General features: G+C 54.3%; 4 protein-coding genes and 1 pseudogene across 10 annotated transcripts; 3 read left to right on the plus strand and 2 right to left on the minus strand.

Annotated features, from left to right (window-relative positions):
- Window positions 1-21,143: 21,143 nt before the first annotated feature.
- Window positions 21,144-21,803, plus strand: BHLHE23 (basic helix-loop-helix family member e23; the record flags this gene model as incomplete). Its single annotated transcript, XM_081097670.1, has 1 exon — window positions 21,144-21,803. Exon 1 carries the CDS (start codon window positions 21,150-21,152, stop codon window positions 21,801-21,803), a length of 654 nt encoding a protein of 217 aa, XP_080953796.1. The 5' UTR covers window positions 21,144-21,149.
- A 21,916-nt stretch (window positions 21,804-43,719) lies between these two features.
- On the minus strand, window positions 43,720-57,726 carry SLC17A9 (solute carrier family 17 member 9). The gene is made up of 13 exons (XM_081097909.1): window positions 57,589-57,726; window positions 52,058-52,255; window positions 51,592-51,731; window positions 49,805-49,904; window positions 48,469-48,599; window positions 47,966-48,062; window positions 47,712-47,808; window positions 47,197-47,284; window positions 46,538-46,572; window positions 46,047-46,162; window positions 45,334-45,389; window positions 45,194-45,223; window positions 43,720-44,658 (listed from the first exon to the last, which is right to left on the minus strand). Exons 1-13 carry the CDS (start codon window positions 57,645-57,647, stop codon window positions 44,495-44,497), a joined length of 1,311 nt encoding a protein of 436 aa, XP_080954035.1. The 5' UTR covers window positions 57,648-57,726; the 3' UTR covers window positions 43,720-44,494.
- Window positions 57,727-61,461: 3,735 nt separating this feature from the next.
- On the plus strand, window positions 61,462-62,301 carry LOC308523651 (homeobox protein NANOG-like; annotated as a pseudogene). The gene has a single exon. The product of its transcript is annotated as a homeobox protein NANOG-like (transcript).
- Window positions 62,302-65,710: 3,409 nt separating this feature from the next.
- Window positions 65,711-78,544, minus strand: GID8 (GID complex subunit 8 homolog). 6 transcript variants are annotated; one of them, XM_081097555.1, is made up of 5 exons: window positions 78,188-78,544; window positions 69,179-69,308; window positions 68,044-68,240; window positions 67,541-67,738; window positions 65,711-66,588 (listed from the first exon to the last, which is right to left on the minus strand). In XM_081097555.1, exons 2-5 carry the CDS (start codon window positions 69,294-69,296, stop codon window positions 66,415-66,417), a joined length of 687 nt encoding a protein of 228 aa, XP_080953681.1. In that variant the 5' UTR covers window positions 69,297-69,308; window positions 78,188-78,544; the 3' UTR covers window positions 65,711-66,414. The 6 variants fall into 6 exon arrangements, with proteins under 6 accessions (XP_080953681.1, XP_080953678.1, XP_080953682.1 ...); XM_081097552.1 differs by lacking the exon at window positions 78,188-78,544 and adding an exon at window positions 71,889-72,072; XM_081097556.1 differs by lacking the exon at window positions 78,188-78,544 and adding an exon at window positions 71,889-72,070 and having other exon boundaries at window positions 67,541-67,732.
- DIDO1 (death inducer-obliterator 1) lies at window positions 78,205-121,665 on the plus strand. Its single transcript, XM_081097551.1, has 17 exons — window positions 78,205-78,405; window positions 87,973-88,146; window positions 89,288-89,400; window positions 90,270-91,092; window positions 91,711-92,032; window positions 94,172-94,390; window positions 95,957-96,170; window positions 105,164-105,623; window positions 105,722-105,881; window positions 106,872-106,988; window positions 107,097-107,201; window positions 107,318-107,450; window positions 107,665-108,193; window positions 108,578-108,731; window positions 109,315-109,404; window positions 110,036-110,231; window positions 117,342-121,665. Exons 4-17 carry the CDS (start codon window positions 90,272-90,274, stop codon window positions 120,551-120,553), a joined length of 6,732 nt encoding a protein of 2,243 aa, XP_080953677.1. The 5' UTR covers window positions 78,205-78,405; window positions 87,973-88,146; window positions 89,288-89,400; window positions 90,270-90,271; the 3' UTR covers window positions 120,554-121,665.
- The last annotated feature ends 231 nt before the right edge of the window (window positions 121,666-121,896 follow it).

Below are 121,896 nucleotides of genomic sequence, written 5' to 3' on the forward strand. Positions count from 1 at the left end.
GACCCACTTCCCCCAGCATTCCACGCCGTGTGGCTCGCCCGTGTGACCGGAGGGCTGCTTCTGCAACGGGGGCCTCGGCTGCAAGGACCTGACAGCCCGGGGCGACCACACCGCCACAGGGCAGAACGCAGCGAGGTGGCCCTCCTCGTGCAGGGCGGGCACCGTCAGGGCCAGGTCCCAGGCACGCGGTGACCAGGAACTGCCCAGGTGCCGCTGCCTCCGGGGACAGCGCTGTGGACGCGGCCACCCTTGCTGAGCCTCTGCCCCCTCCCCTGGCGCATGGCTGTCCCCAACCCAAGGCCAGGCCTGAGGGCACAGCTGCTGCAAGCCCGTGGGCAGCGCTGCCCCAAAACCTGTCAGCAAGAGAGGAGGGAGCAACGGGCGTTTGAACAGACACATCGGCTCGGCGATGAGGAGGCGCAGGGGCTCCCCTCATAAGGAAGGGCGTCGGGAGGTAAAGCTGACCCGGCCAGGGGCTACAACAGAGCCTGAGGTCGGGGCAGGGGGTGGGGGACGTGCCCCCGCCTAACCCCAGAGACGCACAGTCCAGACAAGGGCGCGGGAGCGAAGCCCCGAGGCGGCGGGCGGGAGTGGGAAGCACCTGGCGTCCGGGCGGAGGACCAGAGGGAAGCTGGGAAGGAGAGCCCGCCGTGTGCCCACGCGCGTGTGGTCCAGACAACGCTGCCCAGCCCACGGCCCGGGGCTACACCTCACTACTGGTCAGGCCCAAAGAAAGCCTCCAAGTCCCCACACGGGTGTGCAGTCGAGGCCGGGCAGCTGCTGGGGAAGGCGGGTGCCTGTGCAGCGACCGGGGTGCCCGGCCACCACGTGGAGAACGCCTGCTGGGTCCATCCCAGCCATCCCTGCAGTGGAGCTATTTTAGCATCTCTGACCATGGTGCAGGCTTGCTTCTAACTAGGAAGAGCCAAGCTTGCTTGGACAGTAGCTTCTGAAATTATTTCCATTCCGACAGTTTGGGGAAGCGCTGACTCCTTGGCAGAAGACACAAAGATCCTCATTTTCTTGTCTTCCCTTCAGGCCAGTCATGATGATCACCCCAGAGACACCCACGGGGCCGCAGGGGCCAGGCTGGGCCCTGTCCACTCCCGAGGGCGGAGCGGAATGCATGCCGGGAAGCAGTTCAGCAGCAAGACCGAGAGGGGGTGCTCACGCACGTGCAGGGCACGGGTGGACATGCCGCAGACGGCAGGAAGAGGCCTCATCTAGCACAGACCAAAACATGGGCCAGACTTCAAAGCTGCCGACTACCTGCCCCGGCCCCCAGGTCCTGCCAAGCCTGGGGCCAGCGAGGGACCCTCCTGCTCCCGCGGCTCCGCCCGCACATCTGGGAGCTGATGTGGACGTTTGCAGGTTATTCCCACTGAATAGCTTCATCACTGCCCTCGAATCATCCTTCCTAAATGACTGTTTTAATTCTCACAAACTGCTTGTGCCTCCCCTGGTGACCCAGGCCCTGCTTCCTGGGCAGGGGGTTGGGGAGGGGCGGGGGGGGGGGGGGGCGCCAGGCACACAGGGCGTATACAGAAGGCCTACGGCTGGTTTCTAAACCAGATCTGATCTGGAAACTGTTTCTGGATGGAACCTGATCAGGAAATGACTCAGGTCCCACATTTGGGGAAACACGTGACAGTATTTAAACCTGTTGTGCCCACGCTTCAGCCCCACCCCAGGTGCCGTCAGGAAAGCAGTCCCACTTTGTGCCACCTGCCCAGGACCCGCTGTGGCCTCAGGTGACCTCACTGAACCCTCTGAGAGCCAACCCCCCACAAAGGATGCAGTTGCCATACAGGGTGCTGGGCCCAGCCTTCCCGTTCCAGGGCACAGGGACAAATGGGGTCTCTGCCCAGTGGGTAGTGGAAGCCACATAAGAGTTGAAGATGGAGCTGAAGACCTCACAAGCCAACGAGGGCGACAGGCACCTGGGGGTCCCCATGCCCCCACCCGCCCTTTCCCAGGACGCTGCCAGCACAGCCTGGGGTTCACCTGACCGCGCGTCCGAGCTGCAGCTGCTGAGTGAGCCGCGAGGCGGCCGATGAGGAGCGCGACCAGGAGCAAACCCGCAGGCGCCTGGCCATCTCAGCCTCACCAAGTCAGGGGCCTTCTGAGGCCCTGCCGAGCCAGCACCCAGAGGGCCTGGCTGCTAATCCACCTGGAGCCCAGAACCCAGGCCAGGGGCAAACCGTGACAGCCCGGACCCCGAGAGGGAGAGAGACCCAGGCCAGTGAGGTCGACCCAGGTGCAGGGAGGCTGAGCTTTGTTCATCCACCCTGCTCCCCATCAGTGCTGCCGGGGCGGGGCCTGCCCAGCCCCCTGCACCCTGCCCGGCGCTGCTGGCACCCCCAGCCCGGGCCTGTGCTCGGCAGGGGCTGCCAGAGCTTCTCCCCGCCGGGTGCTGGGCCCAGCGCAGGCCCCGCCCCGCAGCACCGCGGTGAACGGCGCACAGCAGTTTGGAAGCTGCTTCTTCCTTCCTCCGGCATTGTCTTTCCTTTCTTCAGGGATGAATTCCTTAAATACTTTATCTTACTTGTAGTTAAGATGTCAGATTAACCACAGGCAGGGGTGGGGCGACTTAAAAAAAGAAATGCCGGAGAGGCTAGGCTAGACTAGAGTGTCCCCACCTGAGAGAACAGGAGATACTGTGGGGGTGGCAGCAGGCCCCTGGCCCCTGGGGGCCCTGAGTCCTGGCTCAGACCAAAGGGCAGTGCCCTGGAGAGAAAGGCCCCCCACCCTGTGTGTAAAAGAGGGAACAAATGGCCAGATGAGCCCTGGAATGAGGGGACGAGTGCCTGGGGCCCGGGGGGTCATGCTCAGCAGGGCCATCAGCAGCTGCAGCTGATGCAGCCTCCAGCCCTGGGGTATGGACATCTCCAGCCAAAGCTGAGGGCCTGCGGGTCATAAGGGTGGACCTGCCCTGTGGACACACCCGCTAATGGCTGTCCCCCGCCTGCTGCTCTCTGCAGGGCATTGGCCTCCAGCCTTCGGGAGAAACGTGGAGACCCCAAAAGGCGGAGCCCATATCCAGCAAGGTCCACCCACTCTGCCCCGCTGAGTGCCAGCCCGCCGCTGCCCTCTGCTGGCGGTGCCCATTCACTGCGCTTCTGGCTGGGAGAGGGAAGAGAGGGGACTGAAGGCAAATTGGGATGGTGTCAGCTTGTCAGCAGGTTGCCATGGCAACGAGAGGGTGGGCGTGGAGGGGCTGCTGCCAGAGCCTCTGGAAAGCAGGGAATGTGCCATCTTCTGGCTGGAGCCAAATTCCTCATGCTCTGCCTCCACAGTGCAGCCCACTGACCACACAGCCCCACCGGGGGAGGCAGGGGAGCCAAGCGGGCTGGGCCCACTGCCAGCCTGGCTCTGCTTGGGACAGCAGCAGCACACTCCCTCCTCGCTGGGTGGTACTCCCCGATGGCCATGGCAGGCCACACTCCCTCCATCCAGACCTGGAGGACACGGTGATCACCTGCAGCCATCACTTGGGGGAGGGGGAGACTCAGCCAAAAGCAGAGGCTGGGAGGCCAACACAGAGCAGGGCCCCCCGAATTCCAAGCTGGGCACCCGGTCTCTTCCAGAGGCTGCTTGCAAGCCACCCATCAGGGAGGATGGCAGTGACCGCACCTGGACCGGAGCAGCTGCAGTGTGTGAGGGCAGCACCATTAGTATACAGCTCACGGCCCTGGGGCGGGACCACAGGCACCGGGCCAACCTGCAGCCTCAGGGCCTCGCTGACCCCAAGCCCACCCGTCACAGAGCAGGGTGTTCAGCCAAGCTGGGGTGGCCCAGGAAGCCCCTGGCCCTGGGTGCCACCCAGAGCATCGTTGTCCCCAGGTGTCTCTTCAACAGGAGATGATGCCCAGCTCTCCAGTTATCATGTAAACAGACAGGATTTGCTGGTTCTAAACGAAGGTATTTATGTAAATTAATATATCATATTCTATCCTGTAACAGAATGGTTTGCCTCTGGAGGTATCATGTTAGACATGGCATAAGGTATAAGTGTGTCATTTGCATATGCAGATATACCTAACTAGAAGCCCAGTGCATGACATTCGTGCACTGGGGGGGGGGGGGGCGGGGACCCTTAGCCCCGCCCGAGCCCTCTCGCAGTCTGGGACCCCTCAGGAATGTCTGAGTGGGAATGGGCCTAAGCCGGCAGTCAGACATCCCCAAGGGGTCCTTAGCGTTGCTGCGGAGGCAGGAGAGGCTCCTGCCACCCTGTGGGAATGCATTGACCACCAGGGAGCAGCTCCTGCATTGAGCATCTGCCCCCTGGTGGTCAATATGCATCATAGCGACCAGTCGTTCTGCTGTTTGGTCAATTTGCATAATAGGGATTTATTATATAGGATTATGCAATCCACAATTAAAGGTTTATGTGTCAGCCTTAGCTGGTTTGGCTCAGTGGATAGAGTGTCGGCCTGCAAACTGAGGGGTCCCGGGTTCAATTCCGGCCAAGGGCAAGTGCCTGGGTTGTGGGCTTGATCTCAGTGGGGGATGTGCAGGAGGCAGCCGATCGATGATTCTCTCTCGTCGTTGATTTTTCTATCTCTCTCTCCCTCTCCCTTCCTCTCTGAAATCAATAAAAATAAAAATAAAATTTAAAAAAAAAGTTTATGTGTCAGCAAATGTGACTAATTAGATACATTTATCTATGACAATCAGCTCTTTACAAACAAAATAGATCCCCCTTTGCTTCCTTCGCAGGGAAGTGGTCCGGGGTGCTGGCCAGTGGCGGAGGAAGGGGCCTAGTTGGAGGTGACTGGGGGGGCTTGCAGCGCCCTCTGCTGCATCTGGTCTGGTGCACAGACCTGCCCACTGCACTGTCCTGGCCACAGAGGGTGTCCCAGGATGCAGTGCAAACACAGGCAGAAAGTAGAATTCCCTGCAGGGAGGCAGCAGTAAGGGCAGCCTCTAGGCCAGACAAGGTTGGGGAAAGTCCAGAGAGATGCTGAGCCCAGGGAGGGCTCTGTCCCCCGGAGGGAAAGGCAGGTGAGTCCCCACAGGGAGGGTAGAGGCTGGCATGCAGGGGCGCAGTGCGCATGACTCCTGGGTTCTGTGACCTCACGCTGGGTTGTGTCACAGGTGCTGGCTTTGATTCCTGAGATCTTTCTGGATTCAGGGGACAGTCCCTCTCGAGAGGCCAACAAAACACTGGGACCAAAAATCCCCGACCCCCTGCTTCCAGTCCCCACGTCATGAGTGGGGGAACATTGAACAGCACCCACCTGCATTACAGAGCAGACTGGAGCTGCCCCCCCAAAATCAGTCACTGCACACCTCATCCCACCTACGCAGACCCCTTCCCTTCCTCCCACCTCACCCCTGGTTCCCACCTCCCTCCCTCCGAGCCACCTGTCTGTCTTCTTACTGTGGGCCAGGCCCCATCTGGGGACGCTGACACCTAGAAACACAGTAAATCAACAGAACAGGGCACAGGCTAGGAAAGCGGCCCTTTGGGCCCGAGCTCAGGTGCATAGGTGACCAGCACGGCTGAGGCTCTGCAAGGCTGTCTCCAGTATCAGGTGGTGAGTTCTGCCTCTTTGCAAACCGCCCAGGTTCAAAGCTCAGCCCAGGCTGCTTCAGATGCGGAGCCGCCACAGCAGGTCCCCCTGGGGTGACAGTCACCTAATTCGGTAGCGGCCTGGCACCAATGCCCTGATCTCCCCATGCTGAGGCGTGTGAGTGCCTCTTCCCTGCTGGGGCTCCCAGGCCCCCGGCCTGGCACCCTTCTTGTTTACCAAGCCCACCTGTGGTCGTGCCAAATATGATGCCACTGAAACCCCTAATTGCTTTCAGAACCCCTGATTAATTCAACATCAAGAACGACGCTTACAGTGAGCCTGGTGTGAGCAAACCAAGCCCTCCCTGCCTTTGCACCCAGGACAGAGGTGCTGCGCTTGGGACAGCAAAGCCCATCACGCAAACGGCATCACTGGGTAAAGCAGCAGGGGCATGGCTGCCGGGCAGCACTGAACACACAGCCCCTGCCTGGTCAGCAGCTCTGCCTCCAGGGGCTCCATCTGCCTTGGTGCACTGATGATGGTGATGATGATGGTGATGACAGTGATGATGGTGATGATGATGGTGATGGATATGATGGTGGTGATGGTGACAATGATGGTGATGATGGTGATGGTGATGACAGTGATGATGATGATGATGGTGATGAGAGTGATGATGATGGTGATGATGATGGTGATGGTGATGACAGTGATGATGGTGATGATGATGGTGATGGATATGATGGTGGTGATGGTGACAATGATGGTGATGACAGTGATGATGATGATGATGATGGTGATGAGAGTGATGATGATGGTGATGATGATGGTGATGGTGATGACAGTGATGATGGTGATGATGATGGTGATGACAGTGATGATGATGATGATGATGGTGATGATGATGGTGATGGATATGATGGTGGTGATGGTGACAGTAATGGTGATGACAGTGATGATGATGATGATGGTAATGATGATGGTGATGACAGTGATGACAGTGATGATGGTGATGATGATGATGGTGATGATGATGACAGTGATGATGGTGATGATGATGGTGATGATGATGGTGATGAGAGTGATGATGATGGTGATGATGATGGTGATGGTGATGACAGTGATGATGGTGATGATGATGGTGATGAGAGTGATGATGATGGTGATGATGATGGTGATGACAGTGATGATGGTGATGATGATGGTGATGACAGTGATGATGATGATGATGGTGATGATGATGGTGATGGATATGACGGTGGTGATGGTGACAATGATGGTGATGATGGTGATGGTGATGACAGTGATGATGATGATGGTGACAGTGATGGTGATGATGATAGTGATGATGGTGATGATGGATATGATGGTGGTGATGGTGACAGTGATGATGGTGATGATGATGGTGATGACAGTGATAATGGTGATGATGGTGATGGATATGATGGTGGTGATGGTGACAGTGATGATGGTGATGGTGACAGTGATGGTGGTGATGGTGACAGTGATGATGGTGATGGTGACAGTGATGGTGGTGATGATATGGTGATGACAGTGATGATGATGGGGATGACAGTGATGATGATGGGGATGATGGTGATGGATATGATGGTGGTGATGGTGACAGTGATGGTGATGATGGTGATGGTGATGATAGTGATGATGATGGGGATGATGGTGGAGACACCTGCATCAGTCAGGGCCAATTGGGAGGACAGAACCCAGGTCCAAGTGTTTAATTAGGGTACAGTGACCTCAGAGCTGGAAGAGCTTTGGAGACAAATGGGGGGTGGGGTGGGAGAGGCGGAGGAGCCACAGAATGCCAGCCCCCACCCCAGGGCTGAGGGCCAGGAACACTGGCTTCCGTGGTGAGTAGCCTCCTTTGGGGCAACCCCTCGGCCCTCAACTTCTGGAGCTCCTGGTAGGGGCCATGCCTGGGCTCCTCGTCCTTAGCTCAGAAGAGACCGCCCCAGGCAGGGGAACTGAGGCGAGAAGGGGCACACCTCAGTGGGCAGGCGGCCGAGGCTGCTGTGCTGGCCTGCCCATGTCCTCGTCCTCCTTGGAGGGCGGTGCTGGGAGCCCTGGGGGTCCTGGTTTGGCACACAGGGCTGAGAGGACCTCTGGGGGTAGTGCCATCTTTTAGGGTCCATTTGGAAGCCATGCACATGGAGGTGCTGGCAGACAGCTGGAGGGAGCCCACATGGGACGCCCCCAGGTCAAGAGTGAGAGAGTGAGGGGCCGGTCCCCAGCAGGGATGAGCCAAAGAGGCAGGGCCTGGTCAAACTTCAGAGCCTGTGTGGTCAGTGCTGTGTGGTCTGGACTGGACCTTCCGCTGGTCAACAAAGAGGAAGCCACAGGCCTGGGGAGAGAGGCAGGGAAACCACCAGCCATACCCCATCACTGCTTGTCCAGCTGAGGCTCCTGGCCCCACACAGCCCTTCCCCAGGGACCAGGACGGTGGACATCACGGCGGGTCTGGGTTCGGCTTGCAGCCTCACCTCTGCTGGTCCTGCATGCAGACATATCTATGTCCTGCTCATGGTGACCCGTGACCCAGGGCGTGTCCCATGGGAAAGAACCCCGTGCCTGCATGTGTCAGGCCACTGCCTGTCGCCCTCAAGGACCTTGCTCTGGTGTCAGGGGCTGTCAGCCTTTCTCCAGCTTCAGTGTTTTGTTTCTTTCTCTTGTTTCATTTCTAATTGTAGAATTTTACTTTCATAACAAAAGACGCTCAATATCTTGCCAGGCACAATTGCATAAAATCCAGGACTTTGCCTCACACCCCACCCCACATAGCTCTCGGATTCCACTTCTTTTTTTTTTTTTAATATATTTTTATTGATTTTTTACAGAGAGGAAAGGAGAGGGATAGAGAGCTAGAAACATCGATGAGAAAGAAACATCGATCAGCTGCCTCCTGCACACCCCCGACTGGGGATGTGCCCGCAACCCAGGTACATGCCCTTGGCCGGAACCCGGGACCCTTCAGTCCGCAGGCCGACGCTCTATCCACTGAGCCAAACCGGTCAGGGCTCGGATTCCACTCCTGAGCTTTATGTTTGCCTACCCGGGTCCACGTGCAGGAGCGTGTGAGGCTGCTCACGCAGTGGGGCATCGCTGTCCAGCCTCCCTGACCCCGCCCAGCCACAGAGAGGGCGGCTGGGGGTGGGGAATGAGAGCGTTTACTTTGCCTTCTCCAGCCACTGACTACATTCAAATATAAACTTACAAACCACGTTTGCACTTCCCACTGCGATGCTTGTGCTGATTATTCAACGCTTCACAAACAGTAATGTGACATTTCACGACCGGGCGTCTGATGACCTGCCATTCTTAGCAGCTGAGGTAGCTGGAGGCTGAAAAACCCCTCGGGACCAGGAGTCGGGGCCCCCAAATGAGTGCCGCTCAGCCAGGGGAGCCTCCCCAGGCCACAGTCTGAGGCCCCAAAGCGCCCACCCGGCCACACCGTGGCCCGCCTGCCCGATGGACAGCGTGGCCGGCCCAGGAGCATCAGAGGAACCAGGCGGCCCCAACGCCCTCATCTCGCAGGGCCAGCGCCTCCTGCACACCCCCTTCCCCAGGGGACAGCGGGTCTGCCCTTCCCTGTGCAGGGCACAAGGGCCATGCCCCTGGGCGCCCCCACAGCCTCTGCCCCAGGTCCCCACGGGCTCCACGGCCCAGCCACGCGGGAGCCCGCCTGCAGTGACCCAGAGAGACCGGCCAAGCCAGGCGGCCTCCGTCTGGCCACTGCCCCTGGTCTGGAGTCTCAGTGACAGCACAGAGAACCTTCACACACACTGAGCGCCTGCCGCTAGCCAACACGTACAGAGGGGTTCGTTCTCCTGTGATGCGGGACGACTGCCTCCCTCTCCCTCCCCCCTCCCCCATGAAGACAAGAGACCCAGGCTCAGCGAGGGGCTGCCAGCTGCCCAGGGAGCTCGGACAGGACGGAGCTAGAGGGCCAGGCTCCACTGCTGGCACAGGACTGGGGAGCCTCTCTCGTGCACCACCCGATCCACCAATGGGGTCCTGCCCTCCTCCAGCCTCTTCACATTGTTCTAGGAGAGGGACCAGCACCCCCACCACCAGGTCAGCAGTCACCAACCCCCACCCGGCTCAAGGGCCACCTCCTGTGGGAGTCCCCTGGCTCCCTGACCAGTTAGGCCCCACTGGTCTGCTCCTGGACGCCCAGCTTCTCCCCAGCACTGGTCATATTGCCAATGGACCTCTGGTGGCAGGAGGCCTCTGGCTGTCAGGGGCTGTGACCCTGAAGAGGGGGAAAATTGGGCAGCAGATGCCAGGTGGCTGGCCCTCTGAGCATGGGCTTTAGTAACATGGCAAGGAGCTGTGGCCGTGCCCGAACCAGCTGGGAGGTCTGACAAGATCTGGGACTCAGCCTAAAAGCCCCAGGCCCTGAGGCCTGCCAGGCTGAGGGCACCCACACCAGGCTGAGGGCACCCACGCCAGGCTGAGGGCACCCACGCCGGGCGGGAAGCCAGCGCTCAGCCGCGAGGACTCTGCCTGTGTGCGGTGAAGCCCTTCTGGGGGCCTGGGCCCCTGGAAAAGCTGCTCTGGGCACTCACATCTCCGTGGTGTTTCCCAGGCCCGTGGGCCGGAGGCGCAGGCCGCGCAGGGGCTGCAGCCCAGACCCCGTCCAGTGCCCTCCTCAGCCTGCAGCCCTCACCACTAGCGGCCAGGGCAAGCTCCTGGGCTACATCCCAGCCCAATTCAGCCATGACCCAGGCTGCTCCCAGCACAGCTGCACGCTCACAGCCGGAGATCTCACCCTGAAAGGAGGAGGAAAACATCTGTTTGGTGGGAAACCTGCGCTTAGTTGCGGGTGTAGCTCTTTACTTTCCTCCCTCGCTGGCCCGACCATGAAATACTTGTTTTTCCTCGTCAGGCCTCTGTGCGGAAGCCGCTTCAGACCAGTTCCCCGCGGGGCCACAGCGGGAATCGTTCGTCAGTGGCCTCACACAAGAGGCCAGGGAGGCACTGGAGCAGGTGTGTTTGCCCAGACAGCCCCCCAAAAACAACCTCAGGACGCTGCCCCTGGGGCACCGTGTCCAGTGAACATGTGTGGGGACGAAATTTGAATGTGTCCTCGGGCCAGCTGTCAAGCCCAAGCAGAGAGGTCAATGTCGGGGGAAGGCAGGGCGGGTAGGTGTGCGGGCGCCTGCGGCCTGGCCTGGGCCTGGGGAATGAGTCCCGAAAGCCTTGGGGGGCGGATGTGAAGCAGCAGCCGGGAGGCCTGAAGGGTTCGGAGCCTTCACCAGAGACAGTCGAGATCGTCACAAGCAAAGAAAGAGCCCGGTCTCCACGGGCTCCTGCCCAGGTCTCCTGGGAGCTCAGCGGGATGGCTTCTCGTGCTGTGTTGGGGTCCAGCCCCAACAGGTCCAGGGGTCCCCAAAGGTGTGGACGGAGTCGGCGGAGAAGGAATGACACGGAGACAGCGTTCAGTTGATCAGCAGCCTAGCCAGGATCTCTAGCCAGGATCTCCAGCCAAGTTCTGGTCAGAATCTCCAGCGAAGTTCTGGTTAGGATCTCCAGCCAGGTTCTGTGTCCATGTTCTCTTGCTAGGTTCTCCAGCCAGGTTCTCCAGGTTCTCCAGCCAGGTTCTGTAGCCACGTTCCCTCGCTAAGTTCTCCAGCCAGGTTCTCCAGGTTCTCCATGTTCTCTCCAGCAAAGTTCTTCTGTCTCTAGGTTCTGTGTAGGTTCTGTGTCTAGGTTCTGTGTCTAGGTTCTGTGGCCAGTTTCTGTCCAGGATCTTTTTCCATGTTCTGTCTCTAGGTTCTTCTCTAGGTTCTGTATGTAGGTTCTGTCTTCTAAGTTCTGTCTCTTGCTGTCTTGTTACATCTGTATTTATACCAGTTGATTCAATCCTATCAATCTCTATTACAAAGGTTAGGGCGTTTCTTATCTCCATTCCAGGGAGTATATGTAGCTTAAGCATGATTGTTCGTAGTTAAAGTGATTAATTACCTGCCTGGCACTTAGTTGAGGGGTTTTATTCCCTCCCTAACTTTAGGGGAAAATCCCTACCTGGGGAAACAGAGAGGAGACCTTGGTTAAAACACATAGTGCCAAGAAGGTGAGCAAACATATTAAGAACAGTATGCCATATATGCCAGGTCCCTTGAAACAGCAAGGATGGACCGGCTCCCGGCAGTGCTGTACAGGTGCCCCATCTATTCTGAGAATTGAGCTAAAAGATGCAGAAGTCGATTTTTATAAAAGATTTCTAATTGATTTTCAAAGAGAAACATCTATGTGAGCACAAAACACTGACTGCTGCCTCCCACAGGCCCCACCACGTGGACATATGCCCGGACCAGGAATTGAACCAGTGACCCCTTGGTGCACAAGACAACACCCAACCAACTGAGCTGAGGAAACTGGCCTTGCAAGGAGTGTCAGGCCATAAAAACTGTGAACAATGAACTGCCCAGGGGGGGGGGGGGTCTTTATCTCTGGCCCCAGGACAGATCATCAACACCTGGGGGCCTTGCTGCAGGGCCATGAAGGGGGCAGAACCGTATCTGCAAGACAGTGACCCCAGCGGGATATATACAGACCAGCTCTCTGCGTGTTACTCACTCTGATTTGGAAATTATTCCCGGAGCCCCCTAGTGTTAATAAACGGGGTCCCTCCCTTTCTCCAGGAAGCGTGCTTGGTATTTCTTTGCTCGTCTGTAACAGAGCCACACTGGCCAGGCCCAGAAGTCTTTTTTAAAAGGAGGGCATCCCAAAAGCGGGGGAGGGTGGGTGGGAGGTAATCAGCCAAGGACCTTGTATGCGTATGTGCAGGGCCCATGGACATGGACAATGGGGCAATGAGGGCCTGGGGCGGTGGGAGGGGCAGGCTGAAGGGGGTCAGTTGGGGATTAGAGGGGACACATGTAATACTTCCAACAATAAAGAATTATTAAAAATAAATAAGAGGAGAACTGTGCACAGAGTGGCTGGGAAGCACTGCGTGTTTTCTGGGCAAGCAGGGGAGGCAACCATCGCGCCTCCCTCAGGCCGGGCCCACACCCCCCACTCCAGGACCTCCTGGTCCCTGCATCGGCCCTGAGCTCTGCTGTCCCCACCCCGCACCTGGCAGGCATCTGGGACCTTGGAAAAGGGGTGCCAGAGCAGAGCACCTGGGGGAGAAACTGCAGGAGATTTGGGCCATGAGCTGCACGTGGGAGCCTCTGTCCAGTGACAGGGGCCAGGGAAGGATGGCGACCGTGGCTCAGCCAGGGGACAGGACAGCTCCAGAGAGCTGGAGGGAGGCGGTCTGCCCGACTCCTGCCCCATCTGAAGACTGCATAGGAGTCTAGGAAGGAGAACAAGGGACATTCTGCCGGCAGCAACGCTGCCTTTGATTTCGTGCCACGTGAGTGTGACCTGGTGGCTGAGCCCGGACAGGGGGTGTGCTTGGGGGTGCGGAGTGCTGGCTATGCCAGTGCCCTCCACTGATGGCAACTCCAGATCCCACGCTTTCCGGCCAATTCAATCTCTCCACGGGCCCCACCGGTCTCCCCCAGACCTCCATGTGCGTCCCTCGCCAAAGGGGAATGAACAATGGGCCTCGAAAGGACTGACTCCACCCACTCCCTCGCCCTCCATCTGAACCATAGGCACTCCATCCTGTTCCCATAGCCTCCATTTTATGAGAACTGCCGTTTAAAGTTTTCCACTAAACACAGATGGTCCTTTGTTCTGTTAATTCCAGGAAGTGACTCCGCTACTTTCTAGCTTCTATAAGCATGCTTGCTCGAATAATGGGGAAAATGAGACATTTCGGGGGGGGGGAGGGGATTAGCAATCTGAATCTGTGCCGATAACCTAATGTACATTCTCATCAGCCTATAGTCCAGTCACTGCTCCCTCTTAATTATCTGGCCCTGCAAGCCGTTCTGTTCTGCCGCGTGGGGGTCTGGTCCGTCCTCTGGTTATCTGAGCTGTGCTCAAGGCTGCAAACTTTCTGCAAAGTATCTGCTAAGCACAGCCTCCCCCTTTGTTCTAACCGGATGTGTTTTGCCTTTAGAAGATCCCCTAAGCTCATTAGGGGCCTCGAGGTTTGGAGAGGCATGAGCCCTTCGCGGCTGCCAGCGGCTGCAATAAAGACTCCAAATTCGGCTCTCTGACGTGGCGTCTTCTGGTTAGCTCGCTGAATTCCAACCAAACAGAAGCAGGAGTCCCGGTGGGGAGGGTGCAATCCAGTGCACATCGTGAAATTAGGAAAAGCCATGTGCACAATCCTCCCCCAGAAACGACCCTCCTGCCTCAAAAGGAAAAGGTGGGGTGCCCGGTGGTGTCCATTAGTGTCGCCAGGCAGTCACTGAGTCAACTTCCGCATTCACAACTGCTGGGTGGGGCAGAGGCCGGAGTCCTCCATGGGGGGGAGGGGGGGCGAGGCCTGGGGCTGACTGATGCTGATGGTTTGATTTTAGGGGAAAATGTGGAGGCTGCTCTAGGGTGTGCTGTCCAGACACAAAAGGTCACGTGGTTTAGGTTCCACACATATGAAGTGTCCCAAACAGGACAGTCCAGAGGCAGAGAATGGATGGGGGCGGGTGCAGGGGCTGGGGCTGGGCAGTGACTGCTAACAGGGGTGTGTCTGCTTTGGGGGTGATGAAAAGGTTCTGGAAATGATGGGAGGGTGGTTGCATAATGTCTGGACATGCTGAATTGCACTTTAAAATGGATGACTTGTGCCTGGCTAGTGTGGCTCAGTGGACTGAGCATCATCCCATGTACCAAGAGGTCACTGGTTTGATTCCCGATCAAGGCTGACCAATGTCTCTATCTCTCCCTCTCCCTATCCCTTCCTTTCTCTAAAATCAATAAAAACATTTCTTTAAAAAAAACAACACTTAAAATATAAATAAAATGGGTGACTTGTGCAGAATGTGAATTATATTTCAACTAGAAGCCCAGTGCACGAAATTCATGCACGGGTGGGGTCCCTAGAGGCTGCCATCTGCCGGCTGGGGCCTCCCTTCCCCGCAGCCAGCCCCGACCCCTGGTCAAACTCCCAGTCAAGGCGGAAATTTGCATGTTAGGCTTTTATTTTATAGGATAAAGCTGCGCACACACAGCTGTGCAATGCGGGAGACTGAGGGGAGAGCCATCCCTCCAGGGCAAGCATGTCAAACTCGCAGTCCTCGGGCTGCATGCGGCCCACAGAGAATATTTTTGCCATCCAGCCAATATAACGGTATGTAAGAAACGTTTCAATACAAATGTTGTAACTTAATTTTTACAATATCCTGTTATACATAATTATTAATAACAAATTACAATGTTCACTAATGACGGATTACTATCATCGTGTTGCATTCATTTCCCTTACGTGCCTTATGGCAGGCGCACCATTTCTCTCCACTAATACTAGCAACGAATTTTTAGCAGCTGATGGCCACGGCATTAGTCTTGTTGGTGTGCACTGACTTGTTGGTGTGCACAACAGGAAATATTTCATTTTCAGAGAGAACAATAGGTTTATTTGCATTACACTTATTAATTTGTGCAGTTATTCATTGTCTGGTAAGTTAATGTTCAAGAAAAAATATTAGTTTTTATTAAAATGTTCTATTATTTTATGTTAACGAGGACTCATTTATTTCAGCCCTTTGTAGTCAGCATGTCTCTATCGAAATAAACCTACGTCTCTATGAAAATCGAAGCAGCCCACATACATTTACACCTGGTTTACTTGCCCCGTGTTAGCCTTTGAGTTTGACATGGTTGCCCAGGGGCTCACGGCAGCGTCTGTGCTCTGCCTGCATGGAAGTCTGCGCAGGCAGCTGGCTGTCTCCCTGTTGTGGTAAAGATTCCGCAGACATTACGGTGTAAAAGACCTTTTCCTTGACCAGGCTGCTCTGAGCTCCCGCTGGACCAGGCTGCAACCTGGGCTTCTGGGTCCTGGTAGGATCCAGTTCTAGATGCAACACTCACATCCCCCACCACCACCCCCTACACACATGCACACAGAGTCATGGCCAAGGGACTTGGGCTGTCATTCCACACCCTGTGCTCAAGGGTTAATGGATTAATTATTAGTAATGTTAGCACAAGAGGCTCTGCACTTTATTTTGCATTAATTAACATCTCCATGATGCACTAATTTTCACATCTTTCTATAGCCACACCTTACACAGAAAACATGAAAAATTCTGTTGTCCAGCCCTAGCCTATTTGGCTCAGTGAATAGAGCACAGGCCTGCAGACCAAAGGGTCCCGGATTCGATTCCGGTCAAGGGCACATGCCTTGGTTGCAGGCTCCTCTCCAGCCCAGGCCTGGGCCCTGGTCAGGGCTCGTGCAGGAGGCAACCAATCGATGTGTTTCTCTCACATCAATGTTTCTCTCTGTCTTTCCCTCTCCCATCCACTCTCCTTAAAAGTTCAATGGAGCCCTAGCTGATTTGACTCAGTGGATAGAGCATTGACCTGCAGACTGAAGGGTCTTGGTTTGATTCTGGTCAAGGGTACGTACCTCGGTTGCAGGCTCCTGGCCCTGGTGGGAGGCATGCCAGAGGCAACCAATCGATGTGTCTCTCTCACATCGGTGTTTCTCTCTGTCTCTCCCTCTCCCTTCCACTCTCTCTAAAAATCAATGGAAAAAATATCCTTGGGTGAGGATTTTTGAAAAAATTCTGTGGTCCACACTGTTTTCAATTTTTTAAATTCTTACCCAAGGTATTTTTTCCATTGATTTCTAGAGAGAGAGAGAAACATCGATATTGATGTGAGAGAGACACAGTTATTGGTTGCCTCCTACACAGGTCTGGGGAACCTGCAACAGAGGTATGTGCCTTTTTTTATATAATTTTACTAGAGGTCCGGTGCACAAAAATTTGTGCACTCGGCGGGTGGGGGTGTCCCTCAGCCCGGCCTGTGCCCTCTCGCAGTCTGGGACCCCTCGGGAGATGTCCACCAGCTGGCGTAGGCCCGCTTCCCAGGGGATTGGGCCTAAGCTGGCAGTCAGACATCCCTCTGGCAGCCCGGGAGCCCTGGGGGGATGTCCACTTGCCAGCGGGGAGCAGGGCTAAGCTGCAGTCGGACATCCTTAGCGCTGTTGAGGAGGCAGGAGAGGCTCCCACCACCACCACTGCTGTACTGGCAGCCATCAGCCTGGCTTGTGGCTGAGCAGAGCTCCCCCTGTGGGAGCGCACTGACCGCCAGGGGGCAGCTCCTGCATTGAGCATTTGCCCCCTGGTTGTCAGTGTGTGTCATAGTGACCAGTCATTCCCAGTCATTCTGCTGTTAGGGTCAGTTTGCATATTACCCTTTTATTATATAGGATTGATTTCAGAGCAGAAGGGGGAGAGATAGAAACATCAGTGATGAGAGAGAATTACTGATCAGTTGCCTCCTGCTAATTGATTTCAGAGTGGAAGGGAGGGAGGGAGGGAGGGAGGGAGAGAGAGAGAGAGAGAGAGAGAGAGAGAGAGAGAGAGAGAAACATCAATGATGAGAGAGAATCACTGATCAGCTGCCTCCTGCTAATTAGGGGATTTTTAATGATCCCCACACTGGGGATCAAGCCTGCAACCTGGGCATGTATCCTGACCGGGAATCGAACCGTGACCTCCTGGTTCATAGGTTGATGCTCAACCACTGAGCCAAGCTGGCCGGGTAGTGCCCTTGACCAGGAATCGAACCCGATGCTCTAACCACTGAGGAGCCCGCCAGGGCCAACCTGCTTTTAAAAGTCACTACATGTGCCCAATTTGGAAACCGGGGGCAGAGTCTGCTGTAACTGTCTTCCATGCCCATCAGGTGGCGCCACCATGGTGAGCTGCCCTGGCCTCCTTGGGGCCTGGAAGCCCAGCTGGGACCCTGCTGACCCAGGGCTACCCTCTGCACCTCATCCTGGTTGCCCTGCCGGCTACACATGGGAAGGTGGGTCGTCTTGTGCACACACACCTGCGGCCCTCATTTTCTCAATCTTGGCTTGTCTTTCCCTCCTAATTGAGCAGAACTTGGGTTGACAGTAAAAGTGTTTGTCTGGTCCTAACCGGTTTGGCTCAGTGGGTTGAGCATCGGCCTGCGGACTCAAGGGTCCCAGGTTCGATTCCGGTCAAGGGCATGTACCTTGGTTGCGGGCACATCCCCAGTGGGGAGTGTGCAGGAGGCAGCTGATCAATGTTTCTCTCTCATCAATGTTTCTAACTCTCTATCCCTCTCCCTTCCTCTCTGTAAAAAAAAATCAATAAAATATATTTAAAAAAAAAAAAGTGTTTGTCTGGTTGACCCTGTCCCTTTCCCTAGGATGGGCCAAGGAAAAGGCAGTCACAATGGAAAGTCCCAAGTGCCAGCTGGATGGAGGCTAAAGAAGGTGGCATTGAGCCCAGACCCCTAGTGGAGCTCAGCCCAACCCAGTACTGGAGGCAGCACAGCAGGGGAGGGAGCAGGGAGTGTGCTGCCCTCGGGACAGAGCGCTACAGGAGTGGCAGAGCACATGCACCCAGGTGAACACCACCTCCCGCCTCTGCCAGGCCCAGCAGGAGATGGGGACGAACCTATGCAGCTCTGGTCCCGAGGAAGTGGGAGAGATGGAAGCAAGGCAGTCCTCTGCCCAAATGCAACCTCCAATGCCACCCAATGCAGCCTCCACCCGGAAGCCTTCCGGGAACTAGCCCAGCTAAGCACCTCTCTGGTCTGAGGGGCCTGCAGGGTCTGAAGGAGGGAGAGGAGGAACCCACAAGTAGCTTGGGGGAGCTCTAGGGACCAGCCTTCCTGGCAGCCTCAGCACAGGCCCAGGTCTGGCACCTACTGGACTAGATCAGCCTGGCCTTTTGCGGGAGGTGGAGGAGGTTCTGATGCCAGGGTGCCCGTCCCTCGAGTGGGATGGCAGCCACCCAAACCACAAGGAACAAGAGTGGAGAATTTCCAGGGCAAGAGAGTGCAGGTGCTGGGAGGGAAATGAGGTTCCTGCTTCCTCTGGGGGCGCTGAGCTGGGAAGACATGCATCTGCGTCGCTCTGGGGCCACAGCTGCCTGAGAGTAAAGTCAGCACAGAGCAGAGCAGAGCTGAGAGCCGGAGGCGAGGCCATCACCCAGGCGCCTAGATCCAACTGTGCCTGAAGGCATCAGTGGTTCTCACAACAGGAGACTCTAGAGCAGGGGTGGGCAAACTTTTTGACTCGAAGGCCACAACGGGTTCTTAAACTGGACCGGAGGGCCGGAACAAAAGCATGGATGGAGTGTTTGTGTGAACTAATATAAATTCAAAGTAAACATCATTACATAAAAGGGTACGGTCTTTTTTTTTTTTTTTTAGTTTTATTCATTTCAAACCCAGCCCACGGGCCGTAGTTTGCCCACGGCTGCTCTAGAGGTTTTTTCTTCTAAACCAGTTTGACTTAGGATTCCTTCAGCCGCAAGGGATCCCAGCAGGTCGTGGCTCAAAGGGAAGCCATATAGTGCCAGGAACCAATTCCAGCATGTCATAATTTCAAGAGTTTCATCAAAAGGTTGATGAGACTTGGGGACTCAACAGGGTTGAGTCACACATGTAGTCACCTGTTGGGAATGGCTGAAGGCATTTCCCCAAACCTGAATAGGAAACTGATTGTGGCTGCCAGACAGTTAAAGGGCGTCTTAATCACATGTTATTGCCTCCTACTGGCCAAACACCTGAACAGCCATAGGCTATTCCCCAAACTGACAATGCTTCTGTACCCTTGGAAACCTTACCCTTTGGAGTGTATCATCTCCACCTTGCCTTAGGACAAATTGTGTTAATAAAAGCAGGGTCCTAGACAAGGAGGGGTCTTCAGTTCCTTTAGCTGAAGGTCCTCTGACCCCCAATGCCTTTCAAAATTATATCTCGTCTCCGGACTCATTCGTCTCTGGATTTCTATGTCATCTACGCACAGCCCCTTCTCCAGATTCTTGAACCCTTCTTGATGCTGGGACAAGAACCCCGGCAGCATAGGGATGGAGTCGGCGCTGGGAAGCTGAGGGGTGGTGGGCCCTGGTAGAGGCCGAACCCTTTGTATACTTGACCCTGATCAATAGCAAACACCCATTTGGTCTCCTTGCCTCCAGCAGGGGCGTCTCCACACCCTCGACTCCAGCCGACACATTTGTTCCTGACCAGGGTCACTCATGCCTTTCTAACAGCGCCATAGGCCACTGTGTAGTGCCTGGACCTCTCCTTTTTAAATTTTATATGTATCAATATTTAATCTCAACCAAGCACCCAATCATTGGTGCAAGAACGTGGAAGCCAAGGAAATAAGAACCAGTAACAGGTTCCATCTGCTCCAGGCACTCACGGGTGGCACGCAACCTCCCAGCCAGCCAGCAGGTGGCGGCATCTGACCAAAGAACGATGAACGATGCCGCTCCGAGTTCTCAGGATCCGTGCCTGGTTCCCCAGCACCAGCCCAGAGCGCCCACACCCACCCCTTCTCTGGGCTGGTGAAGGTTCTTGGTTACCTGGCCGTTGGGAAACTGGCCCAGAGTTTAGACATTCCCACAGCCAGGCCCGCCCACACAGGAGGTCTCTGAGCGGAGACCCACAGATTGGCTTTAATTTAATCTCCCCAGAACTCTGCTCCGGCCGGGTATTGAAAGCCAATCTCATCAAGCCTCTGGCTTCAACTGACGCCGCAGCTAACAGCTCCAACCCCCGCAAATGCCTGCCGGACCTCCTGGGGGTCCACAGCATACCCCCCCCCCTCCACCTGGTCCCTGACGCAGTCCGGAATCCGCAAGGTAAGAAGTCATTGGGCCCCAGCCCCCATCAGCCACACCGCTCACGGTGGCCTCAGGGTACCTGTGGCGTTGGCCTGCCGGTCTCTACCAGTGTGTCCCCTTTCACTCCCCCCAACTCTGCCAGACCTGGGGGGACAGTCAGCCAAGAGGAAGCACCCCAAGACCCTCACCACAGCACTGGAAAGGCTTCCCTCAGCGCCTCCCGCGGCTGCCTGCAGACTGCCAGGAGCGCAGTTCGCCCCTCGGTGCTTGGCTGTGCAACACCGGGCGCCCCAGGCCCCGGAGGTGGGCCCCGGGGGGGGGGGGGACTCCACCCCTGGTGCCCGGCGGCCCGGCGTCCTCCGTGCGCTGTGCGTTCCCTGCTTTGACCTCCGCGCGATGCCAGAGGCGGCTCAGCCAAGAGGGACCAGGGCCAAACGGATGGAGCGGGTGTCCACACGGGATGCGAGCGCTTAATGGTGGCCACGCCAGGGGGTGGCGGGAGGCAGCAGCCGGAGACGTAACCGAGAAGCCGGGAAAGCGCTCGTGGTCCCGCCGCCTCCACCATCTCCATTCAGCCCGCCAGCCCTCCGTCCCCGCCTCCCTTGCCTGCCTGTGGCCCTGCGCCTCCGGGAGCCGGGCGCGGGAAGAGGCGCTCGCCAGGTCCGCTCGGATTGGACGACCGCGAAGTCCCGCGGGCACCTCCGCGCCTCCAAGCAGGAGTGAGGCGAGGACGGGGAGCTGGGGACGGAGAGCTGGGGACGGAGAGCTGGGGACGGAGAGAGGGGCGGGGCCGGAGAGAGGGGCGGGGCCGTGACAGAAGGCGGGGCCGAAGCGGGCCTGGGCGGCTCTGAGCGCGGAGGCTCCGGGACCCACAGACAGCCCGACGGACGCGCGGAGCCCGGAGCAGCAAGGCGGCGGCAGCGGCGGTGCGGCCATGGCCGAGCTCAGGTCTCTGTCGGGGGACGCGTACCTGGCGCTGAGCCGTGGCTACGCGGCGGCGGCTGGCCTCGCCCTCGGGGCAGCCCTGGGGCCCGAGGCGGGCCGTGGCTACGGCGCACCGGACCTGGGCGGCGACCTCCCCGCGGCGCCCGCGCCCTGCACCCGGGTTGCGGAGGCCGAGAGTAGCGACGAGCAGAGTGGCGACGAGGACGACGCCTTCGAGCGGCGGCGGCGGCGCGGGCCGGGGGGCGCGGCGGGCGGGCGGAGGCGGCCCCGGGAGCAGCGCTCGCTGCGGCTCAGCATCAACGCGCGGGAGCGGCGGCGCATGCACGACCTGAACGACGCGCTGGACGGGCTGCGCGCCGTCCTCCCCTACGCGCACGGCCCGTCGGTGCGCAAGCTCTCCAAGATCGCCACGCTGCTGCTCGCCAGGAACCACATCCTCATGCAGGCGCAGGCCCTGGACGCGATGCGGCGCCTCGTGGCCTGCCTCCACCAGGGCCAGGGCCTCGCCGCGCCCCTGCCGCCCTTCAGCCAGGCCGCGGTGTACCCCTTCTCTGCGGGCGGCGAGCTGCCCTGCCCGGACCAGCGCGCTGCCTGCCCCGGGCCGCCCTCGGCGCTCTGTGAGCACTGTAATGAGAAGCTGTAAGGGCACCTCCCCCCCCAACACACACACACGCTCGCGTCAGCCGTTTCCACATTGTCCACGATGACTGTCCCCGCCCCACCGGACCCTGGCCTCGCTGCCTGCCCCTGTGGCCGAACCACGGGACACTCAGAGCCCGTCGGACGGGAGCTGAGCTCCGAGTGGGGCGCTGGAAGCCACGCCGGGAGTTGAAGCGTCCATTGGGCACTTGCCAACACCGGCCAGGGGCCTGGGGACGGTGGAGGGGACTCGCAGGGCTTCCCTCCTAAGGAAGCCAGGCCGCAGCGGCAGAGCTGGCGCGATGGTGCTTCCCGGCTACAGCCCAGGGCGCGCAGCGCGCGGCGCAGGGAGGGAGTGCACCCTGCTCAGCGGGCGGGGCCCTCGTCAGGGCCCGTCCTCCACTGCCGGCTGCCGGCTGCGCTCTGGCACCTCCTGCTTCTGCCGGCCCCACCACCCCACGCCCCGGCAACCAGTGCGCCCGCAACTGTCGTTTGCAAAGGAGCTGGACTTCGAACGCAAGAAGAACCGGGTAGTGGCTTCTCGGCTTTCCCAAGTCTGAGTTTGTCCTCTTGCCCAGCTGGAGGTGCTAACCTCTAGAGGTGAGTGGACACCAAGGCCGCTGCCCTCCAGCCTGCAGAATTTGTCCCCTGAACAGCCCCTGGACTCCCCAGGGGCGGCCCTGCTGGAGTTGGATGGAGACTGTCCTGCGCCCTCTGCTTCAGGCGGCTGCATGGAAGAGGAGGAGTCCGCACGGCCTGCGCCCCACTTGCCGTAGGGTGTGAAGGGTGACCCGGCAAAGGCCCCTCCCCGCCAACCCCGTCAAGCTTTTGGGGGAGGAGGCCGGCGACGGGTGAGTACGCTAATGGGGCCGCGCCTGACCTGTGCAAACGGTGAGGAGCGTCTGTCCCCTTTACGTGGGTGTGCAGCTCAGAATTCTGCCGCCATCGGGGTCCACGCGCGGCACACAGCCCCGCCGGTGCCCCGGGGACTGAGCTGTCTGCCCAGTTTGTGCCGAGTGGCTCAGCTACAATATCTGGCTTTATTAACCCAATTTTCTCTGCTGTCCGTAATGCTATGCTAATGGGAGAGGACTGCCGCCCTGCAGAGCGGCCTGTCTATAGCATTTCGCTTTACTTAATACATTTCAAAGGCCCTTTTATATTTGCAACACGAAGTGTGGATAAGTCGTATTCATAGACATATGCTTAATACCGGTTTCTGCTCATTTCCATTTTCATTTTTCACTGTCTTCCCCAACAGCCTAGTTTATCAGTGCTGCGCATTCGTAGAGCTAAGCGTTGGGGACTGGGTTTCAAATTCCCTCTCGGTAACTGGAGACAGCACAGCTGCAACTCAAGGTCATTCATGCTGGGGACATTTCTGAGGGACCCTGGTCAGCTCTGCAAGTCACTTTTCATCTGAAACAGTTGCTTATTCTGGCTAAGACCACAGATGTTTAGTCCATCGTTTGTATTCAGAATCAAGTATTTGATTTCAACGTGTTTAAATGATTAAATTTTAATATCAAAGTAGTGTTCATTTGTGACAACTCATACTTTCAAAATCAGAGTCTAAAACGTCTCTGAGGCGTGGACACTGATCTGTCAGCAACAAACAGGTGAAATAATCAGCAAAGGTGAAGGGGAAGATGTCTCTGGTGAAAAATAACAATTTTAAGAGAACCATTTAACTAGTCATAAACCCTGTTAATAACTTCATTTAAGTAAAAGTTAAATCAAATTAAAAGTTTTTAAATTGCAAAGCTGTTTATCTGCTGTCCCCACTGGCAGCATGCCTTTCACGGGGGTTGAACGGATGGTTTCTCAACATTGCCACCAGTCAAGCCAGCTGTTCCCCGAAATAAGTGTCATTTGGCCCCTCCCAAGTTTGCTCCGCAAACTCCCCACCTAAAGCAGCCCAGACACTGGGGACCTTTCTCAGCACAGGCCCGGCCTCCACCGTCCACTGGCCGCACACACAAGGCCTCGGGAACATCGGCTGGGGCTCTGCTGCCCGCTGGAGGCCCGTGCTCCTGCAGGGGTGGTGGCCATGCCATGGGTCAGTTTGAAGGGACTCGCCAGCACCTGCCCGCCCCCCTGAGCCCCACTTCTCCATCACTGCCCAAGGGGTGACAGAGACCTGCCCGCCCCCCTGAGCCCCACTTCTCCATCACTGCCCAAGGGGTGACAGAGCGCTTCGTGTGCACCCCCGGTTTGAAGCAGCCTTTTCATGGTGCTCGTCCTTGGATCCGTCTGAGGTAAGGCAGGTGCGCCTGCTGCCATGGGGACAAGTCCCGGGACCGAGGGATTTACAGCCGCCCTCCAACCAGCATGTCCCGGCATGGAGAGCGCCTGCTGTGGGGGGAATTTTACATGTTCTAGTGCTGAGCTAAATAGAATTAATTAAGTAAAGTTAAAAAATTAACTTCAACTATTCATTCTAATGATAATTTCTACTTGTCCCAACCTAGTGTCAACATGTCAGCATTTTAAAATTCTTAGGGAGATAATTCACTCCTTTTTCATATGAGTCTTCGAAGTGCAGTGTGTCTTGCGCATTAGAGCCAGCCCCGTGGCAGCAGACATTGCAGCTCTGCCTGAAAATGCAAATATGTGAAGGGCCTGTGTTTCCTTTGCTTCAATAAAAATGAACTGATTCAGGGAATAAATTCTAGAGCTGGACAAACAGGAAAGGCTTGTGCTTGTGCCTCTTTAACCTTGGCCCACGGAGTCCCCAGGGCCGGGGCAGTGAGAGGAGCCGCAGCTGTTTTCTACCCAGCAGCGGTGGCCGTATGCCCACCTGGCCACTGGTTCCATCCAGCCGCACGCTGGCCAGCCACACCCGAGCCGGGGCCAGTGCAGGACAGCTCTGGTGCTTCTGCTCTGGCGAGGGGCTGTCTTGAACCAGCACGGCCTTCCTCCTCAATTACCCCCTCAAGCCAAGGGCTTGGCCACACTGACTGCTGCTCGAGCACCTCACACACCAAGCCTCGCTCAAGCCCAGGTTAGGAGCCCGGGAAGCCAGGTTTGTGGGTGCTTGGGGCCGGTGACTCCAGAGGGGTCCCTTGCGAGGTCAGGAGAGGCTAGCAGCCTAGCCAAGGCACCCAGCTTCATTAACTGTTGGGCGTGCCTGCTGACCCCAGAGCACCCACAGCTTGCCAGGTGGAAACGGGACACAGATGCTAAACAAGGTGGTTAAGTAACGATGGGCCCAGGACAGGCACAGCGCCCTTTCCCCCTCTCTTTAAAACAACGCCTGCAGACAGATTCTCCCATACCCTGGGTTTGATGCCCTGTGGTCAGGGAGGCCCTCAGCCTGCTGCTCTGCTTGCACAAAGCCAAACTGTGTGCTTGATTTTTCACCCGCCGGTGAGGCTCGGTTCCAGTGCTGCCCTAGATCCTTAGCGCAGGGATCTGCGCTTTCCCCCGGGTGGAAATTCGCTCCCCTAAAACCACACCCCTGGTTCTCTGTAACAGGATTTGGAACCAACCTCAGGGGCACAACTCCCCAAACCTGGCTCTGCGCCGGTGTCGGCGTCACACCACGCAGCCAGCCCCAGGTCACAGCAGCCACAGCGCCTCCAGCACGTGCTCCTGTTGGTTTCACCCCACGTCGGGTTCCCTCTGCACTGACAGGTGTCAGCAGCACCCTCGGGAGCTGGGCTGTGCCGGACGTGGAAGCCAGTGAGCATCCCAGTCCAGATGCTTGCTTTGCCAAATAGGTGTCTCCTTCCTTCCCTTGCAGCTGGGACATTAAAGGGAGCGGCACCTGCTGGGGGAGCCTGGCTTCCCCCTCCCCACCCCCTCAGCCCCCCACCCCCGCTCGCCAACTGAGGGGAGGGCGGCTAGAAACCCAGCCGAGGCCCCTGAGCCCGGGGTTAATCCAGCTGAGTGATTACAGCAATTTATCATGTGAATTCGCTTGTGATAGGTTTTTAGCATCCCATTCTAATAGATGGAAGCAGAGAGATTTACAATGTATTCAGCTATTTCTGCAACAATTACCTCAGTGGGCTCCGAACTCCTGATGTTGTCACCCTTCCCCAGGGAAGTCTGCTCCATAAAATCAGGAAGTAGCGCACATTTGCAAACTTAACCCAAAGGGGCAAACTGCATGTTACCACAGACGCAGAAAGGCCCAATGGATTAGCAAAGTTAGCCCTGATGGCAGGGTTTTGCCTGTTTGAAAAGGGGTCTGTGCCAGCCGGCCTGGGTGCCAGGCAGATGTCTTTACACCGTGCAAAGGCTGCATCGCAGCGCAGCTCTGAGTGGGAGGGCGGCCGAGTGTCCAGCCAGGTGGCGAGCAGGGTAGCCTTGGAAGACACATGTGGAAGGGTCCGAATGAACTGAGGTTTCTGTCCTCCTATTGCTGGTCGGCTTGTGGTCAGGATGCAGTGGCCTCCGCCATTTCCAGGAGGCACAGTCCTCAGTGTGGGCCTGGCCAATGTTCTCTGTTCCCCACGACATTCAGGGCCTCCTGGGGTGCCTCCCACCTAGTGCTGGCCCGGGACGGGGGCAGGATCCTAGCAGGAGGGTTTCACAGAGCAGCCCGCCTGCACCGGGAACACAGTGCCCTCCCAGCCGCCCAGCTTCGCCTCCAGGCCCCATGCCGTCTGGAGCGATGAGCCACACTTGGTTGCGCTTCCAGAGGCCCTGATGTGGCCTGACGGGCGCCCAGTCTGCCCTGTCCCACGTGGACGGCCCTTGAGGCCCTAACAAGACCTTGGCCAGTCTGGGAACTTGGACACAAACCCTGAGACTCAAGATGGAACCGCACGCTCTGAGGGCCCCAAGGCCACTGATACCGTCATTCTGTTGCCGTCGTTGCCCTGAGCCCGGCTGGCTCTCTGCACCGGGAGCTGCAAGCCCCCGCCCTCCCCGCGTTCCTGCTGTCTGACCCCAGCGGCACCACAGGTGCCGACCCCTGGGAACGACAGGTCTCGCCTCTCGCTCGGGACAGAGCCTCCCATTACAGCCCTGGCACTGGGCAAACGTCCGCGGCCCGTGCAGCCTGTATGTGCCCAGGGGCTCCGACAGGCTCACAACCAGCAGGAGCAGCAGCTGGGGTGGCTGGGTCTACAGTGCAAGGAAAGCCAGGCCCGGGGAGACTCCGTGCGGAGCATATGGTAAGGGGCGCTCCGGGCGGGCTGTGCGTCGGTGGCCCTGGGCCCGGGACGGAACCGAACGCTGTGGGAGAAGTCATCGGCTCCAGCTCATTACTCACCAGCCCGCCAGGCAGGGCCGGCCACCCGCCTCCCCTCTGCTTGTGAATTCCCTGAGGATGGCGCCTTCATTCCAAACATCACTGACAGTGGGAGTTGTTTACTTCATATCCGGGAATCTGGGATTCCAACGTAAATAAAAAGCCGTTTACCAACTGCCTGGACTCAAAAGAACTGCTTTTCCCCTCCCCCTCGGAGCTCCCTTCCGGGTGGGGTCGCACCCGCGGTCAGAGTGAGCGGCTTCCTCCTGAGCTTCCCCCAGCAATTCCCGCCTCCTCAGCGCCTTGGTCCAGGCGGGCGGCGGCACCCCGCCCTCCAGTGCACACAACCACTGCTCCGCCCTGCTCTCCGTCCCCCACACAGCTTTTGGGAAGAAAGACCAGCCTGCAGTCCCCTCTCTGGTGGCCCCCAGGTGCTGCTTGAGTCCGGCTGGTCTGTGAAGGAAGGTGACCCAGGAGCGCCGCTGGCCAGCACCTTCAGCCCAGTTGGGGTCAGGGGGACACTTGGCAAGAACAGGCTGCGGCCACTGCTCTCTCTGCCCAAAAGTGTCACCTGAACTCACGTGTGTGCACATGTGTGTGCATGTGTACACATGAGTGTGCTATGTGTATTGTGTACGTGTATGGGTGTGTACATAAGTGAGCACACAGGTACACATATGTGCATTAATGTGTGGGAGTACTGTGTGTTTGCATGTGTGTGCGTGTGAGTACGCGTACTCATGCCTGTGTGCACCCATGTGAGCACGTGAGCACGTGTGTGCATGCATTTTTGCGTGTGCATGTGTGTCAGGCTATATACAGTTTCATCCCCTGAGCAGGTTCTAGATCAGCCGTGGGCAAACTACGGCCCGCGGGCCGGATCCAGCCCGTTTGAAATGAATAAAACTAAAAAAAAAAAAAGACCATACCCTTTTATGTAATGATGTTTACTGTGAATTTATATTAGTTCACACAAACACTCCATCCATGCTTTTGTTCCGGCCTCCGGTCCAGTTTAAGAACCCATTGTGGCCCTCGAGTCAAAAAGTTTGCCCACCCCTGCTCTAGATCCTCAACCACAGTGAGGACCAGAACAGCCTGGGTCTGCAGGAGCCCACAGCAGCCTTTCTCCCCGCCCCACCGCTGTGCTAAGACATCTCGGAGCCCCTCCCCTGTCCTCGTCTGGCCTTGCGTATCTGACTGCGCTTGATGAGACGACTTGCCTCCATTTAAAACCTGGACAGCCCTGGGCAAATGGCCGACTTGGTCTCCAGGGCTGAGGTGTCAACCCTTTCAGAAAACAGAAGGTGGGGTCAGCAGGATAAACACGGGCAGCGGGAACCTTCTCCCAGGTCCTGTCTCCCGGGGGCTCCCTGCACCCCAGCCCAAGCCTAAACCCATGACACGGTGGCACCCTAGGGAGGGGCTTCCTCTCAGCCTCAGGGATGTCCTCCCGCCAGAGCTACAAGAAGCAAGGACAGCAAATGTGGCCACAGTCGGGAGTGACTCTGGAGAGAGGAGAGAGCTGGACAGGAGGAGAGGGAGGTCTAATTTCTGAGCTGTGGTCACTTCCTGGCTCCCAATTTCTCGCCCCAAGGTACCTGCTCAGCCTGGCTGGTGCAGCACCGAACCCCGAGCCCATCTGGTTGTTGAGGGGCAGTGGGGAGGCCCTCCTCACAGGGGACACGTCTCCAGGAGGCACGGGAACTGGCGGAGCTGAGGGCCATCAGCCGCCACTGGACATGGACAGGGGTGCAGACAGGGGTCGGCGCCCCTAATGAGCACGTTGTCCAGAGATTTTGTTCTCATTTTCTACTTAATGAGGCTGGTTTAAAAGTAATTTTGAGGGGATGCACCTCCCCTAAACCTGTTCGTTATCCTGCAGGCCTCTGGGCCACTGCAGGGGACAGCGTGGGAACGTGGGAACGTAGCTTGCTGAGGGATGAGGGGCATGGGGAACTTTCAAGGACACAGGCTTCGTTAGCCACCTCGTTAACGCCTGCAACTGCTACGGGAGTCATTTAAAAGGGATCTGAAGCTGCAGCCATTCCTCCCGCCTCCACCCACCACACAGGTGAACAGAGTGTTTCCAAAATAATTACAAATGAACACCAGGGCAGAGGCACCCCCAGGCCCTGACAGCCTCAGCGGAGCACAGGCCCAGCCGTGGAGAGCGCTCTGAGCGGCCGCAGCGGGGCGCAGGCTGTGCGGTCCCGAGGGTCCTGAGGGCCGGAGAGGGCCTGACCAGCCCCACACCTGTAGCACTTTGTCCCTTCGCTCTGCCAGTGAGGCCCGCGGGCTGTGCAGGTGACAGCTGGTCCCTCGGTGCCTGGAGCACCTCCCGGAGGCGGTGCAGGGGAGCCACGCCTCTTTTCACAAGGTGACTGCTCCCCCTTTGTTTTTATTGAGGTAAAACTAGCTTAACATAAAACGTACCGTTTTTTGCCATTTTTCAATGTAGAATTCAGCGGCATGAAGTCCACCTACAATGTTGTGCAGCCGCCTGCTTCCAGGGCTTTGCCGCCCACAATTTGAGTTTTAAGTCGGGCTGTTGGGGAATAACTTACACGCTGTCAAACGCACCCGCCTCACCTGCCTGTCCCGGGGCGCGGAGTGCAGAGGCCCGCGCTGAGGTACCAACCCCCCCCCCCCCCCCCCCCCCGCCAGGGCCCAGCCCAGCGCTCGGCCTGCCATCTGCCCTGGGGCTTTGCCTTTTCCGAAAAATCCTCCATGGGGAGTGTTCGAGGTTGGTCTCTTCTCAGCGCAGCTATTTGCAGCTGGAAGATACCGCTCTGCCCACGCCTCACCGTCAGTGAAGTGGGCGTTCACCCTGCGGCACATGAGATGTGGGCTCCCACCCTGGGTGCCCATGCACTTCTGAGGGGCGTCGCCACCTTGACGTTTGCAGGGCTGCCCTGCGTGGCGCTCTGTGGCATGGAGTGGGCTCTCGGGCGACTTGAGCAGTCCAGACTCACTCTTTCTGGAAAGACCCGATGAGCGTGGGTCGGGATTTCCCAAGAGGCTGCTGCCTGCAGTTCCGGGCACAGCGGCCAGGACTCATGGAGACTCCACAGCCTGTCCCTGCCAACACCTGGGACCAGTGCGACTGTCTCCCATGCTTCTCCTGCAAACACGTCCTCTCGGGGCAGATGAGCGAGCACTGGTCTGGCTGTCCGTGCTGGGCTCCCTGGCAGGTGAGAGGCGGTGAGGGTGTGGGCGCGCCAGCCTTGGAGCTGGAGCTGGAGCTGCCTGCGGCCCAGGCGTCCTCCCTACGGGGCCGGGACAGGGCCTGCGTGCGGTGTGCCCTTTGAGCACTGATTAAGTCAAAATGATGGCAGTTGACTAAGTGTTTCCCTCCACATCCTGCGTGGTTCAGGGTTCGGGTCTGGAAGAGGAGCCGCACAACAAATGAAAAAGAAAAGACAGGAGATAATTTGGGAATACTGGGGGACCACGCGGCAAGTCCAACTCGAGAGGAAGGACTTCCCTGTGCTCAGCCTCACCAAGCTTTTTATAGTGAGCGGTAAACAAGGCAGTGGTTACCAAAGTGACACTGTTCTTGTGAGTTTCCCTTGTTTACACCATGGTTACACTTCCTGCACTTCCTCAGCCCCTTAGCTTCCCAGATAAGATCTGGGAGTGTTATAAGGTCAAGCCTAATTATGCTAAGAGGACTGTGCCCTCTAAGCTAGGACTTGTTTGTGACTTTGCCAGCAGGTCAGTCCGAGGCTTAACCCTATATCAGTTTCCCACAGGCAGTGGTCAGTGCGGGGCCGGGGGAGGGCCAGGCAGGGAGATGCCCCCATGATGTCACTTTTCCATAAGCTCAGAGGCCCGGCTGTGATAAGCAGCTTGTAGTTAGCGTTAACCTGGGGACTCAGGCTGAGAACCTGCGGACGATGAACCCATCGTGAGGAGCCGTCCAAGAATCTCGCAATGAAACAGGAAATACTCACAGCAGTGAGAGAGGACGCAGACTAGTGGAGGCCATGAGGCCGCAGCTGGGGAGAGAAACAGGCCAGGAGGTGGTCTGCAGCTACTTCACGTCTGTAAAATTAAGATGTGACAGAGGCCTTTTCCTCTTTGAATCTTGTCTCTACTTTTTACTCCTGTTTTGCTTTCTTTCTTTTGTTTTTTAAATCTTTGCCCGAGGGTATGCCCATTGATTTTTTTTAATTAAATCTTTATTGTTCAGATTATTACAGTTGTTCCTCTTTTTCCCCCCCATAGCTCCCCTCCTCCCAGTTCCCACCCCACCCTCTGCCCTTACCCCCACCCCCACTGTCCTCATCCATAGGTGCACGATTTTTGTTCAGTCCCTTCCCCCACCCCCCACACCCCTTTCCCCCTCCAGAGTAGTCAGTCCACTCCCTTTCTATGCCCCTGCTTCTATTATAATCACCAGTTTATTCTGTTCATCAGATTATTTATTCACTTGATTTTTAGATTTACTTGTTGATAGATGTGTATTTGAGGTTCATAATTTGTATCTTTACCTTTTTCTTCTTCTTCCTCTTCTTAAAGGATACCTTTCAGCATTTCATATAATACTGGTTTGGCTGTGATGAACTCCTTTAGCTTTTTCTTATCTGTGAAGCTCTTTATCTGACCTTCAATTCTGAATGATAGCTTTGCTGGGTAGAGTAATCTTGGTTGTAGGTTCTTGGTATTCATCACTTTGAATATTTCTTGCCACTCCCTTCTGGCCTGCATAGTTTCTGTTGAGAAATCAGCTGCCAGTCGTATGGGTATTCCCTTGTAGGTAACTGAGTTTCTTTCTCTTGCTGCTTTTAAGATTCTCTCTTTGTCTTTTGCTCTTGGCATTTTAATTATGATGTGTCTTGGTGTGGTCCTCTTTGGATTCCTTTTGTTTGGGGTTCTCTGCGCTTCCTGGACTTGTAAGTCTATTTCTTTCACCAGGTAGGGGAAGTTTTCTGTCATTATTTCTTCAAATAGGTTTTCAATATTTTGCTCTCTCTCTTCTTCTGGCATCCCCATAATTCGGATGTTGGTACGCTTGAGGCTGTCCCAGAGGCTCCTTACACTATCTTCGTATTTTTGGATTCTTTTTTCATTTTGCTTTTCTGGTTGGGTGTTTTTTGCTTCTTCGTATTTCAAATCGTTGACTTGATTCTTGCGATCCTCTAGTCTGCTGTTGGGAGTCTGTATAATATCCTTTATTTCAGTCAGTGTGTGCTTAATTTCTAGTTGGTCGTTTTTCATAACCTCGAGGGTCTCACTAGATTTCTTGAGGGTCTCACTAAATTTATCAGTGGTTTCACTAGACTTATTGAGGGTCTTACTAAATTTATTGGCGGTTTCTAGAAAATTCTTGAAAAACCTTATAAGTGTGGTTTTGAACTCTATATCCAGTCGTTTGCTTTCCTCCATTTCTGTCATTTGTGACTGGTTTCTTTGTCTGCATTTTTTCTGCTTCGCTGTGTTGATAGAGTGGCTTTCTGTGCTAGGTGTCCTATACGGCCCAGTGGCTCAGCCTCCCCAATTACCTGAGGTGGACACTCTTGGTGCACCCCTTTGTGGGCTGTGTGCACAGTCTTGTTGTAGTTAAGCCTTGATTGTTGTAGGTATCACTGGGAGGAATTGACCTCCCGGCTAATTGGCTGTGAGAATCAGTTGTGTCTGCAGTGGGAGAACTTCTGTGCTGGAGACACCCTTCTGGGGCAAGACTTGCTTCAGTGGGGCTTTGGTGCTCACTGAGTCTGCCCCCTGAGTGTGTCCCTTATGGATCTGAGGAGTTGTAATCTGGATGGTCCCACTCTGACCACTGGGTACACTGGCTCTTGGATCTAAGGAGGTGCTAATTTAACCTCTGCCTGAGGCTACCCAGCAGGAGCTATGGAGAGATCTGCAGATTCCTCTTCTATGTTTGGGGTTTGGAGGTGCCCAGATGAGGCCCAGCTGTGAAGCAATGCAAGCTGCTGTGGGGCCTTGGACCTTCTTTTGGAAGTTCTGAGTCTCTCTGACCCAGCTGCAGTTTGTTAGGTCATTTTCAGATTGCAAAGGGCCAGGCCTTTCATATGCAAAAGCCTCTGCCATAGCTTGGGTGGGGCAGGGTCTCGGGATCAACAGGGTGGAGCAAGCAGCTATGGATGCTCCTCAGTCCTACCCTCAGAGGCCCCACGTCTCAGTGTCCCGGTAATCACTGCAAGCACCTCTGAGAGAGAGCGGCCCTCAAGTTCTGCCCGATGCCAGACAGTCCAGTTTCTCCCCATATGAGTCTGGGTCCCCAGAGACTCACCCTGAACTGGAGTTCAGAGATGTCGGGAGCTTGTGTCTCCCTCCCAATTGAAAAAGACAGCCGCGTCCTCAGTTGCCAGCCCTTTCCACGTGCACCTCCATACCTCTGCACTTTACTTCTGCACCTCCTCTGAGTCTCAGTGTGCTTTTCTCTTTCCTTCTAGTTGTAGAATTTCCACTCAGCCAGCCTTCCTGTGGTTCGGGATGATGTTCGTTTTGTCTTTTAGTTGTATTTTTGTTTTTGTTTTTTTGTTGTTGTTTTTTGTTTTTTTGGGTTTTTTTTATTGATTGCAGAGAGAAAAGGAGAGGGAGAGAGGGATAGAAACATCAATGATGAGAGAGAACCCATTGATTGGCTGCCTCCTGCAGGCCCCCACTGTGGATGGAGCCCAAAACCGAGCATGTGCCCTGACTGGGAATGGAACCATGACCTCCTGATTCATAGGTCAATGCTCCACCACTGAGCCACACCGGCCGGGCTCAAGGCTCTTTGACTTGAGTTTGAGATGATGGTGAGTCATAAAGTAGAGATATTATGCAGCTAATTGGGTTTGTGAACCTGGGTTATGGTGGAGATGCTGGACAGAAATGTGAAAAGAAGCAGCTTGGATGACATCACCTGAGAGTAAAACAGAGAAAAGAAGAAAGTGAGGACTGAGCCTTGGAACACAGCAACATTTAAAGACTGAGTCAAAGGAGAGAAATCAGGGATTTTGAAAAGAAGACCTGTTACCGATTCAGGTTACTGGCTGGGATCGTGATTCTCATGGATGCAGAAAAAATTTTAAGGTCAATGAAAATGAAAGTAAAGCAAAGTGGGATTTATTGAAGAGACACTCAAAGTGAGGAGCGGGCCAGTTGAGGTGCTACCAGGACACAGAGGAGACCCCAGTTCTTGTCTTCTTGAGGGCAAGATTTCCATCAAGAGACATGGTGTAGAAAAGCAAGCCAGAACTTACTGGCTGTAGCAAAAACATGCTTAGGGCAGTGAAACTAGGAAGGACATAGAAGCAGCAGCAGGAGAGCCTCGGCTGGGCTGTGTTGGCTCACTGGGAGGTCAGAGAAAAGGGGGAACGTGGGTGGGGCCTTGGAGACAGGTTCAGGGGCTTCGCCCAGGACAAGCTGCCACTGCCCATTGCTCCCCTCTTTTAGTTGTATTTGTGAAGTGGTTGTGCGAGGCAGCAATTTCCAGTGTTTACCTATGCCGCCATCTTGGTTTCTCTCCCCCATTGATTTTTAGAGAGAGCAAAAGGGGAAGAGCGAGCAAGAGAGAGAGAGAAACAACGATGAGAGAGAACATCAATTGGTTGCCTCCTGTATGTGCCCCAAACCTGCAGCCTAGGTATGGGCCTGGTCAGGAGTGGCAGCGGCAGCCTTTCTGCGCGGGCAATGCTTCGCCCTGAACTGTCCTGCAGGGCTGCTTTGTGTCCTTGATGGAGGAAAGCATGGGGGTGTCTTTAACAAGTGGAGGCTGTCCTCGGGGAAGCCACCAATGTTATGGGTGGGTGGCCGCTGCGTGTGTGCAACCTAAGTGCCCAGTCAGAGCCCGGGCACTGTGCCCATCATCCCCGGTGCCCAGCTGCCGGCTGCAGAGCGGTCTCCATGTCCAGGAGATGGCCTTAATCCCTGGTGGCAGCTAAATGACCTCATCCGAGGGAACACATGGATGAGGCTGTAATTACATTTCCTCTGGGACCAGCCTAAGTAAATCTTTGCAGTGTTCATTTTGCAGAGATTTAATATAGATCTCCAGCCCTGTTGTTGGTTCCCTTTCCATCTAAACTTGCTCATTAAGGGGAGCCCAGCGGACATGGGTGTGTGAGGCCTGTGGGCTGGACTGCAGACTGGACGCCCCAGAGCGCAGTCCAGATGGACATGCTGGCCTCGTCCTCTGATAGGCACTAAGCTGAAACCTGCCCGCTTTTCTGCACATCACACATATTAAAGCCACCAAAATTCCTGGAATGGCCAGGCCCATGGACACTCTCCCCAGATGCCTTCGGACCAAGTCTGCCTGGGGGGCACGAGACGACCCTGACCCCTCCTGTATCTCCACACGGAAGCTGCCACTCCCGGGGTCTGCTGCAGCCACATTGTCCCGGGCTGGGCCTGGCGGTGCCCACTGACAAATCCCACCTGGAAACCCCACCTGCCTGGCAGACACCCCCGCTGGTATTTCCAGATTAAAAAAAAAAAAAAAAGTAATCTTCAGTAGGGCTCTGCCCCAAATATTGCAAAGGACACACTTGTACTGGAAGTGTGTTTGTTTGCCTGAAATTCAAATTTAACTCAGCATCCAATGTTGCCATTTGCTGCCTCTGGCCACCATCCCTAGTCCTGCACCCTTGGCCCCAAGCGTCACCCGTCCTGTTTGCTCGGTCAGTCCCGTGGCTGCAGGCCCCGCCCTGGCAACCCTTCATCCAAAAACCCAGGGGCTTCCAGGTGCAGGACTGACCAGAGGACTTGCAGTCCCAAAGCAGAATGAGAATGTGGGCCCTCATTCAAAATGACTACGAATCGCAGGAGGTGACAGCACAGCGTTCACCCACGGCAGGCCTCCCGAGCGCAGGGCAGGGCAGCTGCTCAGACCATGGCCCGTGAAGCAGGTGGGGAGACGGGCAGAGCCTGCAAACGGCACCTGCTGGGACAGACAGGAAACCGAAACCGCTGTGAATCTATCAGGAAACTTAAACTCAGTGGATACAAAGCGTAGCCTCTCCTGGCAGTTTCCATGTCCTCGAAAACTCCTCACTGTAGTGTCCAGGGCGCCCAGCCTGCCTGTCCCCAGGTTCCATTTCTGCTGGGGGCCGTCAAGTCTTCTCAGAGTGTATTTTCCCAGAGCAGCGGTCGGCAAACTCATTGGTCAACAGAGCCGAATATCAACAGTACAACGATTGAAATTTCTTTTGAGAACCAAATTTCTTAAACGTAAACTATATAGGTAGGTACATTGCTATTAATTTAATTAGGGTACTCCTAAGCTGGTCTTTGCTAAAAACGCCCTCAGTCTGATTGAGGTACGTTCGCTGAGGTCGACCCCTTCCAACTCTCCCACCCACACTCGTCTTGTATCCTTATTTCCTCTGTCTCCTTTCGTTCATCCTCTCTATATGTCCACCCCCCACTTCTTCTAGCACCACTTCTTCAAAATAGACTCGCCCGGGCCGAAAACGGACTTCTGCGCATGGGCCACGAAGTTTCAATCGCACTGTACGTGCGCGCCCGCACGTGGTATTTTGTGGAAGAGCCACACTCAAGGGGCCAAAGAGTCGCATGTGGCTCGCGAACCGCGGTTTGCCGACCATGGTCCTAGGGGACACAGGAAAGGGTCCCCTCGCAGAGACCAGGCGTAGCTGGAGGGCGATGGCTTCCGGCTTCAGGCCCACCTGGTCCTGGTTTGGCTTCCTGCAACGGTCTTGGGGTCTCGCATGCCTGCTCAGGGCAGTGCGGCGAGGCTCAGTGCAGGCAGCCTGGGGTCTGGCCGCCAGCGAGGTCCCGATGCAGCCGGGAGCTGGCCATGTGGGAGCGAAACCGTCCTGCCCCCCGAACAGCACTGCCACTGGGACAGTCGTGCGCACGTTGGTTTCTGAGAACCCGCTCCTTCACGTGCTGTCAAGGGAACCCAAGTGGGTCACCTGTAGGAGGTGCTACAGCCCCGTGTCTGCCAAGCCCAGAGGGGCCCGAAAGCAGAGAGTCTTAACACCCACGCCACAGACCAGGACACCGAGGCTTGTCCAGGCCTCTGGCCTCTCTGTCTTTTGGGGGCTTCCCCGATCTCCCCACGAGCCCGCCCCCTGCAAAGCAGGTGGAGGTCCAGGGTCTGAGTGCCTTTCCAGTCCCCAAGGGCAGCTCGGGTTTGAGACTCCAGCACCCCCTTAGAATGTTCTGGCACAGCCTCTGCTCCATTTCAGAACAGTGGAAACTTAGATACCAGAGGAAATTTTATTGTTGCAGTTTTCATATGGGGCCCAGAATGGCCACTCCTGTGATTGCTGTTAAACCAAGTCATTATTGCTGTTAAACCCGTCCCCTGCACTAGCATGAGCACTTATTAGAGACAATAGCGGGGGCTGATAGAGCCCGTGCACCTGCATGCTCCTCTCCTAGTGCTTGGGCAGGGCACTGGCGACAGGGCTCCGTGGGGATGACCGGGGACCCTGTAGGGGACCCGGTGAGATACCCCACCGAAAGCTGGGAAGGGCGGCCATACCCACATACCGAGCGCCTCTCACACCGGGCACCACCCAGCACTGAAGAAGGGGCGAAGGGGACAGACATGGCCCAGAGGCCAGAGGTCACTGCCTCCCAGGACAGTCAGCGACGCCCCGCAGAGGGAGGAAAGCGTGGCTCCCGGGAAGGAGGCTCCCTGCACGAGACCCTGGGGGACCCTGGCGTCCCACTGCCGAGATCAAGGCTGGATGCTCTCCTGGCAGACACAAGCTCTGAAGGCTGGACTCAGCCCCTGCCATAGCTTGCGGGCACTTCCACATGTAGGGGGTCTGGGTGACGCAGGGGGTTAGATATAAGTGAGCCCAGGCTTTCTGCCGATTCCCACGCGTTCTGCTGGCCTGTCCTCAGCTCGTATCCCCCCACTACTCACCCCTCAGCCTGGGGAGAGCCTGCCTTCAGGTGGGGCCTGGCCGGAGTCTCCCTCTGCCCAGGAGGGGACCGTGGCCTCTCTGGGTCCCTGTCTGTGTCTCGGATGCGTCTGCGGCTTCAGGAGGCAGAGTTTGCCAGGAAACAGATTCCAGTAACCAAAGCAAGGAGCCGAGGCTGCTGTCCTCCCTGTGAGCGCCGGCCCGCCATGAATACTGATGGCGCGTGCTTCGTGACCAGCCCCCTCTCAGGGCTGCTGCAGAGCAGCGCTGCTCAGGGATCGGATGGACACAGCGACAGATGGGCGCCCCTCAAACCTCTGCGCCGGCTGCCCGCACCACACAAAGGAGCGGGTGTTTTCACATCCCTCCCTTGCTCCGGGCTCCTCAGGCGTGCACCGTGCTCTGGCTCTTTATCAGTCAAATGCCGTGAGCACTTTGTCAACTTGGACATCTGGCTGAACATTTAAAAATGTTTCATTTGCTAAACTATTTAATAGCATGGCGAGGGCTTTGCTGGATGTTCAGGCACAATGCACAGTGGACACCAGCCACTCCCCAGAGCCACAACGGGCACTCACCAGGCTCCGTCCCGCCTGTCCTGTCCTGCCCCGTCCTGTCCTGCCCAGTCCCGTCCTGTCCCGTCCCGTCCTGTCCTGCCCAGTCCCGTCCTGTCCCGTCCCGTCCTGTCCTGCCCCGTCCTGTCCTGCCCAGTCCCGTCCTGTCCCGTCCCGTCCTGTCCGTCCTGGCTGCGGCGTTAGAATCTGCTCACTCTGGCGGGTGAACGTGTGCTGGGACCCGCCCTGGACAGGAGCAGCGGAAGGCTGAGGGAGGGTGTGTGAACTCCAGCAGAGCCTCCTGTGCCGCCCGCACGGCTGCTCGGCACGTTCATTCCAAAAAGGAGCCAAGCGAGGGAATCAACCCGGAAGCCATCAGCTGATGGCGGAGCGACACACTTGGGTCCGTCGCACACTGCCACGTTACCAAGCGAGAGAAGACGCGAGGTGCTGGCCTGGCCACGCCACGGAGGAGCCTTGAAAAGGGTCAGAGCGGGGGGTCTCTGGTGAAGGCCTCGGGCTTCCAGGTGGGGCTTTGAGCCCAAGCCTGGTCCAAACTCCCGTCTGGGCTTCGATGAGCCCCTCCGAATGGAGGGGAAGGCAGTGGCCTGTCAGGTGCACTGAGGACCCTGGGGACAGCCCCAGGTGGCCCCACAACAGGTTGGCTAGGGCACCCCTGGATCCATCCCCAACCCTGGTGCCAGGACTTTCTAAGAGCTGGAGGAGTAGAGTCAGGAGATTCCGGACCTTCCATGCAGCCCACAGGCCTGACACTCACTCCCAGGCCCGCACCGAGGTGTCCGCCTGCAGCCCACACTGCTGGTCCCGGAGCCCAAGTGCCCCTCATCGCCTCTTCCTGCCTTGCCCACCAGGCCCAGCAGATGCCACCTCCTCCAAAGCCACCCTGACTTCCCCCAGCCCAGCCCATTTCTCCGTCCGCACGGCTCCAGGCCGGCTTCAGGAGCTGGGCCTCAGGCAGGGCCCAGGGCCAGAGCCCAGCAAGGGTGCGAGCAGGGTCAGGCAGCATTACCCCAACTCCCAGGGGAGACCACAGCCAGCCGTGACTTCCTGTCCACGGAGGGGTGGCCCCACTTGGCCAGGCCAGAGGGAGGGCAGGGAGCCAGCCCGGGAGCACACCATCACCGCCAGGCAGCCCACACCATCCAGCAAGATGCTGTGTCCTGTCAGCTCTTCAAAGAGGACGTTGGTCTCCTCTCAAGGAGACCGACTCCCCTCCCCGTCCTCCGCATGAGCTTTCGCATCCTACAGAGGCGCCGAGTCCCCTGGATCGTGCCGCCCGCCACCCGTCTCCCCGCTCTCCGACGGCTGTGTCTCAGCCTGGCCTGTCACTCACCGCTCCCCCCCCCCCCCGACCTGTCTTCCTGCCTCCGTGTTTGTGCCCCATCCCAGGGGACCCCAGTGGGTCCGGGTCCCAAGGCCCTGGCTGGCGGTCTGGACTCTGCTGTTACTCTTACCTTTAGATGCTCAGCAGCATGAATATTCTTATTTTTTATTTAAAACTAATTTGGACTTCTCACTCTCTAAGGGGCTTCTAATCGCCAAAAAGCGCCTACGGCAAGAGTTGATTGACAGGCCACGGTGGCCACTTCTGAAGAACAAGTTGGCCATTGGCAGTGCCACAGACAAAGGGGAAAGCCGGCTGGTGATTGGTGGGCTGTTCGGAAATGCGACTAGCATCTGCCTCCCACTGGCAAGCACCTGTCAGACATCAGGAGATGGTGAACTCGCCCGTTTAATAGTTACTTTGTTCAAAAAGTCATTAAAATTGAATGTCAGCTGAAACAGGAAAACATTTACTCTTCAAACGCCTTTCAGTCTTGCTGGTGAGCTCTGCCCGTGGACAAAGACATTAGTTTGTAAACAAGGAGGTGCCGCCCCAGACAGAGCAAGAAGCAAGGAAGAAAGGCCTGGCCAGGCCGACCGCTTGGGCCTGCGCTGGGAGGTGGCCGTCCCCACTCGGGCAGCCGGCTGGACAGGGCTCGCCAGGCCCTCTCTCCGCTCTCCGCTTTTCTGCAAATGAACTGAATGCTCTCACTAAGCTGGAGAGCAGCCTGTCCCAAAGGGCTGGTCAGGGGCCGGGCCCACCCCCCCAGGGTCCTCCCCGCATGCTGACTGCAGACCAGGCCCTCTCCGCCTGGTGCTCATCCTGCCGAGAACTGCTGGGAAGCCACCGATTAGGGGTGATTCTGGAGAGAATCCGTGACAGGAGCCCACAGGCCAGATGGGCTACAGCAGAGTGCTAACTAGGGAGTCAGAGCAGGGCCGGCCCCTCCCAGGGGTCTCCTGCTTCCCAAGTCCCAGGCACAGAAACTGTCCTGAGGCCACGTGCTGCCCAACGTCCTGACTCGGTAGGGACGGAACATTGGAGACGAGGTGCACTGGGGGTGGCGGCAGGAAGCCCCCCACTGGACGGAAGGGCTGTATCTGGCTGGCCAGAGGCACATCCCTGACTGTCCCTGGACGGAGGGGAAGGACAGGGCCAGGGTTTCAAACTCAGGTCAGGCACAGGTGGAAACAGGGGAGCCACGGCCCCTGAGGAGCCACCTGGGAGGGATCAGCAGGGTTGGCCCCAGGCCCGCCCTTCCTCTGTCCCCCTTCTTTCCACGGTGTCCAGCCTCCAGCCCTCCCCCACACACAACCTGGTGGTGACTCCCCCACCATCGCCCGTGCGGTGCTCTGAGCTGTCCCGCCTCCCACCCATTCCCTCCCTGTGGAGAGAGGAACATCAGCTCCCACTGAGGGGGCAGCTGCCACGGGTGCTGGAGGAGTCTGGGAACAGGAACTGGGGCAAGAGTGGGCACAGCCCTGTCCGACAGCACCCTCTGTCGGCCAGCTGTGGGGTGACAACAGCCGTGCCCTCCTGAGGCGCCTCCTGGTGGTGGGCTGTGCAGGTTACATACGCCTAGTTCCAGGTGGCGAGCCCCTCCTTCGGGAGCTAAGGGACAGGCAGGGTTGGGCATGGTGTTGGGACCCTGCCAGAGGTGGGGACATGTCTGACTTGACTGCACCAGATAGCACTGGGCGCCCTCCCACCGAGGGACCACGCCGCTGTTATCAGCACCCTCCCTGCCCGCAAACACTCCCCCCGACTCCATGGAGCTCTCTGTGCTGGGGTCCAACGTCAGCCTGGGGAGGGTTAAGGAGACCCCACCCAAGGATTAGGGTGACATTCTGGACCAGAACCGTCTCTGAGGGGAGGAGGCTGGGCCCACCTGCTGTACTGGGCCCTGCACCCCCAAACCCCACACGCGGCCTCGGCCTCTGTCTTGTGAGGAGTGGCAGAACTGTGACCAGCCCCAGCACCAGGAGGCCCGTGAGCACCCGTTCCAGGGTGCCTGGGGCTCCCCTTCGGCACAGAGCCACCGTCACCGCCTGGACCCTGGCTCCCGTGGGGAGGGCCGCCTCTCAGAGTTTATAGCTTGTGATGGATTAAAAACACAGGTGTTCACCGCACCCTGGTTCACAGCTGCATGTTCACAACAGCCAGGAGGGAGGAGCAACCCAGGCGCCCACAGACGAATGGATGCGCACAGCACAGTTGTGGGCCCTATCCAGCGTTCACGCCAAGAGCGCAGAAGCAAGAGCACAGCGATCTCACGCACGCACAGCGCGCCCTTCTGCAACGCAGAGACGGAGGCCTCACGCGGCAGGAAGCCTCTTTTGTCTGCGTTGGTGTGAAGTATGTTGCTGACCAGCGTGCGTGCTGCTCGTTGGGGCGACTGCGTTTGCGTAGCTCCTATGTTGGAGGCCGCTTTGCAGGAAAGACGTATTATTGACGAGCCGGGTGCGGCTGCTGCCTCAGCGACTGCTTTGAAGAACTGTTTTGACTGATGGCTCCTTGTTAGCCATGGCTACTTGGGCTACAATAAAGACTCTCTCTACGCCCGTGACTTCTCATGTCTTCTCTGTCCGATACCCAGTGTACAAGGAGGCCCAGTTCCTGGCAGAGGGACTCAGGCCCGACAGTCGGCGTCGTCAGACGGGAGGAAGGGTGAGCATGCCCAGCAGTGGCCCATCCACACAGGACGGAAAGAGGAAGGAAGCCCGACACCTGCTCCACACGGGGAGCCTGGGGGCATTATGCTGAGTGGGCAAGTCAGTCACTAGAGACAAATGGTCCATGGTTCCACTTATACGAGGTGCTTAGAGTCGTCAGAACCACAGACTAGAAGGGTGGGTGCCAGTGTCTGGGCCGGGGAGTGAGTGTTTAATGGGGACAGAGTGTCAGTTCACAGGATGAAAATGTTCTGGAGATGGTGGTGGCGGCTGCACAGTAGGGCGAATGCACTCCTGTCGCTGAGCTGCCGCTCACATGCGGTTGCCACGGTGGCCCTCCTGTTGTGTCCTGGGAGCTGCCTCAGGACAGCGGGCCACAGAAGTGGGTCTACTTGAGGTTGCTCATGAAACCCCAGCCGAGCAAACCCAAGGCCTTTATGGGACATTCGCGTTCTCCCTGCACCTCTGCAAACAGGCCCAGCCCACCCGCCAGACTCACTTTGTGACCAAGAATCTCTCAGATTCAACCTGGCCGGTTTGGCTCAGTGGATAGAGTGTCGGCCTGCGGACCAAAGGGTGCTGGTTCGATTCCAGTTAAGGGCACATACCTGGGTTTTGGGCTAGATCCCCAGTGGGGGGCGTGCAGGAGGCAGCCAATCCATGATTCTCTCTCATCATTGATGTTTCTGTCTCTCTCCCTCTCCCTTCCTTTCTGAAATTAATAAAAATATTTTTTTAAAAAAAGAATCTCTCAGATTCTTTCTAATTAAAAGTGGGGAGACTAGCCCTAGGCCAGTTTTCTCAGTGGATAGAGCGTCGGTCTGCAGAATGAAGGGTCCCGGGTTCGATTCCAGTCAAGGGCACGTACCTCAGTTGCAGGCTCCTCCCTGGGGCACATGCAGGAGGCAACCAATCGATATGTTCTTCTCACATTGATATTTCTCTCTGTCTTTCCCTCTCTCTTCCACTCTCTCTAAAAATCAATGGAAAAATATCTTCAGGTGAGGATTAAAAAAAAAAGTGGGGAGACGGTGGGGGAAGTTTGTGCTGAAATAGGAACCAACAGATGTCCCTGCACAGTTGGCCTGGGCTGTGTGACTGTGGGCGGGGCTGCTGGGCTCTGTGGGGAGCTGATAGCAGTGCCCCTGTCCCTGACACCAGCCGTGGGGTCACGCAGCACCTCGCCCCATGCAGTGCCCTGGCTACCCCTGGGTCTGTTTTTGGGGCTCTCCTTTGACCTGTTTGTAACACTTTACTGGTTTCCTCATGAATGAGTTCAAAAAATATTTTACAAGTATTTATTCTTTTAACAATGTGCTTTAAAATAACAGTCTTCTTTTAAATAAATGAATAGTCATTTAAATAAGGCTTTGGTACGTTCCCCACATTTTATATTTCTTTTCTCTCCATATACATCTGGCGACACCTATTATTCATGAGTGATGGCTCCTCTGTCGTAAACCGGAAGGCAGGGTCGCCTGGTTCTGGGGAACGGCTTGGGCAGGAGAGGGTGCCAGGTTCCCACACAATGGCACCGGGTGCCAGGGAAGCAGAGCGCATTGCTAGTGTCTGGGGATCCACGGAGGGAGACCTTGGGGTTGGGTCCAAAGACAGCCAAAGGGCTGGAGCTCACTGCCCCCCACCCAAGCCGGGGGACACTTGGTGACATCAGGAGACAGTGTTGGGGGCCAAGGATGCTGCTCAATCCCCCATAGTACACAGGATGCCCCCCCCCCCCCCAGAGAATGATCCGGCCCCGAGTGCCAAGAAACAAAGCAAAGCAGTGTTGGGGACGGAGTGCAGTCCAGGCCCTGTGCCAGCCACTGCTCCCAGGCGGCTGAGGGCAGGGGCACACCTGGCTCTACACTGACTCCAGTCACCGGTGACAGGCCCACCAGTGCTGAGTAGGGCACGCACCCCGTGGCAGAGGGGATACTGAGGCCCCACTCCTGCTCCACCGAGGCTCACTCTCCGAGGTCCCATGTTTGCAGTCAAGAGGAGAGGCTCTTAAATGAAGCCACTCGCCCAAGGCTGATGGACGGGCCTTGGGGTGGGGGGCGGACAGCTAGAGGTCCTCCTGCCTGGGGCTCAGGTCCACCCTCTGGGCCTTTCCGAACATCAGGAAGGTGCACAGCCCCAGGCTGCTGACCGCGGCCACCAGGTTGAACACGGACGTCCAGGAGCCCGTGGTCTCGATCAGGTAACCACCCAGGCCCACACCCACAACACCTGCACCCAAGAGAGGGGACAGCAGGGTGAGTGACAGGCAGTCCCAGGCAGTCTGGGTGAGAGGAGCTGTTGCGGGGGGGGGGGGGGGGGGGGCGGTGCCTGGAGGAAAGGGGCCTGAAGCGAGAGCCAAATTCGGTGTCTGAAGGCCGGCCAGTCTCAGGGGGCAGAGGCCTCCCAGGCCCTGCAGGAGACAGGCCGCCTCTGTGCCTCCAGCGGGGCTGGGGCGGTGGGAGGGCCGTGTTCTGTCATCCAGGCACTTGACCCATGGGGACCCGGGACCTTGGGGATTTGACTCACATTTGAAGGGCAGGTGAACCCTACAGTGCGGGGGAGGTGAACCCTGCAGAACGCAACTCTGTTCTCTCTCTGGACAGCGTGGAGGTGTGCCCCCACCACACTGATCTGACACTGCTGGACCCCCCTGAAGGGTGCCACACCCCACCCTGCATGGCCAGAGGGTGGTGGGAGGACACGGGGTGGGGAGCCAGGGGGTGTCCCGGGCACCGCCGGCAGGGGACCCCCGCCCGCTTCTCACCTGCCAAGGCCCCAGCTGTGTTGGCCACACCTGCGGACAGGGCAGAGAGGAAGACCATCAGAGGGGTCCCACTGTGACCCTCCCAGGCAGCCCACCTGGGAGCAGCTGCCGAGGCTCCGGGCAGGGGCCAGGGTCCTCACCAAAGAGCACACCAGCGCAGGACGGGGCCAGGTCCTGAATGTTAACAGAAATGCCGCTGTGGGGAGGAGAGCACGTGGCAGGTGACCACGGGCAGCCACCATCCACGGAACTAACGGCAGGCCTCTGAGCACCTGGAGACCATTGGGGGCTCAGGGCAGCCCAGCAGGTGCTTCCGGGCCGTGCCCAGACGCTCGGCCACGCGTGGGCCATCTGAGCTCCCAGCTCCCCGTATGGGTAGTGACACAGCGAGGGCCCCACTCCCAGGATGAAACAAACAAGAAGGCCAGCTTGCCGAATGTACACTCCTTTGCGGTCCATAAATCTGAAAAATGACAATTCCCGAAACGACTCCCCGTGAAGTCCCTCTGATTAAACGGGGCTGATGCTGGGCACTGGAAGGACTGGCACCGGCCGCGGATGGGCATGGACTGGATGAACTGCTCCTCCCGGTGGACAAGACGCTGCCTGGAGATGCCGCCTCCCCCAAGCCCTCCCCCAAACCCTCCCCCAGCACAGTGTTTGTTTCTTCAAATGGCCCAGGTCCACGCCCACTGATACCAGACAACCGTTTGCGTCTGTGGCTCGTGCGTGGACCTGCCATGGCCCGCCCTCCACACGGCCTGAGCCAGGCGGCTGCCCCTGCGCACCAGGCTGCAGTGCTGAAGGCCGAGGGCAGATGGGCGTCTCTGGTGGGCAGGGCGTGGGCCCTTACCTGTGGTTGAAGGTCTGCAGGCCGATGGAGGCTGATGCAAAGAACACAGACTTACAAAAGCTGGAGGTGTGACCCAAACACAGGGCAAATACGCTGGACAGGCCCAGGCCCATCACCTGCGGACAGACACTAGGGTCAGGCGGGGCTGTGCCAGCAAAGGGCCAGGGGTACCCCTCCCAAGCATGGGCCGCCCCAGCGGGGGGGCAGGTGTGTGGGGTGAGCTATCCCTGCTGGTTGAACCTCAAGTGGACAGACGCCATTAGATGTGAGCAAATGCAGGCCCTGAATGGGTGCTGGGGCTCAAAAGGGCACAGAGAGCCGCACACACAGTTCCGAGGAGGGGGGGCCACACCGGCCCCAGCACGACCAGGGCACCCTCCAATGGCCCTGCTACACCAGCCGCCTTCTGGGTCAGGGGGTTTGGGGACACAACCCTCGTGTCCCAGGAGTAAACAGGATGCCCAAAGACAGCCATCTCACGGCCTCCATACCTGCATGAACTTCCGCACGGTGATGGTTCTATAACCTGGACAGAGGGGAGACCAGGATGCGTTCCCACGGCACCGTTTGCATTGACCCCTCCCTCCGACAGCACCCACAGTGGAACCCCTCCCCCCGCCCGCCCCCGGCAGAGCTGCAGGAGGGAGCAGGGAGAGGCCCCAGGCTCAAGCCGCGATATTCTGTGTCGTGGGAGAGGCATGTGCACACTCGTGTGTGTGCTGTGGTGCATCCACTCTGAGGTTCGTCTGCGCTCCCAGGACCCGAGGCTGAGGCCGGGCAGGTGCGTGGAAGGAAGGCCACTCTGACGGTTAAAATGTGCCTTCGGGCCCGATCACACCTGATTTCGACTCTGACCCCACCAGGTGCCCTTTCCACCTCTGAAGAGGGTGGGGGCTGCAACCAGCCCTTGGGAGGGAACTTCACTCACAGGGGGACTCGGATCCTCTCGCTGCACCCCAAGTCCACTCTTAACTGAGGTGGGGGTCACCCGCTGCCTCTGAAGGGCTGGGGTCTCACTCTCCCAGCTTGGTCCTCAGGGGCCATGGCCTCTTCCCATCGCTGTGGCTGCCCTCCCAGGAGGGGCGCCTCCCCCTCCCACAGCGGGGTGAGTCCAGGCATGGCTCCCCCAATTCCCATCCCCAGGGCTCACCCTGACTGATGAGATGGTCAGAGAGAAACCCGCTGAACAGACTGGCGGGAATCGCCACCAGCCAGGGCACCACGTTGAAGACCCAGCCCTGTGGAGAGGGAGGCGGGTCTCAGAGGCAGCCAGGCTGGCACCAGCCCCCACCCTCATCCTCACCCTGGGGTTGGGCCTCCCTAACCCATCCCCACGGGGCTAGACCCCGGCACAGTCTCCCCTGCTGCCGAATCTCCCAGGGCAGAGCAGGGGGTGGGGGGAGTTGGGGGAGGAGGGTACCGCTCAGGGGGTCCTGGCCACCAGGACCGGGAGGTGACATCCCCGTTCGCATCAGGCCCCTGCTGGGCCCTCCTCAGAAATGACCGTCACAGATGGCAGGCCCAGTCACAGGCCTGGGCTGAGTGTGGCGTTGCGGGGTCAGGGGTCAGGACCGCGTGGGCGGGACGGCAGGGCCCTCTGCACACGGGCGTGGCGCTGGCCATGCGGTGCGGCTTCGCCCTGCGGAGCCCAGGCGGCCCACCCACCTTGGAGCTGGGAAAGGTCTCCTTAAAGAAGGTCGGCAGCCAGGACAGCAGGATGAAGAAGGAGCAGGCAGCTGAGAGCTGGGAGAAGACGGCCGCCCTGCAGGGGGGGTGCCTCTCAGGTCCATGGTCCCCAGCCCCCAGGGCGGCCAGAGACCGTGGGAGACCCTGGCTCTGTGACCAGTCAGTGCTAAGGACACCCAGTGTCCCCACCCTCTGCCCCTGCCCCACCAGGTGACCCCGCCCAGCCAGCTCACCAAACAGAAGGCTTCCGGAAGAGCTGTCTCCAGGGAACCCTGGTGTGCCTGGCCATCGGCAGGCCTTGCGCCAAAACGCCCAAGGCCAGAATGCGATCTGGAGGGAGCAAGGGGTGCCTGTGTGAAAGCTGCTTGGAATCAGGGGACGGCGGCTGCTCTGCTCTTAAGACCCATTGATGGGGCGGGGGGTAGGGGGTCCCTCCCACTGTGTCCAGTGCCTTCGAGGGTCCACTTTTCTGATCATCCCCCCTCCCCCAGCCCTGAGCCCCCATCCCCTCTTCTGCCATCTGACACGCAGCTGAGGGGGTGGGGGAGGTGGGGCAGGTAGCGCAGGCATGTTTTCTGAGGTGCTCGTCTGGGGCTGAGCTGCAGCCCCTGGTCCCCTGAGCTGGGGCTGCTCTGTGATCTTCACATTTGGTGGCGGCCAGCGGGGCCCGGGCTCCAGGCCCTCACCCTTCCTGGGCGGCCGAATTTGCAGGCTGTGCCTACACGGCCGCAGTTACCTTGTTTGCTCAGCAGGTACCTGTACACGTAACACACCCACAGCAGGGTGAGGCCACCGGAGAGGTAGAAGACGCTCTGCCAGCCGCACCAGTCCAGGAGCAGGGAGCCCACTGCCCCCGTCACCAGCGTCCTGGAGCAAGAGGACAGTGGCCATGACTCGGCTTCACCCAGGCAAGGAGGCGCCTGGACCCGCCCAGCCCTGTGGCTGAGGCAGGGCACAGGGGCGCTGTGGTACTTGAATGTCTTGTTCCGCGGCCCATAAGGGGGCCTGAGCTCGGCCGGCCTGGCTCAGTGGTTGAGAATCAACCTATGAACCAGGAGGTCGTGGTTCAATTCCTAGTCAGGGCACATGTCTAGGTTGCAGGCTCCATCCCCAGGGTGGGGCCTGCAGGAGGCAGCCAATCCATGATTCTCTCTCATCATTGATGTTTCTCTCTCTCTCTCTCTCTCTCTCTCTCTCTCTCTCTCTCTCCCTTCCTCCCTCTCCCTTCCTCTTTGAAATTAATACCAATATATTTTTTAAATAAATAAATAAATAAATAAATAAATAAATAAAAAGAAGGAGTTCTGAAACTGCGGTGTGGGTCTCTCTAAACCAAAACCCCCAACCCCTGGGGCCTCAACCCCCAAACATCACTGTTCAGGGGCTGCTTCTCCACCACCCCATCTGCCAAGGTTTGGCCAGGAGATAGTAAAGGAGAAAAAAAGCTGGGCTCAGACTGAGGCCACTGGGCCTGCGGGGGTCGCTTCCTCTCTAAGCCTCCATTTCCCTGCCCCCCGCCATGGGCCGGGGACACCCAGGGAAGCGGGATTCCAGATAAATGCGGAGTGTTGTCCTGTATTGCTTCTCTGAACATCACACTGCACTGGGCACCCTGGGTTCTTATTTGGGCTGCCCCAGCCCACCCAGGGGCGCCCCTTGCCCCTCTAAATTCTGCGTGGACCTTGGGGTCAGGAAGCCCATCAGGACAGGGAGCTGTCCTTCCACACAGAGCCGGGGGGCAGGGCACAGGTTCTCACTTCCAGATGTGACGTGTGCCGGCCAGGACGAGTGCAGGCCACCTCCCATCGGAGGCCACTCCCCACATCTGGCTCCACCAGCACATGTGAAAGGGAGCTTGACAAAGTGCTGCTGCCCTGGCCCACGAGCACAGCCCAGCCACTCGCCTGCCGCCAGCACCTGTGCACAGCGCTGCCTGGAGCACAGAACCAGCCGGACCCAGTCACTTGGAGCCACAGAGGCACCCACGTGGCCTGTTCCACCACCGACGGGGCTTTGCTGGGGCCACGCACTTTGTCTCCCCCACCCCCCCACCCCCAGAGGCTCGGACTTACCCGAACTGGGAGCCGGCCCCCACGGTGCTATAGGTGAAGGCTCGCTCACTCTCCCGGACCTTCTGCGACAGCAGGCTGGTCAGTGCAGGGAAGTAAACCCCTGGAGAAGCAGAGAGTGCAGCCGCCGAGGGTGAGGCCGGCTGGGAAGTTCCCCGTCGGGGATTATTCAAGCTTGGGGTGTCCTTCAAGCTCGCATCGCCCCAAGGAGCCAGCAGCAACACTTGGCTAAGGAGATGCTCAGCTTGGATGAGAGGCGCTGGCGGGAAAGACTTCTGCCACCTTCACCCTGGCTTCCACACCAGCTCTACAGTCCTGGCACATGCATGTGGCGTGTCCACCTGCACACACACCCACTGGTTCACACTAGCACATGCTATCTCACACACACACACGCACGCTGCACATACAACAGGTGAGACCCGATGGCCTGTGGAACCACAGTGCTGGGTCCGGGTGTGATGCTTCCCTGTAGCTACTTGAGATGTCACCACAGGAGGCGGGCGAGAGCACAGAACTTCCCATATGTTTCTCTGCAACTTCCTGTGAATCTATAATTACTTAAAAATCTCGAGTTTAAACAACTGCATTGGAAACTTCAGCTCTTGCCTGTCATGCTGTAAGAGGCTGGGGACCAGAGTAGGACTTGGTTCCCCTCAGAGCACTGGCCCTGCCCACCAGAGTGCCAGCCACCCAGGGTGACAGCTGCCCCGGAGCCTGGTCTGTCCCCCATAATGGGCCATAGACCAGCACATAAGAAAAGCCCCTTGGCCTCCCAGGATGGGGAGAAACAACCTGAGCTGCGGGCCACCCGACAGCCCAGCTCCGGGACCTGGGTCGGCAGGACCCTGAGCACCAGCCCTGAGCCACAGGGGGACCATCTGGGCCGGGCTCACGGGAGCACAGAGACCAGACGGGTGGGGCTGGCTGGTCAGAAATAGGCACAGGCCAGCTCCAGGAGAACAGGGGTCCTAGGGCCCATGCCCATGCCCTGCCAGGCTCTGAGGGGGTGCCGGGGGTCCCTTCTGGAGCAGGTGGGGCGATGTGGTGAGGAAGGGCCCAGAACCCACGCCTTCGGGGGAACCCAGGAGATGGACGCTACAGGGCTGGTGCTCAGAGGCCGTCCCTTCCCCGGAGCGGGGGCTGGGCGCCACCTGCTCACTTGGGCCACGGGGGTCTTTGGGGACTCTCCCCAGAAGTCCAGTGTGACCGGGGCATGGGAGCCCATGTCCCCACCATGCCTGTCAGCCTCATGGTGTTGATGGCTGTTAGACAGCAACTTGGCTGCCACCCAGGAGTAGCCATTTTGGCAGGAGAACGTCTGACATTAGAATGTGCCAGACTCTGAAATGCTTCTATTTATTTCATTGCTGTTGTTAATTCTCACTCGAGGATATTTTTGCCATTGATTTTTAGAGAGTGGAGGAAAGTTGGAGGGGGAAAGAGAAACATTGATTGGTTGCCTCCCACATGTCCCTGACCTGGGGACCGGGGATCAAGCCTGCAACCCAGGTACGTGCCTTTGACAGGAAATCGAACCCAAGACCCTTCAGTCCGAGGCCCAATGCTCTAACCACTGAACAGACCAGCCAGGACAGAAATGCTTCTAGAAACGGAAATTACTTAGGCGCCAAGACATCGTCGGGCCAAGCAGCCCACCCATCACACACAGGAGCACACAGGAGCACACACATGCACACACAGTGCACCGCCTGCATGAACACACACGTGCACACACATGCTCCGTGCGAGTCTGACACCAGTGAGGGAAGCCCCTGAAGCGTGCCTACCTTGGAGCAAGCCCGTGAGGACGCGCGAGAAGGTCAGGAGGGCCAGGTGGGCGCTGCCCAGGTGCGCGAGCAGGGGCGTGGCGGCGGTGAGGAAGCCCCAGGCGGAGGCTGACAGCAGGATGACCTTCTCACCCCCGATCCTGGAGGGGCCGAGAGGGCAGTGATGGGGAAGCTGCGGGGCCAGCCATCCTGCCGTGGAGACAGCCAGGTGGGGTCAGGCCACCCCTCCGCGGAGCCGTTCTCCAGGGTCATGCTGAGCCACACCCCTCTGCGGAGGGGGCCCCGGTGAGAGCACAGGGGCCAGTCCGTCCATCCCTCCCGCCTGCCCCAGGAGCTCTCACTAGGATGCTGAGCACCCAAAGGGTAGCTGTGCCCCCAACCCCCTGGGCTCAGGTCTCCCAGCTCCCAGTCGGCCTTCCCCCAAGCACTCTCCAGCCTAGCACGGGAGCGGGGAGCGGGCAGTTACCGGTCCCCCAGGTGGCCACCCAGGATCTGGGTCAGGCAGTAGCCCCAGAAGAAGCTGCTGAGCACAATGCCGGCTTCTTTCTTGTTCCAGCCGAAGTCCTGGCTCATGGAGACGGTGCAGATGGGCATGCTGACGCGGGCGCAGTACAGCAGGCACGTGCCCAGCAGCAGCGTCCCCGTCCATGCCTGGCACTCAGGCCTGCGGGAGAGGAAGGGTCAGGCCCCGAGGGGCAGAGTCTGACAAAGACACACGGCCTCCCGAACGTCTGAATGCCGCCTGCTGACTCCCAGGAGGAGACGGCCTCCAGGATCGTTGCGAACAGAGGCTCACAGCACCGCATGCGGCTGTGGCGGCTTAAGCGCACCGTGGTCGGGCTGCTGCCCGGGACTGCAGACCAAGGGGCCCAAGAAGGCAGCCAGGCGGAGTGACAGCTAGTACCTGCCAAGGGGGCGGTGAGCTGGCAAGAGGACCCCTGGGAGGCAGAGAGGGAGGGTCCCGAGGCTGGGATGGGACCAACCACAGGTTCGGGGCAGGACAGTGGGTCCTGCAGGGTCCCCAGAAAAGCTGGGTCCGCCCAGCAGAGGACCTTGGGCAGGCGGTGCTGGGCGGCCCCTTGGAAGAACCTGGGCAGGGGTGAGGCTGCCCGGCTGCTGGGAAGGTTGTCAGACAATGCCCACATGGGGAGTATCCACAAAGCTCCTGGCCGGTGCTTTCAGCTGTCCGTCACCAAAACCAAGGGCCGCAGGTGGAGGCGCCCAGGAGACCCGCCCCGAGGACCCAGTGCCGGTGGGAGCCCCATGGATCCTGGGACACAGAGAGCTCCAGAGGCCTGAACGCACTGTGGACTTTGGTTTGTAACTGTGTCAACACCAGCTCACTGCCCATGACAAACACGGGACACTGACCTCAGTGTGACCAAGGGCACCAGTGCGGAGCTCAGGGCGTGCTGTGCCACCTTGCCAGCAATCCTGCACATCTACAGCTTTTCTAAAGACGAAGTGCACTTGTGTGGGTGGGAGACGGGGGCGGGCAGGAGGCACCCTGCTGACTTGAATGTCCTGTGCTGTGGGGGACATCCCTGAGAGTGTGGTGGCGGTTGGAGGCAGCTGGTCTGGACAGTGGCAATGCCCTAAAGCTGGGGGTTCAGGGTCCTGTCTGCACCTGGACTCGCCCGCCTGCCTGGAGCTTGGGTCCTCCCTGGGTGGGAATGGCAGAGGGGGAAGCTCAGGCTGTGGGAAAGGCCAGGCAGATGAAGGGGCCAGAGGTGTTAGTGCTATGAAGCTTCGAGGAGGTTGCAGGGGAGGAGAGGGTCACAGGTGAGAGGCCTGGCTGCTGGATCGATGGGCCCTGTGGACATCAAAGTCATCCAGGAAAATGGCAGGACTCAGGGAAAGGAAGGCAGGGGCCAGGAGCCAGGAACCAAAAAGGGTTCCTGGAGGCCAGGCGGGGGCAGCAGGGGCTTCAGGGGCAGTTGTCAGAGCAGAATAGGGAAGGATGCCTATGAGGAAGGACAGTGGACTGTCCCCTCACTCCCAACCCCCCAGATTCGGACCTGTCGGGACCTGGCAGGGGGCAGGGGCTGGGGGTGGGGGGCCGCGTCTGCCAGAAACCAAGTGGGGTCCGGGCGGCAGACATGGGGCTTGATCTGCAGGGACCCAGAGCCGGTTTCCCACCTGCCAGCTCCCCCCCAGGCTCGAGCTGCACAGACAATGGGGGAGGACGGCCCAGGGTGAGGCCAAGATCACCCCAGGACGGCTGGAGCCCCGTCTGGCTGCGGACAAGGCTGGGGGGACGAGGACCTGGGACAAGTGGCCTCCTCAAGCCTCAGTTTCCCCAACGAAGAAGAGCCCATGATGTCTGCCTCCTTCACGAGCCAGTACACAGCAAGGTGCCCCACAAGTTCCAGGTGCTCCCACAAGGAGCCACTGTGACTGGCCCAGAGGGAGGCATGGCAGCCATGTCCCTCTCCTCTGCCGCCTGCCCCCCCCCCCCCCCGGGCTGCTGTGCTTCTCTGCAGAGGGGAGGGAGACAGGAGGGTACAGCACCCTCCCTGCTGCCCACAGAGGCTGCTGTGCCCCACAAGCAGAGACAGCTGATTCCAGGCTCGAGACCACCGTGCAAGGGTTTTGGGATGAATGAATCTACGTTCCAAACCGCCAGCCTACTGCCCCCAGCATGTCCATGTTTGCAGACCAGGTCCCGTCTGGAGCTGGGAAGCTCCTGCTGGCTTCTGTGGTCTGGTGCACGCCCGACATGACTTGGAAAGCCCGTCTCTTCCCTGAGCCTCAGTTTCCCCATGTGTGCAGTGAAGAGGTTGCATTTCAAGCTGGTTCTGCGGGTGCTCAGCGGGGTGCCACAGGCTGAGGCCCCAGGGTACCCTCTGCCGCTACCTGCTTCACATATTGGAACTTCCTCCCAGAGCCCCTGGGAAATAGGTCCTACGCTGAACGTGGAGCCCCGCCTGGCCGCACCTCCCCAGAGGCCAGGGCAGGTGCTGTACTTGGAAACGGCCCAGTGACCCCTCAGTGTCTACTGGGGGGGGACCCTGGCCGCCATGCCCGGGCCCTACTTCCTGGTTCTTAAAATGCTACTCAGAAGCCTAGACAAAAACTGTCTCGTGGTGGCAGATGCGGCAGGTCTCAGTGGAGGCCAAGGTGGAGGGGGCACTCCCACCAACTCGCCCTCCGGGGTTCACAGAACGAAGAAGGCGTTGGGTCAGGCCAGGCACCTGCAAGGCCCCAGAGCTCCCAGCAGTGCTTGCTCCCTGCCCGCCTCCATGTCTGACATGGGACCCAGGAGGGTCAGGGCTGCAGGCTCCATGTGGGGTTCTGCCACCTGGGCTCTGAGCCTGAGGCGCTGGCATGCGCACTCCTCCGGGAGGTGTAAGGTGCTGTCTGCTTTCCCCCTAGGCCAGGGGTGGGCAACCCCTGGCATGCGTGCCAAACATGGAACGCCAGTAACTTTTGCTGGCACATGAAACCCCCTCTTATAATCCTCCATTTACAATTTTTTTCTTAATATCAACTTTTTTATTTTTCAGATAAATTCAGTGTAGGTGCATCTTAGATAAATAAATAATTTTACATAACAAGTTATCTTAAAGACCATAGACATGGATTGACGAGAGAGGGGAAGAGCAATTTCTATGCCTCTGCCTTAACTCTCCCTGCCTTCCTAGATCCGACCAGTGTTTTGGTTTCATCCACATACGCTTGTGAATCTTTGTTCAGTGATGAATTTTGTTAAGTCTCGTAATAGGAGTAGCCTGACGGATGAAAGTAGTAGCTCGTGCATATCTCTGAAGGTCACGAAATATAAACCTGATGTAAAATCTCTGTCATCAGTGATGCAGCAGCAAAAGTCCCACTGATAATATCAAACGGAGTCATAAAGTTTTCTGTCGGACTATCAGTGTACATGTATACATTAAAAAATAAATGTATTTTTCATTATCATATACTGTGTTTTTGTCGTTCGAATGAATTTTATTATTTCTTCGAGGTTCTTCACATATGTACACCTTAAGAGATACCAAGTAGGCGTAACATGTTCTCAAAAAATTAGGGTTGGCATGCAGAATAATTTTGAGTCAGAGATTTTGCTGGTTTTGGTACGCACTCACAAAAAGGTTGCCCACCCCTGCCCTAGGCCCTGGAGGCCTCCACAGCCCCGTCCCTCAGCTGGCGGGCAATGTTGGCCAAGTGAGCAAAGGGATGTCCCTAAGCTGCTGGGGACACAGAACAAGGATGTCTGGTTGGAAGGGGTGACCCAGACCCAGAATGCTCAGCCCTGCGTGGCAAGACCGGTCAGGAGAGGCTGAGACTGAGCCCCGCCTACTCTGACCAGCCCTGAGCCTCAAGCTTGAGTCCAAGTCATCAGATGCCTCCTGTGAAGCAACTAGGAACGCTTCCTGCAATGGCCCTGTGCCAGCAGCATCTGCGCACACAAACACGTGGCCACATGGCCCCTTGACTCAGAAACGGGAACTATGCAGGCGCCGTAGGCCAGGAGGGCAGCAAGCCGGAGAGCACACGTGGGTCCACGGCAGCTGGTCGCCCCCTCACCTGGAATGTGGCTGGAGAGCGGCCCTGCCTCCTGGGTCGCTGTGAGCACAAGACGTGGCAGTCCAAGCAGAGGGCACACAGAGCCAGCAGCGTCAACAGTAGCACTTATTATTATTATTATCCAGTCATTGGTGTGAACAACCTGCTCCCCACTGAGCACGACTCCATCCAGCACCCACAGGCGGTCCGGGATACCGCCGTCCTGACTGTCTGCCCTGGGACTCAAGTGCTGCTTTTGCACCGGGTGGAGGAAAGCAGCTACAGCAAAGCCAGCCCAGGCTACTAAACTGTCGCAAGAGAGAAGTTTGCAGACTGTTCCATAGCCCTGGGCACAACCTTCTGCCCAACTGGCTGCCAAGTGGGCCTGCCACCTGGCTCCCTCCATAACCAGCAGGTTGTGGAGGGAGGAAGTGAGGGAGAGGCTGGCCAAAAGCACCCCTGGTCCAGGCACACCGCTAACAGTCCCCAGTCCAACCTGGGAGACACCAGAGCTGTGCCTGGGCTTTGGGTCACACTCCCTGCTCCCTGGCCATCCCCAGGAGCCTCCTGGCTTTGGATGGCTTCTTACAAACGCCAGCTTCTCCCTCTTCCTCAGCAGCTTTGCCTTCATCTTGACCCCAACACTGGGGACTGTCCCTTCAGGTCTTCCCGCAGCCCTCTGCTGGGGCAGAGGCAGGAGGGGGCCATTATTCTGCCCACAACAGGGAGGCCCCGAGAGCAGATTCACTGGGGACCCAAACCTGGAGGTGGGCAAGCTCTGGAATTTCAGGGCCTGACTTTGGGCCCGGGGTCCAGCTGGCTGGTCCTCAGCCCACAGAACCAGAGCCAGCGCTGAGCCTCGGTGGCCTGGGGGCTTTTCTGGGGGCTCCCGACTCCTTCCTGTCTACACAGTAGTGGAAACAGATATGAAAAGGAGTGGGTAACCTGCCTGGGCCCTTCCTCTCCTACTGCCAAGTTCTCCTCCTCCGACCCCCTCGGGGACCTGGCCCACATCACACACATGCATGTGGTGGCAGGCCTCGGTCACGCCGAAGGCTCCCGCCTGTGGCCCTCTGCCCAGCCCCTGACTGCCCCATGGGGTGACTGAACCGCTCCTCTATGCTCTCCGTGTGGTCCTACCTGGCAGGGTCAGTTCCAGCATGTGAGGCCAGGCCAGTGAGCGCCGGCTCATCCCCAACCAGGAAGATGCCCCTGTCCCAGCCAGGCCTCACAGACCCCCCCTCTCCCGCCTGCCCGCATGACCTCCTGGGCCCCAGCAGCCTGGAGTGGGCGAGGGGGCACTTGCCGCCGCCCGGGCTGGATGGAAGGGAGGAGGGTCCCGCGGTTGGAGTTACTTGTGCACTCCACTCCTTCCTCCCCAGGGTGGTGCCTGCCCCCCATGAGGTGCAAGAGGCCTCCCCCAGGATCCTCTCCCCACAGGATGCGCCGCCCCCTCCCCTGATCCCCGCCCACGCCCCTCCTCCTCACCTGGACCACTGGGCGTCCCCAGCTGTGTCCTGGTGGGCCTTGTCCGGGGGCGGCTGCATCAGGAGCGGACAGCCACGGTGCTCACTGAGTCCCGAGACCGGCTCCCGCGGCCCACAGCGCCGCCCAAGTCCACGTGTCAGTCCCAGCAGCGCTTCCGTCCGGCGCTCCCAGGACGTGTCGCCCCAGACGGCCACCCCGCGGGGTGGGGGAGGGCAACCGCAGCAGGCGGGGCCTCCCCTCCTCCCGCCCCGCCCCGCTGGTGTCTGTCCCCGAGGCTTTCAGCACGCCTCCCTGTTTCAGGCGCTCGCGCCATCTGCCCTGCTCCCTGAGCTCCTGGAGCGCCAGCACAGGCTGCCATCAGCCCCCCACCCCTGGCGGTGGCATGGGCTCCCCTGCAGCTTTGTAGGGGCTGGGCCAGGTGGCCATTGCTGAGCCAGGAGCCTGCTGCCCCATCTATAAGTGGAGATGGCTGGTCTGCACCTCACAGGACTCTGTGCCAACAAATGAAAGTCAGGGGAGTCTTACCTGGATGCAGGGACAGTAAGACTCAAGTGTAACCACACTTTTTTTTTTTTTAAGTTATTTTTATTGATTTCAGAGAGGAAGGGAGAGGGAGAGAGAGATAGAAACATCAGTGGTGAGAGAGAATCATGGATTGGCTGCCTCCTGCATACCCACCACTGGGGATTGAGCCCACAACCAGGCATGTGCCTTGACCGGAATCGAACCGTTCCCTTCAGTCCTCAGGCTGATGCTCTATCCACTGAGCCAAACTGGCCAGGTCAAGTGCAACCAACTTTTCAAATAAATCTTTGAGAGTGGGCTCCAGCCTGAGACCTTGAACCAGGTGCAGTGCTGGGGTAGTCAGTGCCCACATGCCCACCGAGCAGGTCTCACTGAAGGGGCTGAGTTCTGCAAGAAGTTGTTCTGGGCTTGGACCACATGCCCGGCCGGCGCTGGAGCCAGAGCTGAGACCCAGGGCCCTCACCAGAGAAACCTCTGCAGCGGGTCTCACGCCCACGTGAGAGATACAGTGAGAACAGGGAGGAGAGGCCTGAACGCTGGGATGCGATGGCAGTGACTGTGTTTCTGGCCACATTCTGCTTTTTTCAGGAGCTGCCACCTGCTCACACTCCATCTCTCACCTCAGTCTGTATCCACAGCAGCCTAGGGACTGGCCAAGTCCCACCACGCTGAGCCCCCCAGAAGCTCCTCCTGCATTTAGGACGAAGCCTAAACTGTCCCTCCACCACAGAGCGGCCCTCCCAACCCTCCTTCCCTTTCGTGCCCTCCCTTTCATGCCCTCCCTTTTGTGCCTTGAACAGTGTGCCCCTGGTGACCTTGCACCTCTGCCCTAGGGCTTCGCACCTGGCTTCATTCATGCTTGCTGACGAATGGCTACTCTTCCATCCACGGGACAGAGGTGGTATGATTTATTCCCTCAAGGAGCCCTAGCCCACAGCTGAGAAATCTGGTGCTAAATTCAGTACCAACAGTTTCCCGTTCTCTGCCTGGTAGGTCAGCTTTGTCCATTGCACCAGACTCTCTGATCATCATCTATAATAATAAAAGTATAATATGCTAATTAGACCAGACATCCTTCTGGACAAAGCCGGGGCTGCGACGGAAGCCTGGGTCCCAGGTGCCTGCCTGCGGCCGGAGGGAAGCCCGGGTGCCAGTTGCCAGAGGGAAGCTGGTGCCAGCAGCCAGGGGAAGGAAGGCCTACTCTTGCATGAATTTCGTGCATTGGGCCTCTAGTTTTCTATAAAGACCTAGAGCAGCCGTGGGCAAACTACGGCCCGCGGGCTGGATCTGGCCTGTTTGAAATGAATAAAACTAAAAAAAAAATAAAGACCGTACCCTTTTATGTAATGATGTTTACTTTGAATTCATATTAGTTCACACAAACACTCCATCCATGCTTTTGTTCCGGCCTCCGGTCCAGTTTAAGAACCCATTGTGGCCCTCGAGTCAAAAAGTTTGCCCACCCCTGACCTAGAACCACATTGTCATGGCTGTTGGTTATTTGACTACTCAAAGTTCCTTTCCTCCTGGAGCTGATGTTCTGGGCGGGGAGAGAAAACACAGGAAGAATAAGGGGGTGGGGGTGGGAAGGGTTGTTTCTGGAAGTATGGGTTGGGCAGTTCCTGAAAAGTGTGCCTGAAAACTTCAAATGAAGGAGGAAATATGCAGGTAGGGGCCAGAGGGCTCTGCGGGTGGGAGCCATCAGAGTGGTATGGATCACCTGGTGGGCTGCTCAGAGTATGGACAGCTCAGGAAGGCCAGGGTGGAGGCAGGGAGGCCAAGGCCACTGCCTTACTCAGGGCTGAGGATGGGGGCGCCAGCCAGGGTGGAACAGTGGGCTGAGAGGAGCTGAGTGCAAGCAAGGGTGGGTGGGGTGTGATGGAGAGAAGGCTCAAGGCGAGCATCTGACACTTTCAACACCCTGAGCTTGTCAGGGCCTCCTGTCCTAAGGCAGGAGGTCTGGCTGGCAGCCAGCACTGCTAGACAAAGTGTCACAGTCCAAAGGGAGCCTAGAAACACTGTCGCTGCCAGACTGGGGTGGACACCCACTCTCCAGGCTCCTAGCGGATCCCAGGAGTACCCCATACCAAACTGCCCTTGAGGATGAGGTGGCGAGCGACTAGGGGGAAGCATGGAGAGAATTCCAGGAGATGGTTTAGCACCTGGAGTGCACAGGAGGGCAGAGGGGGGTGACGAGCAGTCCTAGCAGGGGATGGTTCCGCCTCCTTCTTTGGGGCCCTTCCTTTACTTTCTGCTGCCTGGAGACAAGCCATAAAGGTTTATGGCTAAGTCAAGCCTTATTATAACTGCCTTCCCAGGCTCCAGGGCCACAACCTGGAGCTTTTTGTAAAATTCAGACTCAGCAGACCAGAGCCTGTGTCTCCCCCATGCCCTTCCCCCCACGTCACCTCTGTCCCCTGTGCAGCCGAACGGGCACAGTACCTCCTGAAGGTAACATATGACATTTCTCCACACTGTGGACAGGTAAAAGGAAGCAGTGAAGAATTGGCTCCAGACACAATTTGAGTGAACCAAGGGGGCACCCTGCTTTCGAGCTGAGGATCAAGAACAGAATTGTGTACAATTTCACCAGCAACCAGAAAGACAAAGTTTATGGTGAGACATGGTGAGTGTGGTACGGGTCCTCCATGAGGGAGTGGAGGAGGCCTGCTGCAGCTCATTCTGAGAGCTGGCGAGGCATTGCTTCCTGATTGTTCCTAGCACTGCTGTTCGACACTTGTTTCATCCCAAGAATATGACCGCAATGTGAGATTGAAGACGCGTCACTTTCTGAGTGTGGCCAGGTGGGTCCTGCACTGTCCCTCACCCTACTCCCTCCCAGGTCCTCCTGCCCTGGCATGGGAATCTGGGAATCCTCACTGGCTGTGTGGCTTGCTTCACTTTCTTTTTAAATTTGTTTAAAATATATTTTTATTGGTTTCAGAGAAGAAGGGAGAGAGATAGAAACATCAATGATGAGAGAGAATCATTGATCAGCTGCCTCCTGCATGCCCCCTATTGGAGATCGAGCCTGAAACCTGGGCCTGTGCCCTTGACCAGAATCGAACCCTGGACCCTTCGGTCTGCAGGCCGACTATCCACTGAGCCAAACCAGCCAAGGAACTTGCTTCACTTTCAAAAACCAGTTAGGGATTTTTTTTTTTTTTCAAAATTGACTGGTTGGGTCCTGTCACTGCATAGCTGACCCATTTCCTCCCATCTTTTTGATACTTTTACATCTGGAGATTTTCATATTTCTCTAAGATCTTCTAGCTAAATACTGAAGCCTGGGTCTTTCTTACAATCTAGCTCTTTGGTGTTTTTTTCTCTCTCCTGCAACTCAGCAACATGAGTGTGGATTTGGCTTATCCCCAAAGCCCGCCCTGCTCTGCATCATCCAATTCTGGGGAGCCTTCAGCAGTGCCCGGACCTATCAGCCTGAAGAAAACTCTGCATCCTTGCAAATGTCATCTGCTGAGACGCTCCACAGAGACTGCAGTCTCTTCTCTTCCTTCCTCCATGGACCAGCTTATTCAGACCAGCCCTGCTTCTCCCACCAGTCCCAGCGCAACACTACCCACCTCTGTACAGAACAGGACAGGGAAGGAGGAGAAAGCCCAGGTCAAGAAACAGAAGATCCGAACCGTCTGCTCACAGACCCAGCTCTGTGGACTCAATGAGAGATTTCAGACAGAAACATCTTAGCCTCCAGCAGAGGCAAGAACGTTCCAACATCCCGGACCTTAGCTACAAACAGAATAAGACCTGGTTCCAGAACTGGAGAACGAAATGTAGGAGGTGGCAGAAATACAACTGGCCAAAGAATAGCCACCGTGTGATCCCGTGAGCTCAGCAACTACAGACTACCCGGGCCTCTCCTCCTGCCAGCGGGGATGCCTGGCGAACGCTTCTGGAAACCTTTCCGTGTGGAGCAACCATTCCTGGGCCAGCCCATCTTGGAACTACCCTGCCTGGAACAGTCAGACCTGGTGTCCCCAGGCCTGGAACAACCACTTCCTTAGTTATGGAGAGGAATCCCTGCAGCCCCAGATCCAGTTCCGGCAAAATCCTTCAGTGATTTGGAGGCCTCCTTGGAAATTGCTGGGGAAACCTATGATGCAATACTACAAGCTCCTAAATATTATGGTGCCCAGCAATCCGCGGGTTCATTCCCAGATTATTCCATGAGCATTTCGCCTGAGTCCACGAACATATAGCCATGAACAGAATGTGATGATGGGTGTATCACTCAATCTCAGTTTGGGCAGTGGCTGTATTACCTCTCCTAGGATTTTTCTACGTATCTCTGCCTTGATGTGCTGCTTCTCATTATGCCTTCTGTGCCAATTTGGAGGGTGGGGGTCTGGTATGATTGGATGATTAGAGTCTAAGTAAAGAGGCTTTGTAGTCTTGCTGCTTTTAGACAAATGATAAAAGATGCCTCTGGCTATAGATAATTAGATATAATCCTAGATCTAGTATTTGGATAACTCTAGATCTAGAACAGCCGTGGGCAAACTACGGCCCGCGGGCCGGATCCGGCCCGTTTGAAATGAATAAAACTAAAAAAAAAAAAAAAAAAAGACCGTACCCTTTTATGTAATGATGTTTACTTTGAATTCATATTAGTTCACACAAACACTCCATCCATGCTTTTGTTCCGGCCCTCCGGTCCAGTTTAAGAACCCATTGTGGCCCTCGAGTCAAAAAGTTTGCCCACCCCTGATCTAGAATCTTAACCTCAAAAATAGAAAGTAAAAGTACAAAGGTGTGTGATAAAGGATTACTCATGTTTTCTGGGATTGGGAGGCTTGTTAAAATCCTCAATTCAGGTGCATGGTTAAGCTACAATATGCTTCACTGATTTCCTCTGCCCCTTCTGCTGTTTTACTACAACCTTTAATTTGTTTATTACTCAAGTATTTGTAGATGTTTTTTGTATTTTGCTGTCATGACAATAGTACCAGTTTGGCTGGTTGGTTTATAAGTTTACATACAAATAAATAAAACATCTACTTTACCATAAAAAAAAAAGCCAGCTGGGAAAATGATTATCAGACGCTGTGGTCTGTGGACAGAAAACCTTGCTTATGTGAGCAAATCCTGCTGACGTGCCTGCAGAGTGAGACATCACAGCCAGGCGGTGACACGGCGACCGGCAGGGGCTGTCACTTCCCCCTGGTGACTAGTTCCTGTGGGACACAGAGGGGAGGCTCTCCTGTGCTCTGCACTAGTCCCGCAAGCTGTGCGTCTGGGCGTCTGCCCTCCACAGCGCCCGCTCCAGCCAGAGCCCTCACTTCTGCACTTCCCTGGAAGGCACTGGAAGTGGTCAACCTAGGGTTTTTTAAAATACATTTTTATTGATTGTAGAGAGGAAGGGAGAGGGAGAGAGAGCGAAACATCAATGAGAGAGAATCATGGATCAGCTGTCTCCAGCACGACCTCCACTGGGGATCAAGCCCATAACCCGAGCATGTGCCCTTGACCGGAATCGAACCTGGGACCCTTCAGTCCGCAGGCCGATGCTCTATCCACTGAGCCAAACCAGCCAGAGCCACCCTAGGTTTTTTCAGGCGTCCACAGCTGCCTTCACCTGGGAAGGTGCAGTTGACCCCAGGGGACATGGGCATGAGCACCACAATGAGAAGGTCCTGGGACTGGCTGCAGCCACCCTGGTATTTAAATGTTTGGAAATTTCATAAGTAAAAAACTTACTTGGGATATTCCAATTCAGCTTAAAATTATGCAGTGGGCTAGCCAAACAGTTCTTCTTCCTTCACAAAAATGAAACTTATGGTAAGTGCCAGAACTCTAGAGAACAGAGGACAGGTTCCAAACAAGACACACAGGCATGCACAGACGAGACACATGCAGACACCCACAGACAAGACACACACACACACACAGATACACACAGATGAGACAAGATACAGGGCTGCTCCGAGTGGGGGCAGAGCAGCAGCCAAACAGAAAGGCTGTGGAACTCCACTTTCCTCCCAGCCTTCCCACCACGTCTCACTAGATCAGACTGCACTTAATTCTTATTCTTAGTAGAATAACTTTATGAAAGAAAGAAAGCTTTCGGATGACCACTCTGAGAAAAACGTAAAAAAATTTTACTACAAAATTGATGAGGCAGTAAAAGCAACCTATTCTGCATTTTTCAAAAGGTGCTGGGCATCGCCCGGCCAGTGTGGCTCAGTGGTTAAGTGTCAACCTATGAACCAGGAAGTCATGGTTTGATTCCTGGTCAGGGCACATGCCCAGGTTGCAGACTCCCAGTGGGAGGTGTGCAGGAGGCAGTCGATTGATGATTCTCATCATTGATGTTTCTCTCTCTCTCCTTCTCCCTTCCTCTCTGAAATCAAGAAAAATATATATTTTGGAAAATTTTTTAAAAAATTGTACTGGGTGTGGACATGCCTGCAGAAACAAAATGGAACTTCAGAATCACATGTAGAGTGCCACGGAAGGTGACGGCTTATCCAGTTTACATGACCAATGTGACAGCACAATCTGAGTTTATGGGTAATTACTACGGTCAGGACTTCCATTGCCCCACACCTTGGCCCTCACACGCAAAGACACCGTCAGATTTAACGATGTAGTAACTGCGCACGTGAGCGATCTTATGCAGCATACACTAATAAGAAAAGGTGATGAAGCCCTAACCGGTTTGGCTCAGTGGATAGAGCATCAGCCTGCAGATTGAAGGATCCCAGGTTCGATTCCAATCAAGGGCATGTAGTTGCTGGCACATCCCCAGTAGGGGGTGTGCAGGAGGCAGCTGATCAATGTTTCTCTCTCATGGATGTTTCTCTCTATCCCTCTCCCTTCCTCTCTGTAAAAAAATCAATAAAATAAATATTTTTTTTAAAAAAGAAAAGGTGAAGACTATGCTGCGTTACTGGTGCATCCCTAAAAATGTAGTTTCCTCTCCATCTCTCTCCTAGCGTTTGCCTTCTAGCTTCTGCTGTAGTTAAGTATCAACGACCTGAATGTGAAACCCTCTCCCCTCACATTTTTTTGTCCTCCAACCTCAGAGGAAATGACCCAAGGTCACACCTGAGGTGACTACTGAAGCGGTCAGAGTGGAAACGTCACGGGTGGCATGTGGGTGTGGCAGAGGCTAGGACGTCCATGGTGACTGTGCATTTGACCTCCGTGTCTGTGACTGACTTACAGAACCACCAGGATGCCCACACTGCCCACTGCTCTACCCACTGGGGACCTCAGCCTCTCGGGGAAGCTGTTTGTTCCGAATCCCATGGCACTCATGTGTCCCCAACTACACAGGCTGCCACTTCCAAGCTCTCCACCCTTGGGCAGAAGACAAACGTGAGCACAGAACTGATAAGCCTACAGAACCAGCTTGTGTGAGCCGATGAAACCATGAGGCTGAAGTGCGAGACCTCCAGGCCAGCCGCATGCCCCAGCCTAAGCCTCCACCTTGTCAGGGCACGGTGTCCCCCTCACAGTGCTGGGCAAGTGGCCCTCCAGCTGCAGGACCAGAGGAAAGCATTGCCATCACCAAGCCCTGAAAACAAAAGGTTTGCAATGATGATTAAAACTTTTTTAGAGGCATTTTGGTCATTCCTGAAATCAAAGCATAACCTTTATTTTCAATAGAACTGCGCAGAAGAGATGGTTTGTTAATCCACCAGGAAAGAGTCTCTGACCACAGACAGCACCAAAATATATATTTGAAAAATTAAAAAACACACAGCCACCCCTCACACACACGTGTCCCCAAAGCCACACAACCCAGACCGAAGGGAAAACAAGCCGAACTCGATGCCCTCACACACAGAAGTCTTTGAGTTAGGGTTGGCAAGTCATATCGTCTCTGTCATGAAAAAAACAAACACAGGCCAGGTGAAAGGGCAACTGGTGCGCGGAGGCAGGAGAATGAAGACCGCGTGTCGTCTGCCCACAGCCCTCAGAACGCAGGACAATGACCAGTGCTTCCCGTAGACTCTGGGGGCCTGGAGGGCCACTGGTGTCCGTAACAGGACAGTGCAGTGGCCAGGGAACCCTTCAGGAGCAGGACACCTCAAGCGCCAGGGGCCACTGCCACTACCTTCAGGATGTGCCACATGCGGTCGGCACCAGGCTTCCGAAGACAAGGTGTCATTCACTGCAAGCTTTCCAGCGCTCAAAAGGGCCATTATTCCTTTAGAAAAGGTGCTGGGCTCCCCAAAAGGAAAGGGGGGAAAGAGTCTCTACTGCAGTAAAAATCTCCCAGTCAAGCCGGACATGCCAGCGAGTCCGTGCGATGACACACGGGGTCCCCACACAGGTCTACTTGGGCTCCTCGATGACGCCTTTGCTGAGATCTGTCATTTTGGGGTACTTTACTTTCTTCTGGTCCAGCTCATTCTGAGCCCAAAGGAGCAATTTCAGTAACTTGGCCAGTTTGGGCGTTGACTCCCGGTTCTCATAATCCAGGACAGCCTGGTTCACTTCGCTCCACACCTGGAAAAGACACGTCCAATCAGCCAGCCACACGCAGGCGGCCAGAGTGTGTGTTACAGCACGCATTTTATCCATCTGCAGAAGCCTATAACCACTGACACACATGAGGCCCCTGCATGACACACACACACATTCCTGCCCACAGGGAGCTCACAGTCCAGTTGGCAAATGTCACACCAGGCCTAGATGGCAGTTCAATGCCATGAGCCAGCCTGGAGGGAACTGCAAAAGAGGAAGGAGCAGGCAGGGGTGACAAGCTCCATCCTCAAAGCCTCAGGGAGCCTGCTGTGGCCTGAAGGACAGTGGAGGGGCCATGGGAGGACAGGCAGCTGTACTTGGGGCAATGACTGATGAAATGTTGGCTGGAATACAGAACCAGCAGTGAGGATAGGAAGCTTCAGAAACAAGTCTGGGATTTTAAATAAAAAATACTTAGGATCCCTATTTGTAAGAGGCTCCAAATACACAGGAGGACGGCTAAGATAAATGAGAAAAATTGGCAGAGCTTGGATACAGCTGACCCTTGAACACCACCATACGTGGATTTTTCGATGAGCACAGTTGGCCCTCCATACCCAAAGGTGGGTTGTGCCTCCACTATTGGGATCCGTGGAGGTGAGGGGCAGCTGCATGCACTGTCACACCATTTTATACAAGGGACTTGAGCCTCCAGAGATTCTGGTACCCACTGGGGGTGTGTCCTGAAACTAACCCCGCCGTGGTTATGGAGGAACGACTGCAGTTAGGTTCCACAGGAGTCAAAGTCATACACGTGCCCAGAAACCCCACATTGTTCAGGTTGCTGTGCTGCTGGGGAAGGTCACAGCACGCTGCGCCTAGCTCCACACGACGAAGAACGGAACACCAGGAGAACTGGTGCTACCGTACCAGTGCCACACACACGCCCAGCACGATGTGTCCCTCACCCAGTCACCCCATGTGGGTGCTATACCTTCTGCCTCTGCATCATATTCAGAAGATCTCCAAAGGGCGAGTCCTCGGGATTATCGAAGGCCAGCAGGGCCAGCGTGCGCTCCATCTCTGTCAGGCACTCCCTGCTCTCCTCCCCCTGCTCCGCCAGCTGCGTCTGCGCGAACTCCAGCGCCGCCTCGGTCTCCCGCTGGCGGATCAGCTCGATCAGGTGCTGTTGCTAGTCAGGGGCCAAGGCGCATAGACTTACACACCGCACCTGGGCCAGCAGCCCCTAGCGGCACCAGGCTACTCTCTAGTCAAAAGGACAACTTAAAGGACACTTTTCTAGCACCTGAGTTATTAAATTTGCATTTTAAAATCAAGAAACCACTTCTGAAATACACAACACAACAGCTAACTCAAACCCCTTCCCCACGTAAATTAAACGATGTTCTATTAACACAGATTCACCCGACACTTCTGAATCATTACAAGTCACCTATCAGGGGTCCACAGAGCAGATAACTTTCAACCAAAACTCACCTGCAGGTGGAAGTAAAGGTAGCGGTTGGTGTCCAGCAGTTCTGGGTGGAGGCTGTTGATCAAGGCGATTGCCTCCTGAATCTGCCCCTTTAGGATCATCTCACGGATTTTGATCCGCTCATCAAGGGTTTCTAGATCCACACTAGGCTCAATCCCGGACTCCATGCGAAACTTCTCCGCGGCTTCCTTAAAGCCCTCTGGAAATGCAAACTGGCCTCAGTGCTGAGAAAGTCAGCAAGACATTAAACACAAAGCCTCTTCATCGCTGTCTGCCCCATCGCCTCGAGTAAATCACCCCCACATGAGCCGTACTTCCTCAGGGACTGGGTGTTAGTATCTTTGTGAATTCCTGGGTAGGCCTTGATATACAGAAAGTGAAGCCAGACATACTGGCGTGGGCTCCCTGAAGGAGGCTGCAACCCAGATCCAGTTGCAGAGCAGCTGCAGGCTTGTTCCAGGTGAGACAATAACTCACAGCCTCAAGGACCCGGCCACTCCCTCCTCTCCACTGAGTCCACAGCCCCGCCTCTGAAGCAGCCTGTTTGCCCTTCTCTATATACACACACAGCCACAAGCTCACATTTCCTCCTCACCTGTCAAAAAGTCTCAGCAGAGGCCAGTGGGGAAGGGGCACTCAGAACTACCAGGAAGGAGACTCCTCCCTTGTGGAGACATCTGGGCTCCCCACCAATGCAGAACCCCCTTTCCTTTCCACTATCCCAGAGGACGGCAGGTCAGCCACAGACCACTTGCTTCCCTCATGCTCTGCCCTCCCTGTCTCCTTTGAGTTGAGCACCTTCTAGAAACAGTGCGATATAATGTACCAGGCTGGTCAGGGGCCATCACTCAGGCTTCAAATGTACTTTAGAACATTCTTAATGATCTTGATTAACTGCAAAAATGTCAAAAGCCAAAAAAATTCATTTTTGCCTCAGGTACTATTATTTCAGAGACAGAAATAATGACCTCCTAGCCAAGAGAGGATATCTTTAACGTGATAATATACAAATCTGGTATGCTCACACTGGGTTTTATAATGCCAGAACAAACTAAACTGCACGCAGCACTTCGGTAGTAAACTCTGCGTGTGTCCACAAAAGGGAGCATCTGTAGCATCCTGACTGCAGGCTGTTACCTGTGACTAGGTAGTTCATGATGAGGCGATTCATGTCTGCTCGCTGCACGTGTAAGTTGTTGAGCTTTTCCATCCATTCATCTTTTGTGATTTCATCAGGTTTTTCTGTATAACTCATTCTGCTTTATTTCTACAGGGGAAAAACATTTTAGAAATTGGTGAAGAATTCTCCAACAATTGTAATCGTTTCAGAAATAACACAGTGATATAGTAAGAAGCAATAGAGTGGGAAGATGCTTCAACTCTGGAGAACAGCAATGCAAAGGGCCTCTGACCCCAGCACAGTGTCAGGGACCAGGAAGAAGACTTGGTGTTCAGAAGGCCGCTTTCATGAATGCAAGAAAGAGCCAGGGATCAAAGAACCAAGAGGTCATCTGAGGTGGGACTGAGCCAGGCTGAGGAGGGAGTTTAGATAGCGTCTCTCCGAAGTGCAAAGGGCAGCTGCCAGAGGTATGAGCCAAAGCGTTACATATGACATCCACACTCGAGGAACTGGCCGTCGACCACCGACCAACACAAACTAAGAAGTGACACCACCAGCGCCACAGAGACCCAGCGCTGTCCCGAGCGCTCCCTGCCGCCAGAGCAGCGCAGCTATGAAAAATGTGTCCGCCCTCATGAGGCCAAACACAAGGGCTCCTACAGCCCGAGACGCTACGCCCGCCACACCAGACTCGAAAACTCACCCCCCTCCCCAGACATACAAGCCTGTCCACAGAAACACTGCTCCAGACGGCAGGAACACAGAAGCCACACGCCACACGTCCAACCACCAGCAGCATGGACCAGCAACGGTGTTCCCAGGACCACAACCCCAGGCTCCAAACCCTGGGGCGGGTGTGAGGATCCAGAACTTTTCAGACCACACAAAACCTACGTGACAGTCTACACCAGGGGTCCTCACACTTTCTAAACAGGGGGCCAGGTCACTGTCCCTCAGACCGCTGGAGGGCCGGACTATAGTTTAAAAAGAAACTATGAACAAATTCCTATGCACACTGCACATATCTTATTTTGAAGTAAAAAAACAAAACGGGAACAACTACAATATTTGTATTTGCATGTGGCCCGCGGGCCGTAGTTTGAGGACCCCTGGTCTACACTAAATGACATGGTGCCCTCTTGGGTTTGGGGCAGCACCCCATCATCGCACATCTCTTCTGTGCAATGGGTGAGTATTAGTGCTGAGGGGAATATAGGCCATTCAACAGCCTCCACCCCGAAGAGGTTAAAAACAAAAGCAAGCACTTGGTTTTCAGAGCTACTGGATTTAGTTTGCTGAGACGGGATTGTGAGCGAGGGCTCACATGGCAGAAGTTACCAAAGGGGTTGAAATGAATGAAGACAGCTCCATGGACTGCTCTTAGGAACGAGCTGATGAATATAGCGAACTGCGGCAGAGGCCCATGTGTGGCAGACAGTTTAGTAAAGAACAAAAGCAAGGCAAACTGCATAACATGTGCTTCAGCAGTAAACACACATGAAATGGGAAACTGAGGCGGTGCCACCAAGAAGGAGGGGTGGACAGGTGCCGCCCCGGGAGAACCACCCGGGCTTCTGAAGTGGGGGTGCCGCCACAGTCCACTTCCTTTTGATTTCTCGTCGCTGACAAACATACCCATTAGGAACACTGCTTTACAGACAGCAAAGTACATGCTCAGTGCTTCAATACGTTTTTTAAAATTTTAAGGTAGCCAATGTGGAGTGGTGGGAGTTGAGCAGAAAGACCACTAAGGAACCACCCAAACAAGAGGGACCAGGGCCAGCCGTGCCGGGCACACCGTGGGCTTGCTGCCGGGACGACTGGAAGGCTGGAGCTGCCCCTGCAGGGTGGCGCCACAGTGAGGCGGCGGGCGGGGCCCGGAACAGGTTTGGGGAGCGGGCCCAGTTCGGGCGTCAGACCGGCGGCTAGGCAGCTCCAGCAGGCGCCTGGATTACAGGCCCCGAGCCCCGCGCTGGGAACACTAATCAGGGGAACACCGCCAGGAAGTAGGGACAGATCACGCAGGGAGGCAGTGAGGTAGGGAAGCAGAGGGACACAAGACAAAGTCCTGGCCCGTGGGAGAGCCAACTCGGAGAGCACCGGAGACAAACCCGAGAGACGCTGTTCTTCGCACCGCCCCTCGCGGACGCGGCCCACGGCGAAACTCAGATCGAACTCTCACTCCCACTCGGGACAAAAAGACACCCGTCTCTGAGTTCTCAGGGGACAACCACACCGCCGGCACCGCTCCCGGACGGCGAGAGAGCCTTCCGACAGCGACCCCTTCGGAGAAGTCAGCGGCCGAACTCCAGCAGACACAACGGAACAGTCCGGCTCCGACGGGGGCACTCGCTCCCCGAGCAGCAGGCTCCGTTCTCGCCGGCTCGGTGTCTGCAGGAAGCGGTTGTTATGAACACCGATCTCCTGGCAAAGACGCCAGTGCCGTGTCTCAGTATTCTGCTTCCGAACGCCGAGCCGCCCCGCGGTATTCTCCCGGCAGGACCACAGCGCCGGGCAGCTTCGGCCGGAGCAACCGGCAGTTTGACTTGCAAATCCAGGGGGCGACGCCGCCGCCGCCCGAGAATAAGCCGCGACCCGACACCTGCTCGGACCTGGGACCCCTGAAGACCCAGCGCAGGTCCGACCCCTCTCCAGCCCCCTTTTTGCCACGCTGTGCTCCGCGGGGACGCTCGGCCCGCCCGCCGGGGCCCACCAGGGCCATCTTACCGTGTGGATCCCGCCTCCCGCGCTGCGCAGTCTCCGCGGCCGCTCTGGGGGCCGGGCCGGCGGGGAGGGGCGGCGGCGAGGGGCAGGGGGAAGCGGAAGCGGGGGCTGCGATAGAGGCGGGGCGGGAACGAGAGAGCCGACGCACCGGCAGCCGTCCCCTCAGCCTCTTCCCGCGAGATCGCGCAATCGCGAGCCGGCAGCCAATCAAGTGCTCCCGCGACAGGGCGTGGCGCGGCGGCTGCCCGGAAGCGCGGAACTGCAGCTTCCGTTCTGGCGCTGAACGCTCTAATCGGCGCCCTCGCTCTACGGGTTGGCGCGAGAGTCAAAAGGCGTCGTCCGCCTCTGGGCAAAATGGCCGCTGTGCGGGCGTCGCTGTCGGAGTACTTCGCGGGAGGAATGCAGCCGCTGCTAGACTGAGTCCGAGGCGAAGGTGCCAGCATCCCTTCCGTCGTTTGTGTGAGCCCGGAGGGCACGGGACGGGGGGGCACAGGAGCCGGGGCCCCGCGCCGAGGTTTCTCCGGACCAGCCGCACAGGCCCGGGAGGAGCCGCCTAAGCGCGGCCAGCAGGAGCTCCCCGTTCCGTTGTGGGGTTCCCGGCCGTGTCGGGAGCGCGCACCAGCTCGCTCCAGATGCGGCGGCGGGGTCCCAAGCGGCGCGGCGCGCACCTGGGGGACGCGGAGGCGCACGGACACCTTGGCCGGAGCTTGCGGGTCGCAGCCCGCCTGCTCTAGAAGATTGCCGGCTCCGAGCAGGGCCCGGCTTCCCCGTCGCGGGGGAGGGAGGTGGAGCGATGTCGAGCGCTTCGGGAAGGCAGCGGAGGCAGCCCCGTCGCGGCCCTTTGAACCCGAGGGAGCCTTTTATTACTAGGTGGTTCTGTACGGCCGAGCTGAACCGAGACCCCGGGAGGCATGGGGGTGGGGGGGTTGATCGGGTCACCCTCCCACTGTATCTTCACCTGCCTGTATTTCCTGTTATGGACGATGCCACGAAGTCCCAAGGCACTGGTTATGTCAGAAGTTTCTTGGCATGGGTAAAAGCTACAGTAGTATTTTAATGTGTAACTCCTGCTGATGTAACGTAGACTGTGTTCAGCCTAGTGCCACCTAGAACGACGGGGAGGCCTGGGGTCGGGCGGCAGCCCTGTGTGGCTCGAGCTGACTGCCCCTCAGACCTGCTGGTCGAGAGTTCGAAATACACAGACTGGTTTAGGAGTTGACCCTTCTTATTCTTTCCAATTTAAGTTAATATGTATCATCAATACACACGTATGTATCCATAAATGCACGCAGTATATATGTTCACGGCCACACCTGTAAATGCTTCAAGGTTCTTCTTGCCTGCCCCAGCTGTTGTAATCGGATGTTTGAATGAAGAAGGGACGTTTTTCAGTTGATGTCCACGTTTTCCTTTTTTAAAAAAAAAACACTTGCAAAAATTTGTTTTTGGCTTTGAAATCCTCTTACCTTCATGCTTCAAGTGCTTACTTTGTGTTGGAGGGAGAGGAATTTTGTGTCTGACAGGCTCCCAGGATTTCTCATTCCTCTGCACAACCATAAAAGGCAGTGGGCTGACCTTCCACCTTTATAGACAGAGTTGGGCGCTCTTGTTTTTCCTTGGGTTCCTACATTTTGGAAGCAGTTGGTTCAGTTCGGAGCTCAGAAATCTCCTGCTGTGGAAGGATGATTTATGGATGTTGATTTTGTTGAAATGCAGAGTAAGAACCTTTAGGGTATGCTTTCACAATCCCTAAGAGCTCAGCCGCTGTTGTTATTCTTGGTGTTTCCGCCCGAGACACCTTTCTCATTTTCACCGTTTTGTTTTAGTGAGCCCGGCTAGAGCAGGAATGAATTTATACAATATTTCTATTCTGGACATATTTTTAAACACTCTCACTTTTTACTTACTTTCATTTTGGAAAAAGAACAGTCTCACACTGCAGCCTGTACAATTGTAGCTGCCCCGCTGCCCTAGCCCCCTGAGGTCAGGGTCATGGCGAAGGCAGGCAGCTGCCTCGTCTGGGCGGCTACTCCTCACCCATGGAGGTTCCAGCTTTCCCTGATGCTCCCACCAGGTTCAGCGCAGAAGAGGTCTGTGGGCTCGGCTCTCGCTTCTCTGTTAGGCACTCCATCAGCCTGGAAGGCAGACTGCTGTGCTCCTAAACTGCTTTTCTGTTGGCGTCTGTGGACCACACTCATTTTCTTGGCTTTCTTATTTGCTGTGTTCCTTTAGACTTAGAGAGTGTTGAGATGAAACCTACCAGCAAGGGAATGCAGTTTTAATGCCTTGTGCTTACTAAGATGTTAATTTCTCCTGAAATTGACTTTATTTACTTTGCACTGAACTCACCGGGAAATGTAGACATTTCAGAGTTACAGGACCATCCAAAAGGTAGTGACTAGTGCTATTATATGTGCACAGCTCAACTTGTCTCAGTAGCAGAGCTAAGACGGGTCAGAGAGGCGAGAGGTAGAAATACTCCAGCTCTCTGGAGGGGCGGGAGCTGAGAACTCCTGATTTTCAGTGCCCTGAGTTCTGCGCAGTCCTTGCGCCTCCTTTAGATACTGGAATGACCCAGAGGCCATGTCCTGTTGCTTTCCTAAGTCAGTCTCACAGTGTCTTCAGGTGACGACACCATCCCTGATGGAGCAGCAGCTAGTCATTACAGAGAAGTCCCTTAGGCCGCAGTGGTCGGCAAACGGCGGCTCGGGAGCCACGTGCGGCTCTTTGGCCTCTTGAGTGTGGCTCTTCTACAAAATACCGACTTCTGCGCATGGGCCATGGAGTTTCAGTCGCACTGTACATGTGCGCCCGCACATGGTATTTTGTGGAAGAGCCACACTCAAGAGGCCAAAGAGCCGCATGTGGCTCCCGAGCCGCCGTTTGCCGACCACGGCCTTAGGGTGAACATGGCACTGTCCTCCCACCCTCCTCCCTCTCCTAATCTTTCATGGCTGTGCCTTCTTTGGTTTGAAGACAAAAGTTTGGCGCGGCTCTCATTTGCTCCTTGGAACATGTGGCACTGTCACACCCCACAGCTAACTTTCTATAGGTCTTCCATACTGGCCACACAGTTTAACTATCCCTCCTGTCTTTTCCTTGCATTACTTGTTTTTTTGTTTTGTTTTTACGTGACTTACCTCGCACCCTCAGTTCTTGAGCACTCTGCGTCTGGGACAGTTGGTCGCCCAGGAACAGCACCCAGTGCCTCTGCGGGTCGTGATTGGGGTGCAGGGGTGGGACGTGCCCTCCTGCGGGCCGAGGTCTGGGTAGCAGTGGTAGCCCAGTGCTTTGGCCCTTTTGCTTTGATTGTGAAACCTTACAGCTGTTAAACAAAAATTTAACTTCCACAGCTGAAGCCTTTCAAAAATAAAAGGTTTATTAGGCTACTGGTAGCAAAAAAAAGGGCAGCTAGTTTTGGGGTGCGGAGTCTAAACCACTTGTAGCCAGGCTAAGAGGGACAGACAGACCCGCCCATCTGTCCGGGGTTTTGCTGCCAGCTTTGTACATTAGGTGGGTGAGAGAGATGTCAGCCTCTGATAGGATTTATGTTAGCTTTGAGCAGGGTGGGGAAGGGGGGTGGGGCTAGTTCTGGGTGGGCCCTCCTGGGATTAGCTGTCGCTGCAGATTGGGAAATTCATGTGCTAATCAGAGCGGGAGGCTCCTGGGGTTCGAGGTGGCTGGCTATTCTCTTTTTTGGGTAATCACGAAATAGCCACCTGGAAATTAATTCTCAATTCTCACAGGTATGGAAGCAGACTTTCGTTAGAGCTGGTCCATAGCTATAAGTTAGCTGGCTTATATAAAATGTCAAAGTGGTAAAAATCAGGTTTTTAAAAAATAAAGTGATTGAAGCTTTTGTTAGCTATAAAAAATTACTAGATTTACCTGTTCCTAGGAATTTATATTCTAGCCGCAGGGAATGGTGGGTGTAACCTTTTCATTTTACATATTTTAATTCCACAAATGGTTAAGAGCACAGTCTCTGGGTATCTGGCACCCTGGGGCCCTGGAGTAGGGTGGGTGGGTTTATTGCCCCTTCCCTCCTCATGGTCCAGCCTGGGGCAGCCCAAGGATGACTGGGAAACATGGAAAGGCCGTAGTTCTCCACTGAAATGTGCCACTGCTTTCACTCCAGTAAGCCTTGGGCCAGGGTGTGTGTGAGGTCGGAGCCTTTCAGCCCATGACCCCTGAGTCAAAGGGCACCGGCAGGTTTTCCCAACTGCTAGTGGAGGTTAGGGAGGCCAAGGGAAGGGGTTCAAGGGGTCTGACCTTGGCCTCCCCCCCCCACCCCCCCAGGTTGCTGGGCTGCTCCAGGTCTCTGAATTCCAAATGAGAGTAACAATAAAACTATTTGTTGCTGCCTCGCTCGTTTTGAATTGTCCTTGGAAAGGGCCAGAACCACGGAGAGGGGATTGGGGCTCTCAAGGTTGCACTTGATCCCAACGGTGTTCTGCTTTAGGGTTTTCATTTGAGACCAGGACCCTGCTTTCCAATGGGCTTTAATTCAGGGTGAGAAGAGGCTGAAAGCCAGGAAGCGGTTTGTTGAAGGATTGATGAATCCCGGATCTTTTCTGCTTTGATAGACTTCCATGAGGTGTGGGGGTAGCAGGACCGGGTCTACACATATTGGTAATGCACTAATCATATTTTTCCCAAGACTCAAACCCCATTGAGGCATGGAAGCCTGTTAAGCTTCCTGTCCCCTCTGGCCCCCTGAGCCACTCCTGTTGCCAGGCCACAGGACTTGGGAGTTTTGTTATGCATTGGGGTTATCTAGGGAAGAATTTGAGACACTGGAGACTACTTTTAAATTTAGGTTAGTTATTAAAATAATTTTGTTAGGAGGAAGTATTCCTTCATTGGTAGAGGTCAACTAAAAAATGCCCAATCTACATCCCGGAAATGCCCTCTCACAGTGAGCAGCTGCTCCCTTGAGGAGGTGTAACAGGTGGGCTGGAGTTACCTGAAGAGGCCAGCGCGGGAGGTGGCCCTCAGCCCCAGACCCAGTCAGCCTGCTGGGAAGGGACTAAGGCAGAGCCCCGGGCTGTGAGGGTCACCTCCAACTACAGTGGGGCTTCCCTCTGTCCCCATGGTCTCCCTCAGGCTTCCTCAGGCTTCCTTGTCCACTCTCGGCCCTGCCCTTAAGTGCCTTTCACCCCTCCAAGCACCTGGCCTTATACTGTACCCCAAAGTTAAAATTTCAACTTGCAGAAAAACATTGCTGCTGGTTTGTGTTTTTTTGTTCTTTCATTTAAGGATCCTCAACTAAAGAGGCTGGGCAGGCAGGGTTCCCCCATTCTAACTCCCATTTAGGGGCCCTTTGTAGGGATGTTCATGTGATCTCCCTCAGTTCCCCAGCATGCCAGCCCCATTTTACAGACAACTTGCCCAGGATCAATCACCATGCTTGTTCAAACCAGTTTAAACTCGATCTGTTTGGTCTCTAACCTTCCCACTACACCTACCTGGGGGCAGACCTGAAGACACAAGATGGAAGAGCGTAGAGCCCATCCCTGCAAGATGCCACAGGCAGAAACTAGCTGCACTGTATTCCTTTGAAGAAAACTGACAGGCCTTGTGGTCCTTAGAGATGTCTATTAAAAAGCACTCCTCCTGACCCAGGCCCTGGTTCTCCTGCACGTGCCAGCATCTGGGAGACCCGGTAGTGTCAGAGGGCACCTTTCCGCTTTTCCCCTAGGGGTTCCGGCTTCCAAGGAACGTGGAAGTGGGGCTGTAAGGGCAAGTGATGGGAACAGAGGTCAAGAAGTTACTGCCCTTGGGGCAAATGTCCAGTGTCCACAGTGTTCCAGGTCAGCAGGAGTTCCTCCCTGAGGTCGACTGATTATTTGGGGACAGGCAGATGCTGGGGTGTCACTAGTCAGCCCTAAGTGAAGAAAATCTATGTGGAGGGTTGCGCATCGGCCAGAGCCTTTTCCCTTTCTGTACAGTAACTGCCTCACCTTTCCCTCCAACCCTGTGGACAGGTGTGCCCAGGTCGCTTGTTAGCTTGCGTGCGTGGGTGGGTGGGCGGCTCGCTGTTCTCCTTGGCCCCCTGGGCTGCAGTCCAGAAGAAACTGAAAACGCAGGCTGGTGGGAAAGGGGCCCTGCGCCTTGCTCTTTTGCCCTCAGGAGCCCGCCAACAGGAACCGGGCCACTGTGTGCCCCTAGGGGTGCGGGGGGTCTACCGTGAGCTCGCAGCCTGGGATTCCCGCCCTCCCCACCCCCACCACCGCTTTCGCCCCAGCTTTGGCCCTTGGGCTCGGCGCGCAGAGCGCATGCGCGCGGTGTGAAGCCTGTACCTGGCTTCCTTCCGTTTGCCGCACGGGGGCGCCGCTCAGGGCGCGGGTATCCTCTCTAGCTCCAGGCGTCTCGGTGGCCGGCGTCTTCCCGGCGCTTGGAGTGGCGGGCGGGCCCTCTAGCCCCCGCATCTCGGTGGCCGGCGCTGACCCCGCCCGCCCGCTTGTTCCGGGGCTCTCGGAGGAAATGGCAGCGAGATCCTAGGAGCCTGGGAGCGGAGGTGAGTGGCGTTCGCGTAGCGGGCGAAGGAGCTGGCCGCCGTGGGGCCGTGCTCTGGGGAGGGCGAGGGTGGCGGCTCTAGAGCCCGGCCCTCCCAGAGCTGCGGCGTTCGCGCCGGGCCTGCTCCCGCCGGAGAGGGAAGATGGCGGCGGCGGGGGAGGGGCGGGGGCGGCCCGCGAGCTGAGGGAGCCGAGTCCGGTCCCGGCGGGAGCGCACTGAAAGGGGAGAGAGCGAATGCGGTCCTGGGACCCAGGCACGTTCCCGGTGCGGCGAGCTGGCACGCAGAGACGCCTGTTCCAGTGGTCGTGGAGCTGGTGGGGTTGAGTTGTTTACACCGGACGTCTCGGTGGCGAAGTTTTGCTCCAGAGCCTGTTCAGGGTACGTTCTGTTGGCTTGCGTGTAACCGGCTGGTTTTGACGAGCGCCGACTCTTGCGAGGGTGACGCCGCGACGGCGCGGTGTGTGGTACGGAGAGACCCGCTCGCTTTCTCAGCGCCCGCGCCCGGCGGGAAGCGCGGTGTTGGGTTTTCTGGTGTCGCGGTGTGCCGTGCGGACTTTCGCTTCTGGCGCTCAGATCGTTAGCTTTCTCCTCGGTCCCCGCGCACCCCGCCCCCGGCCAGGCCTAGAGACAGGAAGTCAACCAGCGTTCCTGCTTGGGTCTGGCACCTCGTTGTGGGCGCCGGGAAGGGCGGCCTTAGGTGACAGCAGCGCGGTGACTTAAGCCGTAGCTGTTGAAGGTACCCTCATCCTTGCCCGGGCCGTCGGTAACCATGTCCTTGTCATTGGCACGCTGATGGAATGAGATTTGAGCCTCGTGTGCTAAGGGGCATATGTAGGAGAAAGGGGGTTTTAAGATCTTTTCAGTGTATTCACATACCTTGTATCTAGGTTGGTACGGGGGAAGCTGAGCCTCCCATTAGGAGTGTAACGGCTTGCATCGGGCACGAGTGCCAGCTCGTTTTGAGAAGAGTGCTTTGTGTGCAGCCTGACCTCCAGCCGCTGAAGTGCAGGATTGCACGGCTGGGCTCTGACAAATGGTGGTTCCCTGGTTTCCCGGAGCCACGTAGGCCCTGACTGAAACATGCTTCCAAGAAAGGTGCTTTCAGCTGCGCGTTTTAAGGAAATAAGATCTCTGATCTTTGGAACGATTCCTTGATTTATTCAGCGAATATTCATTGCATCCTGTGTGCCAGGCACCAGGACAGAAGCAGCGACCAGAAAGTTGGCCCTCCCAATCCTGTAGACAAGCCTAGCCGGGACATGCGAGGTCATCCCAGCTCCTTCATTGGGCTCTGCGTTGTCAACCCTGCACCCTGGAGCCTAGAGCCCGTTGCACGTGTCTCTGTGACTGATCCACATTATAAACACGGTATAGTCATCTCAGAAGACCCAGCGCTGGCCCGGTTATAAACGTTTCGCCTAATGCATTTCCTCAGCACCGTTTTCTGCTTACCTGTATTCTCCATGAGTTTAGGAATAACGTATCTTTTGTTTACTTCCGATTTTCCAAGAGCCTTTCCTTATTTTACTATTTGATTAAATGTAAGCTATTTCAAGCAAAGTGAGTTCTGTTCTCATAAGAAAAAGGGACACAAGTAAAAAGTTGTATAATTGGCTGCTCCTCTTTCTTCCTTACTGTTTGCTGGTACCCATGGTTACCAATTTCTTTCCTGGCAAAGGGTGGCTGTGAGCATCTGTGCTGTGAGCATCGCAATGGCTTGTTGCAGACGTGTCCCTGGGACTTAGAGATGGGCACACTTGGTGCTGCAGGTGGGCCTTGGTTCATGGGCTTGCTTTTACGTGGGGAGAGGGCTTTGGAGTGGGCACTTTGGCTCCCAGTGCAGCTTGTGGGTCCTGCTGTTGATACTGTAAGTACTAGGGGGTGCCTAATTTCCTAGGAGTTCCATCCCTGTAGCCCAGGGACTGGTTCTTTCTAGTACATGTTGGCAAGATGTTCCAGGACCTGATTTTTCTTCAGATGTCTGTCCCATGATACCAAGTGACTTCATTTGACTCTTAACAGAGCAAAGATTGTGTTCGCAGGCCAGCTCTCTGTTGTCCTTAGGTCCCTGAAGGGTGGCACTGTGTCCCCTTAGAGGTCTGATTTCTCATACCCCTCTTAGACTCAGCAAGGCCACTAAGAAAGCTTTTCCCTACAGTTTGACTTTTGCATTTTCTTTACTTAAGTGGTGAGGTCACTTACAGTGTATGGAAATATAATGTTATCCTTTTTATGGCCAGCGTTCAGTGACCTTGCTAATTCCATCACAGAGGTCTGTGATTGACAACTAATGGAAAGGCATCAGTCGGGAAGGAAGGGGCTAGAAACCATTGAATCGAGTTCACTTGGTCCAGTGCCCACCTGATTTGCAGAGTAGTGGCTCTTGCTTAGGCCTCGTTTTATTTTTTGAGTAAATTGTTACATGAAGTTGAATAGGTAATTGTATGTATTGTAATAAGAATGCCTGTAACCATGACTATAAAGTATACTTCAGCAGGTGGTGGTTACCTTGTGTGTAATTTATGAGGCAGATATTTCTCTCTTTGGGTATCAAACTTCGATGCTGTGGTTTTGTTTTTCATATGCTGATACAGACACTTGTCTGTAAACGGGGGCTTTTTTCCAATATAAAGATAGCTTTACTATGATTTGGGTTATAAAGATAAATACACATATAGAAAATTAAAGCAATATTTTTTAAAAAAAAGAAAGCAAAAACACCACTGAGCTACGCCATTTGGGCCTGACATTGTCATTTTAATAGGTGACTTCCATCATTCATTGCATGTTTGCCTGCTGTGAGCCCTGACCAGTCTTGACTTTGTATAATTTCAGATAACTTTTTAGGAAACTGTGAGGTCACAATTGTCCCCCATTTCCCAGGCAGGAAAGTGCAGCCCAGAGAGAGGTAACTTACTGTTAAGTTTGCAGCCAGAGACATCCTGATGTAAAAGCCATTGAGCCCCAGCCCCCAATCTGCTTATCAAGGACTTAGCCCACTTGTCAATGGAGGGGTGTCATGTTGCGGTCAGTAGGGGAGGGCACTGCTGGCTGCCTTTGTCAGGATCAAGAATGGTGAGTGGTCCCCCTGAGGTGCCACCCCACACCCCATAGAGAGACAGGGCTAGGTAGATGCTAGCCTTGGACTCTTGGGGTTTGTTGATTGTAATCTGAAGTTTTCCCTCTGATTGTAAGACAGCCTTCCTGGGCATGCCTCTCTGCCCGTGCAGCATTGAGATAAGCTCTGTGTGGGTCCATGAAAATTGACACAAAATCCTGTTATTTATTCTTTAACACCTTAATTTAAGCTTAGAACTTTCCCACTACCCCAGTGGTCAGCAAACCACGGATCGCGAGCCACATGTGGCTCTTTGGCCTCTTGAGTGTGGCTCTTCCACAAAATACCACGTGCAGGCGCACACGTACAGTGCGATTGGAAAGAAGAAGTGGGGGGTGTAGGTCGGTCGGGGGAGGGGAGACGCAGCGCAGGCGGGCCGCGGGATACGCAGCGCGGGGAGATACATTGGTTTGAGGTACGTTTGCTGAGGTCGACCCCTTCCAACTCTCCCATCCACATTCGTCTATCTGAAAAGTATACAAGACGAGTGTGGATGGGAGAGTTGGAAGGGGTCGACCTCAGCGAACGTACCTCAATCAGATTGAGTGCGTTTTTTTAGCAAAGGCCAGCTTAGGAGTACCCTAATTAAGTTAATAACAATGTACCTACCTATATAGTTTAAGTTTAAAAAATTTGGCTCTCTAAAGAAATTTCAGTCGTTGTACTGTTGATATTTGGCTCTGTTGACTAATGAGTTTGCCAACCACTGCACTACCCCAAAACCAAAACCAGACACTGGCCTCTGCTAATCTTGGGGAAGGAAAGGAAGATTCCAGCTGAAATACACAGTAATTCTTAACTTGTCTCCAACATCTCTAAGCATCATTTCTGCCCTAAGACCTGTATGGGATGCAGCTCTGCTCAGGAGACACAGGCCTGAGTATAGGCTTTTGTTTCTCCAGCCACCTTCTCTGAACTTAGGGGCAGTCAGTGTGAGCGCTGCAGTCTCCTAACTGGAATCAGCCCCTTCTCGGCAGTCATGTGAAGCTGGTTTAGGGAAGGCGGGAGTCTCCACAAAAGTCCACTGCTGAAGTGGTGCTGTCCCTGCCTTGCAGTCCTCCTGGCTGGAAGGTCACTGGGTTGCTTGTGGTCCAAAAGGCAGCAGCCCTTAGGGTTCCCCCGAGAGTCAAGTCTGTGCTCTGTCAGCCATTCCCAGAGGGTTTGAAGTCAGGACCTGACACACCTAAAATTATTGGGACCCAGGAGAGCTTTTGTTTAAGTTGTGTCTGTTGATATTTACCGTCTTTGGCATTTCCAATAGAGGCATTTACTTATTGTAAAACAATAAACCCTTGCATATTAACATGAATAACATTTTACTGAAACTATTTTCCAAGACAAAACCAACTTAAAGAGAAAGGTGGCATTGTTTTACCTTTTTTCTCTCTCTTATCTCTGGCTTAACTGGCAGCAGTTTGACTTTCACATTTGCTTCTAGAATACTGAGAGTGACCCATGAAAACGGAAACAATGTCTTAATGTTGTGTAAATAGTTTTACCTTGGAGACCTCGAAAAGCCTACAGACCACACTGAGAACCTTTGCTCTAGAATCTAGATAATGGTTAGGAGTGCTTACTTTTGAGAAGTGCAAGTTTTAAGAAATAGTTGACTCCCGACTTTAACATGGGAGGGGTGATGAATTACTTTTAGGAAGACAGGCAATGTCTTTGCATTTTACTTGCAACCACATTACTTGCTTTTTGGAAAAAGGTTGGTTTGTGGTCATGGGTGAAAGTGTTTCGGGGCATACCTCCCCTCCGCCTCCCAGTGGACTGCCTGAAGTGAGGCCAGGGTGCCTGCTGGAGGGGAGGGGGGGGGGACGGAGGAAGACTGCCTTTAGCTGTAGGGCACTCTGCCTTGCAGGTGAGATGCCTGAATGGGAGAGGCCCTTGGTTTTGTATGTTAAATGGCACTTGGCATTTGTTGTAGGACATCCTTTAATTATACACAGCCTCTGTAACAACACCACTTGCTGCAGTGAAAATGGGTTGAGAGTGGCCTGTATGGGGGACTGCGGATGACCCCAGGAGACTCCAGCAGGGCACTGGGATCTTGTAGCAGTGCACCCAAGAGGTGCCAGAAGTAAGTCCAGCACAGATGTAATTGGGGCCCAAACAGAAAGTGTGGATATAAAAGCAGTAGAGTGGCCATTTGTGGGGGGTCCTGGATTCTTTGTGTGTGTGCATTTATTCTTTTTTTTTATTATTGATTTCAGAAAGGGAGGAAGGGGGAGAGAGAGAGAAGCATCACTGATGAGAGAGAATTATTGATTGGCTGCCTCTGCACACCCTACACTGGGGATTGAGCCCACAACCCCGGGCACGTGCCCTGACCAGGTATAAAACCATGACCTGGTTCATAGGTCGATGCTTAATCACTGAGTCACGCTAGCTGTGCAGGTCCTGGATTCTTAATTAATAGCTACAGGACTTGGGATACTCAGGGAAAGGAGTCCTTGAAGTGCCCAACAGGGATAACTGGGAATTGATTGATTGATTGTTAGTTAATCCTCACCCACGTATTTGCTTTTCCATTGCATTTGGGCGGGGGGGGGGGGCGGGGGAGACATCAATTTGAGAAAGACATATCCACTTGTCGCCTCCTGCGCGTGCCCCAAGGGTATGCTCATGTTCTGTGGATGAACAGCGAGTGTTTGTGACTGCGGACCTATGGAGTAGATGAGGGTGGCTACCATCAATGCTTGAAAAATGGCACACACTCGGGACATCCTGCGTGGTTGGAATTTCTGGGTATATTCTCATTAGTGACCACCCCATTAATAGAAACTGAATTGTGTGACTCAGAATTAAAAAGTCTGCGTCACCAGAGTCCATAATGGCGAGGTTATGTTGTAGCTTTGGATGTAGTTTCTGACTGGCAGATCAGAATTGTTTCAGAATTTAAATGGTTAGTTGTGAATGTTGTTCTGGGGATGTGAGGTGTGGGCAAACATGGTTTAACCACCAGGTGGGACAGGTCAGCACTGGGTGGTCTCTTTGATAAGAAGTGGTTGTCATGCTGTGAGAGTAGGATCCACATCGTGGTTGGGCAGCATATTGTAAAGTAACTTAGGGACATGAGTCTCTTCACTGTATAGCACTGCACCACTCGAAACAGGCCTCCAGCGTGCTCTGTGGTCCTGGGGTCGGCCTTCAGCTCCACCATGGTCACAGTCACACCACTGACATTTGTATTTGTTTTGTAAGTAACACATAACATCTTAGAAAGGTATTTATCCTTTTTGTTTTTTATACTTTTTGGGGGGTATTTTTATTGATTTCAGAGAGGAAGGGAGAAGGGAGGGAGAGAGAAACATCAATGATGAAAAGAGAATCATTGATTGGCCGCCTCCTGCATGTCCTCACCAGGGCATTGCCTGCAACCTGGGCATGTGCCCTGACCAGGAATCGAACCTTGACCTTCTGGTTCATAGGTCAACAGTCAGCCCCTGAGCCACACCAACCTGGCTTTTTGCCTTTGATTTTAAGAAAGTCACTTCTGACAGCCTGACAGAGGGAGAATGGAGGGCAGAGTGAGGGTTGTTTTAGAACAGGTTTGGTGGAAGGCAGTGTTGGGTCCCTTCTGGTAATGAAGCCCACGTCTGTTAGTGCTGTGCACGGGCGCGGTGTGTTCTTACACGGATAGAAATACCTTGTCACAGGAGCCTGTCCTCAGTGTGTCCCTGAGCGTCTCCAAACCCTTCTGGGGATTAAGAGGTAAAAACTCTCCACTGTGACAGTAGACATTTTTTGCCTTCTTTGCTGAGTTAACTGGTCGTGGTGCCGAAGCAAATTCGATTGCTGACATCAAACCCTATAGTGTGCTCTCCACCTCTGCACCAGCCACTTAAAATGTGCCAGCCTGCCCAGCCAGCGTGGCTTGGTGTTTATGCGCTGACCTATGAACCAGGAGGTCATGGTTCAATTCCCCGTCAGGACACATGCCCTAGCTGCGGGCTCAATCCCCAGTGGGGGGGATGTGCAGGAGGCAGCCGATCAATGATTCTCATCATTGATGTTTCTATCTCTCCCCTTCTCACTTCCTCTCTGAAATCAATAAAAAAAATTTTTTTAATGTGCCAGTCTCCCTTACTGTCTTTGGTGAAGCAATAAAGACTATTTTATTAAATCTCAGCCGATAGTGTACATCTTCCTACCACTCCCTGTGACGAAGTGGCGAGGATGCAGTAGCACCTCTCCTCCACCCCAGATGGGAAGGGAGACTGTCTCCAGGAGGTGCCCCTGGGCCTTTTGGCACCTGAGCCATTTGTACTTGAAAGGACTACTGACAGGCAGCAAGTTTTCAGACTGGCATTTGGTGGGCATTTTCTTGAAGATGAAGAATGTGAGTCTTAAGGAAAGAACTGACATGTTTGTTCCTAACGATAAAATTCCAGGTTTCAAATGAGGGTTAGAATCTTGAAAAGCTTCTATCTGCCATTGTGAGCTTGATGGCTTCCCAGTGATTAAAGCTGTTTGACGAGACAGGTGCCAATATTACTAGCACGTGTGTGTTCTCCGTGTCATCTGATGGACCATGCTGCATTTGGACTTGCGTGAGTTGGTGATCCAGATGACCATATGGTTTCTGTTTCTGTGTTGCAACTAATGTTTATGACACTACTGCTTGTCTAGGCTTGGTATGGGGGTAGCAAAGAACACCCACAATTACCTGGAAAGTTTCTTGTTTTAATTTTGGAAATAACAGTGTATTTCACATAAACAAAAGCTCTTTGGGGTTTTCAGTTTTTAAGAGTGTGGAGAGGCCTTGGGACCAAAAAGTTGGAGAGTTGCCTTTCAAGGACCTTGATAGCGGCAGATCTTGTTCCTGGATCCCATTTAGCCATTGGGGTTGCCCTGTAGGTACACAGGCTCCTGGTGGATAGCAGCTGAGGTTTTTAAACCTAAGGTGTCAAAGAATTATGCCTACCTGAGCTTAGCAGGGAAGGGAGCAGTCTTCAGCTAAGAACAAAACTTGCGCCTATGATGGGTTCCCCGCCTCCCTCACTGTTTCAGGAATGCCCACATTTTTTCCTTTGGGAAAGTTGTATTACGATGATGTGAATGAAAGTTTATGACCTGTTTTCTTTGCGTGGTGTAAAGGGTTACACACAATTGTGTTAGGAACTTAGCACTTGACTATAGATGTAAATATGAAATATAAAAAAGTCCAGATAAATGAACCAAATTGTCTAAAATGTCGTGTGTTCTGAATAGAGTTTATCTCATTCCACTCCATAGCATAGAAATATTTGATTTTTTCTTTTCTGATGAATTTTTCAACACTTAAGTCAAATCCAGATATATGTTGGTCTTTCAGAGTAACATAAATTAAAAACATTTTCATTCCTGAGAACATCTTAAATTTTGTTCTTGGGTTTTGAAATATAAAAGTAAGGTTTATTTCCAGTTTCTTCTGAAAAGTAAAGTTTCTGAACCATTGTAGTCTCATTTTGAGACCGATTTGCCACAACATTTAAGAGATTTGGTGGCTGTGGTGACCTGTTTTGCTAATGGGGTGAAATGGTCACTGTTGCTTTAAAAGGAGGGGCATCAGAATGTTTGTCTTTGTTCTGAGTCACTAAGGAGACCACAGTTACAAGAGACAGTTGGAGTGAGGCTAGGAGGAAAGAGGTGAGGTGGGTCCCCTTGGTTGGGGTGAGACTGTGAAATGTGTCAAAGGTAATACTTAGGGTCCCTCAGGGAACTGAGGCGCGTTTAGTGGGGCTGAGACCAAGTGAGGCCGTTTCTTTGTTCATTCAAAAGAGGGTGTAGGAAGAGAGATGTTTTTAATATAATACATGACCTGTACCACTCTGATGCTCGATTATAAAGTCTTTCTCAGGTTTTTTAACTAAAATGATGGTGTAGATGTAGAATTAAGGATTTTTAAAAATATATCTTACTGATTTTTTACAGAGAGGAAAGGAGAGGGATAGAGAGTTAGAAACATCGATGAGAGAGAAACATCGGATCAGCTGCCTCCTGCACATCCCCTACTGGGGATGTGCCCGCAACCCAGGTACATGACCTTGACTGGAATCGAACCTGGGACCCTTGAGTCCGCAGGCCAACGCTCTATCCACTGAGCCAAACTGGTCAGGGCTAGAATTAAGGATTTTTAAATAATTATTTAATTTTGTTGTTCAGCCTTTTCATGTTTTGTTTGTTTCTCTCTCTGTTGGGTTTTATTGAGAACTAGGATTGATTGGGTATTAGCTGACACCTGATTACTGGTTGTGGAACCCACCACCCCACCCCACCAGGGCCTGTTTTCTCTTATAGCCAGCTCCACCCTCCACCCTTGTCTGGTCCCAATGTGGTCACAGTATTTTCTCTAGAAGTCCTTGAAGGAAGGGAACTGTGTGTGTTGGGGGGGGGGGGGGGGCTTGTTTTTTTAAAAAAAAATTTAATGTAGTTAAGACTTATAAACCATCTTCTTTCTTTTAGGAGCTCACTCGTGTGAATGGTCTCACGGTAATCTGTGTAGTCGTCAGTGAGCAGTGACTGGCGGCAGCAGTGTTTGAGGCCTGGCTGTTTGCTTAGACCAAGTGCTTGCAACGGTCAGGCTGGGTTTTTGAATTCAGGACTTCTGGAGGCGTCCCAGTGTTCAGTGTCTGGCGGGTAACGTATCATCAGTGTTAAATGTCAACAGCAAAACCTTAAAAGTTTTGAGTTGTGTTTTCTATTTCTAAAGTGGCATTATATGTAAAGAAGGTCATGCAATGTAACATTCATATATGTTTGAAACATTCTAAACTTTAGCTGAAAAGTTTTTAGGTGAATATGGAATGATGCTTAGAATTGTTCTTTTCACCTTTTCTAAACTTTTGTGTGCATTCAACTGAAAAAGATAACTTAGGTGTTTTGGTGCCCACATTCAGCTTATAAAAATGTAAAAGACTATTCACACACACACACACACACACAAAACAATTAGCTCAAACTGGAAAAAATAACAATTTTATTCAGAGCAATTATTTTCCCATTGGTTATTTTATTAGTGCATAGAACTTGACGTCATGCGTTCTCTCTGTGGTGAAATGTACCTGCAGAGGAGATTTCCTCCTGCCGTGGGGATCGGGCTCCTTCCCCAGCCCTGCGGTAGCTTCATAGGCTCAGTCCCAGACCCTCTGAAATGGAGGGACTGTGGCTCCCTGCACTGCTTGTGGCCAAAGGCTGGTTCAGGCCCCTCACACTTTGCCTTGGGTAGGAATTGAGAATGGTGTATGAAATAAGGGCTTGATCCTCTTTTAAGGTGGCCCTTAGGTTTGCTACAAGTAGATTTGCAAGAGGAGAACACTTACCCAAAGGAGTCAGATTTCTAGGCCAGATGGGCAAACGGTTATAACTAGTGTGGTTAGTAACAGCTCTCACACGTACACGGAAGGATCACGGCCCTGTTCTTGGGAGCGTGAGTGCTGCTTCTCACATTGGAGCTCACAGCATTATGAGGTCAGCATTGCCTCCGGGATGCAGGCAGTTCACGTGACTGCTCAAGGTCACCAGCCAGAGCACTCTGTGTTGGAAGCTCCATAAGGACCTCACTTTAGTTCGGCTGTGACTAAAGAAGTGGTGTGGTCCTCCGTGGCACACATGCTAATGACACAGCCACTCCTGCAAGCTTCTGAGTGGTTGGGAGCATGAGGCCAGGTTCTAGGGTGAAGGGTGTGCGGAGCTGGATGGGAAATGGGGTGACAGCATTTAGTGGGAATAGAAAGGAGTCAGGTTGCATATTGAGTTTTGTGTATTTTATGTTTTGAAGGTCTTCATTCTATACCAGTCCTTCCCCTAGGATGGAACATGGTGTAAAGTCTGAGTCATCACTAGCATTTACATGTGACTGAAGCCTGGACAGCTCGGAAAATAATTCTTAAGGTACATACTGTGTTCTTTGGGTTTTATTATTTTCAAATAGGAGTAACGTTTTCACAAGCATGACCCTTCAGTAATCGTATTATAAGGAAAGGGAAAAGGAAGAATAGGGAAAAGAAACACACATTCAAAGTAGCCAAGGTTCAGTATTTCCTATGTGTCCTAGTCATCTGTTACGTAACAGCTAACCCTAGAACTCGTACTTTTGTAGCTACTAAGTCAGAGCTCAGCTGGGCTGTGGTGCAGGTCCAGCACACACCCTCTCTATGGGGTCTCTCCAGACAGGTGGTCGGACTTCTTATGTGACTGCTCAGGGCTCCAAAGCCCAGGACAGGAGCAGCCAGTATTCTCACCTACTGGGCCCGGGACTGGCACAGCGTCCCGTCCACTGTGCCCTGCAGGCAGAGTCCGCCTGACTCAGGGAGGGCAATGGCAGCCACCTCTCATCGCAGCAAACACTGTTCTGGTCATGTCCTTGCTGCCCGGGACTGTGGCTCAGTTGACATTTCCCCGCTACCTGTTTTATAAGACCTGGTCCTCACCAGTTAAATGGCAAAGTTACAGATTTGCTAGCTGTTTTTCTTTGTAATATTAGATGTATAACAACTAGGATTTTTTTCAAAAATCGCCTCAAATTATGACATGGCCTCACACTTGAAGAAGCACTGGTCACAATGACATTTTTTTACTTGTTTTAATGTCCACCTTCACTGTCCATGGGTAGGAAGCTGTTCCTTCCTGTGTGGTCCTGTGGGTGTCTCCCTCCTGTGGGGTGAAGGCCATGCTCCTCTAGCCCAGGGCCTCCCTGCTCACGCGCCAAGGAATGTGGCCTTATTAATGTTGGTTGTGGTTTGGTTGCATTTCCCCATTAGGTATGGATGAGAAAGGTGACCTGAGCCATGAGGAAGCCCCCAAGGTCATCAAACCCACCAGTAAAGAGTTTAGGAAAACGTGGGGGTTTCGAAGGACCACCATTGCTAAACGGGAGGGCGCTGGGGACACGGAGTTAGACTCTGTGGATCAGCAGCCCCAGCAGCAGCAGAGCCTTTCCTTGCGACGCAGTGGGCGGCAGCCAAAGCGGACTGAGAGGGTGGAGGAGTTTCTCACAACAGTCCGGCGCAGAGGGAGGAAGACGGTGCCTATCTCCCCTGAGGACCCCAGTGAGTCAACCTCTTGCCCAGTCACAGATGTCGAAACCGCTTCTGAGGGGAGCGTCGAGAGCTCCTCTGACAGTAAGAGTGGGCCCAAGGTTGGCCCCACAGGCAGTAAGGGACGACCAGCCTCATCTGCAAAGACCAAAGGAGATGATGGTGAGGACGACACCTCCGATAGTGATAGCGATGGGTTGACCTTGAAAGAACTTCAGAATCGCCTACGAAGAAAGCGTGAACAGGAGCCAGCTAATAGGGCCCTGAGGGTAGTCCAGAGTCGCCTGAGAAAGAAGCGTCGGGAAGAGGGCCCAGCAGAAGCCGTGGACGTGGAGGTGGCCGATGCCATGGAGAGCTCCCCACCCGGCCAGCAAGAGCCGGCAGATGAACAGGCAGCTAGTAGTGACAGAGAGGGGAAGTCAGAAGGGCGGACGACCCCAGGAGTCAAAGAGGAGGACCCTGGAAGCTCAGTCAAGCACAAGCCCGAGTGTGAGGTGTACGACCCCAATGCTCTGTATTGTATATGTCGTCAGCCTCACAACAACAGGTAGGTCATGGGCAAGGAGGTTGCTGGCTGCCCCGGGTTTTAGGGAAATCCATGTGAGAAAAGCAGTGGGATTTAGGGTTATAGAGCCGGGCTGAATGAGCAACTTGTGCATTGAAAAAGATGAACAAGTCATTGTCAGAAAGGGACTCTGGAGCCATACATTACATGTACTGTGGTCGCCGTAGGCCACTTGGGGCTCTTCACTGCCTTGGTCACACTAGCCACGTGCAGCCAGTGGCCAGAGTGCAAGGCGGCAAAGACACAACTACCCACCACCCACTGTCATCCCAGAGATCTCTCTGGGCTGGCGCTGCTCTGGTGGTGGTAGGGAGCTGTGGTCTGGTTCTTTAGGTGGGAGAAAGGCATTGTTGCTCTTTTGTGGAGACAGTACTGAGCTGGGGTGGGGGGATATTAGGAACCCTTTAGTTAACTTAAAATGCTCTACTCAAAACAAGATTGAGTGAACTTGCTTGAATGATGAGAGGGTATATGGTGTTTTTTATCCTGTCTCTACTTTTCTGTACGTTTGCATTTTTTTTTAACAATGTTGAAACCAATTTTTCTAAAATTGAGTGTGTATCTCTTTGTTTTCCATTCCTGGTTATTTTCCAATTTCAGGTTTATGATTTGCTGTGACCGATGTGAAGAATGGTTTCATGGCGATTGTGTGGGCATTTCTGAGGCTCGTGGAAGGCTCCTGGAGAGGAACGGGGAAGATTACATCTGCCCCAACTGCACCATTCTGCAGGTGCAGGACGAGCCTAACTCAGAAACCACCGACCAGCAGGAAGCGAGGCTGAGACCTGCAGACGCTGACAGCACTGACTGTACAAGTATCGGGACCATAGAGCAGAAATCCAGTGAAGACCAAGGAATAAAGGGGAGAATTGAGAAGGCTGCAAATCCAAGTGGCAAGAAAAAACTCAAGATATTCCAGCCTGTAAGTATTGCCTCCTAGGTCAGTGATGATCTGACTCCTGCTGACAAACATGAAGACAGGAGTTTGGTTCTTTTGGTTCCCAGAAGCAGTGTCATGTCTGATGAGGGTGGGCTGGTAGGAAAGCAGTTGTGTTTTGTGCTTTGTGAGCCTCCCCATTCCTGCTCCTGTGGGACTCCATGTCCAGCTCATAGACTATTACTGTTGACTCAACACTTTTCTTAACTGAACTGATGGACTGGCTTGTTAAAAATGAATCTTTCCGGAAGTGTTCTTTATGGAGTCTCATGTAACAAATCACAGTCGTCTTGGAGTTACTGAAGTGAGTGTGCCCTTGTCTCAACTGGCACCATCTTGATAGAACTTGCGGCCCCCCCCCCCCCCCCAAAAAAAAAGCACTTGTGAGCATTTAATGAACTTCCTTCTGTGTGGCTTCAAGGTAGCAGGACACAGCCTCTGCTGACACCCTTCGTTTTCTCCTCAGCTCTCCTGAAGCACTTGGCCTCCACTGTGACAGTTTTCTGTGGGAGCCTTCCCTTCCCCAGACTGTAGTAGTCTGATCGCACCACGTCAGTGATAGGAGCAGCTCCTGGCTTGTTTTTTGGCAGCATTTGTGTGTCTGCTCACTGATCAAGGTGCAGTTTACTAAGGTTGACAGTTGGGCAGAAGCGTGGGTTCTCTTTATGTGCTGATGCCTTGCACCTATTAGGTGATACTTGCCGAAATTGATCCTGTGATAATGCAAGCCACCTGCATTACCTCGGCCTCCTGGGTGCTTCCTGTGCTCACTGATGTGGCTGTGGCTCTCTTGGCCCCAAAGTTTTCAGGTCTTCCTCAGTCTGGATGGCATGCTGGTGGCTGAGATGCAAGAGAGCAAGAACTAGTGATCTTGAACCTGCCTTACTGGAGATGCTGAGGGGTGGTGGTGGCAGCTTTCACTTGGCTACTAGGGATTTAAATGACCTCAGCCAGGGACAGTCTCCAGCCCAGTGTCTGTGATTCTTGTCCACAGCTCTTTACTCCGTCCTTCTTTCCAGCTGGTCTTCAGGGCTGTGATTTTTTTGTCTTGTTTTCCATGGATTGTCAGCTTCCACTGTGGAGAGCCGTCTTGGGCTCTCGTGATTGCTCTGCTCAGGACATGTTTTCACTCCCAGTCTTCCTGCGTCTCAGCCACCCTTCACCAGCCACCCCTGGTGTGGCCAGCTGGGCTTGTGGGAGGGCGCCACTGCTGGTTGTGCCCTGCCTGTCCTCCTGCAGGTGTCCGGTGGCCAGAAGGCTGTGAGATGACCATGCCGAAGGGTCTCTTGCCTTCACATCCTGCACTGTGTTAGTGGGGACTGGAGCCTTCAGTATAGCTATTGTGAGGTACTGCAGGTACTCAATGGAAATATGATACCGTTAACAACTTTAGTCATTAGGAAGCGTTAACAGAAATGTAAATTAGTGGGGAAAGCCATCCTAATTTTATGTCTTTATTGTCAGTGTGTTTGAAACTATGTACGTTTAATTTTTATCTTGAGTGAAACTTGGATTCAGTGGAAGAAAAACTATTATCTTAAGTACTTAATGTGATACATAGATTTTGCTCAAGAACATTGAGGGATGTGTTTGTATGTTTGGTCTTGACCGTCAGACGTACTCAGCTTGTGATTACGTCAGGTTTCTAGCACCACAACTACAGACTTAGCAGGAAAACACGTACTTCTTAGCTCAGTTTCCACGGGTCACAAATGGCTAAGCCAGGCCCTCTGCCCAGGGTTGTCCTAGGCTGTATCCCAGGGGCCAGTGGAGGCCAGGGTCTCAGACCTGGCGGGTGAAGATCCACATCCAGAAGCTTCCATGTCTGTAAAGGTGTCCTGTGTGGTTTTGTAGCATGCTTATATTAAAAAAGTATTTGTTGTTTATCTGGGATTCAAACCTCATTGGGTATCTTGGCTCTCTCCTGCACCCTCACCCTCAGAGCCAGCCACTGATGGCCCTCACAACAGGGCCGCTTTCTTCAGAATGAGCAGCAATGTCTCCTCTTCTTTAACAGGTCCAGTTTCTCTGTTAGGTGTTTTCACCTGATTGAATCAGACCCTTTCAATTAATACCTTAACTGCTGGAATTGGTAAGTCTGAAGTCATGTGTTCTGTTCTGCAGGTCACAGAGTCTCCTGCTGCCGCAAAGTGTATTGGGCCTGGGTGCTCTAGCGTGGCGCAGCCCGACTCTGTCTACTGCAGCAGTGACTGCATTCTGAAACATGCTGCTGCCACCATGAAGTTCCTGAGTGCAGGGAAGGAGCCAAAACAAAAACCCAAAGAAAAGACCAAGACCAAGACCAAGCCAGAAACACTCGTTCTTCCCAGATCTAGTGTTGAGGTAAGCTGACCAAGACCACCACCCCCATTGCAAGAGTCAAAGCGTAAGTATACTCATGTTCCAGACTCGCTGGTTTGTTTGTAGAGTGTAGGGGACAGCGGCATAGATGTAAGTCAGGTGCCGTCCCCTCTCCTGTTGTCAGAATTCCCAGGGAGTATATATTATATATCCTCACATTTCCTTTTCTCTGCCCTCTAGCTGAGGGAGTGTTTAATGCGGGCCCGTAAAGCAAACCCGGGCGGCTGGCTGCTGTCCCTCAGCCAGCCCTATCCCAGGACCTGTTGGTGACCGCTGAGCCCATGTGGGAAGCAGCGCCACAGGCAGCCAGCCGGGCGGGGGCGGGCTCTGAGGCAAGACTGTCACTGCGAGACCTGGCTCTCAGGGGGTCTGGCTTTGAGGCACACGTGACTTGTGAAGAGTCAGGGTGTTTCAAGAATCACTTGACTCCCACTTGCATGCCCTCCTGGAGTTAGCTTAGGTTGGCATGGCCGTGGCATGGCCCCATTGCACTTGTATTGAGCAAGCCTAATGGAGTGTTTTCTTGACATAGTTGAATGCTTATTTAGCGTTTAGATGGCCTAACTTTTATTTATTTACTTTTGTTAATTCCTTACCTGAGGGTATTTTTTCCATTGCTTTTAAAGAGAGTGGGAGGGAGGGAGGGAAAAACATCGATGTGAGAGAGACACGACTGGTTGCCTCCCCGCACGCGCCCCAACTGGAAAAGGGGAGCAAACCCAAAACCCAGGTACGTGTCCTTGACCGGGAATCAAACCCGAGACCCTTTAGTTCACAGGTGGATGCTCTAACCACTGAGAAACACCTGCTAAGACTCAATGGCCTGATTTTTATTTGTTTTTGTTTTTGTTTTTTATTTCAGAGAGGAAGGGAGAGGGAGAGGATAGAAACAGATGATGAGAGAGAATCATCAACAACTGCCTCCTGCATACCCCACACTGAGGACTGAGCCCACAACCCGGGCATATGCCCTGACCGGGAATCGAACCATGACCTCCTGGTTCATAGGTGAACACTCAGCCACTGAGCCATGCCAGCTGGGCTAGATGGCCTAATTTTTAAGGCTGGTAATTTTGAATCAACTGCTGTGTCCAGTAAGAGTGACAGTGCAGGATGCCTGATGGAGAGCATGGGAGTGTGGGTCCTGGCCTTGTTGCCCAGCGTCGCCCTCTCCCACAGTGTTGTGGGCAGGCACACTCTCATAGAGGCCCTTCCCACTTGGGTCTTACCTCTTTTCACCACCTGCTCAAGGGACTTGTTCTATGTTACCCTGGCTGCCTCACACCTCAGCTGGATGACAGTTATTCTGTGTTGGGCCTCGTGTCACTCAGAAGTTGAAGCCCTTCCCAGCCATTATGGTGGAATGTTGAGGGCTCAGCTGGTGGTGAGGCCTGCTGAGGCCTGGTGCTGAGCAGGCGTGGTGCCCAGGCTCAGGGTGGGGTGGGAGTGTGAGTGACCTTAAGCATGTTCTCACCTTCATTGAGAAGGGAAGAGAATGAAGGTTGACTTTTGATCTCCTTAATGATTGGGGTTTTACTGATTATCTAGGCAGGCATTAAAGTCTCTTCTGTGCCCAAGAGACCCGCTCCAGACAAGAAAGAGAATGCCATGAAGAAGGCAGTGGTGGCCCCTGCTCGGACTGAGGTCCTTGTGAAGGAAACGACTTGCGAGAGCAGCACGCCATCCTGGGCGAGCGACCACAATTACAATGCAGTAAAGCCAGAACAGACTGCTGCCCTGTGGCCGTCACTGTTGTATAAATGTATGTATCATCTAGGGGTGGCTTCTGGACCCTTCCCTGTCTTTCGGGATGTCTGTCCATTCAGGACTGTCCAGAACTAGGAGGTGTAACCAAGCTCAAAGCTGCACCTCCAGGGATGGAAGCAAATACCAGGGAGCCCCAGGGGCTCATGCTTAGCCTGTTTCCCACAAAGCCCTGCAAACCTCAGTGTTGAATGTGGCACCTGGCAATTGAGGTCTAATCTGTTTTCATTATCAGACGCTGGTAAGTATTTAGTATTGTTGCCAACAAAGTCCAATGAGCGGGTACTCTTGCCCGGCACTCCAAGTTCACCACCATCCACACTACAGGTGCATCATTATCACCGCTCTGTTAGCTGCACAGGTTTCCACACTGCCCTTGAGCACGTGTGGCCATCACTTCTTTTGTGTGTTGGGAGTTCTTTCTGCAAATTGATGATGCAATGATAGTCAACTAAAGTACAATTTCTGAGCTGAGAAGTTTTTCTTGTTCAGTACACATTACATATCCCCATAAACACACTCCTGGTCTCACACCGAGCGCCGTGTGTCTCAGGTAAGTGGGCGAGGTGTCTCCTAAAGCAGACTCCACCAGGGGCCTCCAGACTTCTCTGGACGCCGGACTATAGGTCGTGCCTCCCCACCCCCAAAAAATGAGGAGTTGAGGTATTGCCAGTCAGTCTGTGAGATCCCAGATTTGCTTATGCAGGAGGACCTTTGGTTTCTTGTTTTTCAGCCTAACTCTCCAAAATTAAATTGGTCTGCAGGGCACATCTTACTCTATTACTAAGATTATTTTTATTCAGTGTTTTGTGCTGTTTTTTATACTGTTTTATGCCTTTTTTTAAAGCACTGAAAGGTTAAAAAGCCCTGAATCCCAAGATTATTGAGCTCTTCTGCCTTCTCCTTTTAGTCACCTTTTAACAGTCACTGAGGGAGGATACCTGTAGGTAGGCGCTGGACTAGTATAATTAGAAAATGTGTAACTAAATGGCCTAATACCTAAGTAAATTGCAAAGTAATACTAGATTTTTTTTATTATTTTAGGAATACGTTTTTAAGTACAGTTAACAAACTATAGCACACCTGTGAAGTAGCACTTTATATTATAGAGGCTGTGAGCATACCTAAAAACGTACATCACTTATGTGTGAACGGATGGTAACCGTGACTTTGGAGTCCTGTGTACTGTGCTCTAAGTGGGTTACAGGTTACAGGATGCAGCAGAATCAGGAAACCCAGGCACATCTATCAAGGTCCTGGCGACTGATTTCCATCTGTTGACTAGAGCTGGAAAGCTGCTCTGAGGCACCCTGTGCGGAGTTATGAGGACAGGATGGCTCTCTCCCTGGACTCTAATCCCACTGTGACCTTGAGAGAAGAAAGGAATTGGGGGTGGGGAGATACACCAGGGGCCCATTTCTCTGCTCACAGACTGGGTTTTCTTTTCTTCTCCACCTCCTCTCTCCATATCAGCTCCTCCCTGAAGCTTCATGGGCTTCAGTTGACAGAAAGTTGGAACAAACTAATGACTAACCCTTCCTAGCACATTGACGCCAGTTAAAACTGATGGATATCCAGAATTGATTGAGTGCAGGGGGGATATTTTCGAGTTGCTTTTGATCATTTTTTTTGTTAACCCAGAAATGTCATCTTCCCAAAAAATGATTGGGAAGGGGTCATTGGAAAATACTGACTTCAGCCGGGGTGAGTAGCAGTTGTGTCTACCTCTGACCCAGATCATCCTTTCACAGTCGCTGTAGCACACACAGAACCCGGCGGCCCCATGAGGACCCCTACCTGCCGCCCTGGCCGGCTTCAGAACGGGCTTTTCTGGGTTGGGATGGTGAGATTCAGGGTGCACCTGATGCTGGGACACTGGCCTGGGCATGTGGAGCCTTCTTCAGCCCAGAGAGCCAGGGTGCTGCTCCTGGAGGTGCTCTGTGCTGCCTGGATGTGGATGCAGGCACAACTGTCGGGGTACATGGTCTGGGACCCTCCAGTAAACCACGTCGAAGTTTGCGCTTCCTCCTCACGAAAGTATCAGTAGGTCCTGCGTGCTCTCAGGGTAATGCTATTAACATACACTCATTCCTGATTGATTTCTTTTATTTAAATTGTTTTTGAGGTTTTCTGTACTTGTGGAAACAATTGTTTTTTAATTTCTCCCCCAAATCATGTTTGTGCTTTTACAGTTTTATTTTTTTCCTCTTTATTTCCACTATTGGTTTGCCTTCCTTATTGTTAAAGCATGGAGAGAGCTTAACCTTTTTTTTCCTTTCTTTTTTCTTATTTTTTTTTTTTTCTAAAATGCCCCAGGTTTATTAGAAAGAATATGGAAGTGGAATTCTGGTATTTGTATTCTAGTATTTTGGGCTCCTTAAATGTCTCAATAGGTGACTTAAAACATGGAATCTAAACAAGTTTTGACTGAAATACGAGATTTCTACAGTTTATCTATGAGAATTAAAATGGAAAACCCTAAGGGAACCAGGACACCCAAATCCGGATGGTTTATTAAACATGGTGCCCAGATACAGCATTTCCCCCCAGTCCAGTCCATGTGTGGCCATGCAGATCGTCCACGAGCTGTGAGAAGTGGATGGAGAACACGGACTCTCACGAGGGTGACTAATGGCATGGGCTCCAGGAGCATATTTCACAAATCATCAGAGGAAACAAGTTTCCTATAATAAAAAATGTAGGGGATTCTAGAACCCAAGCATATTTTGTAGATATTTAAGCGGGGACGGGGGGGGGGGGGGGTCTTTATCAGCTGCGTGAGCCATTTTTACCTGTCTCTTCCAGGATTGTCAGTAGCAATAAAATGTGGCTGGGACAAACCAGACTTCGTCCATATGAACCAATTCCCCTCCTACCTCTCCCCCACCCCCCAGAGGAAAAACCAAAGCTTGTACTGATGGATTTAGTTTGACCGCTGCTGTTTTTAGTGTTCTCCATACAGCCGCAATTTTCTTGGTTGTCAGTGACATTCTTTTGGTATTTTACAGTGTTGTACTTTTATAACATTAAAATACCCAACTGCGCAGGTACTTCTATCGGGGAAAGGTTTCATGTACATAAACATTTGAGATGAAACCCCTCAGCAGCACGCTGTGCTGGAGCCCCAGGGGAGGGGGGTGCTAAAACTTCCAGCTCAGGGTGGGTCCTGCTCCCTCCACCTGCTCTTTAGTGACCTATGACCTTTTGGAGCTTTGGGCCCATCTGATACTGCTTGCCACTGTGGTGGCATCATCAGTGTTAGAGCCCAAGTGCCCCTCTGAAGACGCTGCTGCAGGTCTTCCAGTGTGCTACACAAGTCGTTGGGTGTATTTATATAAAATCATAAAATACTGTTCTTGATGTTTGTGCGTGGCACAGAGCTGTGCCCACAGTTATGCTCTTAGCTTCTGAGAATTGAAGAAGTAAACTTAGAAGATGGAGAAGAAGTTTTGCCGCTTTGATTTGTTTAAGTGAAAGCACCTGTCATTGCGCGGGTGGACCCGGAGCAGCTCGGCAGGAAGAGCCAAGGTAACTGCTGCCTAGCCGCTGCGTCTGCACGGCCACCCGCCGGCCCTGGGCGTCCACTCGTGACCCTTTGTGACCTGGAGCTCACAGGGAGGATCTAAGACCCTGCCCCCATCATGTTCGTGAAGTAGTAAACAATTTGGGCACAGATGATATTGGTTAAACTGTAGCCATATTAACGTGAGGAGGCTGCCTGGTGACAGTGCTGAGATGGCAGGAAAGCGGCAGCTGCGCTCCGCAGGCCACCACCCCGCCAGGCTGTCTGCCTGTCCTCTTGATTACACGCCTGGCTCCCCACGAGGCCTTGATCACATTATTCTAGTGTTCGTGGTGAAGAATAATTGGGTCAGTTGTTTCATATGCTGTCAGTCCAACATGAATTTGCAAAACCCTGTATGTGAGACTTAAAATGAAGAAGGGCATTAACCTCCAGATACATACTTGGTTTTTGCAAGTTTCTTTGAAGAGTTCTAGGCACCTCTCCATTTAAGTGTAAATCACCCAAATATGACATCAGATAAGTCAACTGGGAAAGATTTGTGGCCCAAACCATAGCCGTTCAGACCTCTTTAGAGACATCCCAATGATAGAGCATCTCCCGTCTGAGCAGCAGCTGGGAGGTGGCTTACACTCAAGTGTTCTCTAGGAATTTGTGTTTTCTAACAAAAGCAAATCAGAACTTACTGAAAAACTCAAAATATTTAAGCAAATGCATAAAAGCAAAATGATTTCTTGCTATTACTTGATATTTGGGAAGAATTGTAACAGGAAACCCAGGTTGCAGTGAGAAAGTTAATGTACCTGGGTCCCGCTGAGCTGAAAATAGAACTGAAGTCACCACGAACAGTTCACGTCCACGCTTTCTCCACTGTGTCATCAGAGCCTCTCTGGCTCTGTTACAGAGACGGCTCTCTCAGTGGTAGCTGCCTCAGTCTGACTGCAAGCGGATATGGGACCCAGTGGGTGGTGGTGGTGGTGTGGAGCAGGGTGCTGAGTCAGTGGGCAGCTCCAGGGAGGGGACCCCTGCCAGGGCCTCTGTCTGCTTCCTGCATCTGCCATAAGGTTGGCTCACTGTCACACCACATGCTCACTTCATTTCTTTGGCTCTTAACAGCCAGTCACTAAGAAGCAGGCCCACCCGGGCAGCATTGTGACACTCTTGGGATTTTGGGGTTCGGGTGGTTATATTGGCATATTGAGAAGGATGCGGTGTATATATAGCATTATGCAATTGCTCTGAGGGCTTTTCACCAGGCCCTGTGCCTGTGCTGGTTGGGTGCACCCCCATATTTACTTGCAGTCCTGCTATAACTTCATTTGGGTGTCTGCAGTCTCCATGTGGCAGACAGCAACAGTGCTGGTGAGACCCGTGTCCTCCAGTCTTCACTGAGGCCCGCCAGTGCCACCCAGAGGCCAGCAATGCCCCCACAGCCTACCTTTGCAGTGTGACAAGGCCCCTCACTCCATGCTTACTGGGAAATGAGCCAATTAGAGAGTTGCTGATTACCGGTCCCTGAGAACACCAGCCTTAGTTCTACACTAGGCCTCTCCCCAACCTTCCGTTCCCATTACCAACGTGGCCAGCAGGTAGAAACTGTTCTGGCCCACAGGGCAGCCCTGCCTCCTACAGCTGCTAAGGAGTCTGGCTCCCCAAGTCAGCCGGACCTGGAGCTCGGGAAGAAGCAGGCCCCAGAGTGGGAGCTAAAGGCGCCTTAACTGCCAGGACAGCCCAGACTGGCACACTCCCAGGGCCCCCTCTGCCCACACTGCGATCACTGCTGATACTGCCAGCCGTGCCACTGCAGATCAGCAGGGAGTTCAGCTCGGGGGGGCGGGCGGGGGGGGGTGTCTGCCGTCCCCTGAAGCCACCCCAGCATGGGGTGTGCTGCTTTTCTAGAATGGATTCTTCCTCGTTGGTTATCAAATTATTCCCTGCCCTTCCATAAAGGTATACACAACATAGAAGTGAATTTAGGTGAAGGTTTTGCAAATTCGATTTTAGCTCTACTCAAAAAGAGTTTCTGTCACTGTGAGAATGTTCCGGCACTGCACTGGAGTCACTGTCATTCCAGAATGTCCCAAATCCAGCTTTCAGAGGGGCCACATGTGCTAACATGTGTAGCAGTTGCTACATGGAAGTTTTTACATGTTTCTAATATGTCCCTTCAAAGTAGAAGAGGTTGGTGGCCAACTTGTTGGAGTCCACTGGTTTCAGACATTTTACCAGTAATTAGTTGTACCTGTTTATGCCCTTAGGAGGTCAGATAAAGGATAGTGAAGCTTGACTTTCAAGAGGCTAAAGCAACTGATTTTATGAACTCGCATGATGGTTAAGGAAAGTCATCTCTACTTTTTAAGTAGATTGCGTGTGTTCACTGTTACCGCTCTTGGTGACAGGTCATTTTAATTGTGTGTGGGAGATGTTTTAAAAGTAACCTCTCAGTGGGGTTTCCCTGAATGAGAAAAAGGCCAGTTAGACCAGAAGTATTGATCTTAGGTTCTGATCTGGAGACAGACCCAGAGCTTTTGAAGTTAATACAAATGTGTCACGTGAAATAATGTCCAACAACAAGGTTTGTCCCAGGCCCCAGCATGCAGGTGTCCTGTGTCACAGTCAGGCATCCTCTTCAGGTGTTGGGATGTACCTGGGCCAGGCTTTTAGAGTTCGTGAAACGTGTGCTTCTAGAATACTCCGCCAGATGTGTGTTTATCAAAGGCAGTGACTGAACTGGTTTCAGGTCCCAGTTTGCATCGTCGGCAGTTCGCTCCTCCCTGACTGCCGATAGATGACTTCCCTGCCTGGTGCTCAGTGACCTCCCTCTGAGGCAGTGCCTTAGACACTCAAGCAGCACCGGCTCCTCAGTGCCCAGCCTCTGCCCCTGCCAGGTCCCCATTACTGAACCTGAGCTTGAGTGATCCTGCGGGGAAGGCGCTGCAGACCTCAGCCACATCCACACGTAAAAATGAATTCCCAAGGGCCGCCGCCTCAGGTGTGTGGACTCGGTCTGATGAAGTGATGTGTAGAAAGGCTGCTTTATCTTTGTCCCTGTCCCGTGTCTCACTTTGTCAGACTTGGGAGTGTGCTTTATTTAGAAACCCAGTTCCCAAAGAACTGCAGCCTTAGAGGTGAGCCTTGGTGACGGTAGGCCTGGTAATGACAAGCAGGGCAGGCGGAGAAGCGGCTGGCGGAGGCCTGGAGCCCCAGCAAGCTTGGGGGTCTGGTGCACAGACCACCTTAGGCTGGGGTAGGCAGGGGATGTGAGGACTTTGAGAGGAAAATACGGGATTTAAAGTCAATTGATGATAGGAACAAGGGACTTCTAACACTGTCCTAGCTCTTGGGTCCTGGTGGTGCTGTTGCACAAACTAAAATTGGGTGATTGCACTCACATGACCAGTGGGAGGAATGTGAGGTCCCTGCGTGCCTTTAGGAAAGCCCAGTGCTGAACTGGCCTCACCTGCCGCGGCAGGCGGGCAGTGCTCAGGGTGGTGGCTCTGGCCCTCTGCCAAGGCAGCCACAGCTGGTGGTGGTGTCTGCCTAGGCCCTGGAGCATCAACACCTGGGAGGGTGGCATCTGGAGAAAGGGTCTCACCAGCTTCCAGACTTCCTCCCTGATTTACTGGAAGTTGGGAGGAGCTGTGGTGGCTGGCTGGTGGCTGATTTTTAAGCCCTGGGTAAAATTGACAGTTCACTGGAGCATCATCTATTGAAGCCCTGTCCTCATTTGCACGTATGGGAGTCTTAGAGGCGCACTGCTGCACAAGTAGTTTGAGAAAAACCCCACCTATAGGAGGCGCCTTTACATCGGCCCCTTGGGGCCTGGTCGGTGTCCTGGCTCGCTTACTGGGCCCACCCGTTCCCGCCATTCTGTGTGTATGTGTGTGGAGCAAGGGCCGTCTGTAAACCTGCCAGCCTGGCTTTGGTCGGCTGCACACCCTGGGACTGAGGGCGCGGCATCTGTCTGAGAATTGTCTTCCTCGTGTCCCTCAGACCTTAGGTATGCCGGCCTGGCAGGGTTAATGTAATCCAGACTTCAGCATGCTCTCTCTCTCTCAAATAAAAAGTACTGGTGTCAAAATTTTTGTTCCAAGTTGAAGGGTTTTGATAATGTTTTGAGCTTTTGACTACAATTCTTGTTTGGATTAAAAGCGCTGATTTACGGTCTTAACCAGTAATCAAATACAACTGGTAGTTTTAAATGAGAATGTTTATATCAGCATAATCTATTCTTGTCACCTTAGTATTAGAGTGATAAGTCTTCCCATGTTACAGATTTCTGCCAGCTTTCCTGTGTTTTATAAGTGGCATCGTATTGACTTTTGTCCAAAAGAATGATGAACACTTGTGGGTGACCTCCCCCCAAAGGACTCTTACTCCTTCCACAGCCTCCAGGGCTCGGAGGCAGTCTGTGCCAATCCTGAAGAGATTTTTTTAAAGTCATGTTTACAAAGAAATTGTACTCGAGTTCTTAGTGAAAGTGCTCTTCTGAATTTACTGCTTTAAAATATATTTTTATTGATTTCACAGTAAATCATTGTTCTTTAAATACAGTTTTATTGATTTCAGAGAGGGAGAAAGAGAGGAACATCAATGATGAGAGAGTATCATTGATCGGCTGCCTCCTGCACGTCCCCCACTGAGGATCAAGCCCACAACCCAGGCATGTGCCCTTGACTGGAATCGAACCCAGAATCCTTCAGTCCTCAGGCGGACGCTCTATCCACTGAGCCAAACTGGCTAGGGCAGTAAAGCATTTCTTTCTGAAATAAAGTATGGTCACAATCATAAATATTGTCAGACGCCTTAATTACACTCCTTTTCTGAATTAGATAATTACTTTTAAAACCATTTTCCCTAAATCAGTGTCTCATACAATAAAGTCTGGTGACTTCCCCCCCCCGCCGCCCCCCCTCCCTCCGCCCCCCCCCTCCCCCCGCCGCCCCCCCCTCCGCCCCCGCCTGCCCCTTAGTTTTCACACTGAGTTTGATTCTAAGGGGAACCGTTGGGGAGGGAGGCATGTTTTCGTTGTATTGGTTTCATGTGTGTACGGCTTAGTGGTTAGAGCTTTGCCCTGGCTGGTTTGGCTCAGTGAATAGAGTGTCGGCCTGCGGACTGAAGGATCCTGGGTTTGATTCCTGACAAGGACATGTACCTCGATGGCAGGCTCCTCCTGGCCCGGGCCCTGGTCGGGGGTGATGCAGGAGGCAACCAATGAATGTGTTTCTCTCACATCGATATTGCTCTCTGCCTTTCTCTCTCCCACTCTCTAAAAAAATCAATGGAAAAATATCCTCAGGTGAGGATTTAAAAAAATCATATACTTCACATAGGGTTCCCCTCAATATTGCCAATACCTCAACTGGGGCCTGGTAAGCTTTGCTAGTGTGAGGCTGCGCATGCTTTTCTGTCACCTGACAGTGCACTGCATGCCCTCCTGCCTCACTAACGTCGTGTGTTCTTTGCAGCCATGAAGGAAGACCGGCAAGTGGAGAACACGGCAGCTGCGATGCCGAAGAAAGTGGCTGCTCAGGGACCTGCTGTGGGCAGCAGGCAGCCTGCAGCCCGGAGTCTCCTTCCAAAGAAGTCCCCTCCTTTCACAAATGTGACCAAGCCAGTCATCAGGAAGTTGCCTTCAGGCTTCAAGGGCACTATACCCAAGAGGCCGTGGGCCTCGGCTGCCCCCTCGGGCAGTGTTCCTGCCACCAAGCAGGCAGGGCTGGTGCCTGGTGCCACCACATCTACTTCCAAAAAGCTGCCAGGCTCCTCTGCCCCTGGGGGAGCCGCCAGGAAGCCCATGGTGACATCTGTCCCCTTGGCCTCTCCAGCCCCAGGACGCCTGGGGGCCTCAAGCACCACCCCATCACAGCCAAATTCTCAGATTCGGCAAAATATAAGGCGCTCCTTGAAAGAGATTCTGTGGAAAAGGTGGGCTGTTAGGCTTGATTATCTGTTAAAGTGAAAGCTTTCTGCTGTTGGGAGAATGAAGTGCAAGCTCAGGGTTTACACAGGTGTGTTTCTTTTAGAGCCAGTGACAGTGATGACCTCATGATGACAGAGAGCGAGGTCGGGAAGGTTGCATTCCACATCGAGAAAGAGATGTTCAACCTCTTCCACGTCACTGACAATCGCTACAAGAGCAAGTACCGCAGCATCATGTTCAACCTCAAGGACCCCAAGAACCAGGTGTGTGCCTCAGGGCGGCTTCCTGCTGCGGAGCAGAGGGCACTGCTCTGGGCTCTGAGTGTCACGTCATTAAACCGTACATAGCGTGAGACAGTCACACCCTTTCTGCGGAAGCCAGCAGGCATTTTTGTTCCCTTTGACACTGGCCATCGGTGTAGGGAATAAGGGTGCGTCCGTCCTTCCTTCCCTTAGCTGTGGCCTGGGCTTCGCTGGCTCCCTAAAGTCCATCTGTAGTTCACCAGATGCGTCTCTCTTAAATATGGCCGTAAAATTGCTTTCTCATCATTTCATTGGTTCCAGAATAAAGTTCAAATTCCTTATGGTAGCATGTGGGTATCTCCATATTTGGGCTTTATTGTCATTCCACCTCAGCGGAGCGAGCCTGTCCTCGGGGGTTCCTTAGATGAACTCTGCTGTGCTCACTGTTCGGACAGGTGCTGTGCACACCTGGGTGGGGCACTTGGTTCTCACAGCAGCCGTGGGAGGGCAGTGCTGTCCCCACGGGTAGAGTGGCCTGGACTCTGGCCCGGTGTGGCTCCTGCTTCTTGCACTGGGTTCATGGTTGCCCATTTCTCTGCCTCTTAAACTCTCACCTGTGCTCAGAAGCAGGGTCAGAGGGAAGCTCTGACTTCCCATCTTGCCTCTTACGCCCTGGCAGAAGAGGTCTCTCCTCACCTTTAGCCCTAACACTACCTTTTGGAGTTGACCTACTTTCCGAGGTCTCTTTCTAGCAGTTGGTGCAGCGTGGGCCTCGGGTCAGCTGTACAGGCCCAGTGCCAATGTTTTCTGGGCATGTTAGCTCCCATGAGCTCTTAGGGAGTTGCCACACCTTGAGGCCCCTGCTGTGCTGGGCCTGGTGCTTTGGCCTGTGTCACCAGCCTCTGGGCAGGGACTCCACCTACCGCTCTGTTTCCTCCATGCCCTTCCTTGGGTCTTGGAGACATTCACTCAACTATCCTGAACCAGTGAATGAAAAATGTTTGTTCACAGGGTCTCTTCCACCGTGTTCTGCGTGAAGAAATCTCTTTGGCCAAACTTGTGAGAATGAAGCCAGAAGAACTTGTGTCTAAAGAGCTTTCCACATGGAAAGAGAGGCCGACAAAACCTGTGAGTGCTGGGGAGCGGCTGCCAGAAGCCCGAGCAGCTGGCCTTGCCCGGAAGTAAAGGCTGCTCTGGGAGCAGGAGGGCGCCCACTAAGGCTGTCTTCTCTCTTAGGTGATGGAGTCCAGGGCAAGATTGCACCAGGAAAGTAAAAAGACAGCCGTCAGGCAGGAGGCCATTCCCGACATGGAAGACTCGCCCCCAGTCTCAGACTCGGATGTAAGCCTGTGGGTTAGGGTTACACAGTTGTCGTGTCTCAGCGGTTTGTGCTCGGTCTCAGCCCTTGCTGGACTGGGAAGCAGTGACCCACGCCGTGTCCCTTCTTTTCCTCTTAGGAGCAGGAGTCAGTACGTGCTGTTCCCGAGAAAAGCGCTGCACCCGCCCTGGACCTCTTCAGCAGCATGTTAAAGGACACGACGGGCCAGCACCGCGCCCACCTCTTTGACCTGAACTGCAAGATCTGTACAGGTGAGCAGGTGAGGGGAGGCCTTTGTTTAACACTGCTGACCCGTGTATGGCAATTGTATTCACCCCAAGTTTAAAACATGACACAGCCGGGATGGTCTTTGGGAGCGTGTGAAGTCAGCCCCTGCTTTTAGAGCATTGCCCCTTTATCCTTGAAAAATGGTCATTTTCTTGGGGGCAGGCTGTACCCTCAAACCAAGCCTCTCTTGTGCTACAGGTCAGGTTCCATCATCAGAAGATGAACCGGCTCCAAAAAGACAAAAATTGTCAGCTCCTGCTAAGAAAGAAGAGTCCAAATCCAAGCACGACAGCTCTGCCTGTGAGCCAGCTCTTAGCTCAGCGGGTGAGGCAGTGCCAGAAAGTCTCCCTGAAAACACCTCTGAGCCAGACCCCGAGAGTGCGTCCCAGACTCTCTTGGAAAGGAGGTACTTATCCGAGGCTCCAGGAGACGGCCCGCCTGAGCCCTGTACCCCGGAAGGGCCTTCTTGCCCAGCCTCCTGTGGGGGCACAGTGCTCACCACTGTCACCATGTCTGGCCGAGACCCCAGGACCGCACAAAGCGCAGCGAGCACCGTCATGCCTCCTGCCGCAGCCCTCCCAGGCAGCACCCACCTGGCAGAGCCGCCACAGGAAGTCCTAAAGCCTGCTACGACCGCGGTGCTGGTGCCCAAGTCCATACTAGCCAAGCCGTCCTCCTCCCCCGAGCCCAGATACCTGCTGTCGGTCCCGCCGTCCCCAAGCATCAGGTGCGGTCTCCACGTGGGTTCGCTTCTCGTAGAGTAACGGGAGGGGCAGAAAGAGCGACTCATCCTCAGCTCTGCAGTCGCCCAGCGGCACCGCTGCTCTGGAGGGTTGTGTAAGGCACTCGGTGTCCCACATTTAAGGTGCCGGACGCCATTTAGAGGTTTAAATCTTGAAAAGTTGAGTACATGGCCATCGGGTTTGGTGGCCTATTCAGTATTTTTCCTTGACAAGAATATCTGTTTATCATAATGACTAAAGTAGTTAATTTGAAAAAGTGAGCTACCAAACCTGCCCGAACTTTCACTTTTGTAATATGTAAAGTCTTCGCACTCTGGACGTTCTTTGTGCAAAGAGCTTTACTCCTTTTCTCTGGTTTTGTTTTGCAGCACTGCGGCGTCTCGGTCCCCTCCAGAAGGAGATACGACCCTCTTTCTGTCTCGACTCAGCACCATATGGAAAGGATTTATTAACATGCAGAGTGTAGCAAAGTTTGTCACTAAGGCTTACCCCGTCTCTGGATGTTTTGATTATCTCAGTGAGGTTAGAGCCAAGAGAAAGTGAGAGAGAGAGAGAGAGAGAGAGTGTGTGTGTGTGTGTGTGTGTGTGTGTGTGTGTGTGGACACCTCTCATAGGCGTTCTGATCCTGTGGGATTGTCTGCCATCGGTGATTGAGCACCTCTGAAGTTACAGCGGGGACTGATGGACAAGTCCACAGGTTGAGCAGCTTGGACAGAAATTTCAATGAGTAATTGGGCCTCCCGGCTTCTGTGAAGAAGCCCAGTGGTCTTCCTCCTCTCTCTGTTCTGCTTGGGCATTTACCCAGAGTGTGCGACCTGCCTTGGTGTGCAGTGACACACACAGTGAACAGAGCCCTGGACAGGCGGCGTTTCTGGAGACACTTGAGTCAATCCTGCACTCTGTCTTCACAGAGCTAACGCGCGTGTTCGGTACAAGGCTGTCATCATCCCCACCATGGGTTTGGTAACTCACAATCCTGTACCACTTGGTACAGTTATTACCCTTTCTTTGGAATCTTGACTCACTAGCTTGGGGCCCTGAAATGACTGTATCAGCCTCTGAATGCTGGTTTACCTGTCACTTATGCAAAGTGCATTTTGTTTAGGACCTGCCCGACACTATTCACATTGGTGGACGGATCGCACCCAGGACTGTGTGGGACTATGTCGGCAAACTCAAATCCTCTGTGTCTAAGGTACTGCTCATTGTCTGCACCACCGAAGAAGGTGCTCGTTCTAACACAGCTCTGCCCTCACTTCTCATCCTGATGGGTTACTATGTGAAATGTCAGCTTCCTAAGTATTTCCAGTTGGATGTTCAAAGTTAAGTTTGGAGCTGGATGAGGCGGGCGGGTGGGAGTGCTGTAGTGCTGAGGTTTGGTGCTGACTGATCATGGGCACATGCAGGTCATTGTTAGGGTTAGGGAGCAGCCACTCTGTTCCCGGTGGTCCTCTGTGCACCCGAGGTTAGCCACAGCCACGTGTGCATGGACAGTGCTCGTGGAGCCAGGCTATCATTTTTCTCAGTTCACAGGGTTTCAGGCCCTCCAGTCTAGCTTAGCCCTCCTGTTAGATAGGCACAGGGAGTTCTGTAGCTCACCACTTTGCCCTGCTCATTGATTGTCCTGGTATGAGAACTCCACAGGTGGGTGCTATTCCGAGGACCCGCGGCTGTGAGTTCAGAAGCCTGGCCCTTGAGCCTGTGCTCTCTCTGCCGCTCCATTGCTAACAGGACTGAAATTGAAGTCAGAACCGCATCTCTCTTGTTCAGATCGATGCTGTTTCCGGCACTGCAGGCCAATCCTCCCTGTCCTGTTTGTGTTGCAGGAGCTGTGTCTGATCCGCTTCCATCCCGCCACGGAGGAGGAGGAGGTGGCCTATATATCTCTCTACTCCTATTTTAGCAGCCGCGGCCGCTTTGGCGTTGTTGCTAACAATAGTAGGCACATCAAGGACCTCTACCTGATCCCACTGAGCTCTGAGGACCCTGTTCCATCCAAGCTCTTGCCCTTTGAGGGACCAGGTAAGCACCTCTGGTCACACATATCCCCTTCCCCTGACACCGAGTCCTACTGACCTGCCACCAGTGGTCGTAACTCCCCCCCCCCCCCCAACCCCCCACTGTCTGTCTGGCAGCAGGAACTAGCAGTCACATGAAGCTACATTGAGCTGGACAGTGCAGCTCTAGGCTTGGGTGGTGGCACCAGAATACCCTTATTATTGGCATAAATTGTCTTAGAAAAGTTTTATGAAGGGAAAAGCCCTCAGCGTTCCACCAGCCTTTCACTTTCATGGCCTTGGTCATTGGACGGGTCAGGTGCCCAGGAGTCTGGACAGGATAGGAGGGGAGGAGCGGTGGAGAGGCAACACTTCACAGCGCTGGTCACTGCCGCCTCCCCCAGGGGGTTTCTGTGGACACCCCGCTCAGAAGGTGAGCAGGTGCCACTCGGAGGCGCTCTCTGCCTCTGTCAGAGAGTCATTTCCAAGAGATACAAGAACAGGTAGTGAAGGAGAAAAATTTGAGAAATACTTTTAAATCTGTTCAAGTTTTAATTTTTAATAAGTTATTTCATCTTTTGCAAAATACTTAGTGTTTACTCCTTCCTTATAAAGTGCTGCTTTTAAATGATTTCTTACAAATTAACCTTTAAAAATGTCAGACTTGTCAAAGGGTTGAGGGTGATTCCAAAGGGACATAGTCTGTGGGGTTTCAGCTCTTTGTAACCTGAGAAGAAGCTGGTGCAAGATATCTAAATTGATGTGTCTCCTTGGCTGTGAAGTCCCCCAGGATTAACAGTGCCAAGAAGATGACAAGACACATGGTGATGCTCTTTTGAAGGGCTTTGTCCTAGAGGCAGTGACTGAACCCTCTGACCATCACTGGGGCTGCCTAGACCATGGCACCTTCATGCCTTGACCTCGTCACCAGGCCTTGGCAAGTGCTCCCACCACAGCCACGTACTGCACTCACACCACACCTACACTAGCTGGGCCCTGGCTGTCGCCCCACTCCCACAGGCACGCCCAGTCCTGGCTGGGGCACACGCTTAACACAGGTGGCTCAGTTTGCCCTGATTTCAGAATTGTGTCCACAAAGGGGTTGGTGTCAGTAACCCCAGGTTCAGTACTTACTGCACAATCATCAAGCTCTCTTCATGCGGAATACATTTTAAAAGCCAGGCACTCAGGGTGTCCTCTCGTACTCCTTGGGGATAAAGAAATGCCACCTGGCAGTGGGTGGCAGAAAGAACCTTGGTGGAGGTTCTTGGTGAGCAGCTCTGAAGCGGTTGGCGAGCTCCCTGATGACCATGAAGGGCAGCATCCTGTGTCCCTGAAGGTGAGAGAAAGAAGCTGACTTCTCAGACACCTGTGAGGAGCCTCCGGTCAGTCACGAGTGCCTCGCTATGCGGGTCCAGTGGGCATGTGGCTGGGCAGCATGACAGCCCGAGTGCAGAGCCCTTTTTGTTTACAGAGGTGGGTTAGCAGGTCCTGGGCCTACTCCCCTCATCAGCCTCATGCGCTGCTTTGAGCTCCCATTGCCCATCTGCAGACTCACTTGGCCGAGGAGCCTGAGTAACACCTGGTTTGGGGCGCTGACCACCAGACAAACTGGAGACGGGCCGAGTGGACCTCACACTCCTGGGGCTTGGACACTCCCTGGGGGGACATCCAAAGGACCCACAGCTTTTCGTCCATAATAAAGAACAAGTAGTGACAGGTTTTAGAAACTAATCATGTTTTGCCCCTAAGCTCTTATAGATTTAATTTAAGGGCTTCTAAACGCAAGCCTGCTTAATTTAGTCTGTTATTTTTTATTTTGATATTATTTTTTATATATGCATTCATATCCATGTATATCTTTCATACACTTCACATCACCTAAAACCCACTTCCAAGCAGGGCCTACCTGCCTGCTTCATGTGTTTCTAGTGTGACACGGCTCACTCCAGCTGCAGTGTCCTGTGCCATGGTGGTATCCTGTGTGTGTGTCCTGTGTGCGCGCGTCTGTGTGTCTGGTGTGTATGTGCACCTGCAGTGGGAGCGTGGGTGGAGATGCTTCTCCGATCGTGATGGTCCCTGTCCTCACCAAGCTCACCTCTGCAGAGCACCCTTCGAAGGCACAGGTCCAGTCTCAGAGTGGCGGCGATGTCCCTCAGCAGAGCAGCCAGCAGGTGTGATCACGTGCCACCCGGCAAGCACTGGCATCATGGCTTGACCGGAGCACCCTTGACCCCACTGCAGCCCTGTGCTGTCACAGTTGTCATTCACCTGAGGTCGCACCCAGTTAGGTGTCGAGCCAGGGTGGCTGTCCTGAGGCTTGCACTCTATCCCTCTCAGTTCTCTTTAGGGCAAGAAGCACAGGTCTGGTAGGGTCTGCCTGCTGTGGGGGTGGAGAAATTGCAGAGAGGGACCAACTCTCACACCACATACAGAAGGTGCAGGGTCCTCCCTTCCCTGACCTCAGGAGCCCGGTAGAGTGACGAGCTCTTGCTGTCCACACCTAAGAAGCCAGTAAAGCCCTAACCGGTTTGGCTTAGTGGGTAGAGCGTCAGCCTGCAGACTCGGGGGTCCCAGGTTCGATTCCAGTCAAGGGCATGTACCTTGGTTGCGGGCACATCCCCAGTAGGGGGTGTGCAAGAGGTGGCTGATTGATGTTTCTCTCTCATCAATGTTTCTAACTCTATCCCTCTCCCTTTCTGTAAAACAATAACATATTTTTTAAAAAAAGAAGAAGAAGAAGCCAGTAAAGATGCTGGCGGCCCTGACACCGAGTTCAGATCCAGTAAGTCTGCACTGGCCACCCTCACATAGTCAGGGCCTCCTGTCTCGGCCATGCTCTACACAGCAGACCTGGGAGCTGTGCCCATAGCCCCTTGGCCGCCCGCCAGCCGTACGAGCAGCCTGCGCAGGGTCAGGATGCGCTCACCCTCGCGTACTTCAGACTTGTCCTCAGAAATGCCAGGCAGTCTCGTGTGACAGCGGCGTTTTCATAACGTGGCAGTGTTACTTCAGAGGACAGCTGTAAATCTCGGTCCCTTTGGCCCAGCTGGAAGTCACCCACTTTGGGTGCTAGCTCAGCCCTACCGCTGACACTGACAGCTTCACCACTGGGGACAAGGGTCAGGTGGTCTGCACGCCCCGGGGCTTATTTGTGAAGGAAGACAGATCAGATTGGATGCTTGTCTTGTACGGTTCCTGTGCAGCCCAGCAGGACTGGACCTAGGCTGGGACTCAACCCCCACAAGTAACAGGCAAGGGCTCAGGTTCCGCTTTGCAATGGCTGTTGCGGAACCTGGTGTCTGAGGTGTAGGTGTGCGCTGACAGGGCAGGGACTGCCTCCGAATGCTCCGCCGAGAGGACCCTTAGAGATTCACAGCCATAGTGTTCCTGTGCTCCATTCTCACTGCTTTCTAAACTAGCTGGACATTCTGTGACTTAAATGTCAGGTAAGAATTCCTTTGTGTGTGTATCTAGTGCACTGTGATCCGAGACAAATGTAGTATTGAATGTATTAGTTTCTCCTTCAAAATCAATAAAATACATTTCCTGGAAACTGGTTGTTGTTTGTTTGAATCTGAACCATGTAGTAGCTCTCTGTACCTGTCGTAGGTGCACTGATGGAGGGCAGAGTCCCCACTTTGCTTTTTATAAGCCGACATGACTTACCTGGTCCTTCAGCCTCAGGTGTGCGGGCTGAGCTGCTTGGGCCACCTGGATAGCGATGGACAACACTCAGGCATGCTGAGCCCAGCGGCTTTGTACAGGTCGTGTGAGTTTTGCGTGTGTGTGTGCGTGTGCGTGTGTGTGTGTGTGTGTGCGCTTGCGTGTGGACTGGGGCAGGTACCCCGCCCCCCCCCCCCCCCCCGTACGTACCTAGTCTTTTCTGTCCGGTCACATTAAGGATGGTCACCGCGTGACTCCCACACTTTTCTGTCCAGCAGGCGGGGAAATAGTGTTGGGACAAACTCAGACCATAACAGGGTTTTCCTTTTCAGTGGAGTGGGGTGTGCCCAACAGGTTTAAGGTTAAAAAGCAACATTTTGATAGTTTGGGGGTTAAGGAACCAGTTATTAAAATTAAGCTTCGTCCATGGTGTGCCGGGCTGGAGGTATGTGGGGCCCCAGGGCTGCTTCCTTCCTTGCCACTTCACCTCTTGCCTCCTGTGGCTGACACACCTGGACATGGGTCCTGGTTTGGTCTGGACTCGGGAAGTCAGGTGGCACCTGCCTCTCTAGATGTCACAGTCCCTGGGCTTTCCAGTTTCCTCTGTGCTGTTGGGTGATCTGATGTTAACACCGAGCCGAGGCTGCCCCTCCCATGACCACTTCGGAACAGATCTGAGCAGCTAAATGGGCTTATTTTTATCCACACAGTACAGTCTGAGGTCACTGTTGCTCTGGAAATGCAGGATAGCCCAGTTAGCAGCCCCTCCCCCTCACCAGCCAGGGTTTGTTTTCATCTGACTTAGGAATTTAAGCCTCAACAACCCTCAGAAGGGAGGTGGGTAAGAGCATCTCCTGCTTCTAACAATGGAGACGGATCCCCTGTGCCCTGGGCTTGAGCCTCCGTCTCCTCACTGCAGCCAGCATGGTCCCTGCTCTGCACCTTCTCAGCACTCTTCTCTCCAGGGTGATGCTCCATCAGTGGGGTGAGCGGGAGGGGCCCAGGCCCAGAGGGGTATTCGGGTGGGTGGGGAGAGCTAGCCTGCGCCACCTCCCAGCAGTGGGTGACCCCCCGTTACAGCACCCGTCTCAGTGAAGGCTGCCCCTAAGGCCCAGTGCAGATCAGTGAACTTCATTTTTTGTTCCTGTGCACATTATTTCCAAAGAACTAGTTACCTTTCAAACACCCTTGCAGCTGTAACATGAACGTACGAACCAGATAAGATTTGATGGCTTCAAAACAAGATTACACATTTTGAGAGCCCAGTTTAAACTTCCCATCTTGTGGAGGAATTCAAAACTGATGCCCACCCAGTTCTGGAGCTGTTAGATGGCTCACGGGTGTGTGCAGGTGCGGGCGCTGGGAGCTGAGTGTCTGCTGTTAGATGCCCATCTCCAGGTCGCTTCCTGTCTCTGAATGTAAATATTAAGAAATATAACTATAACCGTACCTTTGAATATGACAACAGGTTAGTCTAAACGATTCTCTTAAGAGTGGGATGTACTATTTTCTTTAGAAAGCATATTAAGCCATTAGACATTTTAGTTGGTGGGGTACACACATCACTGGGCTGGAGACCATGGCTTCCTGGGTGGAGCACAGCGACTTCCCACCGCAGCTTTTTGACCTGGAGTTTCATTGGTGCCACGAGCCTGCTGTTGGCACTGGAGAAGTTGAACTGTTCCCTGTGAGGTGGCACAGCGCCTCCGCTGGTGACCAGTCCAGTGCTGTGGGCTGCCAAGGAGACTTCCCCACACTGGGGCTCCCAGCCTTGCCCACAACACCCATGGGGCCAAGCACAGTCCTTCCGTTCTGCCAGGTTCCCTAGAGACAAGAGGTTTACAGGGCTGTCCCCTGGTGGGTTCTGTGGGTGTCTGCATGTGCACCTGCTCTGCAGCTCTGGGGCTATTGTCCAGACAGGCCTATTGAAGTCAACTATACCCCAAAACTGGGTCTGAATAAGCTGTGAAACATTCAATAAATACATTCTGTCTATGAAAACAGAAGTACTGTATAAGTTAACCTTGATTCATGTTAATTATAAAACAGATTTGCTAGATTCCCCTTCAGACCTACTGACACTCTGGTCTGCCTAACCTTCCAGCCTGGTTCCTTCCGGCCAGCTCCTCCTTTCCCCGACACACGGCTGTTCTCTGAAGCCATTTCTCTCATGAAGGTAGGGGTGAGGTCCTGGGAGTTAGGTCTTCAGTGGGCACCTCACCTCACACGGCAGCCTGATCAGCAGGGAGGTCAGCACAGCATTGTTAGTCTGGCTGTGCTGGGCCACCCAGCCCTGGCATGCCTGCTCCTGGGGCCGGAGGGCACCTCCACCACCCTCGTGGGCCCAGCCTGTCAACCTGTCTCTGTTGGAATTTCAGAAGATTAGCAGAACTGCATTATGGAGTGATCTGTGATCATCTTTAAAGTCATACAATAGGAAAAACAATACTTGATTTCTTGTTTAATAAGTAAGAATGTCACGTGACTATATACCACAGTGTTAAATTACCTATAAATTGAATTTATACATTTTGATTACCTTTAATTATATTCTGCTATCATGAAACAGACTTTCTGTGTGGCAGCATTTCTCCCCAGTTACTGCTTTATGAGTTGGGCTTTTTTTGTTTCCTTGTGGTAGTCTGGACTTATTCTGACTGGGGGGAGGGGTTGTTATAAAATATTAGTATTCCTGAAATAATGCGCCACAGCTTGCAGTATTTGGAATAAGCCTTTCTCAAGAAGGAATGACTTACCTGTTGTGCCCCAAGACGCTGGTGTGCTTTCTCTGCCACCAGCTTGCTGAACTCCTCAGCGCTGGATTTAAGCGCCGTGTCCTGTGTTTACAAAGACTGAGCATTGGACAACTCTTGATCAGTTAGTGCTCGTGGAATGTCTCTCTAAACCTGAAAGAATATTTATTTTAGCCATTTCAGTCAGCAGCATTTTCCCCATTGAGAGTAATTTTCACATCGGCTATCAGTGAACTTACCTAATGGAGTGGGCTGCATTGATCACTATAATTTCATTGATCATATACCTGAGTTGTTGAACTAGTCCCTAATCAAATGTTTAATATTAGTACATTTAGCTTAACGTAGGTATTGGAACTCCAGAGTTAAAGGCCAGGAGGGTGTGTAGCAAGAGCCAAGATTTGCTCAACAGCTACCCCGACTCATTTGAGCTTTGTCCCTGTGGTTGGTTAATGATGGTGCCGTCGGCACAGGGCCACCCCCTCCTCCGCACTGCTGCTTGAGTGTTGTGTATAATTTTAAATCTGTAACATAAATTCCGACATCACCTGTGTGTGCTCTGTCCTTTGCAGTAAGTCCTTCAAACACTTGATTTTGTCTTACACAGGATTTCTGCCTATGAAAACATTCCCCACTCCCACCCTTAATAAAGTTCACCTCTGAAGGACAGAGTGGAATTTAGATCCTAAAATTTGCACATATATTTTGTTTTTCAGGTCTTGAGTCACCACGGCCAAACATAATCCTTGGGTTAGTAATCTGTCAAAAAATGAAACGTCCTTCGAATGCTGGAGACTCAGACAAGACAGAGGAGAAGCGGGCCCGACTGCAGACACCGGAGGAGACAGACGTGGCGGCCTACCCCAAAGTGCCTCCGGCCTCACAGGCTGAGAAGAAACCCCCCAAGTATCAGCACAGCTCTGGGGACACAGCTGTCAGCACCACCCCCCCGGGGTCTCCCCCACCCCCGCCCCCTCTGCCAGAACCACCAGCTTCGTCCTCGGTGCTGAAAATACTGTCCTCCCTCAAGCCAGGAGCCACCAACACCGTCACCGTGCCAACAGCGCCCGCCGCAGTCACAGGGGCTGCTTCCTCTGCCTCGAAATCAGCTTCGCCGCTGGAACACATCCTGCAGACTCTGTTTGGGAAGAAGAAATCATTTGACCCTCTGGCCGTGGAGTCTGTGGAGTCGGCCTCCACCTCCCGCCCAGACCCCAAGGCCAAAGCCGAGTGCGAGCTGCCAGCAGTGCCTCTGCTGGACCCCATCGTCCAGCAGTTTGGTCAGCTCTCCAAAGAGAAAGTTCTAGAGGAAGAGGAAGACGACAGACCCTATGACCCTGAAGAAGAGTACGGTCCTGACAGGGCCTTCGAGACACAGCTCGGGGACCGAGGGAAACGGCACGACATGGAAAAGGCCTCTGAGACCACTGAGCGGGAGGAGGTGGCCTATGACCCAGAGGACGAGACGATTTTAGAAGAAGCCAAAGTGGCCATCGACGACCTGCCCAACAGGATGTGCGCAGACGTCAGGAGCTCGGCGGAGAGGCCGGCGGGGTTCGCAGCCGACATGGCTGCTCCCTCTCTGGTGGAGCAGCAGCAGATGATAGAGGAACTTAACAAGCAGATCGAGGAGCAGAAGAGACAAGTGGAGGAGCAGGAGGAGGCTCTCAGGCAGCAGCGGGCCGCCGTTGGGGCCTCCATGGCCCACTTCTCAGTGTCGGATGCGCTGATGTCGCCGCCTCCAAAGTCCTCACTGCCCAAGGCCGAGCTCTTCCCCCAAGAGCAGCAGGCTGCCGGCAGGCCAGCCGGGCCCCCCACCAGTCAGGGGCCAGGCCCTGGCTCTGACCCAAGACAGAGTCGGGACCCCCGGCAGGCCCGGCGACTGGCCGCGGAGAGCAATGAGAGTGAGAGCTTCTCGAAGGCCTCGGCCAGCAGCATACCCAGTGCCCTGCCTACCAGAGAAGCACCCAGCGGGGTGGCCACTACTAGTCAGGGGCCTGTACCTGCCCCAGAGGAAAAGGAGCCCACCCCTCTGCCCTGGGCTCCAGGTGACGGGGCCACCCTGCCAGCCAAGCAGGATGGACCCACAGGTGAGCCCTCAGAAAGCCAGGGCCCGCCGGCCACCGACAGCAGCCCTCCCATGACGGGTGGGCCAGGCCTGGCGCGGCCTGCCCGAAAGGTGCTGCTGCCCACGCCGCCCAGCACCGCCTTCCAGCCCAACTTCTCTATGCCAGGTGAGGGGCACAATTTCAGTTCTGCAGGAAGAGACCCATTTTCAAGCCAAGTGTTCGCGTCTCAGGACAAATCCTTCGGCTCGTCTCCATATGAGGATCCAAGAAATGCCCTGTTTGCTGAAAAAAGTGACTGTTCGGCTGTTGAAACTGAAGGAGACAGAGACCCACAGTGCAGACCTGGAGAGGGGGCCAACCCATTCCCCCCCCCTGGACAGAAAGGGACCCCTCTACCCCAGTTACAGGGCCAGCGTGAGCCTGCACCCCGCACTTTCGGAACATTGGGACTTCATGGCCCGAGCTTCCCAGGACCGCGGGGACCAGTGGCTCCGTTTTCAGAAGACGGTGTCATTTCTAACAACGATGGAGCAAGAGGGCCTCCGCCGGCCAGATTTGGAGCTCAGAAGGGGCCCATCCCTTCCTTATTCTCAGGGCCACATGGGCCACCTCCTTACGGGGACAACAGGGGCCCCTCACCCTCTCACCCTGGTGGGCCCAGAGGATCAGCACCACCCCAATTTGAAGAACGCAAGGATCTACACGGGGAAAAAAGGGAATTCCAGGACGCCCCATACAATGACATGCCTGGGCCTCCTGCCCAGTTTGAAGGACCAGAACAAGGCCCGTTGGTGGGAAGCAGAGGCGCAGGCCCCTTCCAGTTTGGAGGCCCACGGAGGCCTCTGCTGGCCCCGTTTAAAGGGCCCCGAGGAGGCCCACCTCCGTCTCAGTTTGGGGGTCAGCGGGGACCACCCCCTGGCCATTTTGTGGGTCCAAGAGGTCCGCATTCTAATCAATTTGAAAGCACCCGGGGCCCCCATCCCAATCAGTTTGATGGGCCCAGAGGTCAAGCCCCAAATTTCATGCCAGGACCCAGGGGAATTCAGCCTCAGCAGTTTGAAGAGCAAAGGGTGAACTCGCCACCCAGATTTTCGAATCAGAGGGCCCCGGCACCCCTTCAGTTCGGTGGGCCAAGGGGGTCTGTGCCTTTCCCTGATAAGAGTGAGCCTGCCCCTCCCCGGTTCCACTTCCAGGGCCAGTCCCCTCAAGTGATGAAGCCGGTGCCCAGACCCCTGCTGGAGCTGCCCAGCCACCCACCCCAACACCGCAAGGACCGGTGGGACGAGACGGGCTCAGCCCCCAACCTGCCCTCGGGGGCTCCCGGACCAGCCCCCGAGGCCGAGGCGCAGTGGGCCCCATCCAAAGGCCCGGAGTACAGAAACCAGCCCAGGCCCAAAGAGAAGCTGCTGGATGAGCCTGAGGGCCAGCCTGAGAGCCGGCAGGGCCGCCCCTTCGAGGACCGACGGCGGGAGCGGGAGCGGGAGCACGAGCACGGGAAGCCCTGGGAGCGGGAGCGCAGCAGGAACTGGAGCCGCGAGCGGGACTGGGACCGGGGTCGGGAATGGGACAGACACCGGGAGAAGGACTCCGGCCGAGAGCGCAGTGCAAACAGAGACCGGGAGCGGGAGTGGGACCGGAGCCGGGAGCGCGGCCGGAACAGGGACCGGGACCGGGACCGGGACCGGGAGCGGAGGCGGGATCGGGAGAGGTCTCGCAGCAGAGACCGGGACCGGGACAAGGGCCGGGAGCAGGAGCGAGGCGGAGACCGCAAGGACCGCAGCAAAAGCAAGGAGAGCACTCGGGACCCGAAGGCCGAGGCCCTGGCCCCGCGGGCCACCGACCCCGCGGCCCACACCTAGGCCTGGCCGCCGCTGGGCACCTCCTCCTGAAAGCCAAGTTCATAAAATGTGTTGAACAAATTGTTTTTGAAATAGCTATAAACGTAGATGAAGAATAGAATATTCTGGACTTCAAAAATTACTGTAATTTTGTGTATGATGGTTTCCTACAAAATTTCACGTCTTTACAATTCTGATGCTTTTTTAAAGAAATGTAAGAACTCTTAATTTTTCCATTTAAAATTACTGAAATGGGAAAGTGTCTACAGAAGCATATTGCTTTTCAGATTATAAAGTTATCTTTTCCAATAACTTGACTGACTATGGTAAATTTTAAGGGAATTCTGTGGACCTCAGAGCCATACCTTTGCTGACACCTCGTCTGCATTTCTAGGTTTCCAAACGCTGTTTCTGCAGGTTTCGCCGGCTCTGGAGGGTGGTGTGCTTCGTGGAAGCGCCCTCGGCGGGCCGCGTGTGCGCACCAGAGCCGTGCTGTGAGCCCTCTGAAATGGAGAAACACAACCTTCCGAACGCGGTTTCCTTTTTTCCTAAAGAGATTTGATTAGAAATTTCAACCAGGAAACAATACATTGTTTCTTAGTTGTGCTCAGTTTTTTATATATCACCTCATACGTTTTCTTTTTTTCAAAAACATTAAAAGCAACATCTGTTTGAGTACAAATGGTTGCATTTTAAATAACAATTTATTGGAAAAGGTTTCAATTTTACCAGCCTAAAGGTAAGAAAATATACCAATTAAGTGTACTTTGAAGGGGGGTTTCTTTTATCTCAGTAATCAGGAACGTTTTGTTTGTTAAACTTCACCTTCTGCACAGTTCTTCCTTCGTCCCAGGAAAAGTGCACTAGCTCTAAACCGTTATAGTTGTCAGGGGGTAAATTTTAAAGTTTGTCTTTGAAAACAAAACAATATTTGTATAAACTCTGAGATGGAAAATAGTGATATTAGTTCAAGAACGAGCAAGTAGAAAGCATCCACTGTGAGATGGTGCGCTGCTTCTTGCTGTGTATTTTTCAAGTTCTGAGGTGTGAGAAAGAAAACCTTGCTAATTTATTTGACTGTACAAATACACTTTGATAATTTTTTTATATTTTCATAAACTTACTTTTGCAAATGTAAAATTAGAGCGTCTTTTTTGTTCTCTGGAGTCTGTTGCTCACTGCCTTGCTCCAGATTTCCTTCTCCCGGGGACGGTGGGCTGGGCGCCGTCCAGGGCGAGCAGTCTGGGAGGCTGGTTCCGGGAGCCAGAGTCCCAGGTAAGGCACAGTCAAGCGGTGTTGAGTTCCAACATCTAATAGGATGGGAAGGTTTTTACATGTAACACAAGTTTTTCTAATCTACACAA

The sequence above is a fragment of the Myotis nattereri genome (assembly GCF_964212035.1).
Source record: "Myotis nattereri genome assembly, chromosome: 8".
NCBI classification, from domain to species: Eukaryota; Metazoa; Chordata; class Mammalia; order Chiroptera; family Vespertilionidae; genus Myotis; species Myotis nattereri.

Bases quoted from the DNA above. Each gene is read 5' to 3' on its own strand.
- SLC17A9 (XM_081097909.1), bottom strand. From the start codon at position 57,647: ATGCAGCCGCCCCCGGACAAGGCCCACCAGGACACAGCTGGGGACGCC. The intron at 51,732-52,057 runs GTAACTGCCCGC...CGGCCCCTCCAG, and splicing joins GGTGGCCACCTGGGGGACCG to GATCGGGGGTGAGAAGGTCA. The intron at 45,224-45,333 runs GTGAGGACCCTG...CCCTGTCCGCAG, and splicing joins CTGCGCTGGTGTGCTCTTTG to GTGTGGCCAACACAGCTGGG.
- GID8 (XM_081097555.1), bottom strand. From the start codon at position 69,296: ATGAGTTATACAGAAAAACCTGATGAAATCACAAAAGATGAATGGATG. The intron at 67,739-68,043 runs GTGAGTTTTGGT...GCCCCTGACTAG, and splicing joins ACCTTTACTTCCACCTGCAG to CAACAGCACCTGATCGAGCT. The intron at 66,589-67,540 runs GTATAGCACCCA...TGTCTTTTCCAG, and splicing joins ATATGATGCAGAGGCAGAAG to GTGTGGAGCGAAGTGAACCA.
- DIDO1 (XM_081097551.1), top strand. From the start codon at position 90,272: ATGGATGAGAAAGGTGACCTGAGCCATGAGGAAGCCCCCAAGGTCATC. The intron at 105,624-105,721 runs GTGGGCTGTTAG...TGTTTCTTTTAG, and splicing joins AAAGAGATTCTGTGGAAAAG to AGCCAGTGACAGTGATGACC. The intron at 108,732-109,314 runs GTTAGAGCCAAG...CATTTTGTTTAG, and splicing joins GTTTTGATTATCTCAGTGAG to GACCTGCCCGACACTATTCA.